At 44.9% G+C, this 140130-nt stretch overlaps 6 protein-coding genes, 1 long non-coding RNA gene and 9 other non-coding genes across 37 annotated transcripts; 11 read left to right on the plus strand and 5 right to left on the minus strand.

Annotated features, from left to right (window-relative positions):
- Window positions 1-11615: 11615 nt before the first annotated feature.
- Window positions 11616-12783, minus strand: IRGM (immunity related GTPase M). Its single transcript, XM_053907631.1, is given in 8 exon segments — window positions 11616-11789; window positions 11791-11865; window positions 11867-11907; window positions 11910-12399; window positions 12401-12480; window positions 12483-12521; window positions 12524-12588; window positions 12590-12783. Coding segments are annotated over 8 exon segments (1158 nt in total).
- Window positions 12784-21620: 8837 nt separating this feature from the next.
- On the plus strand, window positions 21621-38956 carry LOC109260633 (H-2 class I histocompatibility antigen, Q10 alpha chain-like). Of its 7 annotated transcripts, XR_008423943.1 has the most exons (11): window positions 21621-21962; window positions 25122-25229; window positions 30156-30416; window positions 31529-31804; window positions 33587-33862; window positions 33976-34086; window positions 34430-34462; window positions 34724-36353; window positions 36720-36890; window positions 37968-38110; window positions 38233-38956. XR_008423943.1 is itself a non-coding variant. In XM_019438980.2 (8 exons), exons 1-8 carry the CDS (start codon window positions 21920-21922, stop codon window positions 34786-34788), a joined length of 1173 nt encoding a protein of 390 aa, XP_019294525.2. In that variant the 5' UTR covers window positions 21621-21919; the 3' UTR covers window positions 34789-36704. The 7 variants fall into 7 exon arrangements, 4 of the variants coding, with proteins under 4 accessions (XP_019294525.2, XP_053763604.1, XP_053763603.1 ...); XR_008423942.1 differs by lacking the exon at window positions 36720-36890; XR_008423944.1 differs by lacking the exons at window positions 36720-36890; window positions 37968-38110; window positions 38233-38956 and having other exon boundaries at window positions 34180-34462; window positions 34724-36704.
- Window positions 38957-41577: 2621 nt separating this feature from the next.
- On the plus strand, window positions 41578-58816 carry TRIM52 (tripartite motif containing 52). Of its 4 annotated transcripts, none has more exons than XM_019438985.2 (2): window positions 41578-45275; window positions 48365-49515. In XM_019438985.2, exons 1-2 carry the CDS (start codon window positions 44454-44456, stop codon window positions 48431-48433), a joined length of 891 nt encoding a protein of 296 aa, XP_019294530.2. In that variant the 5' UTR covers window positions 41578-44453; the 3' UTR covers window positions 48434-49515. The 4 variants fall into 4 exon arrangements, with proteins under 4 accessions (XP_019294530.2, XP_019294531.2, XP_019294533.2 ...); XM_019438986.2 differs by lacking the exon at window positions 48365-49515 and adding an exon at window positions 56630-58816 and having other exon boundaries at window positions 41579-45275; XM_019438988.2 differs by having other exon boundaries at window positions 41580-45275; window positions 47802-49515.
- Window positions 47015-56636, minus strand: LOC109260639 (uncharacterized). Its single transcript, XR_002077097.2, has 2 exons — window positions 55492-56636; window positions 47015-48183 (listed from the first exon to the last, which is right to left on the minus strand). It is a non-coding gene; the product is annotated as an uncharacterized LOC109260639 (long non-coding RNA).
- Window positions 58817-58944: 128 nt separating the features above from the next.
- RACK1 (receptor for activated C kinase 1) lies at window positions 58945-63456 on the plus strand. The gene is made up of 8 exons (XM_019438977.2): window positions 58945-59169; window positions 60190-60361; window positions 60903-61050; window positions 61295-61390; window positions 61790-61900; window positions 62322-62462; window positions 62853-62963; window positions 63348-63456. Exons 1-8 carry the CDS (start codon window positions 59061-59063, stop codon window positions 63411-63413), a joined length of 954 nt encoding a protein of 317 aa, XP_019294522.1. The 5' UTR covers window positions 58945-59060; the 3' UTR covers window positions 63414-63456.
- LOC128778466 (small nucleolar RNA SNORD95) lies at window positions 59464-59531 on the plus strand. The gene has a single exon (XR_008424052.1). It is a non-coding gene; the product is annotated as a small nucleolar RNA SNORD95 (small nucleolar RNA).
- On the plus strand, window positions 60668-60746 carry LOC128778456 (small nucleolar RNA SNORD96 family). The gene has a single exon (XR_008424042.1). It is a non-coding gene; the product is annotated as a small nucleolar RNA SNORD96 family (small nucleolar RNA).
- Window positions 63457-64313: 857 nt separating the features above from the next.
- TRIM41 (tripartite motif containing 41) lies at window positions 64314-76069 on the minus strand. Of its 6 annotated transcripts, XM_053907625.1 has the most exons (8): window positions 75917-76069; window positions 73500-75345; window positions 71493-71540; window positions 69252-69347; window positions 67247-67510; window positions 66659-66681; window positions 66331-66458; window positions 64314-65903 (listed from the first exon to the last, which is right to left on the minus strand). In XM_053907625.1, exons 2-8 carry the CDS (start codon window positions 74307-74309, stop codon window positions 65302-65304), a joined length of 1971 nt encoding a protein of 656 aa, XP_053763600.1. In that variant the 5' UTR covers window positions 74310-75345; window positions 75917-76069; the 3' UTR covers window positions 64314-65301. The 6 variants fall into 6 exon arrangements, with proteins under 6 accessions (XP_053763600.1, XP_019294505.1, XP_053763601.1 ...); XM_019438960.2 differs by lacking the exon at window positions 75917-76069 and having other exon boundaries at window positions 73500-75580; XM_053907626.1 differs by lacking the exon at window positions 75917-76069 and having other exon boundaries at window positions 67247-67477; window positions 73500-75577.
- Window positions 76070-76188: 119 nt separating this feature from the next.
- On the plus strand, window positions 76189-76261 carry TRNAV-CAC (transfer RNA valine (anticodon CAC)). The gene has a single exon. It is a non-coding gene; the product is annotated as a tRNA-Val (tRNA).
- Window positions 76262-76717: 456 nt separating this feature from the next.
- Window positions 76718-76790, plus strand: TRNAK-CUU (transfer RNA lysine (anticodon CUU)). The gene has a single exon. It is a non-coding gene; the product is annotated as a tRNA-Lys (tRNA).
- A 3361-nt stretch (window positions 76791-80151) lies between these two features.
- On the plus strand, window positions 80152-80224 carry TRNAV-AAC (transfer RNA valine (anticodon AAC)). Its single transcript has one exon. It is a non-coding gene; the product is annotated as a tRNA-Val (tRNA).
- A 6512-nt stretch (window positions 80225-86736) lies between these two features.
- TRNAK-CUU (transfer RNA lysine (anticodon CUU)) lies at window positions 86737-86809 on the minus strand. Its single transcript has one exon. It is a non-coding gene; the product is annotated as a tRNA-Lys (tRNA).
- Window positions 86810-87257: 448 nt separating this feature from the next.
- Window positions 87258-87329, minus strand: TRNAA-UGC (transfer RNA alanine (anticodon UGC)). Its single transcript has one exon. It is a non-coding gene; the product is annotated as a tRNA-Ala (tRNA).
- A 2097-nt stretch (window positions 87330-89426) lies between these two features.
- Window positions 89427-100220, plus strand: TRIM7 (tripartite motif containing 7). Of its 8 annotated transcripts, XM_019438969.2 has the most exons (8): window positions 89449-90343; window positions 91270-91365; window positions 93777-94007; window positions 95213-95235; window positions 95529-95644; window positions 96125-96160; window positions 96399-96507; window positions 97568-97751. In XM_019438969.2, exons 1-8 carry the CDS (start codon window positions 89837-89839, stop codon window positions 97626-97628), a joined length of 1179 nt encoding a protein of 392 aa, XP_019294514.1. In that variant the 5' UTR covers window positions 89449-89836; the 3' UTR covers window positions 97629-97751. The 8 variants fall into 8 exon arrangements, with proteins under 8 accessions (XP_019294520.1, XP_019294516.1, XP_019294514.1 ...); XM_019438971.2 differs by lacking the exon at window positions 95529-95644 and having other exon boundaries at window positions 89442-90343; window positions 97568-97680; XM_019438968.2 differs by lacking the exon at window positions 96399-96507 and having other exon boundaries at window positions 89517-90343; window positions 97568-100220.
- Window positions 100221-102169: 1949 nt separating this feature from the next.
- Window positions 102170-102242, plus strand: TRNAT-UGU (transfer RNA threonine (anticodon UGU)). The gene has a single exon. It is a non-coding gene; the product is annotated as a tRNA-Thr (tRNA).
- Window positions 102243-104762: 2520 nt separating this feature from the next.
- TRNAP-UGG (transfer RNA proline (anticodon UGG)) lies at window positions 104763-104834 on the plus strand. Its single transcript has one exon. It is a non-coding gene; the product is annotated as a tRNA-Pro (tRNA).
- The last annotated feature ends 35296 nt before the right edge of the window (window positions 104835-140130 follow it).

Raw genomic sequence — 140130 nt, forward strand, 5'->3', positions numbered from 1 at the left:
AAGTCCCTGGCCATGAGTTCTATTTCCTGTTCTTTCTTTTGGGGTTAATTTCTCCATCTCATCATTTTGTGCAGAAATGAAAAGAAGAGAGAAAAAAGAAAAAACACAATCACACACACAAAAAAACTAGGGCTCAGGTGTGTTTTGGTCTGCTAGTTAAAAGAATCTAGATCCACAAATAAAATAAAATAAAATAAAATGAAAATAAACAAAAATAAAAATAAATAATATGTATAAGATATGTAATAATAATAATAATAAATTTTAAAAAGAATTGAAAAAATAAGAATATAAATGAAAAAATAATAATAAAATAAAGAATAGATGTAAACAGGAAACTGTATCCTATCTCCCCTAGAGCTGAAGCTTCGTAGCACTTTGATCTGTAGACTTGGTGCGAGGAAGTTTGTGCTGGTCTTTTGTGTGTACAACCTGCTATGTTGATTCTCAGGCTGACTTGTTTCTGTGGAAATGAGCCTCCTGGACTCAGGGGGCAGGGCTTGGTGTAAGTGACTCTGGAAGTCTTCAGCACTAATGGGTAGGATGATATGGCAGAGCCCCTCTCTCCAGGCCAGACCTGAAAGTTCATACCCTCCATTCTTCAGGGAATCATCACAGAAGAGCAATCACCCTTCTTGTGCCCCCTGTTTCTATCAAAACCCTGTTCACCCTGCCTGTGTCAGAGTTATTGTGGGTTTTTTTGTTTTTTTGTTTTGTTTTGTTTGTTTTGTTTGTTGCTTGTTTTGGGTTTGTTTGTTTTTGTTTTGTTTTGTTTTGTTCATTGTTTATCTCAGGCACACAACTGAGTTTATAAACTCCAAATTTTGGGACTCCTGTGGCACAGACCAGCTCAGTTCCTCTGGAGGAGGATCTCGCACCCTTTTGCCAACTCTTGCAAGGAAACTAGTTGTGCAATCATGCATGAGTTCAGAGTTTATATCAAAACAGAGCAGAAAGCCAGCACCCCTGCCTGCTGTCCTCAGCCAGACCCCACTCCTATTCCTGGAAACAGTAGCATGTTGGCATCACCTGTCCTTTTTGCAACCCAGGGGATCCTCAGACCATGTGTCACTCCTGGGATTCCACCCCACTTTGCCACCAGAACACCATTAAGCCATGCACATCCCCCATGGTAGCAGACTTGTAAAAGTTCAGATTTTGCACTCCACTGCCTATAATACTTTGTGGTAGCGTCCATAAGCAGGCTGCCTCCCCGCTGCCATACCCTCAACTCTGTCTCCCCCAAGTCAACTCTCTGCACCTCCTACCATCCAGCAGATTATCACTTTTCTACTTACAGATTTGAAGTTTTTATTCTTTCAGACTTTTGATTGATTTCTTGGGTGTTTAGAATGATTTGATAACTATCTACCTGTGTTCAAGGGATGAGACAAGCTTAGTCTCCCTACTCCTCCACTATCTTCTAGATATACTCTTTATTAGACTTCACTGCCCATAGAGTTTGGGTTGTCCAAGCTAAACAAGGGGGCCATACATGTCATTTTCTCAAGATTCAGGCCATATTCTCTGATTCTGGATTCAGATTCTTCCTGGTGTAGAGACTGTGGCCTAGTTAGGGTGGCCTCACCAGGGTCACTGCGAGGTCTTCTGCCTGAGGTCCTGTGTCTTCTCTCACCCATTATGCCAAAAACACAAAATATGTGGCTAACATGACTTTCAGTTTCACTTCCTGGCAATGGCGGTGCTTCTCAGAAAAGGAGCCCACAGAACTTTGATTTCACTTTCTGTTCTTCAAAATGCAGGGCTCTTCAATGTGTCTGTTTCTTCAGTGTTGACCAGATTCCTGTGAGGGTGGAGCAGAAGTCAGAGATTATTTCAGTCATGCCAGTTTCTCACACACAGTTTAAACCTTTTGGGGGACAGTCAGCTCTTTAATCTGCAGTGACCACATCAACACCCAGGACCTGTTCCAGTGCAAGGACAGTCTGTGTACAAGAGTGTTCCTGCTGTGGGTGGCAAGAAGCACTTCAAGAAAACTCAGCATTTCCTGCACTGCCAGTGGACACATTAAGTACTCAACTCTGACACAAGGAGTCTCTTTTCTTTCAGGAGCTGGTAAGCAAAAATCACTTTGGATTGAATACAGGTCTAAAAATATAATTATAGATTTGTGGGTCTAAGTGTGGGAAAGCCTGGATGCTTGCTTTCGGGTGCTGTGAATTTGAAAGTCTGAGGGGCAGGATGGCTAGTGGATGACTGTGAGTCATTTAGAGAATTTAACTATTTGGGACATTTCCAAAAGGTGGTTGGAGAACAAATTTTATCTCTGTGACCTGCAGAAGGATCATGTGAATGTCAGGGGTGTCAGTGGATAAGGGATTTCCCCAAGAGCTTCTGCCATCAGACACCCCTCATCTCATGTCTGAATACCTTTCACCTTGGAGACAATGCATATTATCTGTTTAAAAACAAAATTCAAAATTCAACTGAATAAATTCTAAAGAGCTGATTGGCTTTATTGAATGATTCATGAGTTAGGCAGCAGCATCTTATCTAGAAAATAGAAAGGAGCTCCCTTAAACTGTAGGAAAGAAAATGTTTTTAAAGGAAGAGAGAAAGAGAAAAAGAAAGAAATCATTAGCAAAAAAAATCCACTGTTAGTTAGGATTGCTCTCCTAGGGGGAAGGGATAGGGCTATCAGTTAATTGCCCTGTGATGACCAGGAAACTCTTATGCATGCTGGCTAAAGGAGACATTCCTGGGAGAGTGAAACTGTAGTTAGGTTAGGTATTAAGACTTGGTTTACTGAGTTGAGGCCTTACCTTACATGGCTTCCTGTGACCCTGTGGCCCCATAGCCCTGTGGCCCTTCTTTTTCACAAGATCGGACTCCCAGCTTAACTCATAGATGCCATCAAAACGTAAGGCATTGGAGCCACTTTCAGCTACTGTTTGGTAGCTCTCATTGCTTTTATTGATCCTTTGTGTGGTATTCACATGTCATCATGTTTTTGCTTAATCTCTATCATACTCACAGGTGATGACTTCAGGTTCACAATTTTTTAATCACCCATCCTCTTCATCTTTTCAAAAATTTTTTAATGTTTATTTATTTCTGAGAGAGAGAGAGAGAGAGAGAGAGAGAGACAGAGACAGAGTGCAAGTAGGGGAGGGGCAGAGAGAGAGGGAGACACAGAATCCAAAGCAGACTCCAGCCTCTGAGCTGTCAGCATGGAGCCTGATATGGGGCTTGAAATCATGAATGGTGAGATCATGACCTGAGCCAAAGTCGGATGCTTAACTGACTGAGCCACCCAGGCACCCCCCATCCTCTTCATCTTATTTACTTAATGGCTAGCATCTCACACATTTAAAACTTTTGAGAGAGTACAATATACCGGGCATATTATTATTTTTTAATCAGGATAATTTTCAATGGTTAGAGTACACTTTGAAGCCATGGTTCCAAAGACCAAAACAATCAAAATCAAATAAGTCAAAGAAAGACCCCACTGAAGGAGAGGCTTGTTCAATGATCTTATGTAGTTGTGTCTAAGCTTCCCCAGAAGTGTTAATTCAGATGCACCAGGTGGCATTGGTCACAGTACATATAGCTCTTGCTCAGCTAAAAGATAATCAGAGGCTGTTTTATTGTCAAGAGAATCTTTGACCAGAGAGTTGAAGAATCTTTGTTAGGCATCTATTGTCTTAGCAATGGATTCTGGAATATTTTTTGGAGTTTAGGAAAGTTTCCTAATCAAATTGTCATGTAAGAGTGCCTAGGTGGCTCAGTCAGTTAAGTGACTCTTGGCTTTGGCTCAGGTCATGATCTCACAGTTGTAAGACCAAGCCCCATGTGTCAGTGCAGGGCCTGCTTGGGATTCTTTCTCTCCCTCTCTTTCTGCCCCTCCCCACTCAGTCTCAGGTTCCTAAGGGCAGCTGAAGCCCTTGACTGAGTCCAATCTGCTGTCAGCTGGTGTAGAGTCTATACCTAGGTAGGGAAACTGTCTTCTTTGTGCTTCCAGGAGTCACAAAACCAAAATTCACTGGTGTAGGAGGGATCTTCGAATAGCTTAATATTCCAATTCCTTATTTTATGCATGAGGAAATGAGGTCTGGGGTGATGTTGTAACTGCCCTAGTCAGTGGTAGAGCTGAGCCAGCATCTGAAGCTAGAGGAAAGTAAGAGGCAGACACTGTTGGGGTAGCCAGGAGGCCTCTAGTTTTTGCATCAATTGGTGGATTGACCACTGTGGAGAGCAGAGAAGAATATAGACTTCATCTGAACTTCCACATGTCATCCATATCCAGGCTTTCCCTCATTTTGCTCTTTAATATAAAGTCTTGGGATACATTTTTCATTTAATTGCAGTATAGTTGACACACCATGTTACATTAGTTTTAGGTGTACAACATAATGAGTCTTCAACTCTATATCTAATGCTGTACTCACCACAAGTGTAGCTACCTTCTGTCACCATACACCACTACAGTACCAGTGACCATATTCCCTACACTGCACCTTCTATTAGTCCTGGAACAGTGTTTACAAGAGACATACATTCCTCCCCTGCACAACAGAGTTTGCTTTGGGTAATCTCATTCTAAATGTTTGGCCTACATTTCTTTTTTTTAATATTTTTTTAATATTTATGTACTTTTGAGAGAGATACACAGAGGCGTGAGTGGGGGAGGGGCAAAGAGAGGGAGACACAGAATCCGAAGCAGGCTCCAGGCTTGGAGCTGTCACAGAGCCCGATGCGGGACTCAAACTCACAGACCATGAGATAAAGGCCTGAGCTGAAGTTGGACGCCTAACCGACTGAGCCATCCAGGCACCCCTGGCCTACATTTCTATTGTCTGCTTCTTCCCATGGGCCTCTGAGAATACTGAGGACAGAAAACATTTCCACTGCCACCACCTTCCCTAAAATGCAGGTGCTAAGGATAACAGTCGGATGTGGTTTATGAAATGAAGGCAAATAGGATGGTCTCAAAGGAAGTTCCAACCAGACCTTAGGATAGGAAACATTTCCACTCCACAAGCCAGGACACCAATCTTGCAAACAGACAGCCTGAATTTCTTAGTCTCCAATGGATGATACTACAAACATAAAAACTTCCTGACTCATTTAAATTCCTTCTTAGACTTCATTTTCTTATCTGTAACTTCATGGGATTTTTCACTGTATGTTTAAATTTGACAATGGCACTCAAAGGAGGTGAAGTTGTGTCTTTTAAGTAGCCAAACTTTTTGCCTTTTGCAGAATGTTACATAGTTGGAATTATGCAATGTATAGTCTTTCCAGATTGGTTTCTCTCATGTGGTAATATGCATTTCAGTTTCTTCCATGTCTTTTCATACCAGCTGCCATTTAAGGAGCCTTCTGAAAGTTGAGTGATGAGTGGAAGTGCTCCAGGTCACTAGTTCCTGGTGACACTTCTGAACCTTAGCATTGAAGAGTTCCTATAAGTTTCTATGGAGACAAACAGGTTACTATGCAAGGAAAGAGAATGGAATTGGCATTGGGTTTTTTTACTGGAAACATGTCATGCTTGAAGGAGATATATCTTCAGAGTTCTAAGAGATAATGACGCTGTATCCAGAATCTTATACTCAGTTAAACTATCTATTGAAAGTGATTACAAAATAAAGGCATTAACTGGAATTCCAAAACTCAGTAGTTTACCACCCAGAGAACTTTTCCCCCAATTTGTTTGAGAATGGACTCAATGTAAATGGATAGGACATTCAAGAAGCACCAACACCACCAAGGAAATAGATGGATGTGAGTGAAGCCTGCACTCCAGGCTGGGAGGGCAACTAGTCCACGTGAGAATAAGAATTAGAGGTGCTGCATAGGCCACCTTCAAAGAGAAAGGATTTTCTGGATTAATGTCATGATTAAGAAGAGGTATCTGAATGATAAGGGAAAGGTATAGTATATTATTATGATAAAATTATACTATGCCACTTCTTTATCCCCTTATTACTTTTCTCCCAGGTTACTTTTAATTATCTCCTCCCTTCAGCTACACCAATTTAGTGACATAGGTTTATTTCTCCCTCTGTGTAGTCTAGTCACTTTACCTGGGTCTTGGTGGATATCAAGGTCATGATCATAATCACTGAGATAAGAAGCATAAACCAAAACCACAACCACATTATTAAATTCTTAAAACTGTTTAGTGCTTGCCAGTTTTATAACAAACCTTTAAAATAATCAAAGAAAATGTATTTTGAGTAATAAAATGATATAAGTGCCATCATTGTTGGCAATACAAGTGTTAGGTGTGGCAGACATGTTGACAAGTAGAGAGAAGAAATTCTGTAAGGATCATGGGATTATTGATTGATACTACATAAGAGTGAGAGGGCAAGACATATCGCCAGGATTGTACAGGAAATACAATGTGCATTAAATTACTTAAAACTCCAATATAAACTAAAGAAGACCTAAAACCAAATACAAACTCGCAGAGATTTTGAGTGTGGAAACTCAAAATAAGCTAAGTTCTTTGTCCTTAATTAGTAAGTGAACAATATTAAGATAGATAAAGGCAGAGTCACAAATAATTAAAATAGTTACTCATGGGTTATAGGGCTTAGATAAGGGTGAGAGGATTTTACATTGAATTTTATAATCTCCAGTTTTGTGGTAGCTCACCACTGCCTAATTTTGTTATTCTGATTTTTTAAAATGAACTAAAGTATTTCAACATACATTATATTACCACTGTAGGCAAGGATAGAAACATGGATTCCTGAGCTGCACAAAGATACATTATAGTTCATCTCCAACTTCCACACACTCTGGTACTTTTGGAAGGCAGGTGTGAATTCCAGAGCCCATGATAGAATTTTCCCACTGGAATCCAGGGGCCATGACAGAGATATCAAAGTCTGGTGGGGTCCGAATAGCCAAAGTAATTTTGAAGAAGAAGACCAAAGCAGGAGGCATCACAATCCCAGACTTTAGCCTCTACTACAAAGCTGTCATCATCAAGACAGCATGGTATTGGCTCAAAAACAGACACATAGACCAATGGAATAGAATAGAAACCCCAGAACTAGACCCACAAACGTATGGCCAACTCATCTTTGACAAAGCAGGAAAGAACATCCAATGGAAAAAAGACAGTCTCTTTAACAAATGGTGCTGGGAGAACTGGACAGCAACATGCAGAAGGTTGAAACTAGACCACTTTCTCATGCCATTCACAAAAATAAACTCAAAATGGATAAAGGACCTGAATGTGAGACAGGAAACCATCAAAACCTTAGAGGAGAAAGCAGGAAAAGACCTCTCTGACCTCACCCGCAGCAATCTCTTACTCGACACATCCCCAAAGGCAAGGGAATTAAAAGCAAAAGTGAATTACTGGGACCTTATGAAGATAAAAAGCTTCTGCACAGCAAAGGAAACAACCAACAAAACTAAAAGGCAACCAACGGAATGGGAAAAGATATTTGCAAATGACATATCGGACAAAGGGCTAGTATCCAAAATCTATAAAGAGCTCATCAAACTCCACACCCGAAAAACAAATAACCCAGTGAAGAAATGGGCAGAAAACATGAATAGACACTTCTCTAAAGAAGACATCCGGATGGCCAACAGGCACATGAAAAGATGTTCAACGTCGCTCCTTATCAGGGAAATACAAATCAAAACCACACTCAGATATCACCTCACGCCAGTCAGAGTGGCCAAAATGAAGAAATCAGGAGACTATAGATGCTGGAGAGGATGTGGAGAAACAGGAACCCTCTTGCACTGTTGGTGGGAATGCAAATTGGTGCAGCCGCTCTGGAAGGCAGTGTGGAGGTTCCTCAGAAAATTAAAAATAGACCTACCCTATGACCCAGCAATAGCACTGCTAGGAATTTACCCAAGGGATACAGGAGTACTGATGCATAGGGGCACTTGTACCCCAATGTTTATAGCAGCACTCTCAACAATAGCCAAATTATGGAAAGAGCCTAAATGTCCATCAACTGATGAATGGATAAAGAAATTGTGGTTTATATACACAATGGAATACTACGTGGCAATGAGAAAAAATGAAATATGGCCTTTTGTAGCAACGCGGATGGAACTGGAGAGTGTGATGCTAAGTGAAATAAGCCATACAGAGAAAGACAGATACCATATGGTTTCACTCTTATGTGGATCCTGAGAAACGTAACAGAAACCCATGGGGGAGCGGAAGGAAAAAAAAAAAAAAAAAAGAGGTTAGAGTGGGAGAGAGCCAAAGCATAAGAGACTGTTAAAAACTGAGAACAAACTGAGGGTTGATGGGGGGTGGTAGGGAGGGCAGGGTGGGTGATGGGTATTGAGGAGGGCACCTTTTGGGGTCAGCACTGGGTGTTGTATGGAAACCAATTTGACAGTAAATTTCATATATTAAAAAATAAAAAAATAAAAAATAAATAAAAAAAATAAAAAAAATAAAAAAACAAAGTCTGGTGGGGTCATTGAAGTGCCTCTCAGGGAACCCTAGCCTCTTCTTCCTCAGGAAAGTGAAAACATCTTCAGTCATTTACTCCCCCTCTCACTCCTGAATATCACTCTGTTTTGTTTCTTCCTCATTTTCCAGCCTTTTCTTCGTAAACATAGAGCCTCAAACTGGATGACCTGAGTGACCTGAGGCTGGATTAAAGGACCTCTGAATATTTGGCAGAGGCTGGTCCTTGAGTAGAAAGCAGGGAAAGACATGTCCAGAGACCAAGGAGGGAAGGGCTGTGATTGGGCAGGACAACTCCTTCAATGCTGTGTCCATGCAGGAGTGACTGTCACAGACAGAAGGGGTCATTCACAACTGCCAGTTCTGTAAGAAGCCTCTTGATTGTATTATCTGCTTTCTGTTACTGTGGAACAAATTACCCTGAAACTTAGTGGCTTAAAACAAGTGTTTATTATCTTATAGTTTCTCAGCATCAGCAGTTTTAATTGTGTGGTTCTGGATAAGGGTCTCTTGTGAGGTGGTAGTCAAGCTATCAGCTGGGCTGCATCTTCTGAAGCTTTGTCTGGAGCTGGAGAATTTGTTCCCAAAATGATGCACTTACATGGCTGGCAATTAATGCAGGCTAAATACGATCTCCTCCATGAGGCTTCTAATTCTTTAATTCCTCTCCAGCAGTTTAGTTCTAACTTCCTATGGTTACTAGGCAGAGAGAGACAGAGAGACAGAGACAGATAGAGAACACAAGAGAACAAGAGTGATCCTGTAAGAGAGAATATTTATAACACAAAAGCTGCAGACTTTTCTTAACAAAACTTTGGAATTCTTGAACATTCCATTATTGCAGCCCTATTCCATTATTAACTCCAGGGAATGGGATTAAATAAAGCCATGAAAATAGGAGATAATGTTGGAGGCCATCTTAAAGGTGCCTCCACTAACCTAAGGGAATGTCAAGATTGTATTTTCCAATCCTATTTGGGAACACCTGCTGGGATTCCAAGCAGGGAGGAGTAAGCTCTTTATCACAGGTTCTGATCACTTTGTCTCCTGGTTTGTCTTATTTGATGATCTGTCCTCATTTGTCTTCAGTGCATTTCTATTTTTCACTTCCTATGTGGTAAACTATTTGGTCTCAAACCCCCCAGTAGACCTACCCAGTGGTCAGGCTTCCTGGTGTTCAGCGTGACCTGGCTTTCTTCTTGTCTGAGCACTGGGAGGCTCCAGTGGGTGTGGGCTCTTCTTTACCCTCCCTTATCATGATCACCCAGAAGAGGTTAGTTAGGGTTCAGTTTACTCTAAGACCTCTGTACTTAGGGCAATTCTGACCTCTAAAACCCTTTGACTGCCAGTCTCAATTCTCTTCCTCTTCCCTCATTGTCTGGTGATCTCAGGATGCAGAAAGAGTGTGGGACTGTTTTTGTTTCCTTGATTTCCAAAATGGAAACTGAACAGCTGAGTTGGAAAAAGAATGAGACACAATTATGCTCTCAGGCTTCTATGTTAAATGCAGGTCTCTCCCACCAGACTCTTCTCATGCCACTGGATGGACAATTCCAGTAGGACCCTCACCTTTTGGTGGCCCTTTCTTTCAGTGTGACTTTATTTTGTCCCTTCTTAGCCATGAAGAGAAGGAATGATAATGATAATACCAAACATTTACTGAAGTACATGTCTGACACTATTCTAAGTGCTATATGTTCTTTAACTCATTAAATTCTCATATTATCTGGATCTGGATAGACTTCTTAAGATGTAGTATTATCACCATTTTAACTATTGGAAAACTACGACAGTGGACTGTCAACTGACTTGCCCACGCTCACATGCCAGGGCATGCTGGAGCTGGGATTTAACCTTAGGATTCTTAACCACTCCCCTAGGCATCTTTCAGTTTACTTCCATTCAATATTAGCTTCACTCTCCATCCCAGTGAATATTTATGATAACCTCTGATAAACTCTCCTTTGTGAGCCAAAGCCTTAAGTTGGCCCAAAATTTTACACATTGGTCCAGTTCAGATACATCTACCAAATTCAGATTGCGCTCCACACTGGGTGAAATCTTCCCAGGTAAATACAGTAAAGTGATGGGTTTGAATGGGAATGATGCAGGAAGGAGGGTTTCTCTTATTAGGACTGAGTAATTCCCAGTTATGAGAACCAGGTTATGATACTTCTGGTGGTGGAGAGTGAGATTTCAGATTTTATCTGACAAAATAAGTTACAAATCAATTTTCATTATGCATGTGCCTAGCAGTGATAAAAAACCTAGATGTATGATCTGGAATGGTTTCCATTTAGGAGGATTTCTATAGTCTCTATATAGATTGGGTTAACTATATAAACAGTAAGGTCATAGACAGTGGGTTAGTTTCCTCAAAGCTGATGATCAAATTAAGTTTCCTTTGACAAACATTGGGGGTAACCTTGACAAATAACACAACATAACAGGTAACTTTAAGTGGACAAACATTTCTCTATAGCAAACAATTTAACAGGTAGTACATCCTATAACAGGCCCACCATGAAGTGTATGTGAAGAGCATGACCTCTCAGAGAGTGGGGTCAGTGTTTGTTACATACAGTAGTCAGGTTTGCTTTTCCATTCAACAACTTTCCAATCCCAGTAATAGTGCCTCTTGAGTCCATCCCCCATTTCCTTTTTTTTGGATATGAATTATATGGGCAAATAGGTATAAGGGCAAAACTTCACAAGATGTCAGACTGGCCTTGGAATCCTGGAACCACTACATACTTTTCAGAGAACATCTAAGCACACCTCTCATCATATTTCCCCAAGGGGAACATCCTTGCCTCCAGGCACACCTCTGTGAGTCCAGGGAGTTAGAGGTAAGAAGTAAAGGAACAGGGGAAACCAAGCGGTCTTGGAGAAAAGATGTTAATGTAAAGTGATAAGGTGATATCAGAATGAGATTGTATGTCACACTGTGCAAATGTTTTCTTCCACCTTTGGGTCCCAGCTAATTTAATAAATGACAGGAAGTATTATGGAGTTTACTGAGGTTGGTTCAAAATGAGCTACTCATCTCTCTTGCCTCAAAGAATTTAGAACCAATGAAAGTGGACATATTGAGCTTGACTGAGAATTTATAAAGTATACAAGGTGAGGAGAAGACCCCAGATGTCCTGAGGTTGCTTCAAAAGGAGACTGTTGAGACATCAGCTCTTCAGATGATGAAGTCTTGCAGGATTTTCTTCAGGATGGTCTTGGTGTCCTTGGTGACTATTCCAAGGAACTGTCTATATTTCTACTGTCTTGTGTAGTTGATAATAGTGTCATCTAAGAGTGGAATTTGGCTAATATAAGAGGCTGTATTACAATTCATCCAATATAATGCCAATAATGTTCTCCCTGGGGTGAACAGTGTGCAGATCTTGAGACTTCATAATGGTCTTGTATTCCTCCATGGGTTTTCCCCATATGCTGGGCCACCTGCTGGAGACATTCATCATCCACACAAAAAGCAAATGGTAGGCCTTCAGACACTCCCCCAGATCATCTGCATTCTGAAAGCCAAGGGTGTCCTGGAAAAACTTTGATGCTATTTTCACCTACAAAGAGATCACTTCATAATTAATGACCTTCTCATGGGTGTAAGGCAAGTTCTCTAGGGGACCATGGTACCTGATGTGCAAGGTGTCTCTAGGAACTGGGAAGTTATGCAATAAGGGATCGATGCTGGAGACAAGGAATATGATGGGTTCACACACCCCTTCCTTCAGGAGATTTTTCTGGATATTCTCCTGGATATTCTGCAGGAGCCATTCCTCCCAGAAGGCACTTGTGCTGAGGTCCCTGTCCAGCTTGGTCCAGATGATGTAGAACCTCTTTCCCAGACTCTGAATGATCTGGGCTAGCTTTATGAGATTCATGCTGAACTGTTCAGATATACTGATGATGAAAAGTTCATACTAGCTAAAATGCATCTCCTCCAGATAGTTCTCCGGACTTTTGGGTGGCAGTCCCTGTTCCAGGCATGTCCCACAGCACCACACTTGGAATGTAGGAGGAAGAGTAGCAAGTGGGAATCAGGTGGTCCTCACCATCTCAGTGGGGGCTGTTGCCTCTTCTTATGCCCAGTTACCCGCAGTGCTTTGATGAAGGAGGACATGACATTGCTGGAGTCCCCAGTTACAGCTCACTGGGGTACTGGACTCTGTCTCCAGGGTGCCCCTGACTATAGAGTCCACCTCCAGCAACTTCCCTCCTCCCACAGCGTTTTCAATGTTTATGGCACCTATCTTAGATAAAATGCTCCAGCCCATATTGTACCACACAGCAGGAGTGAAGGATGTAGATAATGGGGTGTGAAGGGACAGGGCGGGCTATGTCATGTCAGACAGTGGATTGACCTGGAGAAATAGGAAGAGCAGGGAAGTTAGGAGTGCCAGGTGCAACTGAGGATTTATCAGATCTGGTATCCTAACTGAGGGTGTCAGATCCACACCCAACTCACTGCAAAGGCATTTAGACTGGAAACTACAAGGCCCTGCAAAATGTTTGATAGTTTGTCAAAAATTAAAATATATTAAGGTTGCCTGGGTTGTTCAGTTGGTTGAGTGCCCTACTTTGGCTCAGGTCATGATCTTGTGGTTCATTGGTTAGGCCCCACATCGGGCTCTGTGCTGACAGCTCAGAACCTGGAGCCTGCTTCTGATTCTGTGTCTCCTTCTCTCTCTGCCCCTCCCCTGCTGATTTCTCTCTCTCTCTCTCTCTCTCTCTCTCTCTCTCTCTCTCTCTCTCAAAAATAAACAAACATTTAAAAATTTAAATATATTATTCAACCATAGAATGAGGAAATCCTACCATTAGTGACAACATGGATGTACCTTGAAAGCATCGTGCTAAGTAAAATAAATCAAAGAGACAGATATTGTATAATCTGTGTGTGTGTAGAATCTAAAAATAAAATAAAATAAATTCATAAAGAAAGATAACAGACTTGTGGAGAGGTGGAGGCACAGCGTGAGAAGGGGGGGCTGTTGGAGGACGCAGTCAAAAGGTACAAGATTTCAGTTATAGTTATAAGTAAGCACTAGGGATGTAGTGTACAGTCTAATGACTATATGTAATACCACCGTTGGATTTATAGGAAAGTTGTTAAGGGAATAGATCCTAAGAGTTCTCATCACAAGGAGAATTTTTTCTCTTTTTTTTCTTTTCTTTCCATTGTATTTTTATGAGATGATTGATGTTAGCTGAACCTATTGTAGTAATCATTTCACAAAATATGTAAATCACATCATCATGCTGTATGCCTTAACTCATACAGTAATGTATGTCAATTATCTTTCAACAAAACTGGTAAAACTCAATTCAGATGCACAGAAACACATGTATATACCTGAAAAATGATTTTGCCAACAATTTATCTACCTTCCACTACTATATTTTTCCACTGGGTATTTTTTTAAATTCTTATTATAATGCACCAAAAAGATTTTGTAACCTAAAAAGCAGAATGAAAAACACTCATTAGTGGATTTTCCATGCAAGATCCTATATGGTTTGTGCCATGTCCAATTATCTTGAGCCATGAAGCGGGGATGAGCTGTGGATCAGACTAGAAATTGGAGACATCAAGGACTTTTGTGAGCTTGAACCCAATGTGGAATAAGCCCCACATTTTCCCACATTTTATTATTATCATAGGGAAAGGGTGAGGATGTATCATATTGATTTATTCTAGAAAAGTATACCAACATCCACATCAATGGGCATGAAGCACAAAAGGACCCAGTCTGGGGAGGGAGTATTTCAAGAGTCCACCTTAATAACATCATCTGTAAAGGATGGAGTTGGTTGGGGCACCTGGGTGGCTCAGTCCATTAAGTGTCCAACTTGGTTTCAGCTCAGGTCATGATCTCACAGTTTCATGGGTTTGAGCCCCACAATAGGCTCTGTGCAGACAGGGCAGAGTCTGCTTGGGATTCTCTGTCTCCCTCTCTCTGTCCCTTTCCCACTCATGCTGTCTCTGTCTCTCTCAAAATAAATAAACTTTAAAAAAAGATGGAGTTGGTGTATAACAATAGGGACAATTTTTCCAATAAAGATACACACGTGCATTCCTATACGTTGTCTAAGGCCTGTTAGACACCTTGTCCCTGAAACCTAGTCCCTATTCCACAGAAGGTCCAGCTGGTGTTCCAGATAGACTCCAAATTCCAGGCAACCCCAGAAATTGCCATTGTCTTGCATCCTGCTTAGACTCTAAGAGAATATGAATAGAAAATCATGCTGTCCTTTTCAAAGCCTTTTTTCCATAAGAACATCCCCTCTGCCGTGAACACAGAGGCACAGTGCCTACACACTGAGGGCTTGAATGGGTTTGGAGCAAAGAATTCGGGTGCTAAGTTTGGTTTCTGAAGAATGCCAGAGAGGGGTCCTGCTGTGAATATTCACTAAAATGAGTAAGCCAGTCCCCCAGCTCTCCTGCCCTGGTGCCAGTTTCCACCTTTCATGTCTTTACACTAGCAGGTTATTATTCAAGTTGGATTGTAAGAGCCCTTTCATTTACCTGCTCCAGAAAGCAGATGGCGACCATGATTAGGCAGATGTCAGTGGCCCTCCTGGCATGTTACCCCTCCCTGGGAAAGGATCTAGCTCTCAGGCAGAGGCAGTTACCTCCAGGATAGATGAAAACTGGTTCCAGCCCAGGATGTTCCAAAAGGGGGGAAAGAAGTTGTGTTGGGTTCTAGAAAGAGTCCTAGAAAGAGTCTTAAGAGAAGAAAGGAAGTGATGCTGGGAAGGACAGAGAGATTTTGCAGAGTATTCTTCTCAAGTGCCTTTCCTGCTCAGAGCTGTGTGATTTCTGGGTAAAGGTGACAGCGGCGGGGCCTCAGCAGAAGGGAAGATAGAGAGGGTCACTTTCAGTTTCTATTCCACTAAATGACTCCAGTTCTCACAATGGGGACAAAACCACTTCACCCTCTCTATTCTGGAGGGTGGGGCTCCTGCAGCATCTGTCTGAGGCTTACACAGGCCTAACAGAGGGGGAGGGTTCTCTGAGAGGTGTTGCTTCCTCCTACCTGAAATGGTTCCTCTGATGTCAGCACCCAGATCAGTGAGAAATAAACATTCAGCACCTGTGAGGCTGGCCCCTCAGATGGATATAGACTCTGCCTGCAAGGTTGCTCCTTGGGGTTGCCCAACATGCCCTTCCTGAAATGTACCATAGAAGGTACAGGGGATTCCTAGAAGGAATTCCTAAAGCTCTTGGAATTTCTTCAGCAATAGGAGTGTCTTTCGTATGCTAATGAGATGACTCAGGGGTGGAGACCCTTCAGGATGGGGGCTGATGGCTAGAAAGACCAACCCAAGGTTAGAGGATTGGAACTTTCAGCCTCCTCCTTCCTTCCTTCCCCAACCCCTACTCCCTCCCACCCGCCTCCCACCTCCACCCCCCCTCCCCCCCCTCCCCCCCCCCCAACCTCCAGGGAGGTGAGGGGGACCAGGGAATGAGTTCAATCACCAATGGCCAATGAGTTCATCAATCATGTCTATGATTCCATGAAAACCCCTAACTGGGTCAGTTCCTGACTTAGTAACTCAGTATTGTTTCAGGCATCTCTCTATGTTCATATGCATATATCTACTTTATTCCTTCTGACACAGTGGTCAGTCAAACATATGTCCTATTATTTATTAACAATAACATTATAATTTTATTAATTGAACTATAATAAAATGTATTAATTATAAAGGACATGGTATCACTAGGGTACAGGCAAAACTACTGTAAAAGAGGGACCCAAACACAAAAACTGAGCACCAGGGCAACCTATCTCTCTCTCTCTTAAGACAGTGCAGAGATGAGCATACCATGCAGCTGGGTGCAAATAGAGAGAACAAACTGGTGATTGCCAGAGGGGAGGTGGCAACAGGTGAAATAGGTGAAGGGGGTAAGAGGTACAAACTTCTAGTTATAAAATAAATAAGTTATGGAGAAAAGGACTGCATAGGAACTACTACATATTTACCCAAAGTATACGAAAATACAGATTCAATGGGTTACATGGACCCCAATGTTTATAGCAGAATTATCAACAATAGCCAAGCTATTGCTGAAAAGAGTCCAAATGTCCATCAACCAATGAATGGATAGAGAAGATGTAGTATATATACAATGGAATATTACTCAGCCATCAAAAAGAATTAAATATTGACATTTGCAACAACATGGATGGAAATAGAGTGTATTATGCTAAGCAAAATAAGTCAGTCAGAGAAAGACAAATACCATATGATTTCACTCTATGTGGAATTTAAAATACAAAACAGACAAACCATATGGAAAGGAAAAACAAGAGAGAGGGAAACAAACCATGAGACTTTTAACGATAGAGAAAAAACTGAGGGTTGATGAAGGGAGGTGGATGGGGGATGGTCTAGATAGGCGATGGGTATTAAGGAGGGCACTTTGATGACTACTGGGTGCTATATGTAAGTGATGAATCACTAAACTCTAGTCCTAAAATCAATATTACACTATATGTTAACTAACTAGAATATAAACAAAAATTTGAAAAAGAAAAAAATAATTAAAAAATTTTTTAAATAAAAACTGAGTATAGGACTTGAATAGACATTTTTCCAAAGAAGGCATTACAGATGGCCAACAGATACATGAAAAGATGCTCAACATCACTCAACATCAGAGAAATGTAAATCAAAACTACTATGAGATATCACCACACACCTGTCAGAATAGCTAAAATTAAAAGCACAAGAAATGAATCTACAGTTATTTCAAAGTAAAGTTTTATTTAAAAATTAATAATAAAATAGATGATATTTTTGAATCCCTAAAGCAAAAACATAAGAAGAAAATTGTTAGCTTTGATGACATCAAAACTCAAGTTTCCTCCTTAATGACAGTCACCGTATACACACAGAAGAGGACAGATGAGAAAAAGATATTTAAAACAACTGCCAATGGCCAGAATATATTATACAACTTGAGGAAAAATGAACAGGAAGAACTATGGAAAAATAAAGACTATGAAGAGGCAATTCACACAAGGAGAAACTTAAAAGGCCAACAGATATATGAAAGATTTCTCAAAATCAAGTGTCATGAGGAAAAATGGAAATTAAAACAAAAGTGGGGCACTTATCTATGCTTATCAAAGATGAGAAAAGTGAGGAGGCCATGTGTGAGGGGAGATGATGCAGGGAGAACCACAGTGGAATACCATGTAGGTATCTATTGTTAACAAATTTCAGATTGAGGCTATAAGAACTAACAATGCACTTTTTTGGGGGTTTTAGGAGTTGCAATTCCAGGAGACACAGATTCAAGAGGAATTGAATGCATGTTCCAATTTGGGGAAGAAATTAGGGGTTATAAAGGCCAAAACTGCAAGGTTATATAAACTGTTTTTGAAAGAATTATGATTGATGCTGACAAAGTTTAAGCTATCTAATACATAGAAATGTTCCAGGATATGGTTAAGTGGTTAAGGCCCAAGTGTGAGAGTTCAGTTTCCATCAGGGTGTGGATGTGCATAAGCTCTGTGTTTCCAATGACCTCCCAGCTCCATTTTGGGACCCCCTTGCAATTATAACTCAATTTTGTAACTCTCTGTTCCCACTGTCCTCATGGCAAAATGGACATGTACAGATTATAAGAGAAAAACTAAAAAAGAACCTGTTCCAGAGAATAATACTAGTTGTGTAAATTTAAAATAAAAACATGGGGCACCTGGGGGGCTCAGTTAAGCATCAGACTCGATTTCAGCTCAGATCATGATCTCATGGTTGGTGGGGTAGAGCCCTGAGTTAGGCTCTGTATAGTGTGGAGCTTGCTTGGGATTCTCCTTTCTCTTTCTCTCTCTCTCTCTCTCTCTCTTTCAAATAAATAAACATTTAAAATAAAATAAAATAAAAATATATTCAAATAAATAAACATTTAAAATAAAATAAAATAAAATAAAATAAAATAAAATAAAATAAAATAAAATAAAATTATAAACTGCAACACAGACTTATCAAAGATACAAATGAATTTAATGATACATGTCAAAGCAGACAAATGTGTGAGAGGAGAGTAGAATGAGGGGATGGAACAGGAATGCGACTTGGCTTAGTAAAGAGCTGTTATCCTTAAAGATAAAACTGTCAGTTATTTTATCAGCAAAAAATGGGTTATTGGGGAATAGAAAAGAGTAACAATTTAGGACAAGCAAGCTATGGCAAAACCATAGGCAAGTCTGGAGAACAAAGGAGAGAGCTGCTCTTTTACAGAGAAAAAGGGGAAGGTGAGAGGAGCTGTTATAAAAACAAAGTCCATTGGAGCAAACTAGGAGTTCAAAGTACAGTGGCTTTTCATTCCAGGATGAGTGATAACTTTATAATTAGCCTGTAGGGTGCAGAAATCTCATACCCCAAATAGGTAAATCCACAGACAGAATTCATATTGGTGGTAGAATGGGTTGAATAGTGTTCCCAAATAGATATGCTGAAGCCCTAAGCCCCAGTGCCTGTGAATGTAACTTTATTTGGAGATTGGGTCTTTGCTGATGTACTGAACTAGAGTGGGCCCTAATTCAGTAATGGTATCTTTATAAAAAGAGAAGAGACACAGAGGGAAGGTAGCCACATGAAGACAGAGGTAAAGCAAAGATTGGAATGAGGCTGCCATAAACCAAGGAAGCTGGTAGAGGCAAGGTAAGATTCTCCCCTAGAGCCTTTGGAAGGATCATGGCTCTGCCAACACTTTGATTTCAGACTTCTGGACTTCAGGACTGTGAGAGGATAAATTCCTCATGTTTTAAGACACCCAAATTGTGGTCCTCTGTTAAAGCCGTCACAGGAAAAAAACACAATACACTGGTCACCAGTGTCAAGGGGAGGCAGAAAGTAGGAGCAACTGTTTAACAGTTGCAACTGGGTACAGGGTTTCCTTTTCAGGTGATGGAAATGTTTTGGAACATTTCCGGTGAAATTGTTTAGAACTAAATAGAGGTTGCATAACATTGTGAATGGATTAAATGCCCCTAAAGGAGTGATAGGTATTAAGGAGGATGCTTGTGATGAGCAACAGGTGTTGTATGTAAGTGATGAATCACTGAATTCTATGTCTGAATCTAATACTACATTATATGTTAACTGGAATTTAAATTAAAACTTGAAATAAAAAATAAATAAAATAAAAATAATACATACATACATACATACGTCCTGCTGTGGTTTTGATTGATATTGAATTGAATCCATAAAATAAAACAGGAGAATTAACTATTTGAGACAACATGAATAGACCTAAAGGGTGTTATGCTAAGTGAAATAAGTTAGACTGAGAAACACATACCATAGGATTTCACTCATAAGTGGAATCTGAAAAAAATGAATAGGGGGCAGCTGAATGCCTCAGTTGGTTGAGCATCTGACTCTTGATTTTGTCTCAGGTCATGATCCCAGGGTTGTGGGATCAAGCCTGGCATTGGGCTCTGGGCTGAGCTTAAGATTCTCTCTCTCTCTTTCTCCCTCTGCCCTTCTTCCTAACTCGTGCACTCGTTCTCTCTTTCCAAAAAAAAAAAAGAATTAAAAAATAAAGATGAATAAACAGATAAAAAGTAGAATCAAACCTATAAATACATAAACAAACTGATGGTTGCCAGAGGGACGGAGGGTAGGAGGTTGAACAAAATGGGTGAAGGGGAGAGGGAGATACAGACTTCTAGTTATAAAATGAATGAGTTGCAGGAATAAAAGGCACAGCATAAGGAATAAATTCAGTGATATTGTAATAGCAATGTGTGGGGACTTGTGGGGAATATAGCATAATATATAAACTTGTCGAATCACTATGTTGTACCTCTGAAACTAAAAAGCATTGTCTGATTATACTCAAATTTAAAAGAGTAAAAAAATAAAATTAGAGGACATATTTTTAAAGGAATACTTGAGGAGAACTGACAGCTAGTGAAGCTTCTGATCTGTGAATATGGTATAAGTCTTCTTTGTATGTTGGCTTTAATTTCTTGTCCAAATATTTTATATAATTCCCTTATGCATATATAAGAAAATAAATAGGAATTCTTATTTTTGCCCAGAAGAAGTAACATAACAGACACTCATTCTTACAATTGATGGAGATCTTTCCATGTCCATACATAGAGCATTCTCATTGTTTCATGACAAATAATACTGTACTTACATCCATAATGTGTCATTACATATGCAGCCAGCCTCCACAGATGTACTTTGGGTTTGTTTCCAACTATACTGAAGCTGTAATGAATGATGTTGGTTATTTGAGCAGCCAGCTCTAACTCCTCACTCCTCCTTTAACCTGGCATGTGGGCCACAGCCTTAATAGGGGTCAGGAACTCAGAAAATAGTCTGGCTCTGGAAGTGGTTTCTCCTAATCCAGCCCCCCATTTTCCAGTTTATGGGAGTGGGGAGTAAAGCTCCAGGGTTGCCCCTCCAGTCTCTGCCTCACCTTAACTTCATTTCTTCTGCTCCACTCCAGTTCTCCATCAGCATAGGTGACCATGCATATATGCACACACTCACCAAGATGTAGAAGAAACCGTTTTAAAGCCTGAGCTCTTGGCTCCTTCCCTCAAGATACCATGCTTGGATGACTACTAGACAGGAAAGAGCTGACCCAAGATACAGAGTACATGGAGACATGACCTGGTAGGAGTCTCCAGACACCAGACTCAGCTACTAGAAGTGAGCGACAGTGGAGACTGTACCCAAGGAGGAGCTGAGATATACCTGCCCAGTGACACACGCAGGCCTGTAGGAACCTCTCTATAGAGCCCAGGGTGGAAAGTGGAGGAAGAGAAAGAGAAGAAAGAAGAGGGAGGGATGTGGGATTGCAGAACAGGGCAGGCAAGAACCTGAGGAGGCCAGACTCCCTGCCCCTCCCCTCTCCAGAACTTCCAGCCAGAGTACCCTCATGTCCAGGCTGTTGCTGATGCTGTACTGCTGTCCTCCAGTTGGAAGTGATCAGAGCCATGCTTCTCTGCACGTCTGGACACATCCTCCTGATGCTGCAGGTGCTGCACCCCCAGTTCCACTTTCAGGTTACTATGGGCACACGGTGTAGCAGGAGTGGCAGAAGTCCTCTGACCTTTAAACACCCTTGAAACCAGGTGATCCTCACTGGCCAATTACCAACACGATTGGTTTTCCTATGTATATATAAAAAGGACCGTCGAGGAGCTGTGGGGGACAACGCGGGGGAGTGGGGGAAGCTGTGACAATGGCCGTGGGAGCCGGAGCCCGAGGCTGAAGGGGCCGGGCTGGAACTCCAGCTGAGCGAGGAGGGCTGAGGTCGCTGGTGCGCTGCCTTCCCAAAGCTGAGCTCTCTCGCTCTCCCCGGTTGGCGCCAGACCACCGACCCTACAGCTGACGACCGACTCCGGGGTAATCGACGCCCTAGGGACGCGCGCAAGGCTGGCGGACACCGGCTCGAGGGTCGTCGGGAGCGCGCACGTCTGGACGCCGCCGCGGACAATGCTCCTGCTGCTGCTGTCGCTACTGCGGGAGCTCACGGCAGGTGACTGGGAGGAGAGTCTGGGGGCCAGGGGCAGAACCCCAGTCGTTGCCCAGCAGAGCGCGGGTGGGGCTGGGGGAGGCAGGGAGAGATAGGCCACTTCCGGGTTTGGGGAACGAGGATGGTGGGAGAGCCGACCCAGGATTGTAGGAGACGCTAGGCCCTGCGTTAGAGCTCCTGTTTGCTGTCTCCCACGGTTACACCGGGATATGGATTAGAGTATACGGGAAACCGGCGGGACGCGCGGGGTGCTGGCGGTGACCCCGGCCTGGGACGCAGCCGATGCCATACTTCTTGGGGGTGCCCTTCTTGGGGGGGTCCAACATTTGTTGGACGCCACTCGGTTTCTGGGGCCAGGTCCTCCAACAAGGCCCTGGTGAAGCCCTTGTGGAGTCAGGAATGTGAGAGCGGCTGGCACTTCCCCTGCTATCTAGCTGGGGCAGGCGCCCGCCCTTCGCGGTAGTCTCCCTGGAGCCTTAGCGAGGCTCTGTTGGGTTACCCGAGCATCTCCTGGCGTGGGTTGTTGGGTGAGGAAGATTTCTCTGACCTGGTCCGGAATTTCCATTCTTTCCCAATTTTAATTCTTCCAGCATTGGTAGCTGGGCCTGACATCATCCTGGACTCCCCCATCCCCCACCCCGCCCCCGGCTCCCATAGGGCACTGCCCATCCGGGCCGCATGTATACCCGAACATTTATTAGCACAGGCGGGGAAGTGTCCACCATCATAGAAGTAACAATAGCTGGTCACCCTTACGCCAGGCTCTATTTTAAGTACTTCACATACAAGAAGCCATTTCAACTCACAGAACACTTCTCAATTTACTGTTTACAGATTTAATGCACGGCTCCGGACGCTAGGTGGCAGGATCAAAAGTCGGGTTTTTTTGTTTGTTTGTTTTTTGTTTTTTTTAATGTTATTTTTGAAGGAGAGAGAGACCATGAGCGGGGAAGGGGCAGAGAGAGAGGGGGAGACACAGAAGCTGCGGTGGGCTCCAGGCTCTGAGCAGTCAACATAGAGCCTGTTGCAGGGCTGGAGCCCAGGAACCGTGAGATCATGACCTGAGCTTTTAAGTCCAACACTTAACCGACTGCGCCACCCAGGAGCCCCAAAAGTCGGAATTCTTAACCTTTTCTATGCCTTAGACCCGGTCCCAGAATGTTTTCAATACATAAAATGAAATATATAAGATTACAAAGGAATCTGATTGTTTCTACAAAGCTATTAAAATCTTTTAAATAGAAATATAAATGTGTGAGATGTAGAATGTATGCTTCTAAGTTAACACGTTTAATAACGCACTGAATAGCAACAATTCCCATAATTTGTAAGTAGTGAGATTAAAGCATATTTCCAGGTGTCTGCAACAACTGTATTGTGATTCAAAAACACCTGTGGCTTCTGTCTGAGAACAAAGCACAGGCCCTGCTAATCCCGCTGAGCTTTGTTGCCTTCATTCATCATGAGAGAAAAGCTAAATTTCAGCCAGAGGTTAGTGAAAATAAAGAGGTTATTTTTTTCCCTCCAAGTTGAGGCTCCAAAACTCAACAGGATGCATCTACAGAAGGATTCAGCCCTCAGCTCCCCATGGAAAACACTTGAAGGAGAATCAGCTTGGATGTCTGGGAAGAAGATTGGGGAAGAGTTTGGTCCTTGGAATAGTGACCCCAAGGGCATGGGCCACTGTGTCTCTGGGCCAAGATTGTATAACCAGTCTTGGTTTTCAAGTTACATACAGCCTCTAGAGATTCTACTTACAGCACCCCCAAGTCCTCAGGTGTGATACAGGGGCATATGGGTGATTCTAGTTCTGCGTGGCAGGAATGGTCATGAGTGTGGGCACAAAGGCCCTGTAGCCTTTGTAGGGAATGGCCGGGATTGACTTAGGGAGACAGGACTCCAAACCAAAGAGGAGGAAAGGAGTGGAGGATAACCCCGGGGTTTACGAAACTGTAGGAGGGAGATGCCACACAGAGGGGAGGTAGCCAGAGGTTTTTGGCTGCCTGCTCACAACACTCCTGGATGCCAGTCTTTCCCTTTAGAAGCTAGGGAATGAGGAAGTGGCTTTCATGGGGCAGTTATCATGAGTGCTGCAGCAGGGAAGTTTGAAGTGGCTCAAACCTTAGAGGACTTGTTGAACTAAAGAAAGCTGGACCCCACCCCCAGAGCTTCTGATTCAGTAGGGCTAGGTTGGGTCCTGCAAATTTGCATTTCTAGAAAATTCCTAGGTGATGTTGATACAGCTGGTCCTGGAACCACACTAGATTCACTAGCCTAGAATGTTCTTTCCTCCTCACCAACTCCACTGCCTGGTAACTCACAGCTGGTGAGATCCCCTCCAGGTTTCAGCCTATAAGGCCCCTGACCCCAGCACATTCCCACCCCAGGGTGTTTCTGGAGCCTGGTACTTCCTGCACCACAACACTCATCAGCCCTGCTCACCTTATTGGACCTACTTATTTAATTGTTCAATTGCCACCTCCTTGTCAGACCTGAGCTTCCTTGGGCCCATGTCTGTCTTGGTTTCTCTCTGTCCCCACACACACCCCCACCTAGCTCAGTGCCTAGCTCGTAGTAGTAGGTGCTCAACAGATGTTTGCCAAATGAGTAATGTCACAAGGGGAGAGGTCAGGACTGGCCCAGGTGAGCAAGTGGACAAAGCTGGGCAGGGCCAGGCAGAGCCAAGAGGGCATGGGCTCTTCACCTGGCAGCACATGAGCATCACCTGGGAGGTTTCAGTGTCTGCTAGTGTCCTCTCCTCTTCCCTCCAAACCAACCAAATGTGTGTCCGTAGCAGAATTGTCAAAGTTGCCAGGAGGTACAGAGGCAGCTGGTTGGAAAACCTCTGGCAGAGGTATGAGCAACCCAGCCCTGGCTTCCCTCTTAAGTGGGAACACCCTACCTCACAAAAATGCAGTAAAAATGTCATGAATTAATCCTTATAAAGCTCTGGCACCAAGACCCAGAACTCAGCCCTGTTGGTTTTATACTTGCATGCTAAGGAAGTTTCTGGTCATTCCTGAGGCAAGGCTCCTATGTCCCTCTTCCCTTCCAATGTGCCTCTCTTTGTCATTTCATACCATCTCTCCAAGCAGAGACAAGGATGTGTAGGATGTTTATGCCTTGAAATTCATATTTCCCTTTTCCTTCTCCCCCATGCAGAGAGTCCCTGGGGGCTGCCTGTGGTAGCTGATGGCCCAGCTTCCTTAGCAAAGGTGGTGATGGCAGAACTGGCTGACCTGAAGTTAGAAAACAAGCCATGGCCTGGAGGTAAGGCTCTGCCCATGTGATGAAAAAGGAGGCAAGATGGCAGAGACCAGGAGCTCCCTCCCCCCACCCCCCGAGCTTACAGAAGGGCATGTACAGAGTCTGGGAACCTGGTAGACTGTCTTTGCTTAGGTAGGGGACACAGAGGCCATACCCTCTGGAAGGTACCCCAGGGGGGCTTCACTTAGGTATCTTTCCCACCCTCATCCCCCCCATACTCCAGCTCTCTTTTTCCCATGCCCATCTCTCCCTACCAGATAGGAAAGAACTAAGGCTAAGAAAATGATGTCCACAGAACCCTTCCTCCATGCCTATACTTCTTTGTGTTTATTACCTCACCAAATGCTCCAGTGGAGCAGGTCACAGAGGAAGAAACCAAAGCCGGAAGCTGTGAAATAAGGTCACACAGCTAGAGAGTTGCAATCCACATGGATTGTAGGGAGGTGGGGCAGATACAAAAACGTCTCCAGAGGTTGGGGCAGGAAAGGGGTAGCGTACCTCATTCCCCACCATAGTCAGAGAAAAAGGGAGGCTGTGCATAAGAGAGCAGGACTGCCCCTTTTGTGTGTGGGGGTGGGAGGGGTGGGTAATGTGGCCCAGTAACCAGGAATCAGCAGTGAGGGAAGGGGTGGATGATGACACAGAGCCTGAGGTAGCAGTGGGCATGTGGCCACTTTTGTGCCCCCAGCCAGCCACACACTGTTAGTCTTTATAATGTGTTCACTAAAGGGCAGGTGCAGGCCAGGGGACACCTTGAGAATCTGAATAATGCAGTCTGGCCCTGCTTTTTGCTACTGGTGTGAGCTTGGCAGTTGACTTTGCCTCTTTGGGGCTCAGTTTCCCCATAGACAGGAACAGTAGTGGCACAATACCTGCCTGATAAAATTGTCATGAAGGTTAATGGAGCCAAAATTTTGTAAAGTGCTCGGGACAGGGCCCAGCACCTAAGTGCTTTATAACTATTTTGTGATTTTAAAAAATAATACATTGATAGACTTCCCCTCATTTTTTAAACTAAAGTAACTGGCCACTAGAGCAGCTAATATTAATAAATAGAAATGTTTCCTAGGAAGCAAATTGTGCACTTGCCCCAATGAAACAACCAGATGTGTGTTGGTGTCTTTCCTGCAGGCCTGAACTTGGATCTCTTGTTCTTTCCCACCTTCCCACACCTAGGAAAGAGCATGTCAGCACCTATGCGGCCTCTTTGCTTCAGTGGTGGGAATACCAGGGTCCCTGCACCCTCACTCTGTGTTCCCCAGGCCTCAGTCTTAGTGGCAGCTTAAAGACTGGCACAGCTTTCAGAGGACATCTCTCTTCCCAGACTGTGCATCCTTCTCTCCTTTTCAGGGCAGCAGAACCTCCAGAGCTCATGGGTTTGAACTGCCCACCAAACTCACAAGACACAACAGACTTTAGTCTCATGTTATATGTATTTGTTTTCTATAGCTGCTATAACAAGGGGACCACAGGGTGCCTGGATGACTCAGTTGGTTAAGCGTCTGACTTGGGCTCAGGTCATGATCTCACTGTTCATGGGTTCGAGCCCTGTGTCTGGCTCTGTGCTGACAGCTCAGAGCCTGGAGCCTGCTTCAGATTCTGTGTCTCCCTCTCTCTCTGCCCATTCCCCGCTCGTACTCTGTCTCTGTCACAAAAATAATAAATAAACATTAAAACAAAATTTAAAATAAAAGGGGGGGGCCACAACTTGGTAGCTTAAGACAACATACATTTATTCTCTTAGATTTCTGAAGGTCAGAAGTCCAAAATGAGCTTCACTGGGCTAAAACTAAGGTGCCACAGGAAAGCTCCCTACAAAGGCTCTCAGGAAGAATCCATTTCTTTGCTTTTTCCAGCTTCTAGAGCTGCATTCCTTGGCTCATGGCACCTTCCTGCCTCTTTCTCTGTTCCATCTTCACATCATCTTCTCTGATAGTCATGGAATCTTCCTCTGTCTCCGTTTCATAACAACACATTTATGGCCTGCCTAGATAATCCTGGATAATCTCCCCATCTCAAGATCCTTAATTTTTTATTTCTTTTTATTTTTTTATTTATTTTATTTTTTAACCTTTTTTATTATCTTTTTTTACAATCATCATTAAGCTCAAGATCCTTAATTTAATCACACCTACAAAATCCCTGTTACTATATAAGGTAACATTCATAGGTTCTAGGGATATCTTGTGGGAGTGGGGGGCATGATTCAGCTACCATACTGTGCTCCCTTAGTTGTGGAGGAGGCAGGACAGAAACTACAACATGCATGGCTTCCCCACCACTCAGGAGGCCCAGCAGCTACCCAAGGGCACAGGCTCTTTGCCCTCCATCACCCCACAAACAAGCAGAGCTTCTGCAGATCACAGCCAAGGAGCAGGTGGGTTACCTTAACATAGAGAAGCCACAACCTCTGTTCCTTTCAAGGCCTGCATGCCTGTTTACAGCTCCCAGCCCAGGAGCATCTCACTAATCTTAACTCAGTAGTTTGCAAGGAAACAACACCCTGAGACTCAGTCATTTCCCAGGAGGCCCATACCAGTCCAGACCTGGTATCAGTTCTTCACTCAAACACTTTCAACGTTGATCCCTCTCACCTCCCATAAGGAGGTTTCATCAGTGTGAGAAGAGGGCTCCTCTGTATTCTTCCTAAGCTTAGAAAAAGCAGGCTTGGGGCACCTGGGTGGCTCATTCGGTTAAGCATCCAACTTCGGCTTATGTCATGATGTCACAGTTCATGAGTTCGAGCCCTACATCAGGCTCTGTGCTAACAATTCAGAGCTTGGAGCCTGCTTCGGATTGTGTCTCCATCTTTCTCTGCCCCTCCCTGCTTTCTCTCTCTCTCTCTCTCTCAAAAATAAATAAACATTTAAAAAAAAAGAAAGAAAAAGAAAAAGCAGGCTCTGAGGAGAGAATCTGGGCTCTTCCCTTTCTAGTTACGACTTTGGGTGCTGTACTTGCCCTGCCCTGGGCTTCAGTTCCCTCATCTGCGAAACAGGGCCAATCACATCAACTTCTTGGGTTTATCCTAAGGATCAACTGAGATGGTGAATGAAAAGCAGTTAGACTGGTGCAGGGCACACAATGGTCACTGTCCAAAAATGACAGCTCTGATCATCATCATTGCCCTTCATGTTCTTGTTTTTTGTCCAACTCAGTAAACGCTGGAAGTGTCCACTGTATGCCAAGCATGGTGTTCTTCCAAGACCCGTGGAAACACTAGTGGCACAGTCAGATGTATTGCCTGCCTTCATGGAGCCCACAGTTTCATAGGGAGCCCAGAGACCCCTGAGGGATGTCTGGGTGGAATCAGAAGGGGTTCCTGGAGGAAGGGACGCTGACCTTCAAACCTGAGGGCTGAGGAGACATTGGCTGAGAGAAGAGAGGGAGCAGCAGGAACTGCAGGTACAAAGCGCCTGGGCAGAGTTTGATGTGGTTATAAAATAGCAGAAGGAGTTGTGAGGATGGGGATGCATTTGACTCATCCCTTCATATCTGAATATTCAAATGTTAACCACCTGTTGTGTGCCAGCAGCTGTTGCAGGCTGGGAAAGAAGGATGATCCTTTTTTTTTTTTTTTTTTTTTTTTTTTGAAAGAGAGAGCACAAGCGAGAGGCAGAGAGAGAATCCTAAGTAGGCTCCATGCTGTCAGTGCAGAGCCCAACACAGGACTCAATCCCATGAACCCATGAGATCATGACCTGAGCCAAAATCAAGAGTAGGATGCTTAACCGACTGAGCAGCCCAGGTGCCCCAGGAGAATGATCCTTAAAGTAATCTCTGCCCTTGGGGAATGGATGTTACAGGGGAGAGACAGACTATGAACAAGATAAACAGGTAAAGTGCATGTTCTCTAGGAGGTGGTAATAATGCCCTAGAGAAAAACACTGTTGGGAGTGCTGGGGTTGTAAGTATTTAACAGAGTGGGCAAGGAAGGCTTTACTGGGAAAGCAGCATTTGAACAAAACCTGTTTTTTTTTAATGTTTATTTATTTTTGAGACAGAGAGAGACAGAGCACGAATGGGGGAGGGGCAGAGAGAGAGGGAGACACAGAATCTGAAGCAGGCTCCAGGCTCTGAGCTGTCAGCACAGAGCCTGACGCGGAGCTCGAATTCACGGACCATGAGATCATGACCTGAGCTGATGTCGGATGCTTAAACGACTGAGCCACCTAGGCGCCTCCTAAGCAAGACCTTTTTAAAAAATGAAGGGAGTGAGCCCTGGGTGAATCTCTGAGAAAGGTGGACTGAGGTTTTTTTTTTTAAAGATACAGCATTTGTTTTCGTAGCTTGAGTCAGGCCTGGCTGCTAAATAGATTTCATCTCCAGCATCAAGTTGAATGGATGAGTTGGTGCTTCTGGAGATAGTGGAGAACAAATATTAGGGCAGCATTTGGACATAAAGAGAAGAGATGACTAGCACTGTCTGCTACGGGAACAGGAGTAAGTGGAGAGTGCAGTCAAGATGCCACCAACTTGGCAGCAATGGTTCAAACCAGGAGTGATGGCTCAGCTTCATCAGGCATCTCTGGGGAATGAATAATTTCACGTAAATTAAGCTTAAAAACAGTCAATTTTTTTAATCATACCTTTTTTATTGTGAGACGGAAAAATAGTAATCATACTTACAGAGATGAGTGTAAAGCATGAGCAAGAAAGCCTGAGTCAGGAGCTGAGAAACTTCCTAAAAATAAAGTCCACAAGCCTGAGCAAATAAACTTTGGCCTCAGTGCTTGCTTGCTTGCCTGATTGATTGATTCTTTATTTAAACTATTTGGATACACTTATTTTCTTAACTGAAATTCTCAGTTCTTGCTCTTACTGATAAGCAAATACTCTGGATAGGTTTCCACCGCCAATCCCATCAGTCATCCAACCTGTGGTGCAGATCCTGGCAGTGCATAGGAGCCTTATTGTTTCATATCTTCACAGGGACACACTCTCTCCACTACCACTACCTGGCCCTATCAGAGCCAGGCCCGGGCCTTCCTCAGTTTCTGGCTGTAGGCTACGTGGACGACCAGCCTTTCATCCATTATGACAGTCGTGTGGACAGAGCCAAGCCCCAGGCCCCGTGGATGGCAGCTGTGGACACCCAGTACTGGGAAACAGAGACCCAGAAGCAGAGAGCCTGGGCAAAGGTGCAGCAGGTGGAGACATGGACTGTGATGGGCTACCACAACCAGAGCAGTGGTGCGTCAGAGGCTCCTGCCACCCCACATCCTCCTTCCTTCATACTTTGCATGCTGACCCTCTGGGCAGCCATGCCCTTCCTGTTGGGAACAGAGGTCACTCCACTGAGCCCATAAGAGGGTACAAGGCATGCTCCTGATGCATAGCTTTCCTACCATAAGGACCAAGCAGGGGCCATAGGGGCCTTCAGAATAAGTTGTGGCTCCAGTGGCAGCCCATTGGGCTAGCACAGCAAGCATCCACAGAAGTTAGGGACTCACAACACCTCCCCTTCAGCTACCCATGGTTCCAGACCTCAGCAGACTGGCAGAGGCAGAGGCTTTTCCCTACCCAATCCCTCATCCTCACCAAACACTTAAATCACACCCACCCACCAGGCTCTCAGACACCAACTCTGCCATGCAGGGAGGGAAGCCAAATGAACTTGAACTAGGCAGACAGCTCAGGGTGGGAAAGAGAACCTAGTTAAAGACCCCTGCTCTACCCAGTGTTAGTGAGGAATAGCATTCTCTCAGGCTTCTGCGTCCTTATCTCAGCAAAGGCTAGCTCATGCGTACTGATGGCTGCTGCTAATGCTGCATGTGTGCTTGTGGGGCACTTGTTCTCAGCCCTTTCCCATCCTGTCCCTGGAAACCCAAACTGAAGCCTCAGGTCCCAGATGCCTCAGAGGGAGTAGAGGTAAAAGCCCAAGGCTGGGACAAGCTATACATTAGCCCAGGAGCCCCAGAATAATAAGCATGACCAGCCCCCAGGTGCTGTGGCAGCAGCCAGGTTCACATTTTAACATCTCTTTCACATCTCTGAAATTGGGGTGTGATTTCATCTTACCACGAGTGTATTTTAAGGACATCTTACTTCCATAAGTAGCAGAGTTTTCCTTCTAATAACAATGCCTGTAGTTATGTATGCAAGTGTTCTCACGTGAGAAGCCCAACGGGTTTCTCAGCCCTGGCCTGCTTATGAAAATTACCCAGGGAGCATTTTTTGTAAATGGCACCACTCTGACCCCCTCCCATCCTTCAGAGGCACCCATGGGTGGTGGGCTTCTCCCCAGCCTCAGGGATACGACCTATAGCCTAGGCAAACCGCAGCCTGCTTGCCCACATGCACAGGCACACACAGCACTCAGCGAACGTTCGGCTGTGAGATCCGGGAAGACGGCCGTACCAGCAGCTTCTGGCAGTTTGGCTTTGATGGCCAGGACCACCTGTCACTGGACCTGGAGACTCTGAGCTGGGTGTCAGCCAAGCCTGTGGCTGTGCAGACCAAGCGTTGGTGGGAAACAGAGCGCTGCTATGCCGAATATGACAAGGCCTACCTGGAGGGCCTCTGCCTCACTTCCCTGCACAGGTACCTGGAGCTGGGCAGCCAGAGCCTCACCCGGAAAGGTAAGGTGCAGCCTGTGGCAACACAGAGGGGCCCACACTCCCGTTCTCGAGGATCTTGGCGGGGTGAGGAGATAGGCTGTGTTTCCCTGGCTCAGACAAGCCCAATTGGCCCCAGAAAGAAGGCTGACTAGCCAACAGCTTCCTCAAGTAGGGCAGCACGGAAGCTTGGACCTTGGGCCCTCATTCCAGGTGAGGTAGAATGGGGAGTTCATGCCCCATGATATGGTCTTGGTGAATGAGGCTCTGACTCTGGGCCTCATTTTATTCATCTATAGAATAAGTAGGTTAAACTAGTTGGCTCATAAAGTCCTTTGCGGGTTTAACATCCTGTGGTTCTCCTTGGGAAATGCACCTCAGGCCCCAGGGGATAGCATCCATCACTAGGCCAGTCCCTGGACTACTGGGGACTGCCAGGGAAGCTGAGGCTCTTTGCCCCCACACCCCTCATGCTAAACATGCTCCTCAGACTCCAGGTGCATCCTAAATTCTTGACTCCAGCCAGCAGGGCTGGAGATACAAGGACTAGGATGGACCCTAGGGAAGGTGGGTGCATGGGGGTGCTGAGGCAGAGGCCTCACTGGCTACTAGTGGGTAGGGCTGGTCAGAACACCCAACACACCATGGATGTTTGGTGATGGACTGGTGGGATGTGAATCAGCTGAGGCAATGGGGAGGACATTCCTTGAAGGGAAGGCAGGGAAAATAACATCAAGATGTGATTATGAGAGTAGAGTGTGTTTGTGGGGGTGGGGGTGGGGGGGGTGGTCAGGGCTCAGGTACTGGAGCCTAGCCTGCAGATCCACGTCCTGGCTCCAGGACTGGCTAGCTGTGTGACCTTGGGCAAGTTACTTGCCCTTTCTGTGCCTGAGTTTCCTCATTAGTATTACAGGGATGGTAACAATAGCCCCTGCCTCCAAGAAGCACCATATTCGTGTTTTAAATGAGTGTTGAGCTCTCATCCAGCACCAGGGGGATGTTCTACACACATATCACCTGATGAATTCGTCAGGAATCTCCACAGAAACAGAACCAACAGGATGTGTTTAGAGTGAGAGAAAGAGAAGGGGACATATTTAAGGAATCCGCCCATGTGATTGTGGAAGCTTGGGAGTTCCAAGATCTGCAGTTGGCAAACCTGGAGACCCAAGGGAGCCAGTGTTTCAGTTTGAAACTATAGTCAGGAAAAGACTGATGCCCCAGCTGAAGGTAGTTCCTTCTTACTCAGACTTTTTGTCCTGTTCAGATCTTCAAGTGATTGGATGGAGTCCACTCACACTGGGGACAGCAATCTGCTTTACTGAGTCTACTGATTCAGATGTGAATCTCACCCAGAGTAATGCTTGAGCAAATGCCTAGGCACAGTGTGGTCCAGTAAAGTTGACACATAAAATGAACCATCACTCACGGATTATGTCATTTGGAACAATCCTGAAAGGAAAAAACAAAGAATCCCCATCCGGCCCTGAGAGACTGGAGGATTGTGGACAGGAGTCAGGCTGGGCTTCAATTCCAGGCTGTCTGGCTCCAGAGCTACACACATGACCACCTCATTCCAAAGTGAGGGAAGGACCATCATTCTTGCCTTCACTTCTTGTTAGACACCTACCATGTGCAAGAAGTCATGGAGGAAGTATGTAAAGTCTCTGAGAAAGCCACAGGGTTTCTGTGGGTAGAAGGGGTGTCCTCCACCCTGGAAAATGCTAGAGCAGCCCAGGATCAGGCATGAGGAATGAGCAGAGAGCAGCTTCTCACCAGCCTTCCTCCCTCAACCTCTCTCTGCAGAGCCGCCCAAAGTGCAGGTGACAAGACACACAGCTGAGGATGGGGACATCACACTGAGATGCTGGGCCCGGGGCTTCTACCCACGGGACATCTCACTGAGCTGGTGGCTGGGGGAGGAGGAGCTGGTTCAAGAGACTGAGTATGTGGAGACACGCCCCGGTGGAGATGGTACCTACCAGACATGGGCGGCCGTGCGGGTGCCAGCCAGGATGGAGAATGGGTACATTTGCCATGTGCAGCACTCCAGCTTGAACCATACACTCACTGTGGCCTGGGGTGAGGAGATGGGCTTGGCAGAGGGGATGAGGAGGAGCAGGGGAGGGTCCCAGGGAACCCAGAGACAGTCCCATGGCATGGGGCTGGTGCCCCCTTTTCTCTGCCGTCCTTAGAAGCACCCTCTCATCAGTGGATAACCAGTGCCAAGGTTATCTCCATCATCTTCACCATCACTTTCTTGCTGGTGGCTGGAGTTTTGATTTTCATCAAGCAGTACTCTCAAGGTAAGTAGGGAAGAAAAAAAAAAGTGGTGGAGGGTCCTCACAGCCAGCTCAACCCTATAGGGAGGAATGCTCTGCTCCCATCCCTTCCACCAGAACTGTTCTCTCTTGGGGAGAAGCAACTACTATTGAACACCTGTCCCCATCTGTGGAAAAGCCCAAGTACCCCCACCCAATAGCCATACATTGCCCTAAAGACACTGTGGATCACACAGCCAGGGAAGACCACTAGGATTGACCTTCAAAAGACCCGAGAGGGGGAGAGAGAGTGGAAGGTGGGTACCTGGGACCCCCACCTCTGCCTACCACCCACCTAGTCTCTCCTTTTGTGTTCTTTTTCCCATAGCCAGGAATAAGGAATCTTGCAAACAAGCCCCAGGTGATTGTGGGATGGGTGGGTTGGGGAGAGGAAGCCCCAGGTGCTCCCAAGCATGGCTAAGATGCCTGAAAACCAAAAATGGAGGCAGGGTGGTGGGCGGAAGCTTTCCGGTCTCCAGCATGGCCTCATCCCTCACCCTCTGCTCCCTCCCACCATCTGGGAGCCAGGTGGAGGGGGCAAGGAGCACTCCATTGAGCCACTGCTGAGTTTGGGAGAGGGCTGGGGAGCAGTCTGGATCACCTCCCTACTTTCTCCCTGCAGGTGGAGAGGAGCCTCATAATTCCCAAAACCCAGTGAGCGTGGAGGCTGCTCAGCTGCTCTGCTGACACAAGTTCACTGTCACAGATCAAGGAGGTGTTTTATAGAGGGTTTGGGGGCATCCAGTGTGCTAGCTGGCTGGCAGTGGTGATCCAACTGTGAAGGGCCCACCCCACCTCAAAACTGAGCCCTCCTCAGCTCCATCAGCCTCATCACAAGCAGTCTGGGCCACTAAGATACATTTGCCATCTTCCTGAAGTCCTTTTAAAAGTCTAATTGTCTCCAGTTTGGGGGCGTGGGAAGGAGGGCAGTAATAATTCCTCAGATCGGTTCACACTTGACAATTTGCACGATAATTTCATGTAAAGTGTAAATCCCACCTGAGCCTCTCAGGTACTCTGTGAGTTCGGTGATGGTATTCTCACCTCCACTTCCCCAACATGAAAACCACAGCTATGGGGAGTTAAGGAAGAACCAGAAGAACAGTCAAGGAGTTATGGGGGCAGCATGGCCAAATGCCTACCTCCTTTTATAAATGTGTTCTTGTGTGTATGTATATTTTCTTTTATAAAGAAGATTGGAGTGTTGGGGGGTGTGAGGATATGTGGTTCCTGCAGGGTGAGGGTGGGTGTGTGAGGACAAGGGGGTCCATGATGTGTGTGAGGGTGTGTAGGGAGTGACGGTGTATGGGGGGGGGGGGGCGTGTGGCAGGGGGTGACTTTGTGTGTATGAGAAGTTCAAGGGACAGGTGCCCAGGGACCTGTTAGCCCAGGGCAGCTGAAGGATGGAAAACAATACAGTCAGTATTTTCCATCCTGTCCTCTTGAATGGTTTGAATTTTTACAATAAGTACATGTTACTTTTACAATAAGGGGAAGAGAAGTTTCACTATGTCCTGTGGAAATGCTTGTTAAGAATTCTTGTTAAGGATGTGTCTGGGAAGGTCCAGCCTCTCCTTCTCTGAATTTCAGTATAGCAGAAACCCTACGTCTCCTTTGTAAATAAGAATCTCCTGGGGAGCACACATTTTTGTTTATTCAGAGAGCAGTTCAAGTCACACAGCCGGCCAGCAGATGTGCAAAGGGAGAGGACTCCCTAGCCACAGCAGAGGGACCACTCCACTGGCATAAAGGACACAAGCTTGGGCCCTTCACAGGGCACCCTCTGCCTCTCTGTAGAGCCCCAAGGCATGACTAAGCCTCTTGTGGGGATTTCTGAAACCTTCATGTCTGCAGCCCTGGGAGGCCCCAAGCTGAAGGATGTGAAAGATTTGTGATACTAGACAGATTCAGCCTGCCCTGGTGGCCTGAAGAACCTCAGCAGTGAGCTTGCAACTATGTGATTGCACTGAAAATGTCTCTAATGTCTGTCTGCCTGTCTTAGTGCTGCCATCAGGATCCATGCTGTGCTGGTTCTGAGCACTTTTACATGTACTAAACTGTGTGATCCTCATAACACGCCTGTGTGGGAGAATTAATAATCCTGTGCTACAGGTGAAGACATTGAAGCCCAAGGTCCTATGGCTGGTTTGTGCCAGAGTCAGGACATGAAACCAGGAAGTCTGTGGCTACAGTCTGGGCACTTTACTACTGCACCAAAAACCTCAATGACATCTGTGCCATTCTGTAAATGGGTACATAAGCACAAATCTGCAATCCCTTATCTGCAATTGTGAAAACCCTAACCCAAAACCAGAAGTTCCTTCCTTATTTTGGCATCAAAACCCAACCTGAAGTGAAGTGAGGCTATTTGTAGGCCAGTGTGCCTTTTCACAATTTTCCACAGATATATTGATATATTTGATTATGGAGTGGTGCCCCAGACAAACTCTGGAGATGTTATGTAACATTCAGCATCTATAGTTTGGCATTTTCTAAAGCCCAAAGAATTCTAAATTCTTAAATACATCTGGCCCCCAGGGTTTCAGGTAAGGGCTGTGGACCTGTATTAATAAGATTTTTTGATAATAAATATTTTATTTTTACCCTTGTCTGTACAGTGAAAATGTTGAGGCACAAGGTGGGTCTGGCCCACACCAATGGAAGGCACAAGTGCCTGTGCTGACCTTTGAAGATGTGCTTAGGATCTCCAGAGCAAAGGTCAAAACTCCATCCCTGAGGAGCATGAGGGCCCAGTGTATTTGTGGAGAAGCAGATGGGAGGAGGCTCTGGTCAGTCAGTCTCACTTTGAATTAGTATAGCTATGTCACATTTCTGTCCCCCTACCCCCAAAGACATCAGGCTCCTTCACCCACAGCTAACTTTACCCACCCCATCCTCCAGCATTGGTCCTGCCTAGTAAAGCATAGGCCTTAGACCAGCAGTTTGTGTGGCTTCTTTGATACAGAGGATTTGTAAATTCAGGGAGCCTTAGATGAGGTACTCATCCCACGGACACTGGCTTCTATAAGTGTGAGCCTTGGGCAGAATGGGCTAGAATTTCCTGTTCAGTTCTGCGCATCTCTATGTGCAGAACTCTGAGTACTTCTTGGGCTGCAGGATTGTAGGACCATCTCTCTGATGAGGAGAGAGGGCAGAAAGGCCATGGACTGATACAGTTTCAGAACGGTGCCTACAGGATGGCAGCAGAGCCCCAGCCACCTGCCACAACCCAAAGGGTAGGGTCACCACTTATCAGAGTGGCCTCATTGGCTACTTGGTTTAGAAATTGCCTGAGGGCTTGGGCTGTGCTCTCTGTATCTGCCCTAGATAGCCATTCCTTTTTTTTCACCTCACTTCCTTTTCCTAATGGTTTTCCTCAACCTCCACCTACCTGACCTTCCCGGTAGTTGGGAACCTGACATCTGCATGGGAACCTGGGACTCTGGGGACAGGGCCTGGTAGACAAAAATATCTTGAGGAGAGGGGTGGCCACTACACTGCCCCCTAACATGGAGGGGGGGGGGCTGTTCTCCCCTTTCCTGAGTCCTACTAACCCAATAACTTCTAGTTCACACCCCTGAAAGAATCTGATCTTCTTGTTGCCAAGGGCACCACCATTCTGACCTTCAGGCAGTATCTGCTCTATAACTAGATTATGAGATCTTGGCAACTGAGCATCCTTCAGCTTTATTTTGTTTCAATCACATTTCCTTTACAGACTAGTTCAGTGTTTTGCCCATGGAACCATAAAATAAATTTTAGACCTAAAGGAACCCCATATAGCACCCTACAAGCCCCTGATAACTTGACACACTCTCCCCCACAAACCCCATGATCATGCCACCTCTCTCTGCTTCTCATGTTAGAGTCCTTCCTGTCTAGGATGTCAGCTCTCTCCAGTGCACATCTCTCTTTCTCTTCCACCCACACCCCAAGCATATATTGGTTTAAGTCCAGTGCACCTGCAAAACCTGAGACAAAGGAACATGCACCAGCACCTCATGGCCAGGTAGGAGGTGAACCTGGGAGTCCCGAGTCTAATTCCACAGAGGGATGAACAGCCCCAGAAAATAAGGTGGTCTCACTTAACCCAGGCCTTGCTCCCTCTCCCATTTTTGTTTCTCTGCTTAGCAATGGCTGGTCAGTGATCTCAACCAAAAGACAGGGGCTCTGGACCCAGCAGGACCAGCCCAGATGCCCTGCCTGCCTACCTCCCTGGTTCTTTCCTCAGCCACTCCTGCCTGGAGAGAAGCTCGTGAGAGGACAGAAGGCAAACACAGAGGGAGTTCATCTGAGCCCCAAGTGTTCCCCTGGGTGCCCCCTGATTACTACCACAGTCTTAGGAGTAGACAGAGGCAGAAGGGCAAGTGAGGAGGGTTCTAAGCACACTTGGAAGCAGTAAAGGGGCCTACAAATCTGGCAAGGACAGGAAGACAGCTTTGCAAAAAATCACAGACCCACAGGAAAAGCAACCTTCTCACCCAGCAGGGCAATACTTCCACTAGCTGCTCCTGAGAACTGCTTCTCTCTCTCAGCCCAGACTGGCCTGGCCTTGGGTCAGAACCATGGGATTTCCATCCACAGGCCATCCCCTCACTCACAGAGGCCAAGACATCTTCCCCACGGGAGGAATGCTACATCAGACTTCTCTAGTCTTCAGGCTGCACTGAGATACCCCTCCACTGACACAGATCTTACCTGCTAACCCTCTGGACTCTAGTCCCAAACCACGACTTTTTCCAGACCACCATATTTAGGGCAGAATTCAGTGTGGCCTGGAATTGTGCTTTGTGATGATGTGTCGAATGAATGAATGCATTGATTAATAAATAATAAATTATGAGTATTCGATGAATATTAGCTTCTATGTCCACCAAATACAAGGCTTCCTTACAGGCTATCCCCATTGCAGCCTCAGTCCTGTAAGTAACTGCACTGTTCCAATCCTAGAATGCCACACCTACTCTCCCCACAGCCTCCAGGAATTCTCTGAGACTTGTGCTCAGGTCATGCTCCCAGAAGCCCTCCTAGCCATCCCTGCTCTGAGGTTCCATGATGCCCACAGCACATGTCTCTCGGTTGTGTCCAGGCAGTCAAGGCTTGGCCAGCAACAAAGACCAGGAGGAAGGCCCAGTCCTGGACGAGTCATTTTTTTTTTTTTTTTTTTTTTAATCCCCTAACTTCCTGAAGAAGCTCACAGACCAATGTAAACAGAAGAGGATTGAAGACACAGGCTGTTTCATTTGTGTCTCTTTAGCCTTGCCCCTAGACTGCCATGTAACTGAATAGTAAGTTCCAGAATGGAATCACACAGCTTCACCTCAAGACAAACAGCTAGGGAAAAGGGAGTCAGTCTGCCAGTCTGCCCTATGCCAAAAGGCTGACCCTCAGGTTTCTCTAGGCCTGCTTCCTGGCCACATTGACGGAGCCACATGCTAGAGCAAATCCAGGACAGGGAGAGATCCAGAGAGCCAAAGCATTGCAGTGAAAATGGAGGAGAAGCTGAGCCTGAGTTAAGGAAGATGAAGGCTGCGCCAAAACTCATTTTCCCTTCACAGTGTACTAAGCTCAGAAGGCAAAATCTGTCCTTGCAACCACCTCCTGAGACATTTGCCTGGGAAGAAACAGCCAGTGGGAGGGAGCTAGGGAGTATCTGAGAATGTTGGGAGCAGGGAGAATATTGCAGGCTCCAAGTTAGACCTGACCATGAATCAGATGGGGCTTGGGGGGTTGGGAGGGTGGATTCTTACCCACACAGGCTCCCTGATCTTCCCCACCAGGACACCAGAGGAGAAGACACAGGGGAACTGTCCTGGATCATATGTCTTCCATCCAGCATCTGTCCCCATCAGGAAATGGGGTGCCTGGCACTCATCATCTTCAACTCTAAAGGCTAGCTGGAAAGGAGGTGGTGAGGTGAAGAGAATGCCCTTTGAAAGAAATGAGTTGGGGGACAGGTTGAGCTTGAGGTGTCCCCTAAAATCCCTGATGATGACAACAGGCTGCTCCTGAGATCCCTAACTTTGTGTGCTGCCTGAGGACTGGTACCTCATGCTAGCTCACCTGGTCTGCTCTGGGGAGGTGCCAGCAAGGAGAGGCCTGGGGTAGCACTCCAGAGGCCTAGTTACTACCTCTTACTCAGCCTCAGTGTCCCACTCTGGTCCAGCCCCACCCATCCCAGTGAAATAACCAAAGTGCAGGGGGCTCTTAATTCCAAGGTTTAAATAATAACAGTTAAGTAGGATGTACTCAAAACTAAACCTATGTATCCCTCTGACCTAGTAACTTGACTCCTAAATCTTACATCCAGAAGAAGAAAATCCATACATATGTTCACTAAATGACAGATTCAAGTGTTCAAAGCACTGTTCATAATAGCCCCAGACTGGAAACAACCCAAATGCCCCTCAACAGAAGAACAGGTAAACAAATTTGCTCTACTTACACAATGGAGCAGTTATACCAAATTGGAATGAAGAATTTACTACTACATACAACAGCATGGATGAATCCCTTGGACATTAAGTAAAATGAAAGAAGCCAAGCATAAAAGCACACATTGTATGTTCCATTTTGGTGAAGTTCACAAAAAGACAAAACTAATCCATGGCTACAGAAGTCAGGATAGTGCTTGCCTGCTATGGGGAATGAGTGGAAGTGGACATGGGATTTCTGGGGATGCCCATTTCTTGTTCTCAATGTATAACTTTGAAATTTTTTTGGAGCTATAAATTTATGATTTGTGCATTTCTGTATGGATGTCACATTTCAAGTGGAGGGGAGTGAAAGAACTACCAGTATTTCTGGAGTCTATAACAGTGACACCACCCACAAACCCACAACCAGACTCAAGGCAGACCTACTGGTCACACTCACCTGTCCAGCCAGGACCTCTGTAATCTGACTCAAGAAGGGAGTGCTAGGGAAAGAGTCTGGCTCTTGAACCCAGAGGGGAGAAACAAGCCAGAATCACATCAAAAGACACTCTAGAGATCCTCTATTCCATGCCTCCTAGCCCAGGTGTCAGCAAACATTTTCTGTAAAGTATCAGAGAGTAAATATTTTAGATTTCTCTGGCCACATATAGTCTCCATCCACATATTCATCTTTATTGAACTCCTTTAAAATTTAAAAACCATTCTTGGGGTGCCCTGGGTGACTCAGTCAGTTGAGCCCCAGACAATGGATTTTAGCTCAGGTCATGATCTCACAGTTCGTGGGACCGAGTCCCACTTTGGGCTCTGTGCTGACAGTGTGGAGCCTGCTTGGGATTCTCTCTCTCCCTCTCTCTCTGCTGTGCCCCACCCCCACCAACTCATGCATGCATGCTTGCACTCTTTCTCTCAAAATAAATAAACTTAAAAAAAATTTTTAAATTTAAATTTAAAATTTAAATTTAAAAAAATTTAAAAAAAATAAAATTTAAAAACCATTCTTACCTCTTGGGGTTTACAAAAAGAAACTGAGGGCCAGATTTGTCAACCCCTGGGCAACGTAACCAATGCTAGACTGCCCCTCTAGTACCTCTGACAAATGGTCCCCAGTGTCTGTGACAAGGGCTTGCCTTGTCACCATGAACTGAAATTTAATTATCTGCAGTTGAACTCTTGTGTGGGCTTCTCCAACCTAAAAATTCTGCTAGGGGCACATGGCTGGTTGGGTCCAAAGAGCATGCAACTCTGAGCAGCCCCCTCTTCTTTTGTTCTACTCCCCAGCTGGTTCCCCTACCATTCCATGTGTAGGGTACAACCCGCATTCAGGGATGGGTAAGTATTTCAGCCTTGAAATGCAGTTTCAGTTCTTCTTGTTCAGATTTCCCCTCGTGGCTCCTCAGCTCGGTCATGACCTCTAGGAAGGCTCCCAGATTGTATAATGGGAATTTACTTGTTAGTTTCCTAACAAATAAACACTACCAATAGATGCCCCACTGTAGGCAGGCCAGGCCTGGGTTTCAACTCCCTCCCTCTCCAAACATAAGGTTTTCCAAACCACTAAGCGACAGGCAGTAGGACATTTTTCACCACAGGGTCCCAATCTCCTGACCCTTCAAAGAGGAGGACTTTCTTCTATGGCTCATCTACTACAGGAAGGGCATATAATAGTAGGTGATGGGGATACAAAGATAGCCCCAGTAGGCACTGTTCCAATTACTTTACAGATGTCAATTATTCCAACTTCACAACAACTCTAATATATGTGTGCTACTGTCATCTTTATTTTGCAGATGGGGATATAGCAGCACAGTTGTTAAGAAACTAGTCCAAAGTCACACACAGAGTTAAGTGACAGAGTTGGAGTGCTAACACAGTCTGGGACGAGCCTCAGGGAAGCGTCTCCTTCAAGAGGTTATGCCTAGGCAGAGACCTGAAGGATAATTAAGGAGCTATATCTGGGTGAACCAGTGAAACAAAAGCCTTCCAGGTGGAAGAACATGCCCAAAGACATAGAGGCCAACAGCCTAGCATGAGTGTGTCAGACTTCCATTTCAGGTGGATGGTTCTGGTGGCTTCAGGATGGACTGAAATGAGGGCAAACGACCCTTTAGGAAATGTATCCAGTTGGAAGCTGATAGGGTCAGATCTAGGATGACAGGAAGAGATAGAGAAATCGGCCTAGGTTTGGGGAGATAAAAATCAGCAGGACTTGATGGTTGCATTTTGTTGTGTTTGTTTACTATTTATTCAGCAGATAGGCTGTATGTTCAGCATTATGATAGATGAGCTGCATGTACAATGTTAACAGCACATTTACCATCCCTGCTCTGTAGAATTTACAGTTCAAGTTTGGGCTCAGAGAGGGACAGCAGGGGTTCCAGGGTGCCTTGAAGATTCCATTAGGGCAGGTGGTGTTCCTCAAACCAAATAGTGAGCAATTACTGAGGGGTGCAGTCATACCAGTGGATCTTGAACAGCATTTTACCGAAGCAAAATAGAATAGAACATATCAGGGTGCCTTGACTGCCATAAGGGAAAGAACAATTTTCAGAAATCTTATTTCTGTTACATATGTGCAAGTCTGTATTGGATCAATATGTGCAACGCACTTCTTAATGAGGGTCAAGGAAAGAAAGAAAAACAAACCTTGTAAAAACCTTGGGTTAAGGATAACCACATGCCTGTAACTGAACACCTTGAAGGGACTGATCATGCCTTACTCATGTTTTTGTTCCTATAATAAAGTGGATGGATAAATGGATGGGTTATGCATGTATGTGATAGATGGATGAATTAAATGAATTAATGATGGACATTAATTAAATGAATGGGCAGGTGGATGGGTGGATGTATTCATGCATGCATGCATGCATGGATAAGTGAGGGGATGGTGAATGGAAGCATTATTGATGAAGACAAAAAGATCTATAGAATAAGTCAGCGTAGGGCATACTGAGTCTGAGGTTATCTGAGAAGTTGCAGGACAGTGGAGATGGACATAGAAGTCGTAACGGGAGAGATGAGGGCTAGAAAGCCGAGGCTCTGCAGGTAGTAAGGGATTAATTGGTTTGAGGAGAAAAGTTGGAGGTATACGAGTCCCCACGCGAGATCGTTTGATTTCACAGCCACTCCACGCTACCGCAAGCACCACCCCACTGCGTTCTTGCAGGCCACACCCTCGAGCGTGGCCTCCGTGGAGAGGGCGTTCTCACTACCACAAAGGCTTCAGGCTAGAAGGGCCGAAAGTGCACGAGAGCGCGAGTTTGGACGCCGCTCTCCCCACCCTTTTGGGTCCGTGTCCGGGGAACTGCCTCGGCTGAGGGACTGCTGGACACTCTGTGTCTGGCTGGTGTGGAGCGGTGTAATGGTGTGTTGATTCTCTTTCCACTTCTGCCCATTCTCACCAGTCTTTCCTATCAGGACCGGCTGGATGGCCGTCAGGGCTCCCAACTGTCGCGTCCCCTGGGGCATCATAGAGAACGTAGTCCTCCATTGGCTCAGTCTACCCTTTCCGAGTGTGGGTTAGAGCGCCTACGTCATTTTCTGTCGCCTCGGGCTGGGTGGGGAGTGCCGCCACCAGAGGAGGACGCTGCTGGGTCGGGCAAACCTGGAGGGAGGCAAGAAACGTGTCGGGACCGGGATTTGCAAGCTGAGGCTGGAAGGAAAGTGGAAGCTGCAGCCTGGTTCCGCTCCCGCTCCTCTTGGAGGGCGGCTGAGTCGGCGTCAGAGGGCTTTCGCGCCTTGAGCTGGGAAGAGCCTGAGGGAGGGGAGTAAGGCTCCTTTGCCGGCCTGAGGAGGAAGAGCAGTGTAGAGAAAAACCTTGGGTCACAAGCGTAGCTTGGACACGTAGCCTGCAGACACGTTCCCCGCTCCTCAGCTCGGAGTTGACGCATCCACACCTCCAGGCTGCGTATTAAAATGGCTGGCTGTGCCACTACTCCTAACCCCATGCAGACCCTTCAGGAGGAAGCGGTGTGTGCCATCTGCCTGGATTACTTCAAGGATCCCGTTTCCATAGGCTGTGGGCACAACTTCTGCCGAGGATGTGTGACCCAACTGTGGGGCAAGGAAGATGAGGAAGACAGGGACGGGGAAGAAGATGGATGGGAAGACGAGGACGACGATGTAGAGGGGGCCACCGGTGTATGGGACAACTCTATTCGAGAGGTTTTGTACCAGGGCAGTGCTGACGAGGTGTTCCAGGACCAAGAAGATGATGAACTCTGGGTTGGTGACGGTGGCGTCAGGAATTGGGACATGGACTATGTGTGGGACCAGGAGGAAGAAGAGGAGGAAGATCAGGACTATTACCTGGGAAGCTTGAGACATGACCTGAGAATTGACGTCTACCCAGAAGAGGAGATATTGGAAGAATACGAGGACGACGAAGAGCTGTATCCTGACACCCACTTGCCTCCTCCTCCTCCACCTCCACCTCCCCCACCTCCTCCGCCCCCTCCACGTCAGTTCATCTGTCCCCAGTGCCGAAAGAGCTTTAAGCGTCGCAGCTTTCGTCCCAACTTGCAGCTAGCCAACATGGTCCAGATAATTCGCCAGATGAGCCCCACTCCTTATCGAGGAAGTCGGGGGAATGATCAGGGCATCTGCTCCAAACACCAGGAAGCCCTGAAACTTTTTTGTGAAGTGGACAAAGAGGCTATCTGTGTGGTGTGCCGAGAATCCAGGACCCACAAACAACACAGCGTGGTGCCAATGGAGGAGGTGGTGCAGGAGTACAAGGTGAGAGGCACAAGGGGGGAAGGAGAATGGGGGGGTGAGGGGAGTGGAGAGAAAAACAAGGGCAGCTGGGAGGCAGATACTTGCTAGTTGAATCTTTTTTGTGAGAGATAAGGGCACAGTAGTGGAGAGAGATGGGCATATGTGGACAAGAGACACACTGGCTGAGGCTGATTGGCTTCCCCAAAGGAAGCTGAGCAGAGGCACCAAAGCTGACCACTGTTGTTATTCCCTTTCAATCTGAGTATCAGTGGCATGTCCCTAGTACCAAATTTCACTCTGTTGAGTACTGAGGGTGTACCTGACCAAGACTCCAAGACCCTTAACACATAGGAATGGAAAGCCATTAAGTACTTGAACCATAATAGACATTTGAAACCTCAGAGCACAAGCAGTGTCAAAACAGATGACTGGGGAAACACACACACACAAACATTGCTGGTTTTGGTATGCTGAAATGCCAGGTAGGAGTCATAGACTAAGTGCAACTGGCCATACCCCCTTCCCAAAATCTGAGGTTGCTTCCTCACCTTCAGTGGGGTCTGTTTTCCCTGTAGAGAGAGGCAGAGGACATAAACATCTTTATGATGGATCAAAAGAAGTCTCATGTCCTTACCACTCTCCTTTCCTGGTATTTTATCATGAAAGGAGTGAGGGATTTAGGATGAGATGACCTGGCTCTGCCACTTACTGTCTAAACTTGGGCAGGTCTCCACCTCTTACCTTTACTTTTCCCCTAGGCTTGTTAAAATTAAAAGAGACCATGTACGTGAAAGTTTTTTATAAACCATGAAGCACTAAACAGATGTTTGCTTTTATTTGATTTTCCTGTAATTTGTCTTTGCTTTGGGTTCTGATTTAGTTAATACATTGCTTTCCTGACCTGAGTAGTAGAGAGTTATCTCAATGACCACATAAATAATGTCTTCCTTACCAAAAGCCTAGGTGAATGTGACTTCTAGCAGTACCCAAGGAAGGAGAGGACATCTCAGGCCCCAAAAGTTTTATCTTGGATATTCATTAGCAGCTGCTCACATCTCAGTGTGCTTTACAGTTTATAAAATCTATTTCCTCATGTTCTCCTACAGCAGTGGTTTTCCAGTTGTGGATTTTGACCAATTAGTGGGTCTTAAAATAAATGTGTCATGCCCAGCATTATTTTAAAATTAAACAGAAAATATCAGGGTTCATGGAACATAGTAAGGTAAACATTGTCTTATGAAAGCTTTAAATTATGTGTACACCTGTGTATACTTGGTCTCACAGTAAAACGTATTGCTTACTCTGGGTTGCAGTCAAAACACAAATGCTGTCCTAAGGCATCATACATTAGCTATTATCATCACCCTTCAATTTAGTTACTGGTAAGTGCACAGTGAGACACTACAATCTTAACTACAAATCACTGCTAATTTCATCATACAAACCTGACTTTAAGGACAACCCTAGCACCATGCTTTCCCCCAGGGTAATAAAGTTTGCCTCCAGAAGAAACTCTGTCCTATACTTCTGGTTTTTAGTACAGTGAACCTGAGGAAAGAAGGTAACCTTTCATTCCTCTGCTAGAATTTTCTGTAAGGATTTTGAAACCACAATTTTCACTGAAAGTTAAAAGAGATGGTCTTTTCAACTAGGGAAGCCAGATAACACTCACTTGAAACTTGAATTATTTATAAAACATACCAGTAAACATAAACAGCAAAACCAAGTTAAACAAATTGGGGATAATTCCTTTCAAAATATAGAATATTTAAAAGAAAATAAAACTTTTATTTTCAAACACATACCAGAATTTAAGTAGATGGTATTGCCAAACATAGGAATTACAATGAAGATGTTAAAACTTTTATTTTATGTATGTATAAACTTTTAGTAATTGGTAATGTAGTTTCGTTACTGCCTTTCATTGGTCAACATATACCAGCAGCATAATTTACAATTTTACTGAAAACTCTCATGATAGGTAACATTATAAGAAACTATTTTTGTATAAAGGTTTATTTCATATTATGCATTATCCATCACACAGTTCTGGTTACAGTGAATTCTTGTCAGCTACCACTTGAACACATTTTTTTAATCTACTTTGAAGGTGATCAAGCTTTTTAGTTTTAGGGACTGAGTAGGGAGTTGTTACTCATAGACTCAAGGAATAGGTCAGTGATTTTTCAGGAACAGGAGAGAAAGGCTTTCTCTCTCCCTCCACAAGTTATATTAGCATTGCACATATGAGGAATGTTATAATTTATAAAAGAACTCCTTGGCTGGTGGGAATACAAAGATAGAACAAGAAACATTCAGAGTAAGGCCTATAATTAATGAGGCATATGAACAGGTTGGGTAGCCACAGATGTTCATTGTGGGTATGATGCTAAATATTTATACTGCTATTTTTCTTGCATATCCAAGACAATTATATTGTTTCGAGGTCAATGTACTTTTAAAGTTTAATTTTGTATAAAAAGAGGCTTTTTAGCTCTGAAAAGCTTACTTATTTACATCTTCCATTTTGTCCATCCCATGAGTTAGAGTTCATCTTGACTCTTCAAGATAGAATCAGAGGATTATGAAAGTAAAAGCATTTAGATTTGACCAAGGGCACCATTAAATGGTGTCAGGTTTTAGGCAGCAGATGGGTGTATAAAAAGGAAATGAACAAAGATTTCACTTGTTGGGGTTCAGGCACAACTGGATGCCTGTATTGCCCTGCCACCCAGCTGCCGCCAATAAAATCATTCATCGTTCTGCAAGAGGGACCAGATGCTTCCATCATCAGTATTCCTTTTTCTGTTTTCTCCTTTGAGGTAGCTAAATATGGCAGCCAAAAAGTTATTTGAGGCTTTTATCAAGTATATATTCACGTTATGATGCAGAAGATAGGGTCATCTTCTTCAGTTGAGTTACCAGTTACCTGAAAATGTTGGGCAGTGACACAATGCCAAACACTGTTAAATTTATGCCATTAAAAACAGTGGAGTATTCTGCAAAGCACAATTCTCTGAAGCTTTAAGATTGGACAGTATTGGAATATTAACAGCAATCTTCCAAAAGCTATGAAAGCATAATATTAAATAGCCCTTTTAATTGCAAAGGAGAAAAAAATGAAGAAATTTGTGAAGCCTTGCATTCCAAGTGCTGCCACAACTTTGAGAGGACATTGAGGAATTCCAGACTTTCTTCATCTACTTCTACAGTCTTAACTCTGAAATAATGACTGAACATATCAAACTTCAGGTTTTAAAAACTTCAGCTCATCTTTCTTTGCTGTTGAGATGAATCTACTGAAAAAAAAAAGTGTGCTTTGCTTATGTTTAAAAATAAAGCTTTAAAAACTGTGGATGTGGTGGTTTCATAAACGTAATACTTGACCACTAACAACAGTATTTTTGAAGCTGTATCAAATGAACTGAATTGGAAGAAAATTATACGAGTATACTCGGTGGTGCTACAGCAATGGAGTGTTCTAAATCTGGGTTTTTGGCAAGAACTGAAGAAAACTGTGTGTAAGATGTACTGTAGCAATCCCCACCAAGCATCCACTTCCACTGATTGACCCATAATCTACTGGAAATCTTCACCTTGCTGTCAGCATAACCCTTGTGAAAAACAGTAGATTTGATCCCAGTTTGCCTTGATTTTTGAAGATCTGTTCAGAATGCCATTGAGAGTGTTTTCTCTTATGTACTAAGGTTCCTTGGTTGTCAAAGAACTGTACTCAGCTGAATTTATGGACAGAACTGACTTTGAAACACCAATGACAAAATAACTCTCTGATTTTGGAACACCATCTAAAGAGAATTTGTTCTTTAAAATTTCAAAAATTAGAACTTTTGACAGAATGTAATGCATTGAAGCTTAAAATACATTGACCCTGAAATGTCAAAAGGCAAACACCAACATCACTCTCATTATGAAATACTTTAAGCAAAACTTGCCAAAAATCCAGCTACACATAGCAAACTCATGCTAAAAATGTCTAACTTGCTTGGCCAATCTTTCAAGGACTAGATTTCTGAATGTTATTTCAAGACAAAAATATGAAATACCCATAACTATTTTGGGTGATTGTTCTTGACCTTGTTCTTAAAACCTACCTGGGGTCGCTTTTATAAAGAATGTTTTCAACTGTTGGTTGGTTCAATTCCTTTAAGAGGAGTATGTGGAACTTTAAGTCTGTTTGTTTTGACTAGAAACTTCCAGATAAATACTCTAGAGAAATTGGGATATAAAATGTCTAAGCATATGTGAAGACTTTGTTCCATTTGTTATTCCATTTTCTCTTTACATCTTAAAAGCTTTTTCTGGGGGGTGGGGGGGGTGGGGGGGAGTATATCTAGCTGTGGGGAGAGGACAGTACAAGAGTATTGTTAAAGCAGCTTGTGTTTTGTTACATCTTCTACACCACCCAAGAAAGATAAGGCTTTTAACAGTGACATAGTTATCACATCATCTGAATAAATTTTTGCCTTCCAAAATTACCCTTGCTTTGATTTTTAGTCATGATACTTGTGAAATTTTAAATAACACTAGAGGGAAAATGTGAAATTTTTACGTATATGAAAAGTAGAGCTATGGGTTCCAAAAACGTTAAGGAAAAACTGGTATATCCATATTCACCAGATATTCATCTATTTATTGAATGTTTTCCCTACTAGGTTCAGCTATTGACTGTTGTATCACAAGTCAGACTGTTTAAACTTGGTCCTCACTACTCCTATGGTTGTACCTGGGACCTCATCTTTACAGACTTGCTACTTATCTGAAACCCTCACTTTAAACTGCACTATGACCTTAGCTCTTTGCCTCCTAATGCAGTTAAACACACTCTAGTTACACCTGCTCTTCAGTTTTGTGGAGGCCACAGTTCACTGACTCCTAATTTTTTTCTTTCCCAATTTAATAGATTCTTGCTGAGCCTGGACCTCATGATTAGTCTTGGCATGAAGAACGGATCCACACTGTAGTCTAGACCAGCGTTTCTCAACCTCAGCACTAATGACATTTTGAATAAGAGAATTCTTTGCAGGTTGGGGCTGTCCTGTGCATTATAGGATGCCTAGGAGCATTCCCTGGACTCTACCCACCAGATGTAAGTAGCACCCCTCCATCAGCTGTGGCAACCACAAATGTCTCCCAACATTTCCAAATGTCTTATGGAGAGGGGTGACAGGAGCAAAATCATCCATGGTTAAGAATCATTGGTCTAGACTCAGGGAAAGTGGTCAAATCCAAGATGTGCCATTACCAGCTTTACTTATGCCCTATAGCCAGTGATTGACATAGGTGTTTAAAAGTGTTCAATGGGGTACCAGGATGACTCAGTCAGCATCTGACAATGGCTCAGGTCATGATCTCATGGTTTGTGAGTTTAAGCCCCATATCAGGCTGTCTGCTGTCAGCACAGAGCCTGTTTTGGATCCTCTGTCCCCTGCTCTCTATGCCCTTTCGCTGCTTGCTTGTGCTCTGTAAAATTAAATTTAAATTAATATTATCTTTTTAAAAAAAGTGTTCAATGGAAAAATAGCCCCACCTACCTAGAACCTTATTAAACGGTCTTAGCATCAGTGTATTAATTGATATGACCCCTACTTCTCCCAGCTCTTGGCAGGCAGGTGGCAAAGTCAGCAAACTTTAAAAAAAAAATTTTTTTTTAATGTTTGTTTATTTTTGACAGAGAGAGAGAGAGAGAGAGAGACAGAGCATGAGTGGGGGAAAGGCAGAGAGAGAGGGAGACCCAGAATTCGAAGCAGGCTCCAGGCTCTGAGCTGTCAGCACAGAGCCTAACACAGGGCCCGAACTCACAGAGTGCAAGATCATCATGACCTGAGACGAAGTCGGATGCTCAACCGACTGAGCTACTCAGGCACCCCAGCAAACTTTTTTTTTTAAGCCAGAGCTGCATATGTCACTGCCATTTGGGAGAGCAAGGCCTATGACAGATAAAGCAATGTATGAAATCAAGATCTAGAAATGATGAGTAATAAAAGACAATCACTTCAGCAAATATCAGTTTCAGCAGGGCTACAGGACAGTCATTTTTTGTTTTGATTTTTAAGTATTATGCAGAATTTACAAAACCAGAGCCTGCCTGCTCCTGGTGGAGTGGAGTGGCCCTGCTTTAATAAGTATAACGTCAACCCCTAAAGCACTTCCTTAAAACCTGAGTCTCCTCTACTAGCCACCAACCTCTGGCCCCTATGCCATGCCTCCAGAAATCTTTATAGGACCTACAGATTCTATGCTATGTCCCACCCCCAACTCCTGACCCCCTCTGAAAGTTAATCCTGGAACAATGAAAGTTATTACAAATATTTATTGACTGATAAAAGATTACAAAAAGGGGGACACAAGACATTAAGCTGTTATACCAGGTCTGAAAGGACTTTGCAACAATGGAAGTATTCTAAATCTATGCTATTTGATATAGTAGCTACATATGACTTAAGCTCTTGAAATGTGTCTAGTGCAACTCAGGAACTGAATTTTTAATTGTATTTAATTTTAATTAATTTGAAATAGCCACTAGTGGCTATCAAGTTATATTGAATTGTATAGTTCCATAGAAAGAAGGCTCGTTGAATTCTGGTCCTTCCTAGGACTCAGGAATAGAGGCAAGTCCAAAGGAAAGATGAAAAAGAAATGAGACAACTTTCTTTTCCCCATCAGAAGAGGCAGGCTCAAAGGTGTTATTTTTTGGCACAGAAGCAAATACATAAAAGAAAGTGGCTCAGTCAGTTGAGCATCCGACTTTGGCTCTGGTCATGATCTTTCAGTTTGTGAGTTCGAGCCCCACATCAGGCTCTGTGCCGACAGCTCAGAGCCTGGAGCCTGCTTCAGATTCTGTGTCTCCCTCTCTCTCTCTACCCCTCCCCTGCTCACGCTCTGTCTTTCTCTCTCAAAAATAAATAACATTAAAATAAATAAATAAAGGCCTTCTTACATTTTTTTTAAAAAATCTGACTAAAACAGCCTTGAACAGTTCCACTTGTGATTCATGTGGATCACATGTGAGAAATGTGATAAGGAACTCTAATGGGAAGGCAGCTAAAAAAGAAACTGCATTACCCTCTTTCCCAAAAAAGCCAAAGCTGGGGCCTCAAAATAGGAGGGGAAAGAAGTATAAATAAGGTTTTATTTGGTGCCTGACTTTTTGAAAGTGGGATGTGGGGCAAAACCTAGCATTAAAGTAGGTAAGTGGGTTCTTCCCTTTTTCCTCTCACCTAAATCCTGACAGAGAGTGGTAAGGAGATCATGGAGTCCTAGAAGGGAAAGCAGTTTGTGCTGGCAGTGCTAAATAAGAAAAGAGGAAGTGAGAGGTTTTAGGAATAACAGGGCTGAAAAGGAGGAGAGCTAAAAGTGGTGACAAATTTAACTTTTAATTATATAGTCTTTGCCCACAAACCAGAGTCCTCAGAGGTATAATATGAGAACCCCAGGCATAGGGAAATCGCTCATCTTACAATGTGAGAAGTGTAGGAGCTGTGACAGGAGACCAGCAAAGAAGGAAGGAAATGGGCCGCTAAGTTACTACTCTTCTCCCCACTTCTATCCCTTCCAAAGAAGCAGGAAAATGGATACCTCAGAGATTTGAGCTAGAAATAGCCTTAAAGAATAGGTCTTATTCTTCCATAGCTACTGAGGCTTATTCTTCCATAGCTACTGAGGATCATGCTTAGGCCTTCCCAGTCTTTTACCCCATCCTAAAGGACTCAGCAGAGTTGGTCAGAGACTTCTCATTGACTATTCCACCTGGTATGAAGCAGGGCCCCACAAAGATGAAGGACCCAGGTCACCTGGAAGAAGACCCCTAGGGGTCCTGCCCTTTTTTGTCTGCCATTTCCTAATCAGATAGAATCCTCTGTCTACCCTGTCCAGCAAAGGATGGAATTTCTCAGCAAGCTCTGGCTATTTAATCCAAGTGTGAGTAGAAAGAACTGTTTTCTCTTCAGCCCTCTTACAGTGTGGTAAGCTAGCCAGTCTTTAAGGTTCCATTTTAACATACCTTCCCAACCCTAGTTCATATGAAATTGTCTTCTTCCAGGAGAAAGCTGAAAAAAGGCACCTTGGGTCATCTTTTGTTTCTTCCTACCACCTAATGTTGTTTTAAATCCTTTAACAAGCCAGAGGTTTGCCTTCTCCTAGCATGTCTTATAATTCTACCTGGCCTGTAGTCACCTGCCTGGACCACACCCACTTCCACAGCCTCTCACTGTACATCTGCTGAAGTACCTAGGGCCTGGAGAACCCACAGTCCATCTCCCAGGGAAAACCCAACAGAATGCCTTAGCAGCTTTCACTATTAGACTTCAGACTTCTGCCTAAGATGGGCAATGAATATTTATCCAGAGACATAAGGAAATGATATGTGATTTTTTGCAAGATCTGTTCCTGGCTTTGACTTAATAACATATCCCTGCCTCTCACCAGGAAGAAAGCAATAGAACCTACAATAAGAACAGAACTTCCCATGTTTCTTTCTAATCTTTTTCAGCTTAATTCTTTAGGCCTCAATCATGAATTAGTTTCTATAATCAGAGCCCAATTCTAGATACTGGAGTGAAGAAGGTGGGGTAGGGAGGAGACAGATGGATTAGACATGTTGAATCCCTCATCATAAGGCCATTGGTAAGTCCTCACTCAGTCTCTCCTTTCATAGGACTCTCATGACCCTCCTACAAACCCCCTTGTCTGACTTCTGAACTCTTGTCGTTTCTAGTCTTCCTTCAACCTTCAACCTACCCTCCATTCTGAGACCAAACACTTTACAACAAAATTAAGTCTAGGCAGGAGAGGGATGAGATAATCCTAAAGAGAAAGACCTAGGCCTCAAGACAAATCCAGATTCCTTAGTAGTCAACTCCTTCCTGATAGAGGCTCTCTGGCCACCTTGGGTTTCACTCTCTCCTACCTTCCCATTTGAAACTATCCCTCTAAAACTTCTGCATGCAAACCACTCTAACCCCTCCCAATGGTGATCCTCTGCCTGGAACACCTTTTAACTACTTGCCCTTAACTACTTAGCCTGTGAGGCTAGTTACCAAGATTGGAATCTTCTACAACCAAACCCTCTACCAGCAAATGCAGCATTTGAGCCCAAACAGACCAGTCCCTGACCTCAGGGCACTGAGAAAATCCCTGAGGGATTCAAATAAGGGGAAACTGAGCTAAGGGCTATGCAGGCCCAGCACACCATCACTATGAGGGTATGAAACCAGAAGCCTAACTTAGACTTGAGGGTCACAGAGGGTTTCTCTGGGGTGGCAACCTGAGTTGAGACCTGAAGGAAGCTTAGATTAAGAAAAGTGGGGGTGAGGGGTGCCTGGGTGACTCCGTCGGTTAAGCATCCAACTTCAACTCAGTTAATGATTTGTGGTTGGTGAGTTCGAGCCCCCTGTTGGGCTCTGTGCTGACAGCTTGGAGCCTGGAGCCTGCTTCAGATTCTGTGTTTCTCTTTCTCTCTGCCCCTCCCCTGCCCACAGTTTGTCTCTCTCTCCCTCAAAAATGAATAAACATTAAAAAAACAAAGAAAAGAACAGTGGAGGTGGAATATGGTGGGCCTTCCCAGCAGAACAAGGTGTGTGTTCTGTGGAGGAGAGAACTGATAGTTGGGAGGAGCAGGGGAGAGCCAGTGTACCCACAAAAGGAGTATGGGCCAGGGGTACCTGGGTGGCTTAGTCAGTTGAGTGTCCGACTTCAGCCCAGGTCATGATCCCACGGTTTGTGGGTTCAAGCCCCGCATCAGGCTCTGTGCTGACAGCTTGGGGCCTGGAGCCTGCTTTGGATTCTGTGTCTCCCTCTCTCTCTGCCCCTCCCGCACTCTATCTCTCTGTCTCCCAAAAATAAATAAACATTAAAAATTTAAAAAAAAAGTAAGTATGGGCCAGAGCCAACCACACTGAAACTGCCAAGAAACAGTAGAATGAAGGGAAGTCACCCGCTTTAGCTGGCAGTGGGCCCTCTGGTCTTGGCCACATCCTTTTCCCTCAGCCCTTCACCTATCACCCACAATAGTCATCACCACCACATTCAAGGGAAGACCTGTCTCACCTCCTGAATGCTGACAGGAGGGAATAGAGGTCTGTTCCTAAAAGAGAGGCTATGGACCTCTAGCAGGGAAACCAGAGGGGCTTCTCCCAGCTGTATGAGTCTTAGGAATTCCCAGCAGAAAAGACAGACTTCCTTAAAAGAGCATCTCCAATTTCTCCCTTAGGATGCTTACCTTGTGTGGGAATGGAAGTGGTGCCAGTGAGGATGTGGGAGACAAGGGAGCAGCCCAGGGACTGGGACTAGAAGTGGGTGGGGAACCCTCCAGGAGGGGCAGCCTGAGGAGCAGAAAGAAGGCTCTGCAGAGAAATTCTCCCAAAGGCCAGGCGGGGCCCTCCAGCAGGCTTCCACCTCCTAGAGGCCAGATCAAAGACATCTGGAATGAAAAGGCCGGCCACAATAGACCCGTTGTGGGAACTGTGCATCCTGTAGCCAAGGGGAGTCATCCCACTGGAAGGGGCAGGGCTTGAGGTGTGAGGAGTCCAGGTGAGCCCATATGCCTAACTGGGAACCATGGGGACCCAGAGGGAAGCAGGTGTGTATGGGGCTCAACTCCAGCTGGGGCTGAGAAGGAAAGGCTGCCGCTGCACCCTCCTTCCTGCCCCTCGCTACACCCAGAATCGGGGCCATGCCTCCCTCGGTTCAGGAATGCTCTTCAATGACTTTGTGGCTTGCCAGGAGGCCAGGCAGTAACTGGAGGAAAACTCCGAGGGGGAAAGCCCAAAACCTGTAATCTGGTCGTCCGGGGAAGTCCACTACATTCCATTTCTCCTTCTCCTCTGGCATTGCCAGACCGGTACTAATAGGCTCCAGAAGAAAACGCGAATTACCCTCCCACCTTGGCCGCATAGGATGGGGCGCTAACACAATCCTCTTACAGAGCAAGGAGCTGGTGTACGAAGAGGCCCACGGAATTATGGGAAGTCAAGGGCACTTCCAGAAATTTCGAGCTCGGTAGGCGGCAGGGAGGACTCCGTGAAGGGGCCAGCCAAAGATGGGACTGGGGGAGGGCGGGGCTAGCCTGGGAACCGCCCTCTTCTGGAAAGGAACTGAGAGATGCCTAGAAACGTCGTCCTTGAGCGTCGTCCTTGAGTAAGACCTGGGAGGCTCGTTTTAAACCTGCACCCTTGGCCCTGCCTCAGGGATGCTGATTCCACAGCGGCTCCCTGGCAAAATTCAAGAAAACTGAGAGCCAAATGGTATTTCTCCAGGCAGGTAAACATAAAGTGACTGAGCAATGATCTCTTTAGGGAGTGGAGATAGGAGACGAAGAACTCGTGTTCTTGAACTGAGGAAATCCTCTGCATATACAGGTCAACAGCCAGGGGAGTGCTTGCGCTGAGCATCTCTACTAGATGATGCGTGGAATCTCTCACCTCTCCATTTGTGCCAAGTGCCCAGGGCACTTGGCATGACCCCAGTTATGAACAGCAAGCTGGATATTGGTGTGGGTGAAGGTAAGAGTCTCCCACGACCAGAGGAGAAACAAAATACATGGGTCGAAGTCGAGTTGGACTATATTGTTGGAAAAGCAAGAAGACAGCTAATTGGGGGTGCTATGGTGGTGGGTGACATACATGACTGGGACCCTTGAAGCACAGTCAGGACAGCGTCCTGAAGAGCCATGATTCTTCCCCAAGCCTGCTGGCCCTCTTGTCAATTGCCCCTTACCTCCATCTCAGGGTTTGAGTTTCAGCACCTGCAACAATCCAGTTCAAGACTTTTGCACTGACTGTCTCTCCACTACATCTCCTCCCACATACTTTCCATTATTGGAACATTAACTTTCCATATAGCCACAGGGCTGTATCCTACTTCTCCTTCCTCTCTTTGCTCCAATCTCTCTCTCAATCTCCGTTCCACTCACCCCATCAAATGTAAACCAAAAAAAAAACAAAAAAAAAAAAAACCAGGTCCAGGTCCCCACCGTCTTGGCTCACAGGTGTATTCCCCCAAGACCTAAAACAGGAACTGGTACCAAAGAAATGCTAAGTTTGCCTGCATTTACTCTGCCAGGCACCATTCTGGGCGGCATTACATTTATTGACTGATTGATTGATTGATAGAGATAGAGCACAAGCAGGGGAGGGGCAGAGAGAGGACAGAATCCCAAGCTGGCTCCGTGCTCTCTGCGCAAAGCTGGACACGGGGTTCGAACTCACTAACTGTGAGATCATGACCTGGGCCAAAATCCAGAATCGGTCGATTAACTGACTGAGCCACCAAGGCGTCCCTGGGTGCTTTACCTAACTCACTTACTCTCCTCAACACCGTTTTAGGTTGATACTATTGTTTCCAACTTCATTTTACAGATGTGACACTAAAAATAATACACATTAAAAACAAAATAATTATGTATAATCCCCCCTTATTTTGCATAAATGATAGTCACTGCTATCATCCTGATCTGTGCAAACCCCCCCCCTCCCCCATTTAAAAAATATTTGAGGGGCACCTGGGTGGCTCAGTCAGTTAAGCATCTGAATCTGGATTTTGATTCAGGTCATGATCTCAGGATTAGTGAGTTCGATCCCAGTGTCCAGCGTTCTGCCGAGAGCATGGAGCCTGCCTGAATATTCTCTCTCCTTCTCTCTCTGCCCCCACCCCCGTTCATGTGCACCTCCCTCTCTCTCTTAAAATAAACTTTAAAAAAATAAAATTAAAAATACTTGAGAGAGGCGCTGCCAGCCAGCATCATATCTTAATTTCAAGAATGTGCCGTAGCGGGAGGCACTACATACTCACATACCATGAGGTTAAATGGGAGGGTGGTAGCCAGCCAGGCAACCATGTTCCACTGCTTCCCAGTCTGAGGACACCTCCTTGGGGGCACGCCTGGACCCCCCAGCCAGCCTTTCTGTGAGGTGGTTAGGCCCAGAGCGGCTTTGGACCCGAGTCCCCAGAATTCAGAACCCGGAGGCCTTTCCTCTCGCGGACGTTCAGTTTCTATGACGGCTCTCTGCACTCCTGCCTAGACGAGAGCTCGGTGAACGATTAGCGGCCCACGGACCGATTTTTCGTTCCTCCCCGCTTTTCCGCACCGTAACCCATTTTCGTCTTAACTCCTGCCTGGACTAAGCCCTTCCGAACAGGGAGTGCCTCAGCCAATTCCCTAAGAGCAAAAACCTCTTGATGAAAGAGCTGCTCTCTGAGACAGAAGTCTGTTAGGGTTTAATAATTCACCTGAGCACAGTGTATTTAAAAAAATTTAATACCATATTTTTCATATCGCTTACCATTTCTCGCAGTTCTCACCCAGAAATTAAGCTCCCTCAGCGTTGCCCTCCGAGCCACCCTGCGGAAAGGGCGGAGCTCGGGCTGTGCCACATGGGAATACCAAAGGTGCTGGGCGATCCTGACGGGAATGTGCCGTGCACTTCCCCTCTTCCGCTTCTTAAACATCACGCCCCAGTGAATGTTTGATGGATTCTTTAAAACACTTGGCAGAGTTGGTTTCAGAATGTTTTTTGTATGGCACAGCTAAACTATAATGCGTGGCGGAAGGGGACCATGAAGTTTTATCATTTCACCTGCCCCTATGCCCCACCTGGCGCCGCCATCTTAAGCAGAAATGAATCATGGGGGCCGCCATTTTGTTGGAGCGGACGGGTATTTCCGGTTCCGGTGGGGTGCCTTCTCTCTCTTTTCCTCTGCAGAGCCGCGGTGCGAGTGGCTGGGGTGCTAGTCTCTGAGCTATCCAACTCCATCCTTGTCGCCCCGGCGACACCCGCACTCCCCGCCGCCATGACTGAGCAGATGACACTTCGTGGCACCCTCAAGGGCCACAACGGCTGGGTGACTCAGATCGCCACCACCCCCCAGTTCCCGGACATGATACTGTCCGCTTCTCGAGGTACGGGCTGAGGTGCGGGGCAAGGGGTTGAAAGATAAGTGGGTTGCGCGTGTCCCTTGTTGTTTCCAGTGGATCGCGAGTTGGCGGTCCGGAAAACTCCGTCCGCCTGCGAGGTGGGGCATGCGGACCCGGGCCTAAGTCTCAGCCTGGATGAGCCCGTGAGGCATTTTCCACTTTGCAAAGGCCGAGACATAGATCAGCTCGTGGCTGCTAGGATTGCAGGATTGGGGTTTTATTTCTTGCCCGCCTCCTCGCAGATGTGGCTAAGTGTGCAAGAGCCTATACGGGTCGGGCGGGGCGGTGATGACCCCAACATGCCATCTGAGTGCCCATGCTGAGACCCAGAGGCTGTTTCTGAGCTGCCGCCCGGCCCTGTGCCTAGTTTTTCCTGGATGGACTCCCAAAGGGAGTCGTGACGCCAATCTCCTTGCAAGCCCGTGTCTTGTCTTTTCTGCCTTTTTTTTCTTGTCATTCTCTTGTTTGAATGAACACGCTATTGTTTGCCCCCACGCTATTAAAAACAGTCTGAGGTTAGGATCATGTCTGACGCTTAATCGGAAAGCGTGTCGAGTCCCAACACGTTTCAGTGAAAGCTTCCAGCCTTGTAGTGTGTAAATCAACTAAATCCAGTACTTCTGGCACCCTCAGTGGTAGTTGTAGGAAGCCCACGTTCAGTCTTCCCACACCCAAGCAGCAGTGTTTATGTATTAGACCTCAGAATAAAATTCAGACATTGGACTGTTATGAATGTCACAAAAAGGCATCCATAATCTGCTAAAGGCCTCCACACCTAAGTTTAATTCTAGTGGCGTTGCTTAGTTCTACTTGACTTTTTTTTGGAATAATGAATCACTTAGCTTTGACTAATGACAGCGCTCTCGGCTTGGGGGTCCCCTCCCGCCTTGAGTGTCCTTAATTTCTTGTAAATCCACCAATGACCTTGAGGGATCCTGGATTATCCAGTAGGTCAGTGAGTGGGCTGTGGGATTCCTCACTGGATTTTGTGTTACCTCCCCTTAGATAAGACTATCATCATGTGGAAGCTGACCAGGGATGAGACCAATTATGGCATCCCACAGCGTGCTCTTCGGGGTCATTCCCACTTCGTTAGTGATGTGGTCATCTCCTCAGATGGCCAGTTTGCCCTCTCAGGCTCCTGGGATGGAACCCTTCGTCTTTGGGATCTCACAACGCAAGTAGCTGCTCATTTAACTCTGGGGCACTGGGGAAAAGCTGGGCAGAAATGAGGTAGATGCTGTTGGGAGGTGGTTTCCAAAGGACAGTGAGGTTCATTGTGGGAACTGTAAAGCAGGGCATACATAGAGAAGATAGTTGGGTTGCTTGGCTTCCATCCTTGCTGCTTTTAATTACTTTTGCAGAGTTGCTTCAGAGTGGGCTGGTTGAGCTGTTTTGCCACATACTGTGGTTGAGAGTAGGCAAGGGTTTGAACATGTTTTATCTTGGGAGCTCAGTCTTTGGATGGTCAGGCATAATGGAGGATCCTAGTGATGACAGATGACATTGTCAGCCAATCCCCATGTGGGAGTGAGGACATGTCCTGCAATTCTGAAGGGATTCTCTGGCATATGCTCAACCCATGTTGTGATCAGACCCATGTCCAGGGTCATGTGAGTGTAATGGCAGCTCCAGTAAGACCAGGGAAGGCCAGGGAAACAGTCTGATGTGGAAGAATGTTTGCAGAGTCTAGAGACTGACCAAGTCCTCCTCCTTAGGGGTACCACCACACGCAGATTTGTAGGACATACCAAGGATGTGCTGAGTGTGGCTTTCTCCTCCGACAACCGCCAAATTGTCTCTGGCTCCCGAGATAAAACCATCAAGCTGTGGAATACTCTGGGTGTATGCAAATATACTGTCCAGGTAACAGTGAAGGCACATGCAGAAAGCACATGAAGATTCTCTCCCATCCTTCTTAACCTTGGCATTATGTGGTGATTTCAAGCCTGGCTTGGGCTCCAAAGGGGTTCTGTTGATATTAAAGGTTTGGGTTCCAGGGATGTGAGTGCAAAGCCATCAGTGTACCTCCCATGTAACTGAGGGAAGGGGTGAGGATGTAGTTTCATGGGACAGGATAGTTTCTCCTTATTTCTTTTCTGTCCTCTAGGATGAGAGCCATTCGGAGTGGGTGTCTTGTGTCCGCTTTTCACCCAATAGCAGCAATCCCATCATTGTCTCCTGTGGCTGGGACAAGCTGGTCAAGGTGAGCTTGAAGTCAGGATGTAGGGCTTTTTTACCAGCCAGAATGTTCCCATTGCCTCGTAGATGGTCATAAGTTCTAACTTTGAAAGCTTTATTCCTCAGTTGACGTTTCCTATTGCTGTTTTCTAACTATTAGTTTTTGATACTTGGTGTGGAATAGTTAATTGAACCCAATATCCCTTGTAGAGCAACGAAGCATTCTTTATTTAATCTTGATTGTCCTTAGGTGACCAAGACAAATTCTTTAACCTTTTTTGTTACTGGTAGAATGAAAAATGGCCACCATATCCAGAAATGCTTTTAAAGAAGGTGCCATGCCTTTTTTGTCTTGAGCCTTCCTGACCCCAGTGGATTCGGAGCCAGGTTTTTCACCTATTACCCCCAACCCTCCCATATCTAGGTATGGAACCTGGCAAACTGCAAGCTGAAGACCAATCACATCGGCCACACAGGCTACCTGAACACTGTGACAGTCTCTCCAGATGGATCCCTCTGTGCTTCTGGAGGGAAGGTATGTTCAGGAGCTGGGAGTATTCTACTCAATGGGGGACAGTGTTTTTTTTAAAAAAATACTTGATAATAAGGTAGCAATCCAAGAGTAAATGTTTGTGAAAATTGTTTTCTAAAAATTATATACACCATACTGTTTAAAAGATTGTTTTCAGTAAAGCTGGTTTCTTAAAGCTGTTGATATTATTAGAATTCTGTTTTCAGAACTGATTGTAGTGATTTTAGAAATTGTCAGGGCCTTGGTAGGGTTGATGGGGTGTCATGCATTAACGGAGGGGCATTCAGAGATATCCTGGTATTTGAATCATTAGCTTTGGGGAAGTTGTGGGAGGGAGAATAAGAATTAAGACAGAATCTTGACAGTTGAGATTAACACCTGGAATAGGTTTCATATTACCCTGACTCCCCTTTCCTCTTCTCAGGATGGCCAGGCTATGCTGTGGGACCTTAACGAAGGCAAGCACCTTTATACACTAGATGGTGGGGACATCATCAATGCCCTGTGCTTCAGTCCTAACCGATACTGGCTCTGTGCTGCCACAGGCCCCAGCATCAAGATCTGGGTGAGTGTGGGCTACAGTTGAGGGCCGAGCTCCTGGCTTTACTCTTGTGAGCCATGGCAATGTTGCGATTTCCTGATATGTCACTGCTGGGATTCGAGCTTCCTGAACAACTGCTGATCATCAGGCTATCAGTGGAGACCCAGGAAGAGCAAGTTACAACTTGCTAGGATTGGGATTTGCAGTGGTGCACGATACTTACCTACTAAAGGGTGTCACAAATTACAGCAATTTATTCAGTCTCAGCATAATCAACCTTTTGGTCTAGATAATTTGGTGGGGGGAGGGGAGACAGTCCTATGCATTTTAGGCTGTTTCACAACATCCTTGGCCTCTATTCCTTGGATGCTTGTAGTAGAAACCCTCCTTACCTTGATTTTGCCCCTTTCCCAGGACTTGGAAGGCAAGATCATTGTAGATGAACTGAAGCAGGAAGTTATCAGTACCAGCAGCAAGGCAGAGCCACCCCAGTGTACTTCTCTGGCCTGGTCTGCTGATGGCCAGGTAAGTGGGTCTCTGCTTAAGTGACTCAGCTTTTACCTTTTCTCTCCCCCTCTTTGCTCTTGGAATGTCTTTGACATAAAATGAAACCACAAAACTAGCCAGGTTGATTTGAGAGAACCAAATTAGCTCTACCAGTGAACAGAGTACATGTTCCTGCACTGGAAGGAAAATTGATCTAACAAGCAATGATTACCTACCTTCAGTTAACACTTTGGATAACTTAATCATTTTACAAGAGTATGAGTCCTTACTACCAGCTGTTGCTTCCTCTAGGAATACATACCACCTACAACCTGGTGGTTAGAAGATTGGGGGTCTTAAAAGAAGGGAATGCAGAGTTCCATGGCTCTGACATGACCTATCACTGTCATTTCTCCCTTGCAGACTCTGTTTGCTGGCTACACGGACAACCTGGTGCGAGTGTGGCAGGTGACCATTGGCACCCGCTAGAAATAGAGGGCAGAACTTTGGAAATAAAACATTGGTTTGCTGACTTATAGTGTCTTTCTCTGATAAGCAAAACTGCTTTCTAATGCTGGGTTGCATCACAATGTACTGTCTCAGGTATAGATCCTTGGGGCCTCGCTTAAGCCTGGAGAAAATGTTCCTTGGGAATAGTAAAATCTCAGTTCAATTTGTAACATAAATAATCGAGTAGGCATTTTGTCATTCCTCAAGGTAATATGAAATATTTTGAAACTCAAGTTAGTGTAGTCTGTCAAGTTGTCTTTTTGTTAAAATGGAGATTTTTTTGAACCCTTCGTCTATGATAAGGCAACTCTCCCCAAAAGAGGTTCTGCTTAAGATCAGGTCCTTTTTACTCCCTTCATTGTTGGAGATTAAAAATTATGAAGTCTGCAGGTATTCATAAATACAATCACAGCTGGCTTTTTCTCAGGTAGTGGCTAAGTAAATATGTAGCATGTTGAAGTAGCTTGTACAGTTTCCTTTGCCATCAACTCCTAATGGTGATAAGGCTACTGTGGCTTTAGCTTCAATTTTATGGGATTTCAGCTAGACGCAATCACATGGAAAGACTTTAGAAATGTAAAGATTCTTGGGAAAACCAGAATCCTAAAACCTCAAAAGCAGTGATAGACAAGTGGCAAACAATTTTCAAAGTGCATGCTGAAGAGGGTACCAATAAAACTATGTAGGATATTCAAATGGGGTGAGAGTGAATATCCCAATCTATGGAAATAACATGAGTGGTGTAAAACGCAGGTTATGGGGAAGGTACAATCAGTCCTCAGTTCTGTGTCATTACATTTATTGGAGAGACTGGCTTACTGTGGAAGAAACCCTGGCCCTACATTCTATTTTTGCTCACCTAAAGGAAAGGACTCCACAAAAGAAGCAAATAAACTTTATTTCCACAACACATCCCGTCTTCCCTTTCCCCCAGGAACAGAAGTTGACCTCTGCCATCAAAGCAAAGGACAAAAGCTGACAAGTGACAGAAGGCAAGGGGTTACTAGAAAAATAGATTATACCCAAGGCTCTCCTGGGGATCCAAACCCCTGTCCCCAGTCTCCTGGTCAGGGCTCACCAGATGGAGAGAACTAATATATGAGGCTGGATACTGACACAAGGAACTTCATTGGACAAAGAGGAAAGGAGCCTGGCAGTGAAAAGACCCGGAGGGGCTGGGCGGGGTGAGCTTTACTCCTAATGTGAGTGCTGGAAAAAGGGTGGGGGAGAAAATAATTTATTGGGTAATACAATGGTATGTAGTTTCAATTGTGTTGACCATTCCAGATCTCAAGCTAAATTCTGGCCAGTCTATGGAGGTAGAAATTGGGGATGGAAGGAGTCTAGAATCCCTCCTACCTCCCCCAGAGAATAGACATTTATTACCCAGCTCTACCCTTTTGCCTAACCCGCCTCCCCAAAAAGCTTCCAAATCCCTTAGCTAAAATTTGCATCAGAAAATGGAATACGGGACAGACAGGAGTCTTGCCCAAATATCCCAGCCTGGGAACTGACAAGAAAGGTGAAGAGTAGGGGCAAGGAAAGGGAAGTTAAGTAATAAAGTTAAATCTCCCCTCAACTCCTACTCAAAACCCTGGGTGGATAGAGGGAAGGAAAACCAGGCAGCTGTTCTCATCAGGGACCCATGCAGACCTGTTGGACAGACATTGCAGGTGAGAGAAGGCAGAGCTGCGGGCCAGGAAGGTTCTTTAGGCTCCTAGAGGGAGAAGCGGGCCTGGGGTCAAAGGGGAGTGGGAAGCAACAAACAGTGGAAGGAGCCTTTGAGCCCCCAAACTTATGGGACACCCTCCACCACCACCCGCCCCTCAAGTGCTGACCAGAGGGGCCCCTGCGGGTGGCAGGCTAATCAAGGGCATAGCTTGATACGAGTACCCTTGGAGAGCACTCGAAAGAAAGGGAAGACACGCTCGCCCAGGAAAGCAGCTGAGAAGGTATGCACGTGGGCTAGAGTCTCCGCATTGTAGAAGCCTAGGCGCCCAGCCTCATAGTCCAGGTACACGCCAAAGCGCCGTGGTTTCTCACTTGGGCTCAGCAGTGTCTGCTCCGTTGAGCTCTGTGCCTGGTAGCGTTTGCCATTGGTGCCCACACACCACACTTCGCGCTGGAGCAGGGGCTGTTGGGGTAGGTGGAGCCGGCGGCGGCGATGGTGATGGCGTGAGGAGCTGGCATCCCCACTGCCCAAAGAGGATCCCCCAGAGCCCACCTTCTCCTTATGATGGGTCGATTCACGGGCAGCGCCCACCGCCCAACCCCGCCGCCCTCCCACCTCTACCTCCCAGTAGTGCCGCCCAGAGCGGAAGCCTTGGGCCCCCAATACGCAGCAGTCGGCTGAGAAGCGCTTGGAATGGTCAGCAACCTCCTGCCGCCGCTCTGCCAGGCGGACCCCCCGGCGGTCAGGGGAGAGCATCAGGGCCGGGTGAGCCGTGTCAGGGTCCAGCGTCAGGTCCACTTGGGGAGGGGGAGGACAAATACGCCAAGGCTGGAACAACTGTTCCCCATCAGTAGCCAACTCCAAGATTCAGCCTTTCCTGCTGCCCTCCCCGCCTACCTTCCAGCTGTCCTCACCCCTCCCCATCCTAGAGACCAGACTTTAGTTCCTATGAGCTCCACCTCTTCCCCGACTCTTGTTTCCAGGACCCTGGACAGGTCTTCCCTCTGGCCCTGGCTCTTGCTATCCACCCTCCACTCCCACCATCAACACCTACCTGGTCTAGGTCAAAAACTACTCTTAGCTTGAAGCCCCAAGCGGCCTACCTGTATCCTGCTCCACCTTAGCCCCATTCTTCCCCCCACCAGGCCCAACCTCCTCCTCAGAACCCAATCTCAGGTCTGTGAAGGGAAAGGAAAAGGAAGGTCGTACAGGTGACCTCCCTACCTCGGGCAGCCTGACAGAACATCCGGCTCATTTTCCTCACGATGGCATCTGTCAAGAAGTCATGGCTATGGGGCTGACACGGGTCAGGGGACCAGACCTCTGGGGGTTGCAGCTGTACCTCTTCACACCTAGAGGAAGGGGACCGGGCAGGGGGTGGGACCATGATATTCCCAGAGGGAAGAGCAGAAGCTGAGGGGAAGGAGAGGAGGGTCCAGGAGGCAGAAACTCGGGTCCTGGGGAAGGAAGGAAAGGAGCGGGATATCCAAGAGAGGTAGGGATGGGGAACCAGATGCCACTGGGTCACAAAGGATAAAGGGTGGCAACACACCTATTGAAAGTCTCCTTGATGTCCTGGGAATAACAGAAACAAAAAGAGGGAGAGGGAAAAAGAGACAAAGAGAGAGTCAGCTGCACACAGACAGCTCCTTTCTCTCAATCTGATTCCAGCCAGAGAAAGGACTGAACTTGAACAGGGAGTAAGAAAAAGCAACCCTCAAGACCCTCAGTAAGTGTGTATCCATCTCAATCATCCCTATGCCCTAGCACACTTCTCTCATCCTGCTGTGAGACCAATAATAGAATTTTCAACCCCAGTAAAAGAATTTTTACAACATGACTTAGGCATCTTTCTCAGGATGTCTCTGTCAAAAATTCTTTCCTTGACTCTACTTTAAAACCCTCTTTATACAATTGAATTTCTTTCTTTTCACTGGGTATAATCACACACACACCACATTTGGCATTAACCCTGTCCCCAGCCTCAAAAAACCTTTTGGTCTTAGGTTAAATTATCATGGGTCCTCCCAATGAGAAGAGAGGCAGCTCTGAACAGATGTTTGGTAAGCACTGCCTAACAGAGCAAATACAGGGTGCTGGGGGGAAAGCAGGGGGAGACAGGGAAGGGGGCACTGCTCACCTGGAGCAGCCGCAGGCCCCCCTGCTGGCTCCGCTCCTGGGCCTCCGCCAGCAGGCGGCTCAGCTGGGCAGCCTGCTCCGCCAGGCGGCTGGCCGCTGCTCCTGCACGCCCTAGCTGGGCTTCGTGCATCTCTCGGAGGCGCCGCTCCAACCCTGCCTGCTCTTCAGCCAGAAACCGTGTCAGCCGCCCGAACTCCGAGGCCACAGCTGCCAGCTCTGACTTCATCTGGCTCTGGGATGATGCAAAGGGGATGGTGGATACCACCTCAACACACAGAAACATAAACTTCCAATTTTGCAACTGCTGCCCCTCAATCCAAGGTAATGGAGCTCTGCATCCCAAATGGAAAGGGGCCCCTGTCCCTTCCACCACCTCCCAGCCTTACCAGGCACCACTCCCACACTCCAAAGCACACTGGTCTGAAACTCACTAACTTCTGCCTGCAACTTATCTCCACCCTGGCTATCTAACTTGATTCATTCTTCAGATCTAAATTTAAAAATATTCCCTGAGAGAAGCCTTCTCTCCCCGCTAGATCTAAATCAGGACTACCCCCATAAATACCATCGTATCTCCCATAAATATCATTCATTATATATCCTCACAGCATTAATATTAATTTGAAATGTTGTTTACATTGAAGTATCTTTTAACATCCTTTTCCACCACTGCATAAGTTGTTTGTCACAGGATCCTCAGACCTCAGAACAGCACCAGTACTTAGTAAAAGTTTTTTGCAATGAATAAATTAAAAATTCAGGAATCAAGATATCAAGTTAGGGTCTTGACTATACTACTAATGACTTTGGAAAAGTCACCGAATCCTTCTAGATCAGGAGTCTAGCAAACTTTTTCTGTAAACGGCCAAATGTTATTTTACACTTTAAAAGCCAAAAAGCAAAATCATGGATATCATTGTGTAGATTGTAGTCTATATATAATCAGAGAAAACTTCTGCCTAATCTCACCCCATTTGCCTGGACTGGGCAATCCCAGATAGTGGGCATGCTTTCCATGCAGGTATCATCAACTAGAGACATTCTTGGGACAAAGAGGGACAGGCCAGAGTGAGGAAGGAAGTTCTGACTGGCTAAGTCGGTGAAGGAAAGTCAGCTTCACTCTCTGTCCCAGTGATACGCAGACCCTGACATCTTCTCTCTGCATCCCAGAACCCCAGAAGTCTCAATCTGAGCATTTGGCTAAGAGGACCCCCTGGCTCCCAGACACACTCAGTGTGCGGCAATTGCCAGCAGCAGAGTCCCTAATGTGTAGGTGGCAAAAAAATAAGTACAAGACTTGGGAAGTGGCAAGACCCACCCACTGGCCAGGGAAAAGATGAGGAAAGAGGTCAGACAAGAAGGCTGTCCTGTCTTGGTCTCCAAAGCTCAGTGCCAGGCCATTCCAGTTTCTGCTGACCTTACAAACACACGTACAGAGTTGGGGGTGGGGAGGGTGGTATTAGGGAAAAAATATCTAAAAATACTCCTTGGGGAGGGGTGATCAATCAAGAAAAACAGCTGAGAAACACTGGACTAGAGAAGACCAGGTCTCTGTAACATTCTATCCTCCATTAAACACCATGCCCTCCCCTTCCCATTCATGCTCAGGGTTGCTCTACCTACCACCTACCATCTGTCCTGGGACCTGGGGCTTCTCTGATGGCTGTTATGTAGATTTTGCCTTGCCCACTTCTGCCCTCTGTGCTATCCAGCCTGGTGGGCACAGGCCTTGAAGTGAGGTGTCTGGGGTGGTAAGCCTGTTCTTCAGGCTTGGGCCACGGACCCAACCTCTCTATACTAGATCTGTTTCCACTCCATTCTGGAACCTAGAATAAATGTGCCCCCTGACCCTTTAAGGCCCCTCTCTCTTCAAAACCCTGGGAATGTCTCTACCTCTCTCCCAGGTCCCTCTTCAGGGAATCTTGTCACCACTTCTGAGAGTAGACAACCCATGTTCCCTGCCCTGATCTCAGAGCCAGTAAGCCCTATCAAGGACATTCACCCACCTTCAGTTCTGTCACACGCCTCTCCTCCTTGGCCTTCATCTTCTGCACAGCCTCTAGATGCTTCCTCAGTGGTTCCACATGCCCCTGCAGTTTGGCCTGAGGGAATGAGAAAAGGAAGGTTAGAAGCCTGGGATAGGAGAGCCACCTTTCAGTGCCCACTTCCCCCATCCTCCCTGCATTGGACTGGGGCTCAAAGCCTGACCCCATCACAGGTATCAGATGAGCATCATACTCTCTTCCTCCCCTCTCTTCTCTTCAGATGATGACAAAGGCCTCCAACCCTCTGCCTGCACTCATGTATAGAAGAACACACCGCTGAGTGTGTTCTCTATAGGTAGGATCCTGGTGACCATAGAGCTCCATACCCAGAGTTGGGGTGAACCTGGCTTGAGCCCCTCACCACACAAGGTCCTTCCATATGAAATGTTCCAGCCCTCATAAGCAATCTTCCTCATAACTTTCATCTCTAAATATTTCTCTGATGATTTTGTGCCTGTGCTAAAAATCTTTCAGTGGTTCTCAATCACCTGCAAAATATGAGGTTCCTTCATTGCCTCTACATTTCTAGACTCCTCTACTACACTTACCCCTTCTGACATAGACTCTTAGTTTTAGCCACATAAAACTGTCTTTTCCCGAATGTAATTCCGTTATCTTCATACATGCTCTTCCCTCTTTCTGGGATTTCCTTTCTCCACCTGGCCCAAGGCATTCTTCCTTTAAAATACCAGCTACCTGGGGTGCCTGGTGGCTCAGTCGGTTAAGCGGCCGACTTCGGCTCAGGTCATGATCTCGTGGTCCATCAGTTCGAGCCCCGCGTTGGGCTCTGTGCTGACAGCTCAGAGCCTGGAGCCTGTTTCAGATTCTGTGTCTCCCTCTCTCTGACCCACCCCTGTTCATGCTCTCTGTCTCAAAAATAAATAAACGTTAAAAAAAAAAAGAAATTTTAAATACCAGCTACCTGACCATGGTCCTCCCTGCCCCCAACTTCCTCTGTCATCCCAAGGAACATGAATACAACCTTTACAATACTTCCTAGACACTGTAATGGTTTTTAAATATGTCTCTGCCAGGACACAATGGCTCCTTGTGGGGCAGGGGCCCCACTTTACTTATTTTAATTTCTATGCCTCTTTGTCCATCTGCTTTCTCTCTCACTCAGTTACTAAATGGAAAACAACGGGTGCCTGGGTGGCTTCGTCAGTTAAGAGACAGACTCGGTTTTGGTTCAGGTCATGATTTCAGTTTGTGGGTTCAAGCCTTGAGTAGAGCACTGGGCCTGCTTGGGATTTTCTCTCTCCCCCTCCCTCTGTCCCACCCTCACACGAGCTCTCTCTCAAAATAAATAAACTTAAAAAAAATTATTACTGGGGCGCCTGGGTGGCTCCGTTGGTTGAATGTCCACTTCAGCTCAGGTCATGATCTCACCGCTCATCAGTTCGATGCTGTGCTGACAGCTCAGAGCCTGGAGCCCGCTTCAGATTCTGTGTCTCCCTCTCTCTCCTCCTCCCCTAGCTCACACTCTCTCTCTCTCAAAAATAAACATTAAAAAAAATTTTTTTTAATTATTATTAAATAAATATAAATGGAAAACAAAACCTCTCTTTTCCTAAAATTTTAACCTTCACGGCAAATATGCATTTGAGGTCTATGTTCCAATCTCTTATAACGGTATCTTTTTCTTTTTCTTTTTTTTTTTTTTTAATGTTCATTTATTTATTTTGTGAGAGCAAGGGGAGGAATAGAGAGAGAGGGAGAAAGAGAATCCCAAGCAGGCTCCCTGCCCCCAGACGTGGGGCTCTATCTCAGAAACAGTGAGATCATGACCTGAGCTGAAATCAAGACTCAGAGGCTTAACCGACTGAACCGCCCAGGTGCCCCCAGAATCTTTTTCTTTAAAGGGCTGTTAGAGACCAGAAATAGGTCCAACCTGTTTTCTTTCCTTTTTTTTATGTCTCCTACTACTTCTGCCTTTTTCCTTGAGAGGTAATACAGAGCAGAAGAGCTCAAGCTCAGACTCCAATCTAAACCTAAATGTAGCCAGGTGACCTGAGGCAAGCAACACTTCCAATTTCCTCATCTTACATGGGAATTGGGAATAACAGAATGCATGTTATGGACAGTATGCTTCACACAGTAGCACATAGTAAAGATCAATAAATGTTATCTAGTATTCTCTACCTATGTCTAAACTGCCAATGACAACCTGATAATGACCCTTGAACTAAAGAGGTTACTGACCCAGAGAAGAGTACAAAAGGCAGTGGTTGTTGCACAGGATGAGTGGTTCTAGAAAAAATTACATTAATAATATTACAATCAACCCCTGACATGAAAGTAGCATAAAATACAAAAAATTTTGTCTTTTGATATTACCTTCTATTTTTCTCCAATCCTGTTCAGAATTTATGATGCTTAAATTTCCCATTTAATAATTTTCATAAATCATTGACAAATTCATGAGCACAAGTCCAAACAGAGTACTATTTTAAGAGAAATTTTCAAGAACTTTCACTTTTTTAGGAGATTTATTTATACATCATCCATATTATTACCCACTCAATAAAAAATATTTCTATAAAACAACACTGTTCCAAACTAGTGCTAGTTAGTGTACAGATTTGAAAAGAATAAACTACGTACCTATAAAATAGCCTGTAAATTAAAAAAGGAATCACTCAAATTAGTTCCAAATAATAAAATCCATGTATTTACATTTGCTGATCAGTTAATGGCAGATTATTTGCATCTATGTGGCCTCCTCAAATTGCAGAGCCCTACTAGGCTGGCATACAACAGACATGGCTAACACAAATTCACAAATAAAAATCCAGTTTCAGAAGCCCTTCAGAAGAGCCCTGTAGAAGGAGGGTGGAGAACAAGTGGAATGTCCACACAGAGCCTAAACAGGTGATATTACCAATGCAGTGATTCCAATGCTAGGCTGGGCTTTCTTAAAGACACTCTCCCTGTCTCTGACTCAGAATCTCTAGTGGTAGGGCCCACTGTACTTTTGAAAACTCCCCTAGTAATTGGGAATATCGCTGTGTGGAAGACAGTTTCTTGTCATGAGACGATCTAAGTTTGTCTTAGCTGTACCACTCATAGCTGAGAAGCTCTAGACTCGTTACTCTAAAACTGGGGTAATGCACAGACCACACAGGAGCTACCCTCTCTTCCTTCTGGTCCCACTGTTTCAAACCCTTCCCAGCCTTCACTAAGTAGTGCTATTTGTGCTGGCTGTCTCACAGACCAATCTCCTTTACCTGTATCCCAAAAGAGTAAAGGTCAGAAGTAGGGTGCAAAGTATTAACCAAACTAGAATCAGACTCCAAGAAGTCACATGTCAGTAAAGTCAAACTAATGACAGACATCTAAATGGTGGTGACACTGTTAACAGTATGCAGGGGCACAGGGGCAGGTCATAACCAAGTCCATCACTTACTAGTAGCTATGTGGACCTGTGTATATTACTTAAGTCTATTTCCTAATCTGTAAAACAGGGACAGAAACCATATCAAACTCACAGTTTTGATTTTTTTGAAGTTTTAAATGAGATAGTCCATGAAAAGTGCTTAGTACAGTGCCTGGTGTACATAGTAAGTTAAGTGTTCAGTAAATATTAACTTTTAACCCTGGAAAAATTAATGCTCCAAGGCTTTTAAAGATGGCTGGGTGAGTGAGTGCACAGCCTGTTCTTCTGACTTAAAAGCTTCTCCCTTTTATCTGCATTCTCAGGTAAGGTAAGAACTTCTAGTCAGTACATCCGACTGATGCAGATTTAACAAAAGTCCTCAAGGACAGAACCAAGCCATATCATGGGGTAGGTAGGAAACCCATTAAAAGGCAAGTGCAAAGCATCTGGGTCTGACACTAGTAGTCATTTCTACACTCCTGCTCCTTAGGGCCCTTTCTTGTTGAGGCCTCAAGTCCTTTCCATCTCCAGGGTCCAAGTCAAGGATAGACTGAAAACTTACCCAGAGGAAAATGAGACTGGTGGTAAAGCCTGAGGGACCTGTCACCTGTACTCCTACACTTAGGGACAATGGAAATGTGAAACAGCAGTGGCTTTCCCCAAGACATGCAGCCCAGTGTACAGGATCCTTCTCACTCCAACCCACCTTGATGCCACTAAGTGCTTAGAAAAGGAGAAACAGTGCATGAAGTTCTGGGGAGTGGGAGGGGACATATTTCCTTTTCCCAGCTTCTTTCCACCCCCACAAAACTCCCATCTTCTACTTCTCTCACCTTGTACTCCTGCACCACCTCCTCCAATGGCACCACGCTGTGCTGTTTGTGGCTCCTGGATTCTCGACACACCACACATATGGCCTCTTCATCCACCTCGCAGAAGAGCTTCAGGGCTTCCTGGTGTTTGGGACAAATGCCCTGCTCGTTCCCACGGCTCCCTCGACCAGGAGTTGGGTGCATCTGTCGAATCACCTGGACCATGTTGGCCAGCTGCAGGTTGGGGCGGAAGCTCCGCCTGGGAAAGCTCTTTCGGCACTGGGGGCAGGTGAAGCACCTCCGAGGGGCTGGAGGCGGGGGCAGTGGGGTGACGGGGTCTAACTCCTCTTCCTCGTCCTCCTCCAGCACTTCCTCCTCGTCCTCCTCATCCTCCCCTCTCAGGTCCTCCTCCATGTCCCCCAAGTAGTAGTCCAAATCTTCCTCCTCGTCCTCCTCCTCCCACACATAGTCCATGTTGTCCCAGTTGGACCCGCCCATGCCACTGGTCCAGAACACACCCTCCTCTTCCTCCTCGACCTCCTCCTCCATGTCGCCCTCATAGTCTTCATCCCTCATGGGGGTGTCCCACCCTCCACCGGCCCCCACAGCCTCCACCTCCTCCTCCTCCCCGTCCTCCTCTTCCTCTTCCCGGTCTAACTCGTCTCTGTCCTCCTCATCTTCCCCTCCCCACAACTGGGTTACACACACTCGGCAGAAGTTGTGCCCGCAGCCGATGGACACGGGGTCCGTGAAGTAATCGAGGCAGATGGCGCACACCGCCTCCTCCTGAAGGGTCTGCACAGGGTTGGGTGTCATGGCAACGGCAGCCATCTTAGTGTCCAGTCAGCCAGTGTAGATGGGCGGTGGGGGGGGCGGGGGCGGGGGTCTTCCCTCTCAGACGCCCTGACGACCCGGCCCCACCCCCACCCCGCCTCTCCACACCTTGCCTCAATCGCAGACACAGAAAGGTCCTCCCGACAACCCCCCCTCCACAAAGTTCCCTACTCCTAGACGACAACCGTGTCTCTGCGAGGGGAGGGGACAGAGCTGAGCGCTACAGCCAAGTCCCTCAGGTGGCCCTGAGTGCAAATCTGTCCCAACGCTCCCTTGGCCTCCTCATAAACCCCCGCCCCTCCTCACTTCCTGGCTCCGCCCCCTCACTTCCGGCCTCCCTCTCAACACTTCCGGTGTCTGCGAGTCACCTAAGCTCGCGAGTTCCCCCCGCGGTAGCGCTACGCCCCCTTCTTTCCTCTCGGGCCCCTGGGCGACAGGAAACGGCGAGGAGACGCTCTAGCAGGCACACGGGAACAGGACGGGAGGGCTACAACGATGGAGGCCCACGTCTCTGTAATACGAAGGAACAGGGAACGCGGACAACTCGGAATGACCGGCCTCCTCCATCCCCCGCCACTGGGGATAAACTTCGGGGAGAGGTTGAGGCTCTTAACGGCCGTCCGCTCTCGGTGCTATGACTGCGTCGGCCCAGCGCCATCCTACTAACCGGACAAGGAGGACAACGCCAGGGACTCCCCACAGCTGATGCCGGAAGCGGAGGGGCGGGTCCCGGTGAGCGCCCTCAAGTACTTCCGGCCCTTCTAGGCCGAGGACTTTGTTGGTTGGGAACTCAGAGTTCCTCAGGGATCCAGAAGGCGACCGGACATCTTCAACCTCCCCACTGTAGTTGGCATTTCCACGCGCATTAGAAACTGCCGTCTGGTCACTGTCGTAGCGTTTAGATGAACTTTTCTAACTGCCCATCAATAAAGGAGTAGTGAAACCGTCACATAAACATTCACACAGTGGAACACTCGTTATCTGTAAAAAGGGAATCCTTCACGATTTACTCTGAAGTGAGAAAAGCAAGGTGCTGAAAAGTGTAGAAAAGGGGGGGGGGGATTAAAAATGTATTTGATATCTTTGTAGTCCTGTGTTTACTCGTATAAAATAAGTACAATCGTTGCCATCAGAGGGTTTTGTGAAATTAGAGTTAATACAATTTCAAAGCTATGTTGCTTAACATATAGTGAGTTAAGTCATTCAGCACTTTCTGAGTGGGCACCATGCATGCTCCACGTCCAAATTACCTCGAGGTCTGTCTTCGTGGAGTCTCAATCTAAGAGAATGGGCTCCAATTGGGTTTGTGGTATTAAATTATTATTATTATTATATATACATACTTATTTATTTATTTATTTATTTATTTATTTATTTATTTTTGAGAATCTCATCCAGGCTGTAGAACTATGCTACCAAAGATGCTGCTTTCGTACGTAGAGCATCTCTGCCAAATAGATTATTCGGGCGATTGAAATAATACTTGAATTTTTAAAAAGAAAAAAAAAAACTGGAGGGGGAGTTACGGGAACGCAATTCATGTACAGAAGTCTCAGTGAGTGCGAAACGCTGCGGAATGCCAAGGCTGCGCACGCAGAACTCACCCTGTTCTCGAGGCGCTTCCCACCTAGTAGGGAAACTCGGAGTGAACGCCTGCTTCCTCGGAGGGGTGGCCTGAAACGCTAAAATCACGAATTCTCGTTGGTGAACAACTGTAGGAAGCCACGCCAAAAGAAGTGTGGATACGAGACCTGAACACAGTTCAGCCGGCAGCTCAGAAAATGCCTGTCACTTACTTGGAAGTCTGGGTTCACTCAGCCCCTTAATCGCCCCAGTGTAGCTTCTAGGTAGTATTAGTCAAGTGTGAGTGGTGTAGGTTTCCGTAGTGTAGTGGTTATCACGTTCGCCTCACACGCGAAAGGTCCCCGGTTCGAAACCGGGCGGAAACAGGATTTCGGTTTTGGTGTTTTTTGTTTTTTGTTTTTTTTAGCCTCCCTTTCATTTAAAGAGTTACCTCCTCGTCCACGCTGCTTCTGCCTCCGTAGGAGAAAGAACTGCCCTCACACAGAGGGAAGGACACGTGTATGTCTATTTCTGTTTCTGGTAGACGCTCAGTGAAGCCGGACCCCAGCAGGACAGAGCTCACAGCACGCCCTCCATAAATTCTCTAATGTAAATTCAGATCTGGCACCTCAACTCTCTTGCTCTTCCGTCTCGGGAACCCGCGCAGCCACTTCTCCCAGGTTCAGGGATGCTAGGCTTCCGATCCTCTGGCTCTAGTCACTAGGACAATCAGGCACACAGTAGGTGCCCCATAATACTTATGCAATTACTTTTTAAAGTGTGTCCTCATCCCTGCATGTAGATTTCAGTCTTCCGAGGTACAATGTAGAGCTTGTGTGTGTGCCCGGCTAGCTCAGTCGGTAGAGCATGAGACTCTTAATCTCAGGGTCGTGGGTTCGAGCCCCACGTTGGGCGCAAGTTCCTTTTGAAGGGAAGAAGACGCAAGGCAGGCATCGAGTTTCCCTCCAGTTCGACAGCGGGTGCTCCTCTGCATCCTTGGCCAAGCAGACGGAAACTGGACGGATGGTTACCAGTAGCCGAATAAAAGAATGCCCCAGCCATAGGCCCTTGCTGGCCAAAAGGGAGTGAATGAGTGCTGGTTGCTAGCGGACAAATGCCCCAGGACATGTTCCTCAGGACACCGTTTTGCTTGCTGAAATTCGTCCATGGTCAACCATATTAGGCGTCTGGTCCAGGGCGAGCTGCGCAGAGAGGGAGGGTTACGGCGTGGCTCCTCTCTGCGAGGAGACCCAAGAGCCTCCAGAGTGGCGACCACCTTACTAAGTGACTTAAAAGCTGGCATTCTCGAGCTCTTGCCGCCGCCGGTTTTTTTGTTTGTTTTCGTCAGGAAAGAGGTACTCTTCGTAATCTGAGACCCCCAAATTCTCTTTTTAAGGGTCCATCTTTTGTGAAATGTTGCCCCACACAGAGAGGAATGTAAAAATATCCTTTATTTTGGAACACTCTAACATGAACATCCTCAGTTTACTTGTCTTATCATGAAGTTCTTCCTTAACTTCAACTGAAATTCATTCCGTTACGTTAAATGGTTTTTTTTTTTTTTTTTTTAGTCCTGCAAATTCAGCCTATTTTCTGTTTTCCGAATGTAGAAGTCTCCCTCACACGCCAGACCATAGGAGAAGTCTTGATCATGTAAAACTGGTTTACTAAACTTGCTAAGCAAAGAATTGAATCTCCTTCCGTCTCAAAGTGTATGGGAATTAGGGAGGGTTTCACATGACACCCTATAAGGGCAGTCTGGACAGGAATTGATCAAAGTTTGTAAAATAGGTAGATTTGATGGTAAGTCGTAGCTCACTCATGCCTTCCTGGAGAGTTACTTTTACTGTGGTCTTATCTTGGAATTAATGGGTCTAAATAAACTTGTGTCCCAAGGGTTTCAACTTTGACATTTTCTCTTGCACAAATATGGATTCATTTGCAAATTGTGGTTTCACGTTTTTGTTTTGTTTTTTAACAATCTTTACTGGGAAAGGAAAACATTCCTAAAAAAGATCCTGGCTTTTCATTTAAGGTAAGCCCAAGTGGCAGGCTTCTTGGTCCATCTCCCAACAAGCTGGGGCCACACCCTTCCAAGCTTTTTGCTACAATTCCTGCTTCTCTCTCCTCTCCACCCTTTCCACCGCTGCCCCTCCAGCCAGGCCCGGTTTGGAATCCCCTCTGGTAGGCGATCCAGGCTGCTTTTAGAACAAAAGAGTCAAGTGTTCATCAGTTCAGACATTCAGCAAACAGAAGGAACCCTACTAGGATCTTTGGTCTTTTTCCTACTTGGCTATGGAGGCCATGGGGGCAGTAGGATTCACTCTGATTTACATTCCAGAAGGATTCCTTTAGGAATGATAAGTAAGATGTGTGATGGGAACAAGACTGCATTAGACAGAAGGAACTGGATGGACATAGCCATGGTCTAGAAAGGAAGTGGCTGACCTGGCAGTGGCAAGACAGCAGCCAGAAGGGAGAAGGGTAAAGGAGCTAGGGGCATATGGTTTATACGTGGACAGGAGAGGGAGATCCCAGGTTTCTGCTTTAGATGGTTTAGTAACAGAGATCAGAGACTGAGTGTAAGAGTACTGACAACACTGACCCACTTTTGGCCCTCCATCCTCTTCAAGCCAGGCAATGACTTCCCTCCCACTACGTGTTCCAGTGCCCTGGAGGTTAATGTATGCCTGACTGGAATGCCCCTCATAACATAAAATCTAGGGATTAAGGTCTGGACTGGGAGGAGTATAGCTGTGGAGAATGTGGATGGAGAATGGCCTGGTATGGCCTGGGTGGTCTGTGCTCACCCACTCTCCCTTTCAGTTAAGTTACTCTGAATAAAACTCTGTGAAAGCCATAATGGAGTAGCTTGCTTCCTTTTTTCCATCTTCTCAGTTTAGAGGATGCTTATACTGACTTTCCACCTTCTGACACTGAGGAGTGGGGTGAGAGGTGAGAGAGAAGTAATGAGTTCTGTCTTGAAGAGATTGGGAGATGTCTAAAAGGTTATGTCCAAGACTTGTGGATTTGAAGCTTGGGGAGAGTGGTCATTGCTGGAGCCACTGACATAGGGGTAGAGGCTGGGTCAAACTGTCAATGCCAATGTGACTCTCCAGGGAGATGGCCATCTGTAGATAGATGGACAAGGAGTCAGAATAGGAGTAAAGCTAGCAGCAAAGCTTCCACAGAGGCCAAGGGAGTTAAGATGTGCAAGAAAGGAGGGACAGATTGGTAGAGTCAAATTCCATACATGTTTTAATATGGGAAGGTGGTAAAACATCTATGGATTGGGCCACCAGCAAGCCCCTGGTGACCTTGATCCTAGAGCCAGACTTGGACAAGAAGGCCTCCACCTTGTGCTCTGGTGAAGAAGGGCTTACCAGTTTCAGACAACTCAAGGATCTCGACTCAGTAGGAATCAGCCTCCAATCCAATTCCTGGCTCTGCAGGTCTTCTGGAATCAGCTTAGGCGACCAAAAAAAAAAAAAAAAAGTTTTGCAATATTAAATAATCTATACTGCTCTTACATTTGTATGTATATAGATCTACATATACCTGCATTAAGCCTCATCCCAATTCTGGATGTTCCATGATAGAATTGATTAGTTTTATTTTTATGAAATACTTAAAAGATTTCATTACATTACAAAATTTAAATATTCAGCTTTATTTAAATAACATTGAGTTAAAATTTGATATTTATTAATTTCAATTTCCTCTTTATTTTTAATAGATAATTTTACATAACTTAGAGGAAACAATTATTTTGAAAGCATAAGGTAAAACCAGTTTTATTTTTGGCTTATTTATATTTACATTTTAACGAAATATATTCAAGTCTCGTATTCTTTGAATGCATTTAGCATTTCTTTAATCCTTTAAATCTTTAGTCTCAATCCAGCACAAATTGGGTGAGAATTTAAACCCTCCCGCTGTCTCCCTAGAAGAGACAAAATGGAGCCAATTATCTCGTATCAAACATCCGAAGCCACATTTACCCTACTTCTAGAGAGGCCCACTGCTTTCATTGACTACTGTTCTGGGGGGTGTTTTAATTGCAGAATGTGACTGGTTTCAGGACCTACTAACGGGTTGCGCGCGCTCGGTAGTGAGACAGTACTATTACCCAGGGCCACGGTGGGAAGTGAGAGCCTTTAGTAAACTAGGAAAAAAGGGTTCCAAGAACTCTGTCTCTCAGGTCCCGTGCAGAGACCGGGGCAGTACGCAGGACTATACGTCTTAGAAGGATTAAGGAAGGGAGGCTTTAGCGTGTGTTTCCGTAGTGTAGTGGTTATCACGTTCGCCTAACACGCGAAAGGTCCCCGGTTCGAAACCGGGCGGAAACATCTCGGGTGTAAGCTTTTGATTTAAGCGAATTTGTTTACTTCGGTCATTTGCCCTTGGATTTACTTCGGTCATTTGCCCTTGGAATATATGTGCAAATATGTATGGATACATCGTTTTTCATGTACTCTTGTCTTTTCCAATTCATGACCAGTTCACTTCAACCAACACAGTCCAGGTCTCTAAATCTGTGGTACAAAGAAGGTGGTCTATGTCTTTAGACATTTCCTTCAAAGAACTTAAAATCCTGTCCGGTTAAAAGACTGAAAAGGGAAGGAATGTCACGCAACCACAAATGAAATATTGAAAAGTGCAAGAAGGAATGAGCTGGAAATGCATGGTGGAAGTCAGGCCAGGGGAAAGTATTCACAGGGAAGATCGTTGCAGCAGTAATGACCACACCACCTACAATGCGTTGTGTTGCTCTTGTCTGGACCTGTTTTAGGTGTCTGCCTCAAAGGAACCTAACAATCCTGCAGGGTACTTAATATTGTTGTTCCCAGTTTGTAGGTGACGCCTCTGAGGACAGACACATCACGTAAGGTGAAGAATCGTGAGGTAGAGGAATAGAAGTCGGAGCTAAAGGATGGAGAAGAGTAAAACAAGGCACGTAGAGAAATTCAAGTAAGCACAGCAGAGGAACCCAACGTTGGTCCTACCTGCGGACCGTTGGTGATTGGCCAGGTGGAACCAAAGGCAATGGCCTCACCATCCACACTATGGACACTACCACGAACAATTCTACACCGACTGGCTTCACTTCCAGCTTGGGGCCTCCCCATCCACCTGTCCTGAGTGGGACCGTCTCCGCTCCTCCAAGTGGCGCCTTCCTCTCGCTCCCCGCGCGCCCCCTGATGCAGACCCACATGGTATCTACCCTGCATTCCTCCCACTGTACAGTGTGTCCTCAGTGATGGAGAGCAGTCAAAAGGACCATCCCTCTCTCCAGAGGTGCCTTGATCAGCCGCCCTCTTCACTGATCCTCACTTGCAGCTCGTCGGCCTCCATCCTGTGAGACGCCTCGTGTGTTGGGAAACAGGCTCTAGAGGTCAAGGGGAAAAGGATTTAGAGAAGCAGTCCAGAGGTGCTCTGGGCCCCCAGTCCAATGTTCCAGGCTTGACAGATGTCCGTAGAGACGCACACTTTGTGGACCTCTGCAGCGCAGTCTGTTTTCACGCCCTGGAAAATAGGGTTCACGCTTTCATAACCGATGGGGCACATTTAAACATTTGACGAGCAACTTCTTTCTCGACACTTCTGTCAAACTGGAAAGCCAAATAAAACATCAAAGTTGTAAATCAAATTGTCTTTAAAGCTTCACACAATGCAGACAAAGCATAACCAAAAATAGCATAAGAAAAAAATCAATTATCTTGCCCATTTCTTTATCATTGCTCTTTCACACTTATTTGTATAACTTCCCAGAACTTACAGATGCATTCACCCAACCAGAAAGGCTAGAGCCCAGCCATGGAACTTAGAGACCCAGAGGAGTGAAGAGTGAAGGATTCTGGATCACACCTGGGAGAAAGCTTCTCCTTCCCCTGCTGCTTGCTTGTTTCCTTGTTTCCTTGTTTCCTTGTTTCCTTCCTTCCTTCCTTCCTTCCCTCCCTCCTTCCCTCCTTTCTCTCTTTCTCCCTTTCTTTCCTTTTTCTTCCTTCCTCTCTGTCTCTCTCTCCCTCTTTCTTTCTTTCTTTTTTCATGTTTTACTGATTTGAGGCAAGTCAGTCAGTACATGCTCCTCACTCCAGGCTCTGCACTGTTAGAGTGTCTCCTGCACGCCCCCCCCCCCAAACTGACCTTCTTGGTGGCCCCAGAACTCTGAGAGGCCAGCACCATCACTCAGTCACTCTTCACCAGGTGAATTTTGGTTTGTGCCTCAGCTTATCTATGAGCTTTCATTCCTGTTCCTTGTGGAGATAGTAAACAAATTCAAAGCAACACAATTAACACCAAAAACCCAGGTGGGCTGGGCAACAAGCTGTGCAGGAAGCCGTCTGCTTTGAGTCATATTTCTTTGGATTACACTTAGTGCTAACTTGTCATTATGGTTTTAAAAGCTTTCCTAGGCTCATCTTGTTTCAATTAATGCTAATTATTATTCTTTTCTTGATACTTAAATTGTAGCTGCTTGTCAGTGGGAGCCCCTTCACATTGGCCCCTTTATCTGTTCAGCATTGCCCTGACCATTTGAGAACATCCTTGTTTCCTGGAAACTACTCATGCTTTGGATTCATCTGTAATTTTTTTCCTGCCTTAGGACGGAGGAGAATGTTTAGGGAGCTTCCCCCCCCCCCTTTTTTTTTTTCAGCGAAGAGTGAAAGAAAAAGGCCAAATCTAGGTGCCAGGACAGTGCATGGAGCTCAAGGCCTCTGGCTCCCCTGCTTCTGAGTACCCCAGGGAAATAGTTTAAAGGACATGAGTTAACACTCAGGGTTCTATGTAATTGTCGCTTTGCTAGATCTTTACGTTTTTTCAAATAAGCCCCAATATCATTATTCTACAAAATTATCTACCTAAAATTTTAATCTCTCACTCATAAGTAATTATGTTTCCTTTTGACTTATTTGTTAAAAAAACTTATTAGGAAATTCAAAGTAGAGTTAATGATATTATGAAACCCAAGTACCTATCACCCAGCTTCAACATTTTCCTCTATTCCACAATTCCAGTTTTATCTCTGCCTCCATCACTTCCCACCCCACTGTCTCTATCTCAGAGGATGATAAGGACTGTGAGAAAATGAAGGATATCTGATAGAGTGAGAAGCAAACAGAGATGGGCTACTGAGGGTTGCTGGTGGGATGCTGGATGGGGGGATGGGCTAAACAGTTGAGGGGCATTAAGGAAGACACTTGCTGGAATGAGCACTGGGTGTCATATGTGATAAATCACCAAATTCTATTCCTGAAATCATTATTACACTATATGTTAACTAACTTGGATTTAAATTTAAAAAGAAAAAGAAAAAAAAAGGTGACAATAAACTGAGTCAGGAAGATAAAAAGGAGCCAGCCATTCAAAGATCTTGGGAAGAAGCCTCTGGGAGATGGGCAGAGGATTAAAAGTCTCTGAAGTAGGAGTGTGCTTGGTGGGTTCAATGAGTGAAGGAAGACCAGGGACTTGGAGGATAAGGAGCCACAGCTATAACTCCTTGGCTCTGCATTCTGATGACTCCATCCACATCACCTGCTGTATTTATTTACAAGTGGATAGAAAAAGGTATGGAAGACACTAGATCTGTAGTCTTAGAGGACTCCCAGGCTAATGAGAAATACAGTAGGACCTCAATGTGGAGTTTTTAAGGACAGATGAATAAACACATAGCTTCATTCAGAAGCTTGCAAATAGACAACACACCCGGGGTTTCTAAATGCTGTGAGTTGGTGGTTGAAGCAAGGAGACGGCAGCAGCAACCAAGGTTCAGGTACTGGCTCTACACTGCACCTGTGACCTAATCAGTGCCTCCCTCTCCTCCACACTCAATGAGGGTTCAGATAGGTACATCTACAACTGTCACCTGAAACGTCTAAGAGAAACTATCACCAATGGCTGAGATGTTTGGGATGATGCCTTTCGATAACCATAATTCATGAAGGCACTAGTGAAGTAATGAGTGCAAGGACCTAGTGATTTTCCTGTTCCAAAATTTGCTAGCTTTATAAGAAAAACAGCAATACTTATAAGTTGAATTTAAAACCTTGAGAAAATCTAGGCTTTAACATTGACAACTGTAATACCTTGAATATTAATCACAGAACAAGTATGTATTCTTTTCCATATTCTAAAGCCTCCCTAGTCCTTAGACATTAAACATCTCAAATGACAGCAGTTGCCAAAAATACCCAGTGATTTTAATCCAGTTGGTCCTGACACAGAATGGAGGAGAGGTCATTCTGGGTCATCTATTTGGTCACTCTTCCTCTGGCATGCAGTCCTCCAGAATTAGGTTGCTCTGATTGACATTTTGTCTTCCTACTTACCCCAAATTCACATTCCCCAGGACACCAGTATGTGACTGAAACCTGCCTTTTATTTAGGGGATTTTGTACCCATAACAAATGTGATATAATATAAACAGCATTGAAATAACAGGGGGGTATTTGTTGGTCGTTGAGCCATTTCTCCTGATCCTACACAGACCCTAGGAGAATGACTTTGTCAAGCTAGTAAAAGGAAACCACTGACTGTTAAAGAAACAGCTGACACTGGAGTATTTTTAGACTAGTTAGAAAATAGCCATAAATACTTTAAACCTGGAGATAATTTTCTGTTTCAAATGAGGTTTTAGATAAAAATATTCAAGTCTATGGTGAATTAATACTTTATATATAAATTATGTATTATTATTATTGTAGACCACAAGTTCATGCATGATCTAATAAATAATATTTTTAAATTTATTTTTGGGAGAGAGAGAGAGAGAGAGAAAGCACGAGCAGAGGAAGGGCGAAGAGAGTGGGAGACGCAGAATCTGAAGCAGGCTCCAGGCTCTGAGCTGTCAGCACAGAACTCAAGGCAGGGCCTGAACCCATAAACTGTGAGCTCATGACCTCAGCTGAAGTTGGAAGCTTAACCCATTGAGCCACCCAGGCACCCCCATGATCTAATAATTTATACATGCCCCATGTGATATCAAGACCAAATAGAAAATCACATACAAATTTAATTTCTTATGTTTGGTTGGTTTCTTCCTGTCCAAGGGAGAAAATTTGCAGAGTAAGAAATAAACGAGTTTGCCTTTCCAAAGATGTCGTGGCTCTGCAAATGAAGGAAACATAATAGTCTTCACAGAACCAGGCCTAAAAAAGAAAAAAAATAATGTTGTCCTATAGAATTGGATTAGAAGCCATAAATAGATTGACACTGTGATCTTCAGAATCTTTTGCTTGAGTATGCTCCTCTGAGAAGCAAAAGGAGGGTCCCTCTTCCTGTCAGGCCATGCCCTGTAGGCCCTGCAATGGGTATCATCTTATCTAGGACAGGCAGTGAGGGACCCTGGCAATTTTAAGGGGGGTGGAGTCATGTTAGATTTGTTAAAGCAGTCCATTGCCACCAAAGTAGTGGAGAAACAGGCAATCTGATTCATGGCTGGTAGGAAGGAATATCAGCCTGTAAGATCCACAGTTCAGTGATTTGTCTACATCTATAAAATTACAATCACATTTAAGCTTTGACCTAGCAATCTCACTTCTAGGAATTTGCCCCACAGATATGAGTGCAAAAGTGCAAAATAACAACAATATCCTTATTAACTGCAGAATTGATTATAATAATAAGAGGTTGGAAACAACATAAATGTCCATCAGTAGGTGATTTGTTAAATAAACTGTGATTCATCTACAGGGGAATATGATGCAGCTGAAAAAAAAAAAAGATTTAGAAAGTTTCCGATGTCTTGAGATGGAAAGATCCCCAAATGTAAGAGTTGTAATTATCTTTTTGTATAAAATAGAGGAAAATAGAAATATATTTGCATCAAAAATATGTAACTGTGGAAGAATATATACAAAGAAATAAAAGTTGTTACCTAAGGAGAGAAGATGACAGTTTTCACTGAATATTTTTATATATGGTTCAATTTTTGAACAGTACAGTTTGTAACCTACTCAAAAGATATTTAAAAACTTATTTTGTGGAATTCTGTGGAAAATGGTATAGTGATTCTTCAAAACTATTAAAAATAGAAATACCATATGTTATAATACTGGAGTTAAAATTAAAAAGAAAAAAATAAATACCATATGGTAAGCAATTTCACTTCTAGGTATATCCCCAACAGAAGTGAAAGCAGGAACTCAAACAGGTATTTGCACACCGTTGCTAATAGCTTCATTATTCACAAGAGCCAAAAAATGGAAGGAAACTAACCAAGTGTTTGTAGACAGATGAACAGTTAAAAATAATGTAACATATGATGGAATATTAGCTTTAAAAAGAAAAAAATTTTGATACACACAGATGAACCCTGAAGACACTGTGCTAAGTGAAATAAGCCAGTCACAAAAGAACAAATATATGTATAAGGCCCCTAGAGTAGTGATAGAGATAGTGGAATGGTGGTTGCCAGGGGCTGGAGGAAGGAGAGAATGGAAATAGTATTTCCTGGATAGAGTTGCAGTTGGGGAAGACGAGAAAGTTTGGAGATGGATACTACACTTGATCTTCGCCAAAAGGCCGAGAAGCGATTGGAGATGGATAGATGGTGATTGCACAACAGTGTGAATGTGTGAAAAGCTACAGAACTGTACATGTAAAAACTATTGAAATGGTAAATTTTATTTTGCATATTTTAACTATTTTAAAAACTAATAATTTATATATACTTATATAAAATTCACTTTGCTAGCGGTAAAGCATAAATTAATCCATGAACAAAGGTATAGCTACAAAAAAAGGCCAATTGACTGCTGCACACAGGAAATTTCCAGAATGAGGTTTTTGTTGTCCCAGAACACAGAGGTAGAGAACCAGTTGTCATTAGTTGAAATACAAGAAAAGAAGACACACTGCGCGCCCAACGTGGGGCTCGAACCCACGACCCTGAGATTAAGAGTCTCATGCTCTACCGACTGAGCTAGCCGGGCGGCTAGAGAGAGCGTCTCAACAATTCTTACTTCAAGGTAACATTCAGGCTGTTTGTGGCTCCAAATTTAAAGGTCGGTTTAGTTGTAATCTAATCAAATGGTTCCTTAGCCCGGGGAACGTAAAGCCTCTAGATCATGCCTGACTGCCCCTCCCACCTAGGTCTGGTTTCTGTTTACTCTGGTCTCCCCGCGACCTAAACTTTTTCCATTCCCGGAAAGCGCACGGGGCGAAGGACGGCAAACGCATTCTTTCTATGGCGCTGGCATGCTCACTCTGATACTTTAATCTGGAGTTCAGAGGTGGTATCTGGGAATTCGAGTAGGTGGGTCCCACGGTCGCCCCCTCCAACCTGTGCAAACTCCAAGATAGGAAGTTTGTCCCCCAGGCTTTGCAAACACACCTAGTTTCAAAACTTAATGAAAAAGAGGGTTTCACGCAAACCCGCGCTGGAGATGCCGGGGATCGAACCCGGGGCCTCATACATGCAAAGCATGCGCTCTACCACTGAGCTACATCCCCACCTGGCCTAGTGGCTCTCTACATGCTCTCTTGACTGTATATTAGCACAGAGAGCGGCTGCGCAAATGGCGGAGCGAGATAACCCAGATGCTGCAAAGCGGGTACCGTAACGCTTGGAGCTGTGTTTCCGAGTCCTCCACTGTCCCCACTGAGGGGACGTTCGCTGGAAGAACAGAGCCAGAATAAACACCTGAAGGCAGGGGGGGAAGTCATTGGGCACAATGCCCCAAATGAACTGTGATCCGAAAAAGTGAAGTAAGGAAGACTGTGTGCAGACTGCTACGTTTGTTAAACAAAAAGAAAGGGAGTGTAGTAATTCAGAATTGCAAAGTTGATCGCTTGGGATGGGGAGGAGACTCGAGCGTAGACAGTGGACACACTTTTCGCTGTGAACTGCTGTGTATATCTGAATTTTGAACAATGTTAAATCAGTTCATTCCAAGAAAACTTTATCGATCGCTTACTATGTGCCAAGAACTGCTCTAGAAATCTGGGGGTCCAGCCGCGAACAAAACTGACACAGTCATCCCCTTCAATAGCTCAAATTCCAGAGGAGGGAGTAGAGTGTTAGAAAATAGAGCCCGCGTTGAAGATTAAAGTGCGGCAAGGTGCGATTTTAAACAGTGTGGTGGGGGCAGGCTTCGCTGAGAGGTTATTTGAAACAAGGCTTGAAAGAGGTGAGAAGTAAGCCATGCAAGTATGGGAAAAGAGAAGTCCAAGTAATGGTAAAAGCCAGTTCAAAGGCCCTGAGATAGGATCTTGCTGGCATGGTGCAGGAATAGCAAGGAGGTCCATATGGAAAGAGAGGAGTCAACAGAGGAGAGTGACAAGAGATGCGGATAGAGAGGCTGGGTGCAGGGTATGGGGTCAAAGAATGGATAGGGCCTTTGGAGGACTGTAAAGACTTTGACTTTGAGAAGTGGGAGCCAATGGAGGGTTTGAGCAGAGGAGAACTTAACATTAATCTGACTTAACATTTTAACAGGACTGTTCTCACAGCTGGGTGGAGAAGACAAGGTAGAACAATGTGACAGAAGGGGAGAGAATTGTGATCACCAGATCATTGGAAATGGTGCAGTGGAGGACGTGAGAGAGGGAGGACACACTGAGGAACTGAGGGTGGAGTGTGGGCAATGTATTCCTCTTGGGAGTCATAGAGGACTCCCCAGTTTGGCCTCAGCATCTGAAGGGATGGAGTTGCTGTTAAATGGGGTGGGGTGGGGAAGACTGTGGAAGGAACAGGTGGAGAAGCAGATTAGAAATACAGTTGTGGATACAGTGAATGCGAAGTGATATTCCTTAGGACATGCTGCCCGGGGTTGGATGTGGGAGCCAGGCATCCTAAGGGAAACTGGGTGGGGATGTGTACTGTGGCATCCACAAGGAGAGGGTATTTCAAACCAAGAAAGTGGAAGAGATCACAAGTGAGGATAGACGGAGGTCCAAGGGCTGAGCAAGTGCGGGGAGAGGAGGAGGAAACCACAAGAGAGACCAAGAAAAAGGTAGGAGGCCAGGGATGTGGGTGGAGAGCCAGGGAGTACAGTAACCTGGAAGGTGCCAGGAAAGAGTGTCAGCAAGGAGGAAGCATCAGAGAAGAGGGCAGATGAGGTGAGGCCGGAGAAGGAGCCTATGCCTTTAGGTTAGGATCGCTGAGGTTACTGGTGACCTTGACAAGAGCGGTTTCTGAGGAGGGTGGTCGCTAAAGCCTGCCCTGAGTGGCCTCCAGAGGGAATGAGGAAAGGTGGTGGAAACAAATACATCAGGTAGTTCTGGAGGGACAGTAGAGGGTTGAGTTATTTGGGAGGGAGATTAAAGTGGGAAAATTCATTGTAAATGTATTATTTATTCAAAGCCAAAAATTAAATAAAGAATAAACAAGGGGGAGAACAACAGTGGGAAATAGATACTATGCCAGGCTTGGGGGTGGGGGCAAGAGCCAGGTTCCAGACACTAAATTTAGGTCAGCACAGGACCAGGACAAACCTGCACTCTGGGAACCTGACACTGTGGCCCGGGCGCTAGGCCCAAGGCCTGGCCCTGCTGGGTTGGCCTCAGGCGGCCACGACGAGTTGTGCCCGGCTGGGTGTGGGCTCCCACCTGTCCGGGCCTGTTTCCCACGGCTGCCTGGGCCAGGCTGTGGGTGGCTTAGAGAGGACTGCTGACGGGCTGGGCTAGGGGGGGCGACAGAGAGAGGGCGCCAGGGGACCGAGGAGGCCGCAGACCAAAGCCAGTGATTGAGTGGCCCAGAGCAGAGGTGCAGGGAGCTGGCCGGCGCTTGGATCCAGTCGAGCAGTGCGGTCTGGCCCGCCCACAACTCTCATTCTTCTCTCCGCTTCCCGGCCCGGCCAGCCCTCAGCTTACGTCTCCGCCTGCCCGGCGTCAGCCCCGCCCTTCCTCTCCTAGTGGGTGCTCGGAGGCCCCTACTGGGTCTCCCCACTCCGAGCCGCGAACTGTCGGGTCCCTCGGCTTCTCCAGCACTGCTGGACTTAAGTGCGCTAAGGAAGCGCATGGCGGCGGTGGGGCCGCGGACTGGCCCCGGCTCCGGGGCCGAGGCGCTGGCACTGGCGGCAGAGCTGCAGGGCGAGGCCACATGCTCTATCTGCCTGGAGCTCTTCCGCGAGCCCGTATCCGTCGAGTGCGGTCACAGCTTCTGCCGCTCCTGTATCGCGCGCTGTTGGGAGCGCCCCGGCACAGGAACGACCACAGTGCCGCGCGCGCTGCCTTGTCCGCTGCCCTGCCCACAGTGTAGAGAGCCCGTGCGTCCCGGCCAGCTGCGGCCCAACAGGCAGCTGGCCTCAGTGGCCACGCTGCTGCGGCGCTTCAGCCTGCCTGCGGCCGCGCCAGGAGAACACCGGCCCCCGGAGGCGGCGGTGGCCGGGTGCGTACAGCATGGTGAACCGCTCAAGCTCTACTGCCAGGACGACGGACGCGCCATTTGCGTGGTGTGCGACCGCGCCCGCGAACACCGCGCGCACGCAGTGTTGCCGCTAGACGAGGCTGTGCAGGAAGCTAAGGTGAGGGCGGACCCCACCCATGCAGAGCCTCAGGACCCCAGTTCGGGTCCTGTCTTCCCGCGCAGACAGTGCAGACCTCTGGCAGGCAGGCAGGCAGGCAGGATTCCCAGGTGAGACCCTGCCTCTTTCTTCCTGTTCCACTGGCTCTGGGACTGATTGCAGCACTCGCTGGGTCACCCACACACAACCAGTACCATCCTCCCACCCACCTCGAGCTTCCCTCTGGTCTCCCTACTGGATCGCCTAATTGATGCCCCCAGATTTCGCGATTTTCTTTCTGTCTGTCCCTGGCTTCTAGCGGTGTCTCCGTCACACCCCCACTTCCTCTGCCCCCATTCTCAGCCCCCGCCCTTTCCCTGGGCGTGGCTCTGTGCAATGTCCCCGCGTCCTGGAGTGGGACGACCTTCCAAAAAGGTTGGGGTAAGGCAGTGGGTGACTTCTGGGTTGAATAGAGCACCAAAAGCTGTCTTTGGTTGTGTCAAAGATATGGGTTTGAGGCACTTCTCTTTCCCACTTCCTTACTGGGGTGTGCACGGAGGCTTCAGGCACACAGCCCCCAGTTTTTCTTTACTCCTTAATCCGCTCCAGCACTCCCTCCCAGACGTCTTTCTGATGGTGATTAAGAGATCAGAGGACAAAACTAGGCAGGTTGGGCTGCCAAAGGGCCTGCATTTCAGCCAGGATTGTGCACAGATGGTTGGGGAAGTGAGACCTTGAGGTCTTTGGAGTCACCTTTCAATTGCCCCGTACCCCTATGTGCGTCTGTGCAGGCTGTCAGCTATCCCAATGTCCAGACAGGTCTTCAACCTTGCCTCCTCCTCTTCAATTAATAGGGCCTTGTCTTTCTCCTGGATGGCTCCGGGAAGGCACATGTAGGGTTTCCAGAGTCCTCTTCCCATAATGTCTCCCTTCTCACTCTCCTGCAGGAGCTCCTGGAGTCTAGGCTGAAGGTCTTGAGGAAGGATCTGGAAGACTATGAGGTGTTTCGTTCCACGGAAGAGAAGGAGAGCAAGGAGCTCCTGGTGAGCAGGGCACTTTCCAGGTGGGCCCTCTTTGGGTGACAACAGAGGACCCCACCATCCTGGCATTGTATGTGCAATCTTTAAAAAGAAGTGAAGAGTGAAAGTTGGAGGGGTGACAAATGTTAAAGGACAAAATCTGAGTAAAATTTGCAGTTCTTATTGGTTTTATTCAGTGATTCATGAACTGGGCAGTATCCCATCTAGCAGATAGAAAAAGAGCTCTGAAAAGCTATGCAAGCCAAGAGATTTTATAGGCAGTAGGGGGCAGGAACAAGGAAGTTATACTGGGCCAAAAAGCAGATGGATTATTGCAAGGTTACTTTCCCTGTTTGTCAGGTAGTTACCCAACTAATGCTGATCAGGTGACTCCTGATTGACTGGTTTAAGATTCTATTTCTGGGAGAACTGAAACTGTAATTAAGTCTCTGTTTCCTGTTGGGGGACTTAGCGTGAGTGACTCCATTTTGGACCTTTTGTCTTTTTTTTTTTCTTCTAAATATGAAATTTACTGTCAAATTGGTTTCCATACAACACCCAATGCTCATGCCAACAGGTGCCCTCCTCAATGCCCATCACCCACTTTCCCCTCCCTGCTACCCCCCCATCAATCCTCAGTTTATTCTCAGTTTTTAAGAGTCTCTTATGGTTTGCCTCCCTTCCTCTCTAACTTTGTTTTCCCCCTTCTGCTCCCCCATGGTCTTCTGTTAAGTTTCTCAGGATCCACATATAAGTGAAAACATATAGTATCTGTCTTTCTCTGTATGACTTATTTCACTTAGCATAACACTCTCCACTTCCATTCACGTTGCTACCAAAGGCCACATTTCATTCTTTCTCATTGCCAAGTAGTATTCCATTGTATATATAAACCACATCTTCTTTATCCATTCATCAGTTGATGGACATTTAGGCTCTTTCCATAATTTGGCTATTGTTGAAAGTGCTGCTATAAACATTGGGGTACAAGTGCCCCTATGCATCAGCACTCCTGTATCCCGTGGGTAAATTCCTAGCAGTGCTATTGCTGGGTCATAGGGTAGATCTGTTTTTAATTTTTTGAGGAACCTCCACACTGTTTTCCAGAGTGGCTACACCAGTTTGCATTCCCACCAACAGGGCAAGACGGTTCCCGTTTCTCCACATCCTCTCCAGCATCTATAGTCTCCTGATTTGTTCATTTTAGCCACTCTGACTGGCGTGAGGTGGTATCTCAGTGTGGTTTTGATTTGTATTTCCCTGATGAGGAGCGACGTTGAGCATCTTTTCATGTGTCTGTTGGCCATCTGGATGTCTTCTTTAGAGAAGTGTCTATTCATGTTTTCTGCCCATTTCTTCACTGGATTATTTGTTTTTTGGGTGTGGAGTTTGGTGAGTTCTTTATAGATTTTGGATACTAGCCCTTTGTACAATATGTCATTTGCAAATATCTTTTCCCATTCCGTTGGCTGTCTTTTAGTTTTGTTGATTGTTTTCTTTACAGTGCAGAAACTTTTTATCTTCATGAGGTCCCAATAGTTCATTTTTGCTTTTAATTCCCTTGCCTTTTGGGATGTGTCAAGTAAGAAATTGCTGCGGCTGAGGTCAGAGAGGTTTTTTCCTGCTTTCCCCTCTAGGGTTTTGATGGTTTCCTGTCTCACATTCAGGTCCTTTTTCCATTTTGAGTTTATTTTTGTGAATAGTGTAGGAAAGTGGTCTAGTTTCATTCTTCTGCATGTTGCTGTCCAGTTCTCCCAGCACCATTTGTTAAAGAGACTGTCTTTTTTCCATTGGATATTCTTTCCTTCTTTGTCAAAGATTAGTTGACCATACTTTTGTGGGTCCAATTCTGGAGGCTCTATTCTATTCCATTGGTCTATGTGTCTGTTTTTGTGCCAATACCATGCTGTCTTGATGATTACAGCTTTGTAGTAGAGGCTAAAGTCTGGGATTGTGATACCTCCCACTTTAGTCTTCTTCTTCAGTATTACTTTGGCTATGTGGGGTCTTTTGTGGTTCCATACAAATTTTAGGATGGTTTTTAACTCAAAATAAATGTGTTCGGGGGTGGGAGGGAGTGACCTCAGTTTAATTCTTGCAGTGGCTCTAGGAGGCACTAATTTATCCCTCCTACTTTTCAAATGAGGAAACTGCAGCCCAGGGTGGTTCTGAGGCAAGTATAAGTTGCCCTAGATTGATGGGAGAGCACATCTGTGACAGGGGACATGAGAGCATGTGTTGAAGCTGCTCTGCACTCAGAGGTGGGATATTTAAATTAGAGGCTGTGCTTGGTGGGTATGTGTAGTTGAGTCTCTGACCCCTGACCAGTGAGGGGGACGGAACTTTGTCCTGTGGGATGGCTCAGAGTCTCCTGTCCAAATGCCACATCTTGATGCCTGTGCCCCATTGCCTCTCCAACTTCTCTCCTGAGACAGAAGCAGATGGCAGCTGAGCGAGAGAAGGTGGGTGCAGAGTTCCAGGCTCTGCGGGCCTTCCTGGTGGAGCAGGAGGGCCGGCTCCTGGGCCGCCTGGAGGAGCTGTCACGGGAGGTGACACAGAAGCAAAATGAGAACATAGCTCAGCTTGAGGGTGAAATCACCCAGCTCTCCAAGCTCAGCAGCCAGATCCAGGAGACATCTCGAAAGCCTGACCTTGACTTTCTTCAGGTGAGTCTGGCTTGGCCAGAGGTATGGATCATTTATCCTAAGGCTTCGTAAACAGTGAGAACAGAGTTAGATCCTGTGAGTTTAGTAGAATCACATACTCAAGCAGAAGGGGACTGGAGAAAACTGCCCTGATTCTTCTGGGGTTAAAGGTCTAAAAAGTTGTGATAAAAATTTCTTGACCTCGAGTCACAATAAAGATCTTACTGGCTTTACTCAACGACATGAATTGAGCAACATCCAATCTAGCAGACAGAAAGGAGTTCCAAAGAGCTATATGCAAGGCTTATGTCATATTCCAGGATGTAAACCTTATGCCAAAAGTCTCATAAAATAATACTTTACTACTCCGGATGTACTTTGACATTTTCTATTCTATTTCCTTTTAAAATAAATAGTCACACTCTCTCCCTCCTTCCCCTGCTCGTTCTCTCAATATTTATTAATATTACTAATATTATTAATAAACTTTAAAAAGGGGGGGGTTGGGTGGCTCACTTGGTTAAGCTTCAGACTCTTGATTTCAGCTCAGGTCATGATCTCATGGTTGGTGGGATCAAGTCCCGTATGGATCTGCAGTGACAGCAAGGAGCCTGCTTGGGATTCTCTCTCCCTCACTCTCTGCCCTTCCCCCACTTGCTCATGGGCTCTCTCAAAATAAATAAATAGTCACAATCCACAAATTGGTCAAGAATAGGCATTTGAAAGGTGCTGGTATGAGTAACCAGTCATTGCATAAGAGCTGTGACTTATCTGGGGTGGTGTAGAGAGGGTAGGCAACACTGGATCCCAGCACAAAGCTCCAGTGATGATTCTGTAATGAAGAGAGCATTTGCAAAGCTGTGGGCAGAGAGTTGATAAAACACCCAGAAACCAGCCACAGCAGGAAGCCATTGACACCTGGGCCCATAAAGGTGGTAGGGAGTGGTAGTACACCTTATTGCTTATTCCTCTGGGGGTACCTAGATCCCTGGGTGCCTTGGTTGGCCAAGGCTCTGACTCTTGATCTCAGATCAGGTCTTGATCTCAAGGTTGTGAGTTCAAGCCCCACCTTGGGCTATAAACTGCTTGTGGAGCCTACTAAAAAAATAAAAATATGAAAAGTTGCATATTCCTCTGGAAGCAGCACAAGGGGTCAGTTTTATTTTCTCAAAAGTAACTGGAGGTTACCTGGTGCTGATTTGGCTTTCTTTTATCTTTCTTTCCAGGAATTCAAAAACACACTAAGCAGGTGAGTGGACCTAAGATTTCCTTAGGTCTTTCCAAGCTGGCTCTTCTTCTTTTCCACTGAGCTCTCTCTCTTCATCCCCTCATCCCTGACCTCACACTCCCAATTCCCACATTGCCTTACCTATGTACCTTCTAAGGCAAATGTCCACCTGCCTGGCTGTGGATATTCTGCTGCAAGATCAGCCTCTCTTTTTCTACCTCTCCCCACCAAGAGGACCTTACCATCCTAATTGTCACAGCCTGGTGGGAGTGGGACAGTGTTTGTGGGCCTTCCTCAGGCTCTTTGTCCTGCAGATGCAGCAATGTGCCTGGTCCCAAGCCAACCACAGTCTCTTCTGAGATGAAGAATAAAGTCTGGAATGTTTCCCTCAAGACCTTTGTCTTAAAGGGGCTGCTCAAGAAGTTCAAAGGTAGGGCCTGTTCTTGGGGTTGGGCCATGCAGTGCTGGTGGCCATGGTGTGTTTCTGGTAGTTTGGGGGCCCAGGAATGTGTCTTTCCAGAAGGTTTGTTAGAAAATAGGAGCTAGGGTGTGTCAAGGACAGATTGGTGCAGGGAGATGGTGGTGGCAAATCCATTCAGCAGCCCCTGCTCCCAGAGCACAAAGATTCCCCCAGGGACAGGCAGGGTAGAGGGCTACTGGGGCAAGAAGAAGGATGAGGAGGGAGAGCTCAGCTCAGACTAGCTCAGGCAAAAGAGAGGGAAGTGGAAGAGGTAGAGCTAGGATACTGCCCCTTCTTGACCCCTCACACTTGACCCAGTGTCTACACATCAACTCTCAGCCTTCGGGGTATCTGGCTGTAAATGTCAGAGGAGGTGATATTCACCATCATTGCCAGATAGACAATCTTCTGAGTCATTTACGAATATCCTGCTTTGTTTCTCCTCCTCAGAGGATCTTCGGGGAGAGCTAGAGAAAGAGGAGAAAGGTAAGATGGTTCTTGTGATAGTGATTTCCCATTATTTGGCCATGTAGAGAATCCACTGCCTCCCCATGATTGTTTCTCTGGGCTTTGTGAATGGCTGGTTCCTTCTACCTGCCTGCCTCTGCCCTCCCCTCATCCTTGCCTCCCAGTTCTGGCTCCCTCAGGCCTCAGTGGGACCTGTAGGCCTATAAATTGCGGACCAGTCACCTGGATGAGCCTCTCTCCCCATTCCCCCTTCCAGACAAACAGAGACCTCTCCTGGGGACAGGGCTTGTGTGCAGGGGTCAGGCAAAGCAGGAAGAGATTGAAGACAGGAAGGGAGGAGGTTCTTACTACTGCAGAGCTCTGGGGTGAGTGGGATCCAACTCTGCAGGAGGGCAGAGGGGGGCACATATTCATGATGCTAATGATTGATCAAGCTATGTCAGAATTTACCATGGAAGGATCTAAACCAAGTCAGATCATGACCCTCCTCTGCACAGAACCCTAGGACAGCCCCTCTCATTCAATAATGTCCTCTCTATGGCCTTCAAGGCTTCATAGGCTCTGAACTCACTGCACATTCTCCCTCTAGCTTACTCTGTGCAGCCACAACAAGTGCTCTTTGCTGCTTCTGAAATGCACTAAGCACACCCCCACCTCAGAGCATTTGCACTGCACTGGCTGGCCTCAGCCTTGAATATACTTCCTCTAGACAGCTACATGCCTGGCTTCCTCACCTCCTTTATGTCTTTGCTCAAATGCATACCTAGGCCTTTTCACCTTCCCTGGCCACTCTAATTGAAATTACAGCCTTCTCTTCTGACTCCTCTCATTGTCCATGTTCACCATTTATTGTCTCTTCTTTCCTTCCCCCCAGAAAGGAAGCTACAGGAGGGCAGGGATACTGAACTGTGGGATTCCCAGGGCCTAGAATAGTCCTAGAACATAGTACTTATGACAAGTGTGCATATTTTAAGTTTTTATTATGAAAAAATTTAAATATATACAAAAGTAGAGAGAAGATCATAATGAATATTATGTTCTCATCATAGACCTTCAGCTGATATTTTTCATAAACGCCCCTACCCGCTTCTTCCCACTGGATTATTTGGAAGCAAATCATGGATAAGTTATTTCCATAAATATCAGTATGTTATCTCTAAAGATAGACTTAAAAAAACCCCACAAAGCCATAATCACAATTAGAAAAAGTAATGCTTCTTTCCAATACCTAGTGTTTGAAATTCTCCAGTTGTCTTTTAAATTGTATTTGTCGATCTGTTCTAATTGTGATCCAAAGTAGGTTCACACATTCCTTTTGTTTGGCTTCCACTTGTACATGTTTTGGGGGGATGGTGGAGGAGAAGTAACTGACGGGAGCTGGGGAGAGGGCTTCCATGGGACATCTCTCCCTGTCTCTGCCTTCAGTGGAGCTGACCTTGGACCCCGACACTGCCAACCCCCGCCTCATCCTCTCTCTGGATCTTAAGAGCGTGCGCCTTGGACAGCGGGCGCAGGACTTGCCCTGCCACCCACGCCGCTTTGACACCAACACGCGAGTCTTGGCGTCCTGTGGTTTCTCCTCTGGGCGGCACCACTGGGAGGTGGAAGTGGGCTCCAAGGACGGCTGGGCCTTCGGCGTGGCGCGAGAGAGCGTGCGCCGCAAGGGCCTCACGCCCTTCACCCCTGAGGAGGGCGTCTGGGCACTGCAGCTCAACAGCGGGAAGTACTGGGCAGTGACTAGCCCTGAACGGACGCCCCTCAGCTGTGGCCACCTGTCCCGTGTGCGGGTGGCCCTGGATCTAGAGGTGGGGGCCGTGTCCTTCTACGCCGTGGAGGACATGCGCCACCTCTACACCTTCCGCGTCAACTTCCACGAGCGAGTGTTCCCCCTTTTCTCTGTCTGCTCCACCGGCACCTACTTGCGAATCTGGCCTTGAAAGTCTTTGGCCTCCCAGAGAGGGTGAATCAGTCGAGGGTGAATACCTCCTCATCCCGGCTGCCCATGGGAAGCAATGCTGCCTTCTGTCGGAGCCTCCTGGTTACTGTGGGCCTGCCTTCCAGATTGGCTCTGGGCTGCCTTGGAGGGGCTCCTGCAGACCACAACATTGGAGACAGAAAACGGGTGATGGTGGAAAAGGGTTCCGTGGTCAACTGAGTAGAAGAGAAGATGCCTTGGACCCTTGGCGCCTGTCCTCTGCCTGTTGTCGACATGTGGATTCAGCTAGCCTGAGCTGTGAGGACTTGGAGGTGGGTGAGGACAGGAGCCCAGCTATTGACAGAGGTGTTTCCCATCACTGGGACTTTCTACCTGGACTTAGCAGGGCCTCTGGGTCTGGAGCAATAGCAAGTACAGTGCTGTCCTCAGGTGCAAGGGGGCAGGTTCAGGCCCAGCCAGCCAAGTTCATGACCACTTCTGCTTTGCCTTCTTGTCAGCTTCTAGCTCTGCCTTCAGACGCCTGGATCCACCACTCAGGGAGGAGCATTGTACTCCCAGGTCAGAGAACAGCTTGGGACAGAACTGAAAGGAGATTCTTGACCTGTACATGAGAGGAAAGCCCAGGACAATGGCATTTATCATGGCTACCTTCCAATACCCCTTAATGATGATACAGAGTGATATGTACATCCTCTGCCACAGTGACAGCCATGTGTTCTCACACATGCCTAAACCCCTTTCAAACGCCAAAGTATAGTCTCCCTTGAGTAAGGAGACCAAAGGCTATGGGATTTTGAAACACAAAACAACACTTATAATTTTACAGATGCAACTAATATCAGCATGGGAATGCACAGAGCACAAACATGCCCCTGATATACCCTTCCTGGAACTTGTCAAATGTGTGCCAACAGCAGAGGACCCTGGTGCCAAGGTCTGCTCAGCCTGTGCCCTGGTGGGGTGTTATTCCCTTGGCTAATTGTTCCCGAGCTTCTGTTTGGGTGGGCTTCTGGGAGGGGGTTTTGGGCAGTCTCCTGTTTAGTGCTACCCAGGGAAGGGGGATGAGGAGATGGAAATACAAACTCTGAGCTCATTTCTAGGGTGGCTTAGCTCATTCTTGACTCCTCCAGTCTGAGTGCAAGAGCACAAGTAGTAGCGAAGGTTTCTGCTAGACTGGGTGATCAGGTGTGTTTAAATGTGTGAGGAATGTGTGCATGTATGTTTATATCTCAGATTGAGGGGGCAGGGGTTTGTGTGGATTTTGGAGAGCAGTTTTATCAGCTCATGTGTAGGTTTAGGTATTGCAAACAGACCTAGGTCAATTTGGTAATACCCTATTTTTCATTTGTTGTTAAATATTAGCCACTCCACATTTAGGTGAGGGTCGTGGTTTTCCTCCCCCACTACCTAGCTAACTGGCTAGATGAATCTGTTTAGACAGATATGTTGGCATGTAGGGACAGTGACAATTGAATAACCTGGTCTGCAAGTGTCATGGGGTTTCTGTGCTCTGTCCCTGAGATGCTCCAAGCACACTTTGAATACAGGGGTCTTACAGGGGAGGCATGACACTGTTCTAGAGGCAGACACAGTGGACATAGCACCAGGAAATCTGAATCCAATGTCCTATGGGCCTGGGTCAGGATCATATAAGTGTCCAGCCTACAGTATAATTGTATCATTCCAGAGGGTGAATCCTATGTTGTGTTCATATATGGAGAAGTTCTAGAACACTGCAGCCAATCCATGTATTTGAATACTAGTCATTTCCACAAGGACCCCCCCCCCCCCCCCTTAACACTCACTTGCTAATTAAATCGCCTAATGTTATCGTCAAGCCCTGATATTATCTGGGTTTATATGGCTTTTGGACTGAGTGTCACAGTTACCTTTAAGGTCACATAACAACTGTGCTGAAGTATTGCAACACATATTACAGGTCACAGAAGGTGGGTGGCTGGTGGAGGTGCCTGTAGGGCCAGGTCTGGGGACTGTACGAGTGGCTGTCTGTGTGTATATTTTCAGCTTTTGTGTTTGTGAATGTGATTGTGTGTCTATCGAAGTATGTGTTTGCAGAGTTAATAACTACATAGACATCTATATATCTGAAGAAATATAACAACAGTTACAGTAACAATCACACATTGAGATGTTCTCTTTTGGTCAACAAGGCAATGCAGTGACTTTGGATGTCACAATGCTGATGTGAGGGTATGTGTGATTGTATGCAATTTTCTCTCCCATCCTTTGGGATCCTAAGATCTGTTAGGTGTTCAGGTCTCTGAAAGCAATGACTGGCTTAACTTGGGTCCTTCTGACCCCACCCATTAGTCCCAGATGCTTGTGAATTGCATGAGCTAGTTCCCTGACAACAGACCCTTAAATGGTTCCTCAGCATACAGACTTGAGGGTGCCCATGGATCTAAGTCACCTGGCCTTGCAGGGACCATAAAGCAGATTGGGCCACCAGGGAAAGGTCCATCACTTACAGCAGTCACTTTCTTTTTTTTTTAATTTAAAATTTTACTTTGAGTTGGTTAACATAAAGTGTTATATTAGTTTCAGGTGTACAATATAGTTAATTCAACACCATACATCACCCTGTACTCATCATGACAGGTGTATTATTTAATCCCCATCACCTATTTAATCCATCCTCCCCTCCCCTCTCCTCTGATCACCATGAGTTCATTCTCTATAGTTAAGAGTCTGTTTCTTGATCTTATTTTTTTCCTTTTGCTCACTTGATTTGTTTCTTAAATTCCACACACGAGTGAAATCATATGGTATTTGCCTTTCTCTGACTTATTTCACTTAACATTATACTCTCTAGCTCCATCCATGTGCTTGCAAATGGCAAAATTTCATTCCTTTCTATGGCTGAATAACATTCCATTGTATATATATACCACTTCTTCTTTACCCATTCATCAATGATGGACACTTGGGCTGCTTCCATATCTTGTACAGCCGCAACTTCCTGACCATTGCAGGGCTAGGGCTCCTGTCTCTCACCTGGGCTCTCACCCTGCTCTCTATCCCCTGGGCTTTTAGGGACTCTTACAGAACCAGCACCTCCAGAGTTGAGGTGGGCCCCAAAGGTTGCCTTTTCCTTTATTTTTTTTAACTATTTGAAAGTTTTTATTTTTTTATTTTTTATTTTATTTTTTTTAATATGAAATTTATTGTCAAATTGGTTTCTATAGAACACCCAGTGCTCATCCCAACAGGTGCCCTCCTCAATACCCATCACCCACCTTCATCAACCCTCAGTTTGTTTTCAGTTTTTAACAGTCTCTTATGTTTTGGCTCCCTCCCTCTCTAACCTCTTTTTTTTTTTTTTTTCTTCCCCTCCTCCATGGTTTTCTATTAAGTTTCTCAGGATCCACATAAGAGTGAAAACATATGGTTATCTGTCTTTCTCTGTATGACTTATTTCACTTAGCATAACACTCTCCAGTTCCATCCAGGTTGCTACAAAAGGTTGCCTTTTCCTAACTTGCCTAAAGGTGCCTCAGGGGCTAGGGAACCCCACGCCTGATCCAGTCCTTTTCCCACCAGCACCTCCTCACGCTCTGACCTTCTGATTTTTCCAACACCCTCTCTCAGCCTCTCACTCACTGCCCACTGACAGCCCACCTTACCAGCCCGGACCTGGATTCCTTCGGAACAGGCCTACTGACACCCTTACCCTAGCTCCTCCCTCGCAGCCCTGACCTTGGACTCATTCTCATACAGAATAAGCCTTGGACCTATCTATCCAACTCGTCTTTGCCCCCGACTCCCAAGCCCGAGAAAGACCTCGGGTCTTCCTACAGCTCCGCCCACTGGAGGCCCCGCCCCCGCCCACGTCGGGTAATACTCTCACCCTATCTCTCACACGATCTGCCCTGTCTCCCAGGATTTGCGGTTTGGCCTGCCGCACTGACACTGAAGTACCTGGAGAGGCAGCGAGGGCCCAACTGGGCCCTAGTTGGTGGAGAGACACCGGCCGGCTTGTTACTACTTAGCTCCTTCCTGTGGTTCATTGCGGCTGCGCGGCAGACGATGACAGCATCAAGTATTCTTGCGCAGAAGCGAAGATTACGGTTGGCTCCATAGCTCAGGGGTTAGAGCACTGGTCTTGTAAACCAGGGGTCGCGAGTTCAAATCTCGCTGGGGCCTGCTGGTGCGTGTTTTTTTCCCCACCCTTTCCTCAAAGGTGGAAAAGCGGAAGATGCTTGAGCCAACACGAATTTCCGCTTTTCTTAGAGACCAGGCCTTAGGCGGAGCTGCCTGTTCCTTGACAGATGCCCACCGACTAAAAGTGGCTTTACTTTTTGAAGAACCAAACCCACTGCGTCCGTGACCTTTCGATCACAGGCTCCGCTGGCTCCGCGCGTCTTCTCCACAGCGGTCCTTCGCTGGTATGCTTCGCAGGCTCTCTGCAAGTTCGTGGAAGGTCTTTCCGTTCCCCTCCTCTCACCTACTCAGGCCAGGGAGTCGCCCTGGTCTCTGTCTTCTTCGTTAAGTGGGGACCACCTGTCTGTGCCCACCTCTTCACAACGCACCCTGGGAATCTATTTTAGTCTGGAGGGGGACTAGGTTTAAGGCTTATCCTTGGCTCGCCATTGCTCTCCACAATCTAGCTTCCATAGTGAGGTGGTTGTCCAGTAGGGCAGGAACATAGGGTCAACGAATTCCAGGACCCCGGGACGCGCAGGTGCCGGAAGATGCTGGTACGCTCCTGGCCTATCCTGGGCGTGTCTGTTCGGGTCTTGAAGCACTCTTGGCTCTTTGGATGGGAGCCGGCCGGTGCAAAGGCCTGTGGCCCCCATCCACCACGCTCCCTACCGGCTTACTCCCTTTGCCTCTTCTCCGGCGTCTACCCAGGTTTCCGCAAGCGGTTTTCTCCACTCTGTTGCCCCAGGCCGGGGTTGTTTTCGAAACCCGAATCGCGATAGAGTGCTGCCAGGAGTCAGCCGCGTCCCCACGTGGGGACTTTTCTGAAGGTCCCGTTTGACTTGGAGAGAGGACTCTTGCGGGCTGGGATAGCGCGGCGGGGCATGGTCACGCCTCTGCCTGAGCCACGGCTGCCTAGTAGTGCGGGCGAAAGCCGTGGCGGGATGGTGCCCTAGACCCTCCGTGAGCCTGGCTCTGCCTATCTGGCAGCGCCCCAGTTGTTCACTGGGGATTTAGTTTCATTTTGTACACTTGACTTCCTTTAACAGCATAAATAAATAAATAAATCAAAGTCAGAAGGTCAGCAGTTGTGTTTTTATTGTTTTGTTTAAAAGAAAAACTAAATGGTTAAAACAAGACCGGAAGTAAATGGGACAATTATAGTCTTTAGGGCAGGTGTTACTAATTGTGGAAGTTTGTACTTTTCTTTATATAATTCCATAGAGAAGAGAAGCAAATGCTTACGACACGGAGGTGGTAGTAACGCAGGCCGAGGACACACGGTGGCTTAGGGCAGAAGAGAGCCCATCTAACGCTTTATGCGTCTCGAAAAGAGACGAGGACAACGCCAACGCCTTGTGGCGAAGAGGCGGGTTAGCATTGTGTTTTCCAAGGAAAAGTCCGAGAGGAGCAGCGAATGGAGCGGTCAATGCAGAGGGATGAGCAAGATCGTGGAGTGGCAGTAGATAAATTAGCACTTTTTTCCTTGGAGGAGGTTAACCACCATTCGTCTCCCACTCATTTTTTATAACTGCCGTTGTGTAGGAAATTTCTTTGCTGGCTGCACAAAAATAAACCTTTGGACCAGCTCTGAGTGGATTTTCGTGAATTTTACAGCAGGAAATCAGAATCACTGGTTTTTGGTTTTTTACTACTGAATAATCCAGCGCAGTTAAAGTCTTTTTAGGGAAAGCAAGCCTGAGACGAGGGAGGACAGCGCCCGCACAGCCCAGGACCCTGGTTTGGCGGGAGCCGATGGCTGCTTCAGTGCAATCTCGGGACAAAGCTTCGGGGACGGAGAGCCGGGGCATTCAGCCTGCGGGCCCAGTGTGCGCGCGCGCTCTAGTGCAAGCCTACAGGGCTGCGCAACCACCACTTCAGCCAGCCACCCCAAGGGAGCGGGGTTTCCGGTCATCTTGTTTCCGCCTTACACTTCCCTACATTTTGTGAAGCTTTTGCAAATAAGGGTGTGTTGCTTTTCATGTTTTCATAAAACAATAAAAGAAAAGCTCTCTCCCTTTTACCAGGCGCCCCACCTGAAGGGACTACTACCTCGACTTCATTTCGCTTGTGGCGGCTCAGGACCCAGTCAGTCCCGCGTCCCCTCCAAATCCCGCGCGCGGTCTCTCCAGGAGCCCTGGGCTTCTCCCGGCCTCTGAGCCCAGACCCTGGGCCTCCAGACTTGAGCCTTGCTTGGGCTCCCTTGGGCAGGGGCTCCCAGTCCCCAAAGCGGAAAGTTGCCCCTGCCTGCTGCTCCTACCTGCTGCTAGTGAGGCACTCCTTAGGATTCCAGATTACATACAGAGGGACCAAGGGACACGGACCATTTACGCTGGGCGAGCTACCTACGGATGAGATTAATGGCAGATGCCCAGACTGTGGAGTAGGGATGCGTTGGGTGTGGGAGACTCAGATCCAGAGAGCAATTTCAATATGTCAAAAATAAAAGTCTCCGTCGGTGATAAAAATTACTTCTTGGAGAATCTGATTATGAGTTGAGCAAAAAACAGTTAAACACGAAGTGGCTCGTTGGTCTAGGGGTATGATTCTCGCTTTGGGTGCGAGAGGTCCCGGGTTCAAATCCCGGACGAGCCCACTTTTTCAATTCTACTTTCTAGCTAGGTCCCTTATGTCGATGGTTTTGTCCTTGAACAGAGTTGGCATACCCAACAGCTCTGAGTGTCCTGCGGTTTAGTAAGAAGAGCAGGTAGGAGAGTGAGTGAGCCGTTCCAGAACTGAGGGTCGCAGGTGAAGGGTTGGGTGCAGAACCGTTCGCCTTTGTTTTCCGCCAGCATGGGACCTGGAACCATCTTTTCTCAGTCCTGGAACTTTGCATCTAGTGTACCCAAGGAGGCTCTCTTAATCATCAAAGGTCTTACAGGGATTCTCCAGCCGGAAGTTTCCGTAGTGTAGTGGTTATCACGTTCGCTTAATACGCGTGGAAGTTCTCGGTTCAAAGCTGGGCCATAGCAATGTGTGGGGCTTCCCCTGCCATTTTTCTTCTTACTACTTAACATTTGGAGACTCTGTAAATCAAACTTGGTCCTGATTTAGAACATCCACCATCATCAACTACTTGCAATTTACTACATTGGGGTACACTTGGAGACTCTATGGGACATACCAGGGTCCAGTTCAGGACTTCCACATCACTTCTGCTTGTACAGAGACACGCGATCTTCCAGGATGGAGAGAAAAGGTATCTACACAGCCGTTTTTCCGCCTCAGCCACGTACGCCTGTTAAATACCTCATCCCAACCCACTCACTGTCTAGGACACCAGAGCGCACAGAGACCGCACAGAGCATCCGACAATCCGTAGCAGACTCACGCTGCTAAAACGGAATCCCAGACACCGAGGTCGGAGCGCTCCCAATTCTGCCTCATTCCTCTTTTGTGACCCAAAGCAAAATAGCATAAAGCACGTCAAGGAACTAGCAGCGGTGGAATTCATACCCACGCCTCCAAAGAGTCTGGAGCCTTAATCCAGCGCCTTAGACCGCTCAGCCACACTACCCTGCTGCAAAGTCCCTTTGGGTGTCTTCACTGCTGATAACTTTTCAAAGGTTTTTCAGGAAAAGGAAGCATTGAGGAAAATTTACAGGTTAAAACAGAACCGTATCCCGCCCGGAAAGATTAGTTTAACCAGAGTCACAGGCAGGGAACCTGAGCTCCACGAGCGCTGACAGAGAAGGGTAGGCGAAGCGCACACCCCACGCCTTGGTTTTGGGAAAGACACTCAAGTCACTCCCACCTCTCACTTTGGGGAATGGGCCTGAACGCAGGGGAAGACTTCTATAATCTCACCTTGTTTTTAATTTTTTTTCAAATTAAACTGTGAGTGTATATTATTTTCAGAAATTAATGCGTAGGAATCTTGCACCCCCTCTCAATTAAAAAAACAAAACAAAACAAAACCCATAACATTTTTTGTTGGCAGTAGCACCAGCACTTTCAGAAGTAGCTGAGATCTGAGGCCTCCACCCGTGCAACTCTGCTACCTAAGATTTCCCTCCTTTTCTTTCTTCTTTTTTCTTTTTCCTTTTCTTTTTCTTTTTCTTTTTTCCTTCCTTCCTTCCTTCCTTCCTTCAACAGCAAGCAAAAGTTTATTAGAGTATAAGATTAGAAAGTAAGAATAGTAGTAAAGCTCTGTTTACAGAGAGGGGACATTTAAAAGTGAACGCCCTGATTTCCACCCTTTAAACAAGTGTTTCAGCTGGAGGTATCGGGTCTTGAAAAAACACGTTAGATTGAATCCTATGCAGGGTATCCTCCCTTCCCTCCCCATTATAAAAATCCATTAAAAAAGTAAAACCAACTCGGCAAATCCGGGAAAAAAAATAGAAAAAAATTCATCAGAAAACCCACAACTCAGAAACAACTATCAATATTTAGTGATCAGTATCAATATTCTCCGTTAACTTTTTCTTGCACCAGTAGGTCTACCTCCTGTAGATACAGATTTGAATCACGTATTTTGTTACGGCAGCTCGAACAGAAGTAGATAGTTTACTGTTACAAACATCAATAGATTTCACTCACATTAATACTGAACAAAGAAGTCAGGCATAAAAGATCCTATTTTCTGTTGATTGCATACATAAGATATTCAAGCATGAGCAAAACTAATCTCTGCTGATAGAAGTTAGAAATACTGTTACTTTGGGGAAAGAAGTGTAGGTACTGATGGCAGAGAGACAGGAGGTAACAGTTTCGGGTGCTGGAAACATACTACCTTGATCTGGGTGATGGGCACGTGTCCCACTTAGTTGGGTGCTTAAGATCTTTGCACATGTAAAAATATTTGCACAACAAAGATATTTTTCACAATACCAATTTTTTAAAAAAGAGGGGTTCCTTAATTCAAAAGGCCATTTTTTATTTTTATTACTGCATAACAAATTGCCACAAATTTAGTGGCTTAAAACAACACAAATTTATTATCATACAGTTTTGGTGGGTCAAGAGTCTGGAGACAAGTTAGCAAGGTCCTTTCCTCATGTTTCACCAGGTGGAATCATGGTTTTGGCCATTGCTGCCATATTCTCTGAGGCTCAGGATTCTCTCCCAACCTTATTAGCTGTAGGCAGACTCCAGTTTCTTGTGGTTGTGGACTAAAATCCCCATTGCTTTGCTGGCTGTTTGTTGGATGCTGTTCTCAGAGCCCTCTTGCTGGCTCATTGACCCTTTCACAATAGGACACTTTACTTCTCCCTTGAGGCCAAGAGTGCAACCTCCCCTGGTACTTCACTTTTGTCTGAGGTTTCACTTGATTAAATCAGGCCCACCCAAAATGGATTTATTCAAATTCAACTGACCAGTGAACTTAATTACATCTGCAAAATTGCTTCTTCCATAAAATGTATCATGATCATGGGTATGATATCCCTTCGTATTTACTCAAGGGAAGGGGAGTATACAGGGTATGTACACCAGCATGGGAAACTTGGGACCCATCTTTGAATTCTGCCTACTGCAGTTAGACACAAGAACCAGATATGGAAGCATCTCCCAGCATAAGAGCCTTTCCAAGTTCCTTCAGTCTTTTTGTTTTAGTAACTTGTTAAAAATGTGACCCTGCAGTGAGGTGAGAGGGAGTTCTGGCTTTCCCTTCTTCCTGTGTGTCAATGCTAACTTTCTGTTTTTATTTGGCAACATGAGACTAAATGGGCTTGCTGTTACATTGCACCAAAGTGGGCAGAAACAGAGGCACCCTTGGCCAAGGTGCACCCTGGTGCTCTCCCTGCTGCTTGTGTCATGTGGGTGGTCAACTTCCTCCAGTTCTTTTAGTTCCTTAGGACTTCCATTTGTATTTTTAGAAACTTAAGGATTATTCCATCAATATGTACACAGTATAGAAAAATTAGACAGGCATAAGAATAATTAGCATAAAGAAAATGAAAATCACCTTCAACAATGCCACCCAATTGTTAATATTTTGCTTAGAGCTTTTCAGATTCTTTTCATGCATATTTTAATACACACACTATTTTAACAAAAATACTTTGCACTGTCTTGTAACTTGCTTTGTAAAAATATTCAAGAAGTGTAATTATTATACTTTCATGCCATAAATTCTTTCTATATCATTTCACCCTACTTTTATGAAATTTTAAACAGAAAGCAATAGGCCAAGGAGGTGGGTCAGGTGTAGCCCTTAGGAACTAAATCAAAGAAGCTCATTTACACATGTGTTTTTGGTAAGTCAGTTAGAGAAAGACAAATACCATGTGATTTCACTCATGTGGGATTTTTTTAAGTTTATTTATTTATTTATATATTTTCACTCATATGTGGAATTTAAGAAAAAAAAAAATAAGCAAAGGAAAAAAGAGCAAGAGGCAAGCCAAGAAACAGACTCTTAACTATAGAGAACAAACAGATGGTTACCAGAAAGGAGATGGGGGGAAAAGGGGATGGGTTAAATAGGTCATGGGATTAAGGACTCCACTTGCTGTGATGAGCACCTGGTAGGTGTTGTATGGAAGCACTGAATCACTATATTGCATACCTAAAGCTAATACTACACTGTAAACCAACTGTAGTTTAAATAAAAACTTTAAAAAAATAAACACATTATTTGGTACTTGTCCACAGCTCCTTCTAAGAAGCTTCAGATGGTTTTAAAATAAGCCTTTCACCTTTTACCCAAGGAATTACTGCAACCTATTAGGAGGGGCTGTGTGAAGAGTCAGGAAATAGCTCCAAAACTCACTTGTTGAGATTGTTGAGATCCCCTTGCACAGGAATATGACAGAGACCAATCAACTGGTTGATTTTCTCAAATAAAGGCACATGTAGGATTTATAAGAGAAAGAGAGGAGAAAGGAGAGAAACATCACAGCCAGTCTTGAGAGTGAGTCTTTTTTCTCACAGGTAACCTGCTTAGCTGGAGGCTATCCAAAGTCTAGAGCCTGTGGTGAATGGGCTGGCTGAGCTCATGGGGAAATGATTTATTTATTTTGGTTTCTCCAAAAAACAAAACCAAACCGTGAGTACTCAGCTGTTGAGGCATGCTGTAACTCTGTAATGCTTGCAAAATGCAGATTGTGTCTGCACCATTTTACTTTATACTCATTATAATAATTCAGAATACTTCATTATAATACTCATTATAATACTTCAGAAATTACACACAACTTTTTGTTTCTCAGTCATGTCTAAAAGTAACAATGGAATTCAGCAGTTTCTTTTATTTTTTAAAACAAAACATTTTCCAATTATTCATGTCTAGTATATAGAAACACAATTTATTTTAGCTATCGATGATGTATCTTGTAACTTTGCTAAACATGTTTACTTCTAGTATTTGCGTGTGTGTGTGTGGGGTGGGGGAGATTGTGGTGGATTTTCCCCATAGATATTACATCATTGTGACGAATGAAAATTGTACCTCTTCCTTTCCAATCTGGATGCCTTTAATTACTTTTCTCACCTTGTTGTACTGGCTAGAATGTCTAAAGCAATCCTAAATAGAAGTGGTGAGAGTGTAAATCCTTGTTCTTCTTTGGGGGAAGGCTCTCAGATTTTCAACATTGAGTATGATAGCCCTTTCTAGGGTTGAGAGTCAATTCTCCTGGTTTGCTGAGTTTTATCAAAAATGGACATTAGACACAAGAAAAAAGAAACAGAACTACGTATGGTGACAGATGTTAACTAGACTTTTTGCAGTATAGATTTCCCTGCTCTCCAAAAATAGAATGTTCTAGAGGTGCCTGGGTGGCTCAATTGGTTAAGCATCAGATTGTTGATTTTAGCTCAGGTCACCATCTTACGGTTTGTGGGATAGAGCCCCACTTCGGGCTCTGTGTTGACAGTGAGGACCCAGCTTGGGATTCTCTTTCCCTCTGCCCCTGCCCAGCTTGCTCTCTGTCAAAATAAATAAATAAACATTAAAAAAAAAAAGAAAGTAGAATGTTCCTATGAGACCTTTGGTAAACCAAACTGGCATAAAGTGAAGAGTATTGCCCACTTTCTGAAAGTTCAAGTTACACTACTTTGATTTTACAAAAGACCTGGATTAGTATGGTCACAGCTTTTCCCTTAAAAATTAAATCTTCTTTGGATTTCTTTTGGTTAATGAAAACAGGTACTAATGTAGTATATACTACATTATCAAATATACAAATATCAAATCATTATGTTATACACCTGAAACGAATATAAGTCAATTATACCTCAATAAAAAAGTTATGAATCCAGAAAATGTTTTGTGTAATCTTTATATCTTATTGTTTAGCCATAAACATTATGTAAGTTTCTACTGGAGAATAAGTAAAGCCCGTTATTAAATGTCCCTAAAAAAATAATATTAGATTTTGTCAAATGCTTCTTCTGCATTTACTAGGATAATAAGATGGTTTTTCTTTTTTAGTTAATATGGTGAATTATATTGATTGATTTTTCAAATGTTAACCTGGCCTTTATCAGTAGCTGAAATCATCTGGGTCACTTGTTGTTGTTGTTGTTGTTGTTGTTGTTGTTGTTGTTTTATTGTCTGGCTCTCCTGTGTATGTAAGCTCCTGTATCCCTAGACCCTGCTGACAGTGCTGTTCCATAACCTAGCTTTTCCCCTCAGCTTTATTGAGGTATGGTTGACAAATAGAAATTGTACATATTTAATGTGTATAATACAATGTTTGTACACAAACATTGTGAAATAATCACAAACTAATTAACACCTCTATCACCTTACATAATTTTTTTGTGTGGTGACAACACGTAAGACCTACTGTCAGCAAATTTTAAGTATACTATATACATATTTTTTAAAGTTTATTTATTTGAGAAAGAGCCAGAGAAAGCACGGTGGAGGGGTAGAGAGAGAATCCCAAGCAGGCTCTGCAAGGACAGCATGAAGCCTGATACCAGATCTGATGTGGGGCTCTATCTCTTGAACCATGAGATCAGGACCTGAGCTGAAATCAAGAATCAGATGTTTAACCAACTGAGCCACCCAGGCACCCCTACAGTATATTAAATATAGTCATTATACTGTGCATTAAGTCTCAAGAACTTACTCATCTTATAACTGAAAATTTGACCAATGTATCCTATTTCGCCAACTCCCAGTCCCAGGTAATCACAATTCTACTCTGTTTCTTTGATTTTGACTTTTTTAGATTCCACATATTAGTGAGATTATACAGCACTTATTTTCTGTGTGTCTGGCTTATTTTCCTTGGCATAATGTTTCCCAGGTTCATCCATGCTGTCACAAATGGCAGGATTTCCTTATATTTTAAGGCTGAATAATATTCCATTAAAAATATGTCACATTTTCTTTATTCATTCATCCATCAGTGGACACTTAGGTTGTTCCCACATCTTAGCTATTGTGAATAATGTGGTGTCTAAGTGGGGTGTCTCTCGGTCAGACAGGGGCCTTCAAATGCGGGGCGATGATCAGATGGAAGTCAATGGCATGGAAGGTGAAAGAATTCACTTGAGGCAGGACAAAGGAGATAGTTTACTGAATACACCACAAGGGAATAGTGGGCAGGAAAGCAGAGAGGCTGTCTGCAACAAGGCAGTGGGTGTGGACCATTCTTTAAAAGAAAGGTGAGGAGGTATGGTGACCTACAGAATTCTCCCTGTTTTAGTAAGTGTGCCTAGTTGTAAGTAGCCCATTGGTTAGTTAAGGTCTATGGATATTTAAAAAAAAATTTTTTTTTAACGCTGATTTATCTTTGAGAGAGACAGAGACAACACATGAGAGGGGTAGGGGCAGAAAGAGAGGGAGACACAGAATCTGAAGCAGGCTCCAGGCTCCGAGCTGTCAGCACAGAGCCCCGTGCAGGGCTCGAGCTCACAAGCTGTGAGATCATGACCTGAGCCGAAGTTGGACACTCAACCAACTGAGCCTCCCAGGTGCCCCATGGCCTATGGATATTTTGAGGTGAGTTGCCTGATATGCTTGTCTATATTGCATTGCTCAAGACTGTTTGCCAAAAAGCAGTCTCTACATTTCCCCCCACCCCCCACCCTGATAGATCAACAAGGAGAATCTATGGCATTTGGGTGGAGGTCTCCTCCCCAGTAGCTTCTTCCTGCTTAATAAGGGGTGTAGAGATGTCCCTACCTAAACTTGTTGGTTCATCAAGGATTCTGTGCAGCCATAGACCAGAGCATGGTATTATATTAATGTGCTGAGAGGCAACTTGAGTGAAATTCTTTGGTGGCCAGGTCCATGGGACTTGTGAGAACGGGCCCTCTGATGGTATGGGCTGGAATCCCTGTTGAACCATCATTCATATATGGAATTGTTGGATTCTGGAAGAGACATATTTAACAAAGAGATTAAAGAAGGGGGGAGGACCAATAATTACAAGTATGAGTATTGAGGCCAGGGGTCCTAAGAAGGGAAGGAATTAGGATAGTCATGAACAGGGTTCCTTTCCAGGAAAACCATCCTTGTGTTGCATGGTCCAGGAAGGAGGAAACCAAAAGAAGGTTATGATGTGAGAAAGACAAAACTTAGCCCCCAAAGGGGTGATGATTGTATTGTGAGAGCAAGACATCAAGGGATTGGGGAGAGGAATAGCTCCAGGTAAGTTATGATTTCTGACCAAGTGAATTCAGAGAGGTCACCCTGAAGAAAAAGGTGGAGAATGAAGTCTTGGAATTGGGAAGGAGAAATTGTAAGAGTTTTGGGAGAAAAGTATCAAGGGGCGTTTTTCTAAGATAATATCATAGAATGATTGAATGTGAGAGTAGAGATTGGCCATGGGCCAGACTCATGGGCCTCTAGGCCTCTGGGTTTGTATCACCAGGGTCTCCTCTGAATAATAGGCATAGATCTCCCACCTGCTCGCAGCTTTGCTTAGCAAAGGGCTCCTTATCTGGGGCCAGAGAGGTCTTGATTTTGGAAAGATGGATCCATGAGGAGAAGCTGTGAAGTATTTCTACTGTTGGAGTGGTCAAGAGGACCTGATCAGGCCTGGTGCAGATAGGCTTTTTGTCCTGTGAAACAGTCTTAAGGTATACCCAATCCCAGTATGTAAACTTTGGATGTATGTTACCTGAGAAAGAGGAGTTAGGTTTTGAATTGTGCTGGTTTTGGTGGTCATTAAAGGTGGAGACAGTTTGCCCTAGGGATATAACACACTAATTAGAAAACAAAAAGAAAAAGAAGCCCAACTAAGGGTCCTTTGATAGTTGACAAAAACCAGAACGTCAACCAATCATTAAAGGAAAGAGAGGGATTGTTTAAAGCACCAATTGAGTATTCATGTCAGTTAGTAACTCAGTCACATTTTTGTGGTAATTTGGAGTATATACATAATACTCTGTTTCAATAAAGCATAGGTACCTCCTTGAGCTGCAGTCAGGATTTAAGGGCCATTGTTTGAATTTGTCCATAACTGCATGTTGAGTTTAGTTAAAGGTGGCTGCTGAATGCTTGGCTAAAGCCTCTATTTACAATTTTATATCAATAGAGGTGGCTTCTGGGACAAATATGGCTAAGGGATAAAACCATCAAGAAGCTCTCTGATGTCTAGGTGTAACAATGTCCTAATTGTGAGAATCATTGGCAAATAGAAGAAGAATTGTCTGGGGATATGGGCATCCCCCAGTGCATCACCCAATCTAGTCATAAGGAAAGTGGGGCCGGCCACCCATTATTTTCACAAACCCATAGTTAATCCTATGAAGTGGGGTATACGCTGACTTTTAAGGAGAAATTTTGTTATTCCAGCTACATGGAAATGGTCAAAGTGCTAGCTAAATTATACAATTGTTGGGGAATCCATTTCATTTTCCAGCTCTTTAAATAATCATATGCCATCAGGTCCTGTTATTATCCCCACAGAATAACCAGCATGAAGATTGTCCATACAAGGGCTATTGTGGCAATTTACTTCAAAGTTGTCCAGCTGAGGCAAGAAACGTTTAACAAATATTTTTTTTAACTTTTTTTAACACTTATTTATTTTTGAGACAGAGAGAGACAGAGCATGAACAGGGGAGGGGCAGAGAGAGAGGGAGAAACAGAATCCGAAACAGGCTCCAGGCTCTGAGCTGTCAGCACAGAGCCCGACACGGGGCTCGGGCTCACGGACCATGAGATCATGACCTGAGCCGAAGTCTGACGCTTAACCGACCGAGCCACCCAGGCGCCCCGTGGCAAGAAACGTTTAAAGACAATCAGAACTAGAACTTAACATCCACAAAGGTGTGTTATTGAAACATATTATTTATTTATTTTTAATGTTTATTTTGAGAGAGGGAGTGAGGGAGAGAGAGCAAGAGCGAGCGAGTGGGGAGGGGGAAAGAGAAGGAGACAGAATCCCAAGCAGGTTCTGAAGCTGTCAGCACAGAGCCCAATGCAGGGCTTAAACTCCCAACCTGTGAGATCATGACCTGAGCTGAAACCAAGAGTCAGAAGCTTAACCCACTGAGCCATCCATGTGCCCCAAAACATATTTTTTCTCTCTAAAATCACCCTTATTCCAGAGATAGCCAAATCAAGATGCTTTTAAAACAATCCAATTTTAATAAACTTGGCTTAATTATTTACATAAGCTCAGCAAGAACAGTGATTAGCCATATAGATCTTTTAAAATTTGCTTTGCTAGAGGGGCACCTGGTGGTTCAGTCAGTTAAGCGTCTGAGTCTTGGTTTTGGCTCAGGTCATGATCTCATGGTTCGTGAGTTCAAGCCCCAACTTGGGTTCCTTGCACAGTCAGCATGAAGCCTGCTTGGGATCCTCTCTCTCTCCCTCTGTCTGCCCCTCCCCTGCTCTCTCTCTCAATAAATAACAATAAAAAATAAACTTAAAAAGAAAATTTGCTTTACTGGAACTCTTTATAAGGAATTTCAATTGAACTTTTAGTAGTCTCTCTAGACCAGAAGCCTAACCAAACACCTGACATTAGACATGCCTGCAATACCTTCAGATTTGGGTGAATTTCTCTTCTCCAGGTTCCCCAAACATCCTGAGTTTCCTGCACCTGCCAGGAAGTGACATTATTTACTCACCTGGTAAGGCTGCTAGGAACTCTGTCAACAAGGTATCAGGCCAACATTTCCAAGAGGCTTTATGACCCCATGTTTCATAAAGTTAACTTCAGTTCCTTAAAGCTGTCTGGTCATATCTGAGTCTATGGATGTCTCTCTCAAATAGGACATTCCAGTCAAAGCCTGGGTAAATAACCAATGTTTCCAATGGTGCCCTGTTACAAGGAGAACAGATTCTTATTGAACTTATGCAAATGATATGATTGCCATGGAAGAAGAAATACTTAGAGACTTTTTGAATTTTAGAGAGTTCAGGTAGAGAAAAGTTAAATGCTTCAATTCACAAATGAATACTTATCACATTTTTATAAGTCATAGATATCTTATGAGAAAATTTCCTTAATCTGGAAGAACATTAGAAACCAGCAACGTTTCAAACAAGAGTCACAAAACTATAATCATCGTCTTCAGTTCATTTAGTACCATTTACTAATTCTTGGTCAGTTTGAATGTAGCTTTTTAGTTTAGGTCTGGAAATTTTTACCCATTTCACTTTTACAATCTTAAAGATATTAAGACTTAAAAAAAAAAAGTATTTTTCATGAATCTCCTTGAAGACAAAATTCCTTTTGTAAGAGCATCAGAACAATAACTATAAATGACAAAAACTCAGAGCCAGATATTGTTAATGATATGAGAGTTCATTATGAAGTAGCTGACAAGGGAATTTGGTTATTTCTGTGCCCCATAACACTTAAAAACCAAGAATATCAAGTGATGACCTTATACCTGAAACTAAAATACCAAATAAACAAGCCTAGCTATTCAGAGACTTCAGACTTCGTTCACTATTTAAATCTCAGGGAAATTTGTTATAAACCTTAGAAAGTTTTGAAGCACATGCCTGAATAAGATTACTGATAAAATCAAAGACCTGATAAGCACAAAACATAGAAACTGTTTTTTTCTGGGCAGACAAAAAAAGAGAAAACCACTTTGTTTACATTTTCTTATCAAAAGCAAACCAATGATACAAGAAAACTTTGTCTTTTTCACAGAGAGAAAAGCAGAATTTTAATCTTACACCAGTGTACTTCTAAAATCCATTCATTTTAACCTTAGTCTGTCCTGACAGCATAAAATTCCTTTCCAAAGATTTCCCTTCACAAAGACCGTCTACAACTTTCCTTTGCAATTAGATTTTATCCCAAGCCATTTCTCTCCAAGCCATCAGTCTCATTTTAGGACAAAATTACTTACCTTCAACAAAAATGTAATCCCATTCCTTATGACTTTCTTACATATCTCCCACTTTCCTACATACAGTATTGCTTCCCTTATTTCCTTCAGTCTTAACTCTTAGTTTTCACTGGAGACTAAGGTTTCTAAGTAGTAACCAGTTGTGAACTGTTACACCAGAATTCGTTAGATGGCAAATTTGTGAATCAACTAAGCACAAAGTATGACTAACAACAGACTCAAATATCCTTACTTTCTCTGCAATAAGAAGTCAAAAGCACAAACCTATGTTCAGTAATCAATGATTTCGTATTTTATCTCATTTGGAAAAGACTTAAATGTCCAATGAATTCAACCTCAATTTATCATCCAGCAAAAGTTTAAAGTTTCAGGTTAGCAAAGACTATCTTAACAATACCCATGAAAAATTTGAGACAGATAAAACTAACCATCATTTTAGGTCATCTTTTTTTTTTAATGTTTATTTATTTTGAGAGCGAGAGTGTGTATGTTTGAGCATGGTAAGGGCAGAGAGAGAGAGAGAGAGAGAGAGAGAGAGAGAGAGACAGAGAGAGACAGAGAGAGAGACAGAGAATCCCAAGCAGGCTCCTTGCTCTCAGAGAGGAGCTGAATATAAGGTTCGATCTCATGAACCATAAGATCATGGCCTGAGGCAAAATCAAGAGTTGGATGGTTAATCCACTGAGACACCCAGGTGCTCCAGGTCATCTTTTTGCTGACAAATTGCAACAGAGATAACACAATCTTATTTTTCACCTTTAGTAAACTTTGGTAGAGTAAAAGTCTCAGTTTAAATATTGAATTATGTTCCACTTGGGTCCACTCAAAAGTCAATCAGTTTGGGGGTGCCTTGTAGCTCAGTTGGTTAAGCCTCCGACTTCAACTCAGGTCATGATGTCTGGTTGGTGGGTTTGAGCCCCATGCCAGGCTCTGTGCAGCTGCTTGGGAATATCCCATAGAGTCCCTTTCCTGAGGTAGAATTAACCAGAGACAGTTGGCTCCAATCATAGCATATTAACCCAGGAAATGAATGAGGAAGAAGCCCCTACAATACAGCAAGAGTAACCTGGGTCTGTTAGGAGAAGGAACAGTGAGAGAGCCTCCAATATGTCAGAAGGAAGTTTATTTAGCCTGATTAGTGGCCAAGCACATTCCCTAATAGGCTCTTAGGGTCCTGATTTAGGGCCATGAAACAGAGCAAAACAGGTATGGGACTTTCCACTTTGCTGGAGGAGTTCCAGCAAAGGAGGGCAAGGTGGAAATTACTCTTAGAAAAGAGAGTTCCCAGGGAGGGCGATACCTCTTGATCTGGGAGTTTGTCAAATTTGTTCCACCTTTTAATAACACAGTCCAAGGGTGAGGCGGAAGGAAGAAAGGGGGTTCCATGGTAAGACCCGCTTGTTGATTGCCAAAGGGAATGGAGCTCTTACTGGTGGTCATGATTTCGCTCAGGGCGTCCCGCTGACCTGAAAAAGGACTGGACCTATATGAGGGGACTGACTCTTTTTGGGCGTCCCACCAAGAGGGTCACAGCAAATACGGGGCAACTGACTCTTGGGGCATCCCACCCAGTTGGGAGCGAGGGGGGGGGTTGTCCCACCAAAAGAAGGTCACGGCAAATGGCATGACACTTCCTGTTGGGGCGTCCTGTGGCACCAGGGAGAGCCAGATAGGGGTTTGGCCAAACCCGGTCAGAAAAAGGAGGCAGAGGACTCACCACTCAGATGGGTGGGAACGTGCTTGCCTGCAGATCAAAATGGTGGCTTGATCTGTGGGAACAGAGGGAAAGAGACAGAGGCCCAAAGAAGTGAGGCAGCTGAGAGCAGCTAGCATCAAGAAAGCGTCCTAACCAAGTGTGTAACGTGTGTGAAGTCACCTTGGGTGAGCTGTCAGTTGCCCTAGACTCTGGGAGCAGACTTCAGTGGACGGAGTGAGAAAGCAGAGGAAAGGGGTTTTTCAACCTCATCTGAAGGTAGTGTCGGTCCTGTTCACTCTCTGACCTTTAAACCACACTGGAAGCCGCCCTAGCTGGAGGCCTTCGTTGTCTGTGAGGTACTAGGGTTAGACTGCTGAAGGGCCAGAAAGAGACAAGAGAGTGAAGGAGGGGTCCCTGCAAGGGCAAAAGGGAGATCTCTCACCCTATAGGGCAAGGGAGGTCTGGCTGGTTCCCCTTTGGGGCTTGGAATTCTTACCCAAAAGTAACATTGGCGGGTAGTCATCAGTTCCCCAAGGAGTACTAGAGGAAAAGTCTAGGGAAATTCCCGGAGAACTGGGGAGAGTCCCATACTGGCAAAGGCTCCTCATGTGAGGTTCCCCCAGATGTGGCAGGGGGAGGGTGGCCACAAAGTCTCCCTGTGCTAGCCACCAAATACGGTGTCTCTCAATTGGATAACTGTGGAGTCCACCCAAATGTGGAGTGATGATCAGGTGGAAACAAATGGCATGGAGGTGAAAGAATTCACCTGAGGCAGAACAAAGGAGATAGAAGTTTATTGGGCACACTGCAAGGAAATGGGGTCCCGCAAGGGCAGGACAGCAGAGGAGAGGCCGTCTGCAAAGAGGCAGTGGGTGGGGACCATTCTTAAAGCAGGAAGGTGAGGCAGTATGGTGACCTAAGGAATTTTCCCTTTTTTGGTAACTGTGCCTAGTTGTAAGTAGCCCACTGATTAGTTAGGGCCTATTGATATCTTGAGGTGGGTTGCCTGATGGGCCTGTCTGTATTTCATTGCTCAAGCCTGTTTGCCGAAAAGTAGCCTCTACAAATAATGCTGCAATAAACTTGGGGGTGCAGATATCTTTCAAAATACTGATTATATTGCCTTTGGTTATATTTCTAGAAGTGCGATTACTGGATCATCTTGTAACCCCAAGTTCAGGCAGGGTGGAAGTAACAGCATCCCTGTTGGTTGATGAGGGAATCACCCAACACACATTACACCTTTCACAATGGTTGCCAGTGACCTCCGTATAGTAAGAGCCATGAACACTATTCAGTTACCATCCTTTTCAGTTCTCTGAAGCATCAACACACTGAGTTTGTAATATGATACCACATCTAGTTTTGTCCCACCTCCTGAGCCTCTGTGTCTGACTCTCCTCCTCCATGTTGGAATTCTGCAGGACAAGGGTCTGGACCTCTTTCTCATGTCCCCTTCCATGCCTGTCAGTAGGATCAACAGCTCTTGATTTTTAACTCTAGCTCAGATCTGTCACCTGGCTTCCTCTTTCACTTCCACTCCAAGTCTCTCCTACCCCACAAGCTCCAGATCCACACCAGAACAAACACGTGCCCTCTCCATTCTCCAAACAGCAGCTTCTGCACCTTCCCCCCTTCTGGAAATGATGCCAGCATGTTCCTCGCTTTTCACGTCCACTAGGTAGCTCTGGACAACTCCACTGCCACAATCATCTCCCTCCAGGATTATTGGCACACCCTATAGTCAGGACCCTCACACCCCCTACCACCAGCACATCAGAAAGGTGTCATTTCTTCTGTGCTCACTCCATTAACTAAGCTCAAAGGGATGCATGAGCAAACCCCAGAATTTTTAGTGAGAAATAAAACAGAATAGACACTCATGATGAGTGCTAGGAAACAAGGGGAAACCAGAAGGTAATAAGTAAGCAAAGAGCAGGCACTGCACACCCTCTTGCCTGGACAGAGCAGGGGGCAGCTGTGTGGACAGACTTAATCCCTCCCAACCTTGTGAATAATTTACTATCTCAATGCACATATTTTGTAAAATACAACCAATCATCTAGAGAAAAAATTCTTAGTTATACTTATAATGACATTCCTAATCACTGCAAGCTCTTCAGTCACAGCTTGCAGGCTCTAACTAATGCTTCCAGTTATTTGGGATTCTATTTCCGATGTGCAGGGGGAGAGCCTTGCTGTTGGCTCCCTCTACTGTGGACAGGCAGTGGTGGCAGCGTTGGAAGTGAAAAACACCTGTTACGGGTAGAGAGGTTTGCTTATTCTGGCGGTGGTCAGTAACAGTCATCGGGTCTGTGAACTTGGATGGGGGAAAAAATAGCAGAACTCATATTTTTCCTAATCACTAACTGAAATTCAGTCTTTTATTATGAGTTCAAGCTACAGATCCCTGTAAGATTAACAGGACTTGTAACTTCATTGCTGGTAGAAACGTCAGAAGTTTTCATATCACATCATAGTTGATGTAGATACCTTGAATTACCCTTTATGCTCCTTAGTATTTAGAAAATTGTGGAAATTATTAGATAAGCTTCTATATCTTGTTACTAAGTGTGTCAATAAATCAGCACATTTATTTCTATATTGCAAATTGATTCTTAAAAACATTTTTGATTACTTTTCCATAGAATTGAACTCCTTTGTAATCTTATGTATTTTGTACATATAAAAACATTCTGAGAAGACGTTCATAACTTTCACCAGACTTCCCAAGGGGTCCCTGGCCCCAAAAGTTTTGTTTGTTGAATAAAGGATTATTACTGCCTATTATTATTATTATTATTATTATTATTATTAACTTTTCATTTATTCATTTATTCAGCAAACATTTATATGATCTGCTCCTGTCTCTGGCATGTCCTAGTCTAGATCCTAAGGGTACAAAGATTCCTGCCCTCAGGGAGTTAACTCATGGACTCATGGGCAAGACATCTGTTCAGATTGAGAAACAAGTAAGCGGAGGCTGGAGAGGCAGGCAGCTGCAAAGGGAGAAGGACAAGATCTCAGGAACATGGGAAGGTCAGAGTGCAGCAGTGGGATAGCATGCCAGACTCCAGGCCCAGGTGCTCTGGATTAGATATTGTCAAAAATCCAGGGCAATTCTGAGATAAGTGTTAAAAAAGAAATAATAAGAGTCACTTGCCCTAAGCCCTCCATTAGCAAATGAAGACTTAATATTTAACCTAACTGCAGTTTCAGCCCCTCAGGAATGTAACCTTTAACCAGTAATCTGGAATTACCTGGTCAGCGCTAGTGAGAAAATTTGCCTGATAGACCCCTGCCTTCCTTCAAAGGAAGGTGACTCTGCCTGAAACAAGACTTTTTTTGATAGAAACTTCCTTTTTTCTACCCCCTTCTGCCAATAAAAGCTTTCCATTTTGTACAGCTCCTCAGAACTTCTTTCTGTATGCGAAGATGGAGTGCTGCCATTTCATGAATTGTTGAATAAAGCCAATATATTTTCAAATTTACTATGTTGTACTTTGTTTTTTAACATTGGGTATCTCAATAAATCTTATGTGTAGAGAAGGTAGACTAGAGTGAAGATAAAGCAAAGAGGGAACAGTCACTCACTTTGGCCAAGAGAGGGGGTGTTTGGTCTTATGTGAGTGGCACTGGGACCTTGTTTTTGTCTGTGCTTAGACATAATGAAAAATGGCCTTGCTTTGTTTCATTTTATCACAGTCTCAGAATAATCTCGCCTAAGATTGATATTCTGTAGACTTATGTCAAATAGGAGAGCAACATGACCTACCTGTGAGTACCTGGCTAGCTTTTGAAAGTCGGGGCTTCTGGTGTGTGTGTGTGTGTGTGTGTGTGTGTGTGTGTGTGTGTGCGCATGTAACTTCTCAGAAGTTGTCGTGGTCTCTTTTTACTCTCTGTGTCAAGTGTCCTAGATTTCCTGGGATAGCCTTAATGTGAAATATTTTCCTCTTTGTCTCATAGACCAGAATGAATATGCTGGTATTATAAGCAAACCAACTGAGTTCGCTCCTTGATGAGTCAGAAACTGTGCCAGGATGAGTTGTCATACAAAAGAAACTATTTGCAGCAAATAAGGACATCACAGGGAATAGCTTCCAAAGCCAGGACTCCCTGAGCAAGGGTGGATGGGCTCCTTTTATTTAGGGTTAGGTGAATGTTTAGATAGGGAAGCCTTGTCATCCTATGTAGAGGCAGGCATAAGGTGTGTGCACCTTAAGGAAACATACCTATACATACATTGTATGTTACGTAAATGAGGCTTGAGCTCCTCCTTGGGTGGAGATTTTAGTATTATATTAATGAGGTACAGGTAATTGTTGGTCACCCTCGAGGTCACTCCATGGTCCATCTGTGCAGGCAAGAGTCAGGGGTTAAGCTCAAACTAGTCTGGGTGGTCTGGGCCAGGGCAGTCACTATTGCTTGAGGGGCGGTTTCACTTTCCATTTGCCTGAGAGGTAAGCTAGAAAGAAGAGCTTAAGAGAAAATGTGGGACAAAGGCTGGTAAGTACAAGCAGGTGAGAGGTAAAGGTCAAATCTTGGGTTCTAGCTGGAGACAGCACTTAGGTCTAAAGATTTTTATCCTATAGAAAATTCCTGATGATTTTTAACACTAGCTGCTATTTATTTAAGTCGCTGCTACATGTCAGATATTCACAATAAATACTTAAACTCTAATCTTAACTAAAACCCCATTAGTAGGCATAGTTTCCTTATTGTACTCTTGATAGAAGGATTAAGTAACTTCATAATAGCTAAGAAGTGACATAACTGGACTAGGATTCAAGCCCTAGTGTTCTGACTCCAAAACTCAAGGGTTTTTCACCATTAGCTTTTCTGAGGGCTTGAGCCCCAAAGACTATGCTGACAAATCAGAAATTTCTCACCTCTAAGGGCTCCTGGGTGGCTCAGTCATAGGATTCAAGCCCTAGTGTTCTGACTCCAAAACTCAAGGGTTTTTCACCATTAGCTTTTCTGAGGGCTTGAGCCCCAAAGACTATGCTGACAAATCAGAAATTTCTCACCTCTAAGGGCTCCTGGGTGGCTCAGTCATAGGATTCAAGCCCTAGTGTTCTGACTCCAAAACTCAAGGGTTTTTCACCATTAGCTTTTCTGAGGGCTTGAGCCCCAAAGACTATGCTGACAAATCAGAAATTTCTCACCTCTAAGGGCGTCTGGGTGGCTCAGTCAGTTAAGTGTCTGACTTCAGCTCAGGTCATGATCTCATGGTTTGTGGTTTGAGCCCCATGTTGGGCTCTGTGCTGACAGTTCAGAGCCTGGAGCCTGCTTCAGATTCTGTGTCTCCCTCTCTCTCTGTTTCTCCCCTGATTGTGCTCTGTCTCTCTCTCTCTCAAAAACAAACAGTAAAAAAAAAAAAAAAAAGAAATTTCTCAACTGCCACGAGGAGTCCCACCAACTTCCATCACCTTCTCCTAGTGGATCCAGGCTGGATAGGATACTAGGTGCATCCAGTGTCCATCTAGACACAGCCTGATTTATAAAAATTTTTTTAACGTTTTTTCATTCTTACTTTTGAGACAGAGCTTGAATGGGGGAGGGTCAGAGAGAGAGGGAGACACAGAATCTGAAACAGGCTCCAGGCTCTGAGCTGTCAGCACAGAGCCCGACACAGGGCTGGAACTCACGGACTGTGAGAACATGACCTGAGCCAAAGTCGGCCACTTAACCGACTGAGCCACCCAGGTGCCCCTAGACACAGCCTGATTTAAATGAGTACTTTGCACTTCTGAGGTCCTTCCAATCCTGGGAAACACCCTTGCCCTTGTTAAAAACAGAACAACAGGCCCCAAATGGAGTCACTTATGCTAAGCCTCAGTCACTGAACTGAGATTTATTTATAGTTTTGACTCTCCCAGGAATAGAATTTTAACCAGCCAGTCGGGAATTGCTTGATCAGCACTAGTTAAGTAATCTGCCTGATAGACCCCCCCTGCCATCTCCTAAAGAAAGGTGATCTTGCCATAACCAATTCACTTTTTTTTTTGCTTAGCATAGCTTCCTTGTTCCCTCTCTCCTTTGCCTACAAATGTCTTTCACTTTGGATGACTCCTCAGAGCTCCTTTTCATTCACTAGATTGAATGCTACCCAACTCATGAATCTTTGATGAATAAAGCCAATAAGATCTTTACGCAAATAAGATCTTGAATTTTGTTTTTGATCACACTTAATAAAGGCCACCCTTTGCCAAGCACTCAAGGGGCCCATCCGTTTTCCTCACACTCATTGACTTGGTTCAATCTGGGACAGGGAAATTGAAGGGACCCCATGGGGGGAAAAACCCATTTTTTCCTTCACTGCTTTTCAGTTTCTATTCTTGCTAGGGCCTGCACCCCCACCCCACTATTACTCTACATATGTCTTGTGATGCAAATAGCATATGTCCTCCTTATAAGAGACAGAGATGATGTCTTTGGAATCTTCCAGCACATAGATAACATCTAAGGAGTGATGGGGCAAGGTGTTCATAAACATTCTCCAAGACTGTGAGTCCAAACACCCTAACAAGACCTCTGGCTTCAGGAAATGAGTATTTTTATTTATTTATTTATTTATTTATTTATTTATTTATTTATTTAAGTTTGTTTAGAGAGAGAAAGTGTGTGTGTGTGTGTGTGTGTGTGTGTGTGTGTGTGTGTGTGCGCGCGCAGGGGAGGGGCAGAGACAGAGAATCCCAAGCAGGTTCTGCACTGTCAGTTCAGAGCCCAACTTGGGTTGAACTCATGAACCATGAGATCATGACCTGAGCTGAAATCAGGAGTTGAATACAACTGACTGAGCCACCCAGGAGTCCCGGGAATGAATGATTTATGAAGGACACCTGGACTCTGTCCTTGTTCTGACTAGTTCCTGGATGCCTAAGAGAACATGTGCACCACACCACAATCCCCAATAAAAACCCCAGACCCCAAGCATGTTCTTTTCCTTTCCAAGTCTTCCAGACACTCTGTCCAGATCTTTTTTTTTTTTTGTTCTCTTTCTCTTTCTATGTATATCTTGAATAAACTCTGCTTTCACCTCCTGCTGGCTCGCATCTGATTCCCATCCTTTACAAAGGCAAGGACCCTCTTGGCTAGTCCTGTAGGGCCCCACTCTACATCAAACCCACTGCTGGCATCAAACCCACTTAACTCTCACAACGGTGTTAGGAAGTAAATTCTATTAGCTCCAGTTTATAGATGAGCAGAGTGGGTCAGGAGGAGTTTATGGTCATGTAGGAAGTGGTGAGAGGATCTGACCAGCAGATGCCAGGCACCAGAGCCCCTCAACAGCACACACTCTGGATGGCAGTGTTAACTGTGTAACAACAGCATTCACAGTGCTGATTATCAGGCATCGTTACTGGAATCATCAGTCATTAGCTATGCTTTACTGTGAAGATACCCAAGCTCAGAGCAGTTATGTAATTCTGCTTGAGCCTCAGGGTGTGTTTTGGACCCAAGCCAGACCTCAGGCTGATGCCCCAGTGCCACACCTGGAATGTACCCCATGGAAACTCACACTTGACTCAAAGTTTGTGCCCCAAGCAAACAGGTCATGAGGCAAAGATTTGCACGCAGGAAGTCTGTTGGGGAGTGCTCCCGAGATCAACAGTAAGTTGTAAGATCAACAGCAGTAAGGGTGGCACGCAGGCAGGAATGTGCAGAGGGAGAAGCTGAACTGCAAGGAAGTTACTACTGAGGTCTCAGCTGTTTCATGAGGAGTTGTGGAACTGGGAGGAACCTGCAGAAATGTCCCAGTTGAGGTGAGGCTGAGGTGAGTGGGCCAGGCCCAATCCATCTTTGGATTCTGGGTAACCGTGGGTGAGACAGCTCCCTTCCCCCCTCGGCAATTCCTGCAGAGGGCCTCAGCTATAGACAATGGCTGACCACAAAGAAAAACATGTGTTCAGTGACTTGATCACTCACCCTCTCATCCCACCAGCCCACAGGCAGTGATAGTTAGATCTGAGCAAGGAAATATAAAACAGGTGCTGGCCACACCCTCTGAGCCACCCCCAGGGATACAGCCACACCTTCAGAATCACCTCTAAGTGATAACATAACAGGAAAGGCCTAGCCACAGAGCTGGCTCAAAAGCCACAAGGGGACTTCTAAGAGCTAAGCAGGTTCACAAAGGGCGCAACTGCAACTTGCCCTTAAATACCTTTAAGGTCACCACAAAACTCATTAAAAGTCTATAAATATGCAATATATAAATACAATTATAACAGAATGCATCATGGGTAGGCGCATGTGCAGGCCAAAATGTTATATAACCACCAGCTGTCAATCAAAGCCACATTTCCATGCACATAAAGCAGGCTTAAAAGAATGAAACTAGAGTTTCTTGGGGCCATTGCCACTCTTGCTCTGGCAATGACCCACTTTCATTCTTGAAAGTGTACTAATCTACTCAATAAACTCTCCCCATTCTGGTCTCAGGCCTCCGATTCTTTGGTGCACCTGGGACGAGAACCAGGTGACCCACTAACAGGCAGTTCTCTTGAGCTTTCTTTATCAGAGTAACTTCCTTCTGCCTAATCTTTGAGAACTCTGAGATCTCACCTGTCTGAGCCTTCCCTCTCCTGCAATAGTTCCTCCCTTTGTTACAATGGTTCTTTTGAAGAAAGCCTCTCCTTATCTAAATCAAGATGTGTTTTATTTGACAGTAAATTTGTACAATGCAGTATGATACAGTATTAACAGTGAAAAACTACTACAAACTGCACACCACAACATGGATGGGTCTCACAAGCATAATGTTGAGAGAGAGATGTCAGTCACATGAAAATACCACAATCTACACCTAAAGCTTAGACAGGAAAAACTCATCTATGGTACAGGAATTCAAGCTGGGGTTGCATTCGGGTATAGACTGAGGGTAGGATAGGCATGAGGGGTCTTCTGTGATACTAGTAATGTTATTTATTCATGGGTGTTGGTTACATCATGCATTCTCTTTGTGAAAATTCACTGAGCTGTACACTTAGGATTTCTGTACTTTTCTGAATACGTTTAGGCTTCAATAAAAGTTTATAAACAATGAACAAAAGACAAACGACCATTTAATCCACTGTGTGCTGGGCACACAGGTAGTTAACCTTGACCTTGTGTCTCAGAACTGTTAGGGGAGAGAGAACTGTTCTGTGTAACTGTCACCTGGGAGCAGGCATGAGCAACTCTTATTCCATTTGAGGAGGTCATGGCCTTTGGCCAGAACTAGGGGAAGAGCATTTCATTTGAGAGAGACAAAGTAGGGGAAAGCAGGACAGGTGGCCCAGGGAGACATAAAAATCATCTTCAAATATGTTTGGGGTTGGGGAGAGACCTCTTCAGTGCTGCAGGCCTGGCTGGCGGCAGGGCGGGGGGGGGGGGGGCCAAAAAAGGAAGGTCTCCAGTGTCTCTGACACTGAATTTTACCTGATGCAGTGTTCCTGGAAAACAACAACAGTTAGGAAATCCTCTCCAAAAACGAGCCTTCCCCATGTCACTTGAGATGATCTTATGTATCTGTGAACAAGGCTGACCCAGATTCAGAAACGACTAGCTGAACTAACCAATCTGTACAAAATGCCTGTTAAATTGAGTTGAGTAAACTTTAGTCAGGTTTCCCCCTCCCCAAAGGCCCCCAGACCTTGACCACCCTTGGGCAAACATTGAAATGGCCCTTCCCCAGAACCAACATCCCCTTATGAACTGTCCTATTGTGTCAACTCATCCCACCCCCATACCCAGCACCTCCTCAGTGATCATCCTCCAGCTCCCACCTCATTCCCAGTTCTATCTAGTCTTATCTACTCCTGCCTACGAAAGAAGAGCCCTCAACAAAGTAGGAGGAGAAGGACAATTCCCCAGTCTGATGAAGTGCAGCTACAAAAGATCTACAGCAAACTTCATGCTTATGGTGAAAGACCAAATGTTTCCCTCTAAATTTTGGAGTAAGACAAGGATATCTTCAACATTTTTTTTCAACATAGTACTGGAGGTGAGAAAAAGAAGTTGAAGGTATCAGACTGGAAATGAAGAAATAAAAATATTTTTAAAAATGTTTTTATTTAAATTTGTTAGTTAACATACAGTGTTACATTAGTTTCAGGTGTACGATGTAGTTATTCAACATTTCCATACATTACCCAGTGCTCATTAGGACAAGTGCACTCCTTAATCCCCATCACCTATTTCACCCATCCCCCCACCCACCTCACCTCTGGTAACTGTTAGTTTATTCTCCATGGTTAAGAGTCGGTTTCTTGGTTTGCCTCTCTCTGGTTTTTTTTTCCCCCTTTGCTCATTTATTTTGTTTCTTAAATTCCACATATGAATGAAGTGATATGGCATTTGTCTTTCTCTGACTTATTTTGCTTGTCATTAGGCATTATATTCTCTAGCTCCTTCTATGTCATTGCAAATGTCAAGATTTCATTCTTCTTTTTTTCAATTTTTATTTTAAATTTACATTCAAATTAGTTAGCAGATAGTGCAACAATGATTTCAGGAGTAGATTCCTTAATGCCCCTTACCCATTTAGCTCATCCTCCCTCCTACACCCCCTCCAGTAACCCCCTGTTTGTTCTCCATATTTATGAGTCTCTTCTGTTTTGTCCCCCTCCCTGTTTTTATATTATTTTTGTTTCCCTTCCCTTATGTTCATCTGTTTTGTCTCTTAAAGTCCTCATATGAGTGAAGTCAAATGATTTTTGTCTTTCTCTGACTGACTAATTTCAATTAGCATAACACCCTCCAATTCCATCCACATAGTTGCAAATGGCAAGATTTCATTCTTTTTGATTGCTGAGTAGTACTCCATTGTATATATATACATTTTCTTTATCCATTCATCCATCGATGGACATTTGGGCTCTTTCCATACTTTGGCTATTGTTGATAGTGCTGCTATAAATATGGGAGTGCATGTGTCCCTTCAAAACAGCACACCTGTATCCCTTGGACAAATACCTAGTAGCGCAATTGCTGGGTTGTAGGGTAGTTCTATTTTTAGTTTTTTGAGGAACCTCCATACTGTTTTCCAGAGTGGCTGCACCAGCTTGCATTGCCACCAACAATGCAAAAGAGATCCTCTTTCCCCGCGTCCTCACCAACATCTCTTGTTGCCTGAGTTGTTCATGTTAACCATCCTGACAGGAATAAGGTGGTATCTCATGGTGGTTTTGATTTGTATTTCCCTGATGATGAGCATTTTTTCATGTGTCAGTTGGCCACCTGGATGTCTTCTTTGGAGAAGTGTCCAGTCATGTCTTTTGCCCATTTCTTCACTGAATTATTTGTTTTTTGGGTGTTGAGTCTGATAAGTTCTTTATAGATTTTGGATACTAACCCTTTATCTGATATGTCATTTGCAAATATCTTCTCCTATTCTGTCGGTTGCCTTTTAGTTTTGCTGATTGTTTCCTTCGCTGTGCAGGAGGTTTTTATTTTGATGAGGTCCCAGTGGTTCATTTTTGCTTTTGTTTCCCTTGCCTCCAGAGACGTGTTGAGTAAGAAGTTGCTGCGGCCAAGATCAAAGAGGTTTTTGCCTGTTTTCTCCTCGAGGATTTTGATGCCTTCCTGTCTTACCTTTAGGTCTTTCATCCATTTTGAGTTTATTTTTGTCTATGATATAAGAAAGTGGTCCAGGTTCATTTTTCAGCATGTCTCTGTCCAGTTTTCCCAGCACCAGTTGCTGAAGAGACTGTGTTTATTCCATTGGATATTCTTTCCAGCTTTGTCAAAGATAAGTTGGCCATACATTTGTGGGTCCATTTCTGGGTTCTCTATTCTGTTCCATAAGCTTTCATTCTTCTTAATGGCTGAGTAATATTCCATTGTATCTATCTATCTATCTATCTATCTATCTATCTATCATCTATCTCACTTCTTTATCCATTCATCAGTCAATGGGTCAATGGAAATGAGCTATTTCCATAACTTGGTTATTGTTGATAATGCTGCTATAAACTACCCTATGATCCAGCAATTGCACTGTAGATATTTACCCAAATACTAATTCAAAGGGATACATGCACCCTGGCATTTATAAAACAGTCTTTATTAGCAGACAGTATGCTCTTGCAAGTATGAAATCCTAAGGAATATTTTTTTAAAACACACATACAAAAACCTGTATTAGAAATAATAAATGAGTTTGGCAAGATTTCAGAATATAAGATCAATATACAAAATCAATTGGATTTCTTTATACTAGCAATAAATAATTCAAGAATGAAATTGGAGAATCAATCCAATTCACAATAGCATCAAAAAGAAAAAAAGTACTTAAGAATAAATATAAACAGGGGTGTCTGGGTGGCTCAGTTGGTTAAGGGTCCAACTTTGGCTCAGGTCATGATCTTGCAGTCCATGAGTTCAAGCCCTGCATTGGGCTCTGTGCTGACAGCTCATAACCTGGAGCCTGCTTCAGATTCTATGTCTCCCTCTCTTTCTGCACCTCCCCTGCTCATGCTCTATCTCTGTCTCTCTTTCTCAAAAATAAATAAAACAGTAAAAAAAGAAGAAATATAAAATATAAACAAAGGATTGAAAGCCTTGTGCTCCTAGAACTATAAAACATTATTGAGATAAAGGTCTATAAAATGGAGAGACAGTCCATGTTCATGGAGTGGAAGAGTCTATTTTTATGAAGACAATTCTGCCCAAATTTTTCCAGAGTTCATCAAAACTGCTATCAAAATCCCAGAAGACCTTACCATAGAAATTGAACAGCTCATTTGAAAAATGATATATAAATGCAATAGACTGAGATTAGCCAAAACAACTTTGAAAAAGAACAAAGTTAGAGTATGACAATTTCAACATTTTTCATGAAGCTTAGTAATCAAGATAGGCAGTACTGGCATAAAAAAAGACATATAATAGAAAGTCCAGAAGCAGACCTTAAATTTATGGTCAATTGATATTTTTTCTCTTGACATTTTAATATAATTTTTAAGTTTATGTGACAAATCAATATTAACAAATAGATCATTACCAGCAGCCCAGAGGTTCCCCTTGTGTTCCTTCTCAGTCAATACCCTGCTATCCTCAAATGTTATCACAATCCTGATTTCTAACACCTTGAATAGTTTTTGAGCTTTACATAAATAGAATGATCTGGTATGTATCCCTTGGTGTTAGAATTACTTCTCTTAATTTTATATATTTTTTGGGCTTTATTCATGTTTTTACATGCAATAGTCTGTTTTCTTTGCTGCATCTTTTTTATTGAGAGAAAATTTCATGGATCATAAAATTCACCTTTTAAAAGGGTACAATTCAGTTGTTTTTAGTATAGTTCATGTATAGTTTTTTTTAGTATATTCATAACATTGCACAACCATCAGCACTATTAAATTCCAGAATATTTTCATCACTCCAAAAAGATACTATCTGTCATCCTTCCCATTAGCAGATATTCCCCATTCTCAACCCCCCCCCCCAAGTCCCTGGCAACCACTAATCTACTTTCTGTTTCTATGGATTTGCCTCTTCTAGATATGTCATATAAGTAGTCATAAAATATGTGGCCTTTATGTCTGGCTTGTTTCACTTGGCATAATGTTTTTGAGGATTATTCATATTGTATTATGTATCAGTTAGTTCTTTTCATGGCTGCATAATATTTCACTGTATGGATATACCACATTTTGTTTATCCTTTCACTTTTTGACTATTATGAATAATACTACTATGAACATTTGTGTATAAGTTTTTAAGTGAACGTATGTTTTCCATTTTGGGGGGTATATATACCTAGATGTGGAATTGCTGGCTATAGTATAGTTTAGCATAGTATCAACTCTATGTTTGACATTTTGGTATAGCAAAGTTAAGCTTACAATCTAGCAATTCCACTCCTACCATTTATTTATGTGAGATTTCCAGAAAAGGCACATTCATAGAGACAGATAGCAGATAAGTAGGGTCTGGGCCTGAGGGTGCAAGCCAGGATTGACTGAAAATGGACATGCAGGAAATGTTTATGGTAATAGAACTGTTGTAAAAATGGATTCAAATAATGGTCGTGGAACTCTGAACATTGACTAAAAAATCATTAAACTGTACACTTAACAATGAGTGTTTTTTTTTTAGTTACAAAGTAATCTCTACACCCAATGTGGAGCTCAGACCTACAACCCTGAGATCAAGAGTCAACATGCTCCACCAACTGAGCCAGCCAGGGTATCCCAACAATGAGTAAATTTTATTGCATGAAAATTATACCTCAATAAAACTGTTATGAAATGCTAAAACAAAACAGAAAAACTAAACTACAAGAAAGCAGTTGTTTCCCAGGGAATAGCACAGGTGACAATTGTAGTGTTCAAAATGATTTCAGTGATGCAGAGACATCCTTACTGTTTATGTAATGCTTTAATGTAGTTTAGAAGACATGTAGCTTATGTCTTGAAAATTGAACTTATTGATAGTACTACTTGTGCTGAAGCTAAAGTAGTTATAGAAGTAATAAAGATATAAGTAAATTTAAAGAAATCCCAATTAAATGAAGGAGGTGAGTGGCCATTGCAAGACCAGAGAAGTTGAATGGGGGTGATAGAAATCACCCAATCCAAAATTGCCAAAATGGAAAATTTGCCATGGGATAAATTTACGAAAGGAAAATGCATGTCATAGAAATGAAGTGTGGATGCATAAAATGATCAAATTTATTTATTTGTTTATTTATTTATTTATTTATGAGAGTGTGTGAGAGCAAGGCAGAAGGGTAGAAAGAGAGAGAGAGAGAGAGAGAGAGAGAGAGAGAGAGAGAGAGAATCTTAAGCGGGCTCCACACTTGGCACAGAGCCCAATGCAGGGCTGGATCCCATGAACCTGGGACTGTAACCTGAGCTGAAATCAAGAGTCCAGTGCTCAACTGACTGAGCCACCCAGCTGCCCCTAAAGTGAATGAATTTATGGTGACAATAAGTCCACCCCGTGGTGTGTCAGAATGAGGGTGAGGGTGGAGGGGGGGCTTTCACCTTTATTTCCTGTATCTGTCTTTTTAAATTAAAAAAAAAAAGGTTGGGGTGCCTCAGTTGGTTAAGTGCCCTACTTCGGCTCAGGTCATGATCTCGTGGTTTGTGAGTTCGAGCCCCCTGTCGGGCTCTGTGCTAACAGTTCAGAGCCTGGACCCTGCTTCAGATTCTGTGTCTCCTCTGCCCCTCCCATGCTCATGCTCTGTCTCTGTCTCTCAATAATAAATAAACGTTAAAAAAATTTTAAAAATAAATAATAAAAAAGCTTTTGTTTATGAGCACTCAGGGGTGTGGAGCAGTTGTGGTGTTGAGTATGTGTGATCTCTCAGTGTCAGGGTGGTCCAGGGCAAGTAAGGCTTCATTTGGAGGTCCTGGGTTCCTCATCTAGAGAAAGGATGATAGTAGCACCTTTCTTATAGGGTGGTGAGGAGGGTTGAAGGAGTTAGTGTGTGCAAAGCACAAGTCAGGACTGAGAAATGCTTACTGAATCATCAGGTGTGTCAAGGAAGACACTGTTTAGGCCCACGGGATACAGCAGGGAGGAAAGGAGGCAGAAGGAACCTGCTGACCAGCATTTATAGGCTGGGAGGAGGAACAATGGAAGATACAATATGCAGACCAAAAAGAATGAAGAGTGCTCAGTGATGGCGGGGCGGGTAGGAGGGGGACATCTAAGGTCTGACCAGATCAGAAGGGTAGGGTAAGACAAAAGGTAGAGAGGCTGGGGGTGCTGGGCTGAGGCTAGTGTGATTATCAACAACAATAATGATAGTAAGAAAAAAATAAAAGTGTTGGGAGTTGGCCCATTTCTTGCAGCCTAAACTGTTTTTCTCTTAACTGAGAGAGTATATGTAAAGCAGGTTGCTCAGAGCCTGGCATTCTGAAGCTGTTTTAGGAGCTTCTGAAGTGGCATATGACGCCCAAGAGGGTTGAGGTCACCTGTTCCTCAGGCCTCAAATCCCTACCCACCACCCCTCCCCCCCCAGTTCCTTCTGCATCCTGCCTCCCTCCAGGGCTCATTAATGCCAAAGTTTCTAACAGGTGTGCTGCCAGGGAGGCAAGCATCTCTCAGGAACCATAATAAGGCCCTTGGTTATGCCAAGAAACTTACTGGGCCTGCAAGTCTGCTAGAGGGAGTAGATGTAAGCAAGTGTGTCAGCTGTTCCCAGTGGGAGAGGACCCAGAGCCTCCAGCTGGCGTGAAGCCAGATGTCTTTGGCAACAGCTCCAGGGAAACCTGCCAGGGCTCCAAAGGCAAAGTGAAGCATTACTGTGCCCACTGCAGGAACAGGAACTGTCCTTTTCTGCTAGATCCTTCCTTTGCTGGCCAGAATGATCCCTCAGCATTCCTTACTTGGCCCAGACCCCACAGCCCTTACTTCTCTCCTGGATGGGCTCTTTAATGGGGGCATAACCTTGGTCATCCACTCTTGGTGTTGTTCTAGGGATGAGAGGGAGTTTGGTGTGTTCATTGGTTTCCAAAACTTAACTGAATGTAAGTACTGTGTCTTACTTACTGTGTAAGTACAGGATAGAATGAAGCAGATGCCAAAAGAGGGACAGAGAAGATACTGAAGGAGTGGGGGGAGTGACATCTTCCACCTGGGGACTCCAGGCAGCTTTCTGGAGAAGGTTTCAGACCAACTCCCTATGTACTCACTTCATCTGACCTGAAGGTGGGTACTGGGCTCAGGGTTCCTCAAAGTTTCCCTTGGGCCTTGCCATATTCTAGGACTGTACCTGAAAGTACTGAGGTCTCTTGAGAAAGTGACTTTTGTTCACCAGTACTCTAGCTCAGCACAGAGGCAGAGTCCAGACTTGGAGGGACCCATCATAAGTCCAGCATCCAGGGTAAAACCAGATTGGCTTGGTCACTGACCATACGGAAATCCATGAGAATTCAGTTCCAGGAATGCATGGTTCTGAGAGGCCATAGGCAGAGCCTAGAGCATGGAGGGAGGACCTGCTCTGTGACATGAGCCTGTCACACCTATCTGAGTCTGTTTTCACATCTGTAAAATAAGAAGGTAGAATGGGGTGATCTTAAAAGGTCTCTTCTGACTCCAAAATACCTCATTTTCATGGCATTTTGATTTGTCCTGTTTCCAACATCTTTGCTGAATATCCTGCCCATTATCAGGGTGGGTTAAGGCCAAGATAAAGAGTATATTTTCTGGGCTTCTTTTATTACAGTTAGATAAGGTGACCTATGTGACATATGATAGGGTACCCATCCCCAAATGCTTCCCAAGTACCCCTTCCTGGGATTGTTCTTCCTATCTAATTGATCCCTGGAGCTCTTGGCCTGGACCTGGGACATAGTAGGAGTTCAGAGAAAGAGCTGTTTGTTCTCAGAGCTCTTCCAACCACTGGCTTCCCTGCCCTGGGTTGGGACAAAGCTGGTAATTGTCTCAGGAGGACCCATAGGGGTATCCTTGAAGACAGGGAGAACATGAGAAGACTGGGCTCCCACTCATTCCCATTATGAGAGAGTCAGGGTGAGTTTGCCAAAAAAGTCCTTCTCATCAGCCAGTCCTCAAAGGCAAGAATTCAAGGAAAGAAAATGAATGGTGTAAAGTGCCCTGGTGAACAGGAGAGAATAACATGTAGAGGTTATTTTGTCAAATGCCTACCGCGTACCCTGCTTCCAATGTTCACAAGTGAGGAGACCAGGAAAATACTAGGCTAATCATGGGCCACCTCTATCCTCCAGCCTCTACAAGGATGAGGTCGTGGGAATGTTTCTTATCTGGGTCATAACTGACCTCTTTCCTTCCTGATCACCTGCCTCTAGGACCTGATTTAAAAACACCTGTTTGGGACTTCATGCCCAAAGCTGATTAGACTCCTCAGTTCATTTCTGTTCCAGCTTCATCTGTGCAAGCCCTTTCTCTAGTTTTTAAATTTATTCACTTCTTCAAATTCAGTTATTTATTCTCTGTTATGCTCATGGCCCACCCACTTCCCTCCCCTGACATTTCTGACATGTTAGCATGTTTGTAGGTTAATCTGGGGTGCCTCGATTTGTAACATGTGCAAATGGCATGTGCCTTCAATCTTTTCCCATTTCTCCCCTTTCCTGTGTGTGTCTTTCAGCTTTTCCACATGGCTGCCCACCCCCAGTGATGCTGAAGATCCTGGTTCCCACCCCACCCTGGAGGATTTCTTGGTGGCATGTACCAAGGAGAGAGTTTGAGCGGTCACTGTCTACCATGAAGCCCCAGCTCGTGCTCATTTTTTCAGACCTGACTTGCCAGTCTGGTTCCAGCCCATTGTGAAACTGAATAAAAGAAACTTAATTTAAAATGGAGTGGGGAGGGGCGCCTAGGTGGCTCAGTGGGTTGAGTGTCTGACTTTGTCTCAGGTTATGATCTCACAGTTCACTAGTTTGAGCCCTGCATCGCTCTAACTGTTGTCAACACAGAGTCCGCTTTGGATCCTCTGTCCCTGCCCCCCCCCCCCCCTCACTGCCCCTCCCCTGCTCACACTCTCTCTCAAAAATAAATAAACATTAAAAGCAATAAACAAAAAACAAACAATAATTAGTCAGAAAGACAAATATCATATGACTTCACACATATGAAGACTTTTAGATACAAAACAGATGAACATAAGGCAAGGGAAGCAAAAATATAAAAAAACAGGGAGGGGGAAAAACATGAGAGACTCTTAAATATGGAGAACAAACAGAGGGTTACTGGAGGGGTTGTGGAAGGGAGGATGGGCTAAATGGGTAAGGGGCATTAAGGAATCTACTCCTGAAATCATTGTTGCACTATAGGCTAACTAACTCAAATATAAATTTAAAAAATAGTTAAATAAAAATTTAAAAAAATTAAAACTAAAATTATAACATCAAAAGAAAAAAAACCCCAAATAAATAGAATGGAGAGGGGAGGCCAGAAGGGGGCGCTCTCACGTGCCACCAGTCCTGGTCCATAGACTCCAACAGGAAGATAAGTACCTTGCATTCCCAGCAAGAAGCCTACTTTACCACTCCCGTAGGTGGAAGGAAAAATTTCTCCTTGTCCAGCAACAAGCTCAGACAATAGGAAAATACCACAACTCAGCCAATGAGAAACCATTACCACCTTGAACTCTTGTTTTCTTCCAATGGATTTTCATTCAAAGCAGTCCCTCCCAACTTCTCATTACTCTCTACAGTAAGATTCTTCTCCTTTGATCTTGGGACTTAACTATGGCTTTTTCTATAGCTTGCTTGCCCTAAATCACAATTCTTCTGCTATTCCTGAATAAATCCTTTTTTTTTTTTTTTCCTGGCAAAATGACTGGCTGCTTACTTTTAAGGTTGACACCACAGTCCCAGCTGGCTACTTTTCTCACACATTTGGAACCTCAGCTGACTGGCCATTTGCCTCACTATTCCCCTGCGCACTTTCCCTTCCTTCTAGAATGGCCTCTCCATTCTGTGCCCCTTATGTGGGGTTATCCAAAGCCTCTACAACCTTCTGAGCTTGGGGACTCTGACAGGCTAAAGTATTTGTGGGTGACTCACACCATTTCCTTCCTGCAGTTGTCTTTGTGGGATGGTGAATTTGAGCTGCTAATGGCAGGATGATATTTATTTTACTTTGTTTTATAGTATGTGAAGGGTTGTATGTAACTCTTAGGTACTAGCTCAGGACCACACACAGAAAGAACCAAATAGACTAGACTTTTCTGGATGGCCCTGGAAGGGGGGTGCTGGGAGTAAATATGCCTGCTCCATAGAAAGGCCCAGAATTGTCCTGCCAGGTTGCCCTAGGTATAGTAGGTCTCCAGCCCTGTGGACTTCTGATAGCTACCACAGTAGGTCTTCAGGAGGTACGTGGACATACTGTAGTCCCAAGAAACTCAGGAATAATGGTGGCTCTTGGGTGGGGAGAGGAGAGGTCATCTCATTAGGAACTCTCAGCAGCATTTGGAAGTTTCTCCATTCCAGCCCCTTGCTCACCAGCTTACCCTGGCCAGGATCCTTGGTTTGGCTTTTGAGATTCCAACAATTGTGACTCATCCTCTCTGCCTGCATGTTTCCTACTACCCTTCAAAGTGCCCATTCCACCAAGTCCCACCACACCCATCTTTATAAACCAGCATGCCTTTGCTAAGATTAATAACAATAGGCAAGAACTAACACCTAGTCTTGCTATGTACTGGGCCCGTGCTTCACAGACTTCACTCATATTACTGCTAGAGCAACCTTCTGAAGTAGGTACTACTATCCCCATTTTACAGAGGAGAACACTGATTTACAGAGAGGCTAGGAAGCTTGTCCAGGGAAGAAGACAGGAAAGATGGTATAGTCTGGACTCCCTTTTCCTCTTTCTTTCACCAATGACTAGATTTATTTTTCTAGGCCTAGTTCCAATGGCTACGAAAGCCTCTCTAGCTAGCAGGCTAATGTGAATAATAACGCTTTACAAAAAAACCCAACAATCCTATTTCTTGTGTCTAAGCTCACCTTTACTTTTTTGATGAAATGACCCATGATTTGCATTTATTCACGAAAACAAAACAAAAACTAAAACACCCCCCCCCCCCCCCCCCCAAACCGGTACCCACGATTTGTTGTCTGGCCTGTTTGGGTTCTTGGCTCTCTGCTGCCCTCTGTTGGCTGCTTGTTTTCCTGAGCGGAGAAGGGAAATCTCTGATCCCAACTAATGCACAAGGGCAGATGTTTGTTTTCCAAGGGTCAGATTATGGGGTAAAGTGTGAATATGACAGATACGATCCTGGTTTTTAATTTTTAATGAACTACTTTAATAAACTAAAACACAAACAGTCTGAAACTTCACGTGTAAAATAATTTTTATAGTCATTAAAAAAATTGATCTGGTTATGATGAAGATTTGCTATACATGTGCCCCAAAGTCCCCCAGTGAGCTGAACTGGAAACTTGGTGGGAAAGGAATTGATAAGGGCAAAACCCAGTGGCCTATGAGTCTTTTTAACTGTTTATTAGGAAAATTTCAAGCATAAACAAAAATTATCTCAAACTCTGATGTTTGTCCTCCTAAGCCAGATTCTTATTTCCTTTGTTCTCCCATTTTCATGTATATTTTCTTTCTCTCTCCCTCTCCCTCATTTCCTTATTTTAGCAAACTTCTAAGTTTGGAGTTGTGCACAGTGAGACTAGTTATGAGATTATTACAACTAATTTCAGTTAGTTGATTGAATCGTGTGTCTGAACATGAGGGCAATCCTATGGGAACATTTTGTAACCTAGAACTCACCACATTTCTGGGTCCTAAGTATTTAGCAGGTATTTTTCAATTGAAAACCTGGTCCTTGTCCAAGGAAATGAATTAAAGACACAAGATCTATGCCAAGAAATGCAAGTAAAATGAAATAGAAATCTCTTATCACCAGCAGAGGCAAAGACTGTAAAACATGTGTTTGGGTGATTGTAGTGCAAATTCCTGCCTTAATGGATTTGGCTAAATTGTTATCTGAATTTTCTTCCAGTCTAGAGGTCCTATGATTATAGATAGTCTGGTTGACACATCCAAGATACTTATGATTGAGGGGTGTAAAATCCTGGAGAGATATGAGTTGACATGGGTTTAAGCAGGGAATGCTTCCTGGAAGAGGAGACTTTGGATCAAATTGAAATTTGGACAAAGCAAAAAGAGGGATAAAAATGAAGAGTATAACTAGAAAGACACTTAATATTATATAACTTAAAACTAATTTGGTACCTGGGCCCTATATAAGTGGCTATCAGTAGATGATCAGTAAAATAAATTATGGCCCGTCCACACAGTGAAAAACATTGCACCTCTTGAAAAAAATGAAGGGAACTTGTAATAGTGGTTGATTTTGGAGGTCAACCAGGCGGCAGGAGGAAGAAGTAAAAAGGAGACACACTTTTCACTATGTATACTTTCCTATGTTTTGGATTTGTTACCTTTTAAAAATGCACATGGTAATTTACTTTAATAATTAATTTGGAGAAATATAGGCAAAGAATGGAGTGTTTCATAGACAAAGCAAAGACTCTT

The sequence above is a fragment of the Panthera pardus genome, unplaced genomic scaffold (genome assembly GCF_024362965.1).
Source record: "Panthera pardus isolate Hobbes unplaced genomic scaffold, ASM2436296v1 HiC_scaffold_2, whole genome shotgun sequence".
Lineage (NCBI taxonomy): Eukaryota > Metazoa > Chordata > Mammalia > Carnivora > Felidae > Panthera > Panthera pardus.

Excerpts from the sequence above, each read along its gene's own strand:
- LOC109260633 (XM_019438980.2), top strand. The coding sequence starts at position 21,920 with ATGCTCCTGCTGCTGCTGTCGCTACTGCGGGAGCTCACGGCAG. Across the intron at positions 25,230-30,155 it reads AAACAAGCCATGGCCTGGAG|GGACACACTCTCTCCACTAC; the intron begins GTAAGGCTCTGC and ends ATATCTTCACAG. Across the intron at positions 34,087-34,429 it reads CATCAAGCAGTACTCTCAAG|CCAGGAATAAGGAATCTTGC; the intron begins GTAAGTAGGGAA and ends TTTTTCCCATAG.
- TRIM52 (XM_019438985.2), top strand. The coding sequence starts at position 44,454 with ATGGCTGGCTGTGCCACTACTCCTAACCCCATGCAGACCCTTCAGGAG. Across the intron at positions 45,276-48,364 it reads AGGTGGTGCAGGAGTACAAG|GAGAAAAAAATGAAGAAATT; the intron begins GTGAGAGGCACA and ends TTAATTGCAAAG.
- RACK1 (XM_019438977.2), top strand. The coding sequence starts at position 59,061 with ATGACTGAGCAGATGACACTTCGTGGCACCCTCAAGGGCCACAACGGC. Across the intron at positions 61,051-61,294 it reads TATGCAAATATACTGTCCAG|GATGAGAGCCATTCGGAGTG; the intron begins GTAACAGTGAAG and ends TCTGTCCTCTAG. Across the intron at positions 61,901-62,321 it reads TCTGTGCTTCTGGAGGGAAG|GATGGCCAGGCTATGCTGTG; the intron begins GTATGTTCAGGA and ends TCCTCTTCTCAG.
- TRIM41 (XM_053907625.1), bottom strand. The coding sequence starts at position 74,309 with ATGGCTGCCGTTGCCATGACACCCAACCCTGTGCAGACCCTTCAGGAG. Across the intron at positions 69,348-71,492 it reads CCTTTTGTACTCTTCTCTGG|GCCAAACTGCAGGGGCATGT; the intron begins GTCAGTAACCTC and ends TCATTCCCTCAG. Across the intron at positions 66,682-67,246 it reads GGGGCCTGCGGCTGCTCCAG|GACATCAAGGAGACTTTCAA; the intron begins GTGAGCAGTGCC and ends TGTTATTCCCAG.
- TRIM7 (XM_019438968.2), top strand. The coding sequence starts at position 89,837 with ATGGCGGCGGTGGGGCCGCGGACTGGCCCCGGCTCCGGGGCCGAGGCG. Across the intron at positions 91,366-93,776 it reads AGGAGAGCAAGGAGCTCCTG|AAGCAGATGGCAGCTGAGCG; the intron begins GTGAGCAGGGCA and ends CTCCTGAGACAG. Across the intron at positions 95,645-96,124 it reads GCTGCTCAAGAAGTTCAAAG|AGGATCTTCGGGGAGAGCTA; the intron begins GTAGGGCCTGTT and ends TCTCCTCCTCAG.